Genomic DNA, 141,122 nt, shown 5'->3' with positions numbered 1-141,122 from the left:
GTCCAATCTTACAAGCAAACCCAAAACATTTCTTTTTCTGCTCTGGATTACAAACTGCAGTTAAAAGAATTCAGTGACACAGAAGAACTCAGCAAATTTTTCGTCATAAAACAGCGCATTATGTTTAAGTGACTTATTGCTTAAGCATAACACTTATGGTTTTCTCCACAAAACTATTACACAACAGACCAGTGGGCCAGTCTGGTAGTTGTGTGGATAGCACATCACACTGTCAGACAGGAGACCTGGGTTCCAGGCTAACCTTTAAGCTCTCAGATCGAACCGGCAAGGGTTGGTGGCGCCACGGAGGTGATGCTCCTAGCTCCTAGGGGCAGAGTGTATGCTGCATTGTTCACAAGTGCTCCTTAGAAGCTGGTATAGAGCAGCGTTGTGGTCTCAGGAGACTGTCAGCCCTCTTGGCTGCAGGGCTCTTGGCAGGATGTAGCTATGGTTTGAACATGGGGAAGAGAGAGGGGTTGTTTTTAATTAAGAAAAAGTTTGCAGCCCAAAGCAACGGGATGGGAGATAAATTCCATGACACACGCCTTAATTTGGACTACGCTATCTACCACTCTAGTGTGATGCCTGGGCACAACCCTCATCCTGGGCGCTGCAGAGCATGACGAAGTTCAGACTGCAGTGCTGCGAGTGGAGAAGGAGTTTGATCTATTTCAGCAAGTCTCTTGAGAGAATTAACGTCTTATTAGAATAGTCACCAACTTAAGAGACCTAGGGATGAACCAGATTTGCTAACTGCGTATTACCTTCCACAGGACAGCCTACTGAACAGAGGGACAGCAGGCAAGTGGTCTGGTAGCAGCTGAACTGCTACCAGCGAGTACAAATTGCAATGCGTTACAAGAAGAGTTTTCCTCTCGCTTGTGCGTTTTACTGCGCGCCTTTTGGCATGTGGTAACTAACTCCTTGTGTTTGCTGTCCAGCAATGAACAAGCTGAAAAGATGAAGACTTCCATGACATGAGTAAAGGGATACATTCAAATGAAAATCGCAGTGGAAGAAGTAGTTACCAACTTAAAGACAAGACGACACAGATGGTTAGGTGAGAAACTTAACTGGAATCGGACAGATCAACAGCTAAAGGCTACTCCTACATTACCTCTCGTATTCTGGGATACCAGATGTGCTCAGTGTGAAGCAGTTCTGTTGTTCCGTTTGTAACTGTTATATCTTACAAAAAGAAGAAGAGAAAAAACACAGTTATTTATTTCTCAGACACTTTCCCATCATGTAATACAAAATAAATCTCTCCTTAAGCTGTGTCTGACAGATGAGCTTTGATTTACACAGAGCAAAAGTTCTGCAATCCTACAAATCAAGTAATAACATGCTCACATTCCCCAAGAGCTAACCACTAATCTTACCCACCGTACCAAAGTGGAAAAAAATCATAACTTTCAGAAAGAAAGGTCAATTAGGGATTCTTTATCCCACTCCAATAAACGGATGAATGGAGAATTACTCAACTGCACACTAGGAACCAAATACTCCAACATTTGTTGTCACCAATTTAGGTCACTCACTGAATGATGAACTGACCCGTGGTAACAACCCCATTTGACACCTTTTGAAGGTTAAAAGGTTCAAGAGAAAGATGCAGCAAAGGCTCTTTTTGAAAAGCTGAAGTAGTGGAAAAAATTGCTTGATCATCGAAGCTTATCAGACAGTGTTTTCTTTCACCAAGGTGTGTATTAGGATACAGGCGCATTCTGGTGCACAGAAACATCCGGCACAGCTAGCGCTGCTAGAGCACACCGTAGTTTGCCTTTATCTCTTGGGCACTGAAACCCACGTGCTATTTCCCAGTAGCTAAATCCGACTTCCCCGGGGAGAAAATGTGAATGCTCGAAGCTAAGTTTTCTATAGAAAAAACCATCAGGAAAACTAATTAGATGGTTGCAAGCTAATCAAGAGAGATGTATAAACACATAAATAATATAAATGATTAGAGAATCAAAAGGACCCCCCGGGAAGAACTTGAGTTAGAAGCAAGCAGCCTGCTTCTCTATACTGCTGTCCTGCACTGCCCACAGCCTTATTACTGAATAACCACACCCCGTTAAAAAGAAAACTGCCAGAGCTGTTTCCACTTCAGTTTTATAACCTAAGTTAATGCAAAAGCCCCCTACCCAACCAGTTTTACTGCATGTTTTCACTCTAAATAAATTCAAAACGTTTCAGGATGACGACGTTAGCAAAGAAAAAGTGAAAATGAAGATCCAAATATCGTCAAAGCTTGCTGTGCAAAACCTGCCAGGTATGAGTTAAACAGGGAAAAATACTGGTCTTGAGGTGACGCTGAACATTGCTTAAACCTCCTACCACTCAACTTAAAAGGACTCGATTGGACTCGTGATTTCCAAACACCAGAAAGGAACATTTGCGGAATCCTTCTGCCTTTTTCTACATTGTTAACAAAAGAATTTTGTAATTTTACTGCTAGATTTCTTTTGTCAACTTCTTTTATATTTAAAAAAAAAACAAACAAACACCAAAACCCAAACCAAACCAGAAACAGAATTCCACAAAGGCATTTTCAGGAATCTTTTTCCAAGGCACAAAGTTTTAACATTGTAAAAGGAGAGAATTTTTCATATTCTCCGCTCGTTACTTCCAGTTTCCATATTAAACAGTTTGGCAGTTGCACTGTATGGGATCCGGGTCATTCGTCACTTAAACCTGAACAAGCATAAATGACAATTACCTGTATTATTACATTTCCACTTCTCCAGGGAGAGTATTGCTCTAGCAGGTGCCAGGAATGCAAAAGCACTCGCTTGAAACAAGGGTAACCTGGTGGAAAGGGAGAGAAGAGACGCTGACATTTCTCGGTGTTACGGTCCTGTGCCAGGATATCAATTGCAGTTAGGCGGTTACTCATCCTCAAAACCATCCTTTATTGGAGGGTATTAAAAATGTGAAATACGAGAATTTCTTAAAAAGAACAGCCACAGAAATACTAAGACTTCACAAACCAAAGATCTAACAGAAGACACTACCTGCGTGAAGTTATTAATACAACACCTCTAACAGATAATTACCGGATACAGGCACGCAGCTACCAGACACCAATTTAAGGTTTTGACGCAGCAGCACAAGGATACAGATGCACGTTCTGACACAAGCACCAGCCAGACTGCTGAACACGCAGCTTTTACCGTCCTGCCACATTAAAAAAAGCTCTTTGACAGAGCAGTATGCAGTCTGCATACTCAATACCTTCCCTCTGCATGACTCGAAGTACACTCATTTATACATTCATCTTTAAGTGTATGTGTAAATAACTATTAGGTTGATAGGAGCTGATTAGATGTTCCAGGTAGCTACCGACAATAAATACCAACACTGCAAGAATTTCAAGATGACATTCTTAGCATTGGTGTTTACACTTCCCAAAAGGTTTACGATCTAAAGAGCATCTACCAGCACAAACTACGTATTTATTGAATCAACCGTGGCTTGCATAACATCACAAATATCCAGATGTTACTTAACTACGGAGAAGATGCATTTTGAACTATTCTATAAATACCATCATTAATGGATTGTAATAAGATTCTCTTTAATAGCAAACCTCAACCTGTAACATGTGGAACACTTAATTGCTCATGCGGCTCTAGGTACCGCACCGTGTTTATGGTTGTTTTACAGCTGCAATGAAGTGCCTCGACACCAGTGCAAGCACCAGCAAAGGAAAAAGAACGAGCTGCAGCAAATTCAGATAAAGATCAGAAAAGGCACGAAGAAGGGGGGGAAAAAAAAAAAAAATATATATCCTATACATGCTTAACACAAAAAAGATCAAACCAGAAGCATGTTACTAACAGCAGTTGTAAAGTTGCCAGGCAGGAAGTCAGAAGAGTTGAACTACCATTGGAAAGGAGTTTGGGCCATGAGCAATCTCAAAACCTGACCCACCTACTGCAAACACTGAAAACTGCATTAGAAAGTCAAACTTTATAAAATACGTGAGCCGCCTGAGCATAGCCGACTGGCAGGCAATTCCCTTCTAAGTTTCTTCAAGCAAAAATCAAAGCTTTATCTTTGGTCAAGAAATGGGTTGGTAGCTACCAGTGAATGATTCACCTTATTTTTCAAGGTTCGTTAAGCAACTGAGCAAGCTGGTGCCCATGGCAAAATATGCAATACCTGTAACAAGCTGTTACTCCTCTATCCCACCTACACACTACTCTGTCCCCCTCCGCCAGTGTTTTTGTAAATATACATTGCAAAAACATCCTCCGGTGACGAAGTCAGTTGTACCGAGACTTAGGCCCGGATTGTGGGGTTTGTACCACGTAAAAAACCCTGCATAAATACCGCATAATGAGATCTTAGCACGGCTCGCTTAGCTATCCGCTCAACCTTTACATGAGACAGTTAACCTAGAATATTTACCAAAAGGGCCAGTAAATATTGCTTTTCTTTTTTTTTTTTTCCTAAGCAGAAAGAAAAAGTTGGGTTTTGTGTTTTTTGGGGGTTTTTTTTGTTGTTGTTTTTTTTTTTTTTTTTTTTTGGTTGGTTGGTTGGTTTTTTTTAAACTTAGTACTCAAAACCAGCCAACTATGATCAGTCTCCTTCTGAAGAGACGGCTGCGGTTTGGGACATGACTTACGAAACACCTTTCCGATTGCTAAGCCAGGCATTCGTTACCAGCTGGGTAAAATACCACCAGCTTATGATTGGGATATCATTTGAATTTCACGTCTAAATTGAGAAGTTGCTCAATTTTGGCCCAAGCCCCTGTGAAGACAGAGCTTTTTATGCAGCTAAATTCATCTGGAAATGTCTTCATTATCTTAACGTTTCACACAGATGTAAGAATGCTTAGACAATGCAGCGATGGGCACGGCAACTAGTCTAAAATGTCTAAGTATATTAAAGCCGTATTTGATTGTCTCAGTCATACTAATTACTCTGAATCCTTGCCAAATCTTTTGGCTTATTACATAACCTAATAAATAGCTTGAATTCCTAAAATTAGTATGGGTACCAAACTGACCACAACTCCGCCTCATAATTGAGCTAAATCCATCTCTAAGGATCTTTAAACCATGGAATTTGACCTTTTGAAACCGTAGTGGCTTTATTTGCTGAAATACTTTGCAGTTGATAGACTCGCCACTAAATACTTTAAAATCTCATTTAGAGAACATCGCTGCTATATCCCGTTCCCATCCTTATATAAAACCAGAATCCCATGTTAAATAGTTATAAAACATTCAACCGCAGAAATTTTCTCCTTAAATACAGGTTTGCTTATTTTAAGACTCCAACACAACTGCCTCTTCAGTATATAAACACGTGCAAGTGGAAGCCACTGTAAAGGGGAAAAAGCCACCAGGGAGGGCAGAGGTGGGACTATACAGAAGGAACAGAGCGTTTCAAACTGATGGGGGGACCACGCTGGTTTCTGCCGGAGCCCCAAATCACACTATAGTAAGCAATAAAGTCAAAGAGCCCAAGATTAGTTTGGGAAGAAAACAAAATATGATGACAAACTTTAGTTCTGTTAAGAGATACAAGACTCAGGAAGCATAAACGCTAAGCTTTTTCTGATAAATCTGAGGCAGAAGAAGAAAGCTGGTTTTCCTGTGCTTCTACCAAGCTCCCCTTTGAGTTCACCTCCATCTACAGCTCTGCACTTTTGCAAAATCCAGAGGGACCTCGACAGGCTGGAGAGGTGGGCCCATGCCAACCTCATGAAGTTCAACAAGACCAAGTGCAACATCCTCCATCTGGGTCAGGGCAATCCCAAGCACCGATATAGGCTGGGCAGTGACTGGCTTGAGAGCAGCCCTGAAGTAAAGGACTTGGGCATGTTGGTGGACAAGAGGCTCAACAAGAGCCGTCAGAGTGCACTAGCAGCCCAGAAAGCCAGTCGTATCCTGGGCTGCATCAGGAGAAGCGTGGACAGAAGGTCGAGGGAGATGATTCTCCTCCTCTACTCCACTCTCGTGAGACCCCACCTGGAGTACTGCATCCAATTCTGGAGCCCCTACTACAAGAGAGATATGGACGTGCTGGAACGTGTCCAGAGAAGGGCCATGAGGATGATCAGAGGGCTGGAGCACCTCTCCTATGAGGACAGACTGAGAGAGTTGGGGTTGTTCAGTCTGGAGAAGAGAAGGCTCCGAGGAGACCTTATTGTGGCCTACCAGGATCTTAAGGGGGCCTACAAGAAAGCTGCTGAGGGACTTTTTAGGATGTTGGGTAACGGTAGGACTAGAGGGAATGGATTAAAACTAGAGATGGGTCGATTCAGACTGGACGTTAGGAAGAAGTTCTTCACCATGAGGGTGGTGAGACACTGGAACAGGTTGCCCAGAGAGGTGGTGGAAGCCCCATCCCTGGAAGTTTTTAAGGCCAGGCTGGATGGGGTTCTGAGCAACCTGATCTAGTGGGAGGTGTCCCTGCCCGTGGCAGGGGGGTTGGAACTAGATGATCTTTAAGGTCCCTTCCAACCCTAACAATTCTATGATTCTATGAAAATTGGAAGAGTTTAAACTTCAGTAAATGCAGGGAGGAGACGCTCAAAGTTGAACAATAAAAGACATTATCTTCCAGTTCCCGCCTAGGTCAACAATCCCTGGACTCCCTACATAAAGCACAAATAGAAGATGGGGAAAAAAATACATCACTCCCATTAAAAGAGAGCGCACAGCTCTGCTCCTCTGCCTCCCTTCACTGAGGTACGTGAAAATTTATGATTACAGCTAAGGCAAGCTACCCTACGAGCTCAAAGAGCCACCGAGGCAGAAAAATATGATTATTAACTGCAGGTAGTCTTGACTAAAAGCAAATACATTGGGGAAAGAACATTTTCTCTTTCAACAATTTTCATTATGCTGTTTTGTCATCGGAATGAACTTTTCATACAAAACAGCAGAGTGATTTTGTAAGTTTAATAAGACGTAATAAAAAAAAATTAAGGGAAGGCTTTTTTCAAAGGACAAAAGACAAGAAAGCTATTTTAATAGCAACTAAAGATTACATTGGAAAACCTGAAATATTTGGGAAAAGCTGATCTACAACTGCAAGTGATCTACTATAGGCTTGCCTTCTGCACCCTATTGGGATAATCTTTCCACCCAAAGATTCTGTTTCTTAGATAAATCTTTAAAAATGTGGGGGTGGTTTGTCCATTTTCTGTTGGAATGCAAGATTTCAGCTCATATTATTAGCTCTTATTATTCTTAAATTGAACTAAATGACCCATGAATTATTCAAGTAACCATATGAGGGCATACTCTTACAACATGTGCTTTTCTTCTGGTTTTACTTATCACTCTTGGTTTATTCAAGGAGATGCAGAAATAACTCTGCAGGTTTTAGCTATTCCTGGTTCTCACAGACAGAGCCAACAAAAGTTTAAGTAAATACGTCAAACATCTCTCTGCAGTGTTTACTGTAGAACACACGTTTTTATGAAATATTTATCTTCATGTTAATAAAACTTACAGCATCCTGTCCTTACCAAAACCAGATTTTCACACATATTTGCTAACACCTGAATTGCTCTCTTGCATCCTCCTAAGGACAGCAGCCCAAAGACTACACTAACATACGTGCTTCTTCCCGACTCAAGGAAGGATCACTCCCTGCAACTGAGTTGCAGTTGCAACTAACAAATAAAAACAAATTATTCGTTTGTACTGGAAGATAAGAGAGACATTTCAGAGAATAAAAAATTACCCCTCATGGTTTTCCCCTACCTTTTTCATTTGACAAACACTGTGTGCTGGCTCCTGTAAAATTTGCTGTAGGACTAATCACAACCGCCTAAATCTTGGCAAGAATGCAGTATCATTCAATAAACTAATAAAAATACCAAAAGTAGATCCTCTTTATCAAGGTGCATGAATTTCTCCTTTCGCCTAGAAACACTTCTGCCTTCTCTGTCGTCATGGATTTCCTTCCTCCTTCTTCCCTCTCCCCACTCCTGCTGTATTTTCTTACCCTTGGAATGCCTTCTCTGATTTCAGACCCACCTTTTTTGGGAGCAGCGTTCCAGAAGCTTTCCCTAACTGCCCCGTATATGACCTACTGTCTTGTGTTTCGTGTTTATCCTTTGAAAATAGATTAACTACCTCTTGGATCTCGGCCTGCATCCTGGACATCCCAACAGATGTCTAGTCTTATCACCGTCTCAACAACTAGAAACAAGTCCCAGATCTCACCTGCACCCAAAAGTTGTTTGTAACAGTGTAGTGATGCCCACGCAGAAGAAAATGGTCCCAATCAACTGGCTGGTGGCCCACTGGTCAAATCCAACACACATGGCATCCGCTAGCAAAAAGGGTACTGCTATAGTTCCACTGAAACATGTTAAGTAATGCTGTGAAGAGAAAAACGGTCTGTTAATACTGCAGCCAATATTAATAAGCAAGTAAATTTATGACCATCTTGTCTTTTGCCCTGGGTATTTTTTGCTTTTGAAATATCCACCAAAGCTCTCACTTCCTGGTCCTAAGTATTTCTTCAAGTATTTTCCTGCCGTGTTGAGCCACCGCTAGCTTGTTGCTAATGATCGCTATTTCTGTAGGATAAACTAGGTTATTTACACAGCTACACGGCTGCTGTTCTTGGTGAGGAGGTAGCTAGGTAACTGCGCTGCAAACAGCTTCTAACTCAGAAAAGCAGACAAATAACGCCATTCACTTCCAACCACGTGAAAAACCATCAGCTTACAAATGAACTTAAGCGCGCACACAAACTAGGCTGCAAATAGGCTCACAAGTATCAGAAACTAGGTACTCATTAATTCTTTTTCAATTCAAATACATTAAGCAAACAAACAAGAGTCACCATATTCAACAACGCAAGTAAAAATACAGAATCGCCTGTCCTTGAGGAAAGGCAGAAATAAAAAGGATGCTTTGGAATGTATTTGTTTGGAGATCTCAACATACTTTACAGATATTAACACATTCTCAGCATTCCTGTGGGACAGATATTATTACCGTTTGAGAAAGAAAGGAGACGAAATGAGCTGTTCTGCTTCACGTAAGTGAGCGGCTGCGCTGGTAGCAGGGTCCAGCTCACCACAACAGTCCTACTCATCGCAGGACGCACAGGCTCTCACTCCAGAAAGTGCAGAATTTGCCCGCCCCACTTACTAGCGAGCCCACAGGTCCGGGATGATGCTATCAAGCTTGCAGAATTGAAATGGCTACAGCAGCAGCTTTAATAGTCAAGATTTCAGAACTAAAACATTATCTTTAATTCCAGAGGTGCCAAATGTCACTTTCTGAAGCTTACCACTTAATGTTTGCTCACGTATTAACAGCTGCTTAGAAGACTAAATATTGAAGTGAATCTCACAAAGGCCTAAGCCAGCAAACGATAATATAGGTCATTATCAACACAATAATCTTTCTGATCAACTTCAGAAGAAACTGTCTGAGCCCTTTCTTCAAACATGTGAGAGCGTGGGAAGAATAAAATTATCACGTACACAAATGCAATGAACTACACAGAAAATGCTAAAAACCCCTTAAAAGTTACAGAGAAAAATATTATAGCTGTTTTGAAACATACCTGTAACCCCAAAAATATGCAGAGATACCAAGGTGGAACATCTTCAATAGTGTAAATCATGTCAGTTCTCTGCGCGTCTAAACTGCCACTGCTGTCCAGCGTCTCTGCCAAAGAGCTCTGTTTTGACAGGGAGGGTTGAGAAAGGTGGGGAGGGTAAAAATTCGGACAGGACACAAAGGACAACAGTAGGTTACTGTTACATATGAATAAACTGAATTCCAACTATCAGGCAATTCCCAGATACTCCAAGGCTGGTGTTAACGCTCCAAGCGATGCTGACATGTTACATTTTTAAAGCCTTCTACCTCTGATAATGAGCTCATCCCCAGCTGTAGCTACTGAACTTCTACCAAACGCATTTCTGTAAGCCATTCCCTGCTTATCCCTTATACTAACGCAACAATTGTTCGTTTATGATCTAACTGACCTGGCTGCCAAAGTTGCCCAAAAAAAATGGGATTATCATGACCGAACTGTTTATTAAAAAAGAAAAAAGAAAAAAAAAAAGGAAGAATCGTAACTATGTAGAAGAGTCAACAATGGCTATTTTGAAAGCAGAATGGCTATCCTTGCATAAGAGACCAAAATCACAGGCAGGAAAGTTCCTTATTACAGTAATTGCTTCCCTGCTTAATTCTTACTCAATTTCAATCCTGGTTAACCTTTTTTAAGCCACAAGATTTATTATTTTTGCTTCCACCCCACATGCAAGCAGTCAAGAACAATACCAAACGTTAGAACTGAATACATCTACGGCCAATTTATATTAGTCAACCGGACTTCCTCCAAGCCTGCAGGAATTTAAGCGAGACCACATTCTGGCCTACCATGTGCCCTAATTTGCAGAGAGCTAGGAGACAACTGACCACACGTACAAACGCATCAAAATCCCTGCAGATCTTCCAGTAAAACAAGATTCATCTCGATGGTTTCTTCTTTGCAACTAAGTGGAATCATTCCATTCAAACGCTCTGGTTTTGAAATTCCTGAGAACAAAAACACAATGCTCCAAAGCCCAAATACCAACAACAAAAGCAGGAGGAAGTATCAGATTTTATCATTTCAGCTCAATTATCCAAAAAATACCTTATATAACTACTGTTCTGACCTAATCCACACTAGAACATAACAAACTCATGTGAAGTAGCCTTACACAAAGACTGGGAACTTCGCCAGACTCATGACTTTGCCTCAAACGGTCTTTACTTCTTAAAAAAAATCACAACACATCCACGGATTATGCTTAGATAATCTCTATTTGGTTTATCATCTGCAAGGTCAGGGAAGCCAAACTGACCCATGGTACTTCCCTCTTACCTTCGATTTCTGTCAGGAAAACAACTGCCACTGGGCTAATTCAAATTCAGGGAGCGTAAATAACCACACGGCTACGGAAAGGTCTAGGGTATTGCAATGGAAAAGCAAAATATAGAAATGCTAATTTCAGAAGGCTCTTTTACACGATGCTAAGCCCTGAGCAATTTGCTCAGCAGGATTAGTTTAAATACAGTATAGGTCCTAAACGGAGGAATAAGGGAAATTCTTCACTGCACAACTCATCTCGCCAATTTGCAGCATTAATGTCTATTTTCATTGCCTGAAAAATGAAAGACCACCCTCCTGACCTGATTCTCCAGAAAATAACAAATAAAAACATGAGGAACTTGAGTTTTAGAGCTTCACCTCATACTGGAGGAAGAGCACTGAGCAGCAGTAAACGTGCACATGTCTCTAACTGGAACTTAGGAAAAAACGCGTACATCCTCATGTTGATGCACTCACGTGTAGATCCAAGGCAGGACACAAAGCTGCTGACCCCCAAAGGCAGGAGGAGGATGACTCAAGAGCCAACGTAGTTATGGACACACATCAGGACATTTATCATTGCTAGAGGTTTCTAAGTTCCTAAGAACTTGCTCAGAACAAAGATTCACCCAGAGAAGCTGCTGTGATACTTTCTGTTCTTCTAAAACAGTTTTGTTAGCCTTTCCCCAGAGACTATACACACACACACATATATATATGTATATATTAAAAAAAAAAAGTGTGTATATGATTGCCTCACTTCCCCTCGATGTCACTGCAATGTACGCTCCACCTGAGAACTTTGCTCACCATTGATACTGCCTGTTTGTTCAACATTTCGACGAAGAGGTCATCATACACTTACAGAGAGGCAGAGGTCATGAAGGAAGAGTAAGAATGGTTACAACATCTGCTCGTGAGGTAGTTAAGTTAAGAAATTAACTGTTTGCTTCACGAATCACATCAACGTTAGCTTCCCGAGTCACCCAAACAGCAGCGCAGATTTAGAAGAACAAACTGGGGACAGCTTCCCACCTGACTGCAGGGTAAAAAGATAAACCACCTATCACCGGGCACTGAGCAACCCGCATTACTCCTCCCAACGATGGGCAGAAGTGGGATTTTCAAAGTTCATAATGTCCCCATGCAGGATACCAGGTTCTCTAAAAATCCAGTAAGGGATCTGTGCAGATTGGTGGCTCTGTTTTGGCCCCTGCCTTTTGAAAAATCCAACTTTTGGCCTCTTTCTAGCTTTTCTGACTTTGGCAGATCAATATCCAGTAGCTATCTAAGTGTTCCATGTAGTGCCAACCACTAATTTTTCTTCATAGTACTGATGAGGCTGCATAAGCATATTCCCTAACTATTCCACATCTATTATATCACGCTACATCATGCTATATACATTCCCCATCTTCTTTGGGCAGCAAAAATCACAAACAATGATCTGTTTCTACCAGGAAGACCATGTCACATGCAGCAAGTTTATTAGTTCTTTCAGAACTTTTCATTTGCCATTACATTTATGACTACATTTGCCTGCAACGAACAAAAAGCTCGGCAGGCACCAGGCCTAGGACAAGTCAACTCGTCCATCGCACATAGAAAGCTCTCTTTGGGCACAGATCAACAACCGCTAACCAACTGAAGCTCTCCTATTGCAAGTGAAGTTTATAGGTCTTCTAAAAAAGAATTTCAAACTTTAAAGCATAATTGTCATAGCAATGTCTGCCCTCCGCGGCAAAGCGGTTGGATAAAAAAAAAACAAATAAAAAAAAATCCAAGATACTCCTCATTCCTTCCAAAGGCCAGACTTACTCTGCTTTGGAAGATGAAGCTTTCACCTTCAAACTTTTAGCAGATAATGGATAAAGGGAACCGACTGAACAAAGAGGAGTTTGAGAAGCAGGGTGAGGTCTGGCTACCCTGCTGATAAGTCACTGGGTAGTCACTGGCCCTTTTGCATCTCGAGCGTGTGCCTGCTGGTTTAATATACTGACTATGTGCTGGTGCTTGCCAAGTATGCCATAGTACGCTGTAGGGAACTGCTGGGAATGAACTCCACCTTTTGGAATGAGATACTGATCAGAGACTAATTCTTTTTTATTTTTTTTATTTTTATTTTTAATTGGCCAAAGGTGGGACAACACAAAAATTTTAAAAAAAGCACAGAAAAAGTATAAGCAGCAGGGGGAAAAAATGAGACAGAGATAAAGGTGGTGGAAAAACATTGGTGCGTGTGTAGGTGGGTGTGAAACACAACAACAAACCCACCGCAAAATCCAAAGAAGCAAACACTACCAACAGTGCAAGATGAAGGCTGTTATCAAGTACTAGTGGGAAGGACCAAAAGAAAACCGACTGGGAATGTGGGAAAAGAAAACCAACTGGGAAACTGCAGGGAATAAGGCCTTTAGAGAAATACCTCAAATAAAGAGCCGACGACATGTTCAGATTAATTCTATTAAGCAATAAGCAACACAGTATTGTTTATTTTACATGGATGCAGCAATACAGCTATTTTTCATCTGGGCTAATCGTTTATTGTTTCAGCTAACAAACATTGCGAGACAACGTAAGCATTTGGCGTCCTCCAGGAATTAAGTACATTTCAGTCCTCTTTGTTAAAGGCTTTTTATTCAAGGTTTTTCGTTTGCCTTTTTTGGGTGAATGATCTCCCAAGACAAATGGAAAGCCAAGAACAAACATGCCTTATGCACACACTTATTCTAAGTGAAAAGCAGGCGGTTTGCCTAGATTACCAGAAATGCCATCTTAATACGCGAGGCTGTTAATTGCTACAGCCCCTCCTTTCACTGTTCATTCATTGTAAGCCACAGAAAAGCTTTAACTCAGACAGATTTGGTTGATTAAAAGCTCATGGTCTCTTTAAGATGAATTATCACCCATCACGTACAGTTTTGATGACATGGATGAAGTGGAAGGGAGAAAAATATTCATTTGGTAAAAACAGGCCATGAAGACATGCTTTAATGTCTAGAGATCGCTAATCTTAGTTGCACAATTTCATCCGAACACCTTTTGCTCAAGGCTTTTATCAGATTGTCTCTCTCCACACTAGTCTGAGCACGCTCCAAAAATCAGCCATCACAGACATATGCATGTCAACAGTTGCCAAAATTTGTCCATTAAAACATCAGCGTGATCAAGATGCTAGTAGAAATATATCTGAGACATAGAGGCAGGCTATCTGTAGGAGACAGAGTATACAAAAGCATTCGTAACATTCTTCTAAAATGTAACACTACGAGAACTCTGCCAGAATCACCTGCTCGAGGTATATTTTAAATCTCAAATTCAGAAGTGAATTTTCATGTCCAAGTCAGAAAACCTTAACTACACCCTTTGATACCATCCTTGCCCCAACAGAAGCTACAGTCTCAAAGAAGTGAGCATCATGATGCTCTTGCGTGGAACCAAGAGAGTTTTGTTCTTTTTTTCAATTAGGACATTTGAAAAATTTGGTAAAATTGAGGCTTTTTGGAGACAAGGCTTAGGCCCAAAGCCAATTAGATATAAATGCTTCAGAAAAAGATGCTGTTCAAATTTACTGTAATCCTCTTCCTTATTTTAAACAAAAGCTCAGATTCACACTGTCCCTGCTTGCAAGTTTATTATTATTGAACAGGCTTGGGGAATGACAGAATTGAGAAAAAAGCTGGAAAAATCACAACCACATTGGTCTCCTTTGTGGCCTCAACTGGGTCTTCCTGAATAGCTAAGATACGATCATCATTTTCCTAAGGAAAAATGTTCAAGCGTTTTTATGAATGACCTGAAATTCATTCATAAAGCTGTCACTCAACAACAGTAAGCAGCCCCCTACTGGGAAAAAGGGCTAGAAAAATTAACCTTATGAGGTTGGAGCTTGGAAGAAATTGGGAAAGATCCCACTTTTGAAGGTGCTCAACACCACCAGTTCACTTGACTAAATGCAGAAAAAGCGAAGCACTGAAGAACAGAACAGGATGGCCTTAGCAGGGAAACCATGCGAAAGGCCAATGGAAATGAAGAAATCAAAAAATTGCATATTACAAATTTTGGTGGCAGGTCAAAGTGCATTATCTGCTTCTAACATTTGCTGAGTCATTCCCTGAGTTCTGCAACTGAAATATGTGACCAGACGAGTCATGAGGACAGAACTCCCCCAAGCCTAATGTGAATCTGCAAGTCAGCATGTTTGATTAGAGAAAGAAAACCCCTCAGCCAAGTAAAACTAGTGTGGACAAATAATTGAACTGAAAAAGCAAGAATGAGTTCTCGCCTAGAAGGACACCGCTACGTACCTTTTCTGCTATGCCGTTTTCTGTAGTATAGATGGCCATCAACTCTGTGTCTTCTGTATCCTGATCCCCGCTGGATGTTGCTCCACCATTTATCACGACCTTAAAAATAAAACAAAAAAAAAAGAAACACGAGGTCTTAAAATAAACATTTTCTCTGCAATCATACCTCACGCCACTCAGTATTCTCCCTCGACATCTGCCTTTGACATTTTGTCAGAAAACATTACAAGCATGGCAAGCAATCATTTCTGTAACAGCACGGCTAGGAGTATATAGAAAGTTGAAAGCCATCACTCAAAGCCTGGACGGTGTCAACTGAGGGGGGAGTAAACCATCAGCAGGTTGACTGGAAGAGTTCTTAAGAGGCAGACGTGTACAACAGAATGATACAACTGAAAATCTGAGTGAGTTAAAGACGACAAACAAATGTTTCCTCGTTGTCGCCTGCTACTCTCACTCAAGTAACTCGGGACATACGGGGGGTTGGTGCGTTCTGCACTAGGACGGTTAATTGTTTGAATCATGAACAGCCTGGGAAATCACATGTCCTGCAAACAGCACCGCTTTGGAGTGCAGAAGTGAAAACAGCTACAGATAACATAATTGACCATGTTTATATATAAACAATAAGTGGCAAAAGAGGTTTTACTACTTATGGAAATAAAGGTTTTATAGAGCATGATTAGAACAAGGCATTATTCACTGATTCACACTGAGCTTGACTAAGCAGTACCTGAATGCGTTACTTACAGGCAGGGTGAAAAAGGTGGGATGTTTAGATTCATCCTCATATTTGCCTTCTGTCGAGCCTCCCGCCTCCACCGACTTCGAAGTGGTGTTCTTGCCAATCCCCATCGTTTCCAGAATGTCAGGGACTTGCATGCAGTACCCAAGCAGATGCTTCCGGGATGACAGGTCAAGTACTAAGGATAATTTCTTGTTTAAACAGCAGTACCTCCAGGAATCGTAAAAGTGCTCAGGAATCCAGCTGGGACATTAGAGTTGCTTTTTTAAGTATCGTTAGCATCAATGGCACCTAGAATTGAAGAGATAAATTAACTTTTCCTTTATTACCTAAGATATATGTAGAAACACACATGCCCTGCAGCCTTGGTTCCCTTTTACACTCATGACTCACCCACTCTTATCATTACTCTCTGATTTGATAATTAGCAGATTACCATGTAAAGATAAAGCTGAGAGTGTTTTAAATTCTTTTCATGATGGGAATACTGTGCCAATCCCCTCATTCTTCTCTTGTGGTCTTCAATTATTAGTAGTATACTGAAACCTTGGTTTTGTTTCTGTTTCACAGTCATTTCCATAGAACTTTCTGGGAATAAAGTACGCCTGTACTCCAGCACTCCAGCCAGGCAGCGATGTAGAACAGATTGCTACTGAACATCCATTGCAAACTATACTCGTGCTTCTTCAAAGACCATAAATCTGCAGACGTACTCACAAGTTCACCTGTGCATAACTAAATCCTTCCTTTTAAAACAACTTGTTTTTACATAAAAAGCATCCAGGAAGCTTAGACGAGATGGACAGTGGAGCACACCTGACTTTCAGTGAGTCTATTTCAGACAGACAGAAACAGCCCTTTCTGATGAACACCCTCACTCAAAATTATCCCAGTTGCTTGCGAGTCATTCAAAGCAATCTGCCCCATGAGGCCGAACCAACCGCTTCAGGATAAAAATGTGCATTTTAATTAGTATCACCACTACTTTGGCACAGGAACAGGAAAGATCGTACAGGTTACTGGTTCTCTTTTGTTTTCCCAGATGGGTCACTACAGTACAGTTTTCCCACATTTGTTCCTTAAATTAGACCTGCCAGTCCAGGGTCATCCACACTTTTGCCATTTCCAAGGCTAAGGAACATGAACTAACAGATTTGAACCTAAACTTCCCACAGGACAGCCTGGAAAATTCTTCAACAAACCAAGTTTTGCAACCTGTGGTTTCTGAGCTTCAAAAAAGAAAGCGCAGCTGCAGACAAAACAAGCTCAGCTGCAGATGAAAGTACATGATAGAACCTGAAAACTGGCCTTTTCAAAACCGTATCAAGCGAAATTTTGTACAAAACCAGGAACACAATCCAGCAGCAAAACCTACTACACGCTGGCGTTACTTCAAAAGCAAGTTAACGACACTTTCCACTTAATTGCTAGAGGTGGAAATGCAGCTAACGGACATCCAAAAAAACACAGTTATGTATATATTAGAAAGCAAAAAAAAAAAAAAAAAAAATAGAGTTTGGGTTTTTTCTTAAGCCTCCCTTCAAAAATGCTGTGCAGGAAAATGCCAGCAGCTTCAATGTCTACTGTAATTGCAATAATAATGAAACTTGACAAAGACCCTTCTGCTAGGGACAATTTAGGACTGTTTGAAAAATTACAGAGTACTAATATTTTAGAAGCTCTTAATAGCTGTTAATTGAGCATTTTCTAGAAAAATCTGGTTACTTGAGGTCAAAGAGATATTAATCTTTCAAAGCGATACAACTTTTCAAGAGAGAAAATATAGATTTATATACATAGCGTAAGAAATGCTACTTAGGCGCCGAGACAGCCTTGAAGCACTCCTAATTAAATCAAAATGTAATAGAAAGTAGCACCTTCCAATAAGAGGTTAATTAAGATTTGTTTCTTAAAGTAAATATTAAAATAGCATGATTAATTATTTCTCACTTGAACTTAAGACTGAAGGAGAAGAGTGGTTTGAGCACTCAAGCCTTTCTGGAAAAGGCATTCCCATTTTTACAATGACCACAGACCTTCCCTTCAAAAAGCGCAAATCTCCAGACATGAGCAGCGACGTTAAATTACTTTGTCTGCTTCCGAGTTTGTGCTCAGAAAACTGGCAACGCCTCCTCCAGTCTCTACAGGAACACTCATCTCTCTCAGCTGCCCCTGCAGGTCTGAGAGGTGACCCGAAAAGGTCAGAGAGGACCAAGAGACAGATAAGAGTTAAAGGTTGGGGGGGGTGGGCAGTGGGGGTGGCTGGGTTTGGTTGGGGGTTTTTTTTGGTTTTTTTTTTTGGTTTGGGTTTGTTTTTTTTTTTGGTTTGGTTTTTTTTGTTGTTTTTTTTTGTTTGTTTGTTTGTTTTTTGTTTTTTTTTTTTTTTAGGTATTTTGTGTGCTTTTACTATAGAGGCACGAGGGACTTTTTTTAAAGCACATAAGGAAAAAAAAGAAAAGAATTTGCCTTTTTTTCTGTCAGCGTAGACTTATTTTATTCTCCAAGAAAATCAGCGATGGAGACAGGCGTAGTTTAGTCTGGCAGCTTTATCATCTCAGATTGGAAAGGAAAAGGGAAAGGGCAGAATTGCACCTCCCTAGCAAAGGCAGCCATGCCAATAAAACACCAGCGTAAGAGTTACACCAGCAGGAAACCTGCCATTCAGGAGATCTGGTTTACGGTATTCTGGCACCATAAGCCTCTTAGTTAGCATTAACCAGCATCTCCACCGATGCAAAAGAAAAGACCACATAATCCTATTTTACTTCGCGCTGCAAGGCGGTAAGACTGCTATCTTCTCAAAGAAGATGTGACCGTTCCTTGGGAATTGTTCTTGAGATTTACATCAGGAGCGCACGCAAATAAGCTGCGCCTTCTATTAATTCTTGAGAGCCAAAACACAACAGCTAGAACGGTAGCGGTTGGATGAGGGTTCCCAAATGACGACGAACAAGTGGCTCCGCATTAACAGGCAAAAACAGTCTCAGCTACTGCTTCTCCTAGAAGGAGGGAGGTATGTGTGTACGTATACACATTTACATGCACATAGACACTACACGTACATACGTGTGTTTGGGGAGAGGGGCAGTCCAAGGAAAACAAGGAGAACACATCTCGAAACTCTTTTTGCTTCTACTCAGCAATTACACTCGCACTTTATGGCACAGATGATAATCAGAGATTTTCAAGAACGCTTTTATTCTGCAATCACAAGGGTCAAATTGAAACAGAAATCTTCAGGCAGCAGGAGATCAGGTTATCTGAAAGATATCAGTCTTTTTTGTCAGACCTCTTATCCTACCAACTGAGCATAGCTACACAGGATGACTCAGACTGTTATAGCCCTCTGTAACACATTTAACTGATCAGAAGCCGAAAAGCCATGTAAAAAGAGATAAAACTCATTCAACACCAGCTCGGTACACACAGTACACTGAATTATCTGCTGCCTTGGATCAAATGGAAAGGCTAGAAGTGAAACTTCCACCAGCATACTGATTAACTTTCATCTCTTTCCATACCAAATTATCTTCAGTGCTCATACATGATTAACCCAGGAAGACCAAAAGCTGACACAGGTTTACAATGCTTTAGATAAGATTAGTATCTAGACAAACAGCTTCTGCAGGGGATAGTCTAGGTGCAAGTTCACAGGAGGAAAACCCTCCTAGCTGGGGAAAGGCTACTCTGGATCTTCGACACGTTTGCCCTTTTCTCCAACACACAAATCATCTTCCAGATTTGACACCAGGACACACAGCTACGGGAGCGTCTGGTTTGACACAACGTGGTAGTTCTTACACTTGGTGTTTTCATGACCACTAACATCACATTTTCTATTTTACCAAGGGAGCTGCCATTTTGTTTAAAGAAGTTATAATGCATTTCAAAGTTCACTGAAAGAAAAAACCATCAGAGATGGAGATGTACAATGCAAGACTGTAATTAAACCTACTTTTCATTTCCTCCTTTCAGTTTCTGCCTGCAAGTCATTACTCTGGAACCTCTGCCACAAATAAAAATGGCCAGTGAAGTACACAACAAAGGTTTTCCTCCAGAGAAATCTGCCCATATACCAAGACAGGCCGCACAAAAAGCTTCTATTTCACAAGGTACCACATCGCATGCAAGAATAATTTGAAAACCCACCTCTTACCAGATTCAAAAGTTAACTTGGGCAGGACAGAAGATACAGATAAATGTAAAGAGCTTATTAATGTGGAATGGAAAAATGGATCATGAACCCCATTAAAGGTGGAGGCAACCGTAATATACGTCTTCTCCCTTGCACGCATTATTTTCTTTTAAAGCAGCATCATTTGATCTAGTTCTTGGCTGAACCACACTACAAACGTTCCCTACTTTTCCGTATTATTCTGAGAATACCCAGTTAACAATTACAAAAGACAAATAAAAAAAATATTCAGATTTGCTGTGATGGCGTTCATCGGTGCTATGTTTGAGGGCCTTTAACATTTGAATCCAGAGTTCAGCAAAGCAATGAGTCGGGAAAACAAAACCAATCCGACCTCCAGACTGCAACGTGCTTGGGGCAACAGGTTGTTGGTGTCTTTCTGTTTGTTTGGGTTTTGGTTTTTTTTTTTTTTTTTTTTCTTTCAACATCCATTAGAGGAGTCAACAATTTGTCAGGTGCTGACAGACCGGCAGCACCACAACTGGGAAGCAATGCTGTGCTCAGGATATGTTGTCAATATTAGGAAGGTCACTGCACCACACCTGCAAGGAGCAGACCTAGAGGTTAACCCTTTGGAAGAAGCTTAGTCTGGACCTCAGGTTCCCCCATGACTGTCACAATGACTTTCAACTATGAAAATCACTGTTTTTCCAAAGTGTAAGAATGACGCACAGCTTGTTCTCCCCAGAAGCTTTAAGAGGGAAGCAGCTCTATGTATTTCCTTATTTTCCAAATTCAAAACAAAAACTTCCTAAAACCATGGGGGTCTTTCCAAATTTCAACTAGATCACAAGTTTTTATCAACTGAGCCAGGCCCACCATACAGAGATGTTAGCCAAAATACTTTAGACTTTCCATATTGATTTGTGCAGCTGCTTTGAGGACAGGAGACAGCTGACCCAGCATAAAGCTGGGCAGATAAACATGTGCAATGGGCACAAAGTTTGAACACAACTTAAGTGGCCCGATTTAGTGCTTTGCATGATGGGGCCGCAGCATTTTATTACTGGTACCAGGTCTCCTAAGACCACAGCCATCGCTGGACAATCTCAAGTGTTTTACCCCTCAATAAAGTGGCAGAGCTGCCTGCAAAGACAAATGGAAACTGGCTACCTTATAGTTGTGGTCTGCTGTATTGTTTTCCCTCCAACACTAAGTTCTGCTGGAAGAGGTCTGGGACACAAGTAAACCAGCTGGTGAAAAGAGTTAAAAGAAGAATCCTAGCTCGTCTGAAAGGTTAAGTGTATTCCCTCCTATCTCTTAGCATAGCGGAAGTGTCTAACAGAACTAACTAGTTAATCAGTACCTGTGGTCCTCTCCTCTCCACCTTGACCGTGGAAGAATCAGGAACTGACCTACGTTTGGTGGCCCTTCACTGCTGTGCAAGGGAAGTATTTGTAAGGGAGGCACAACAGGCGTGGTTGTAAAACAATCTGGCGATGAAACAGCACATTCTTTAGAGTGTACTGATGGAAAAACTCCCAGGAGCACTAACGTAGGTATGCCACCTGGAAAGCACATGTCACACCGCCCCGAGGAAGGAGTGGTGTCAGATCCAGCCCAGGACCTTTCTGGCTTTTACAGATGGCTGAAGAGCCAAGAGAGCTCAGTCTGTTGCATACACTAAGGAGATTAGAATCAAATTAAGGTGACAGCTTAATTACCATCTTCCATTTATTATTTGTAATTAGCTGTCAGACTCATGTGAATAACAGCAACTTTCTCCTGCAAGCAGAGATGACGCTCAGCCAGAAGTTGTCCAACCTTCCATCAACCGAGGTTAGCTTCACCTAAATTTTAAATAAATTCAAAACACTTGAGGCAAATAACCTGAACTGCAGCAGTACATTACATCTGGAGTTCCACCACCTCCAGCAGTAGTTTCAAGCGTTTGGCATCTCCGAAACTCAAGCACACGATGTGTTTGAACACAAATCAAGACATCCTGTATGTCTGAGATTATGTTTTTTGGCAATAGACACACAACAGAGATGTGGAAAGGGACTTGGACTGCCTGCACATCAGGATGATTTATCCTTAAAATGTACCAAGCCTGAGCAGAAAACAAAATCAGTTTTAAAATCCACTTCACCCCCTCATACCCAATACTGTGAGCACAGCAGAGCTGTTTCTGGAAAGGGCATGCTGTAGACTGCAACTAAAGATAAATTCTCAGTTCCCGTAGCACCAGACAGCTATGAAGAATTTAAGCCAGCAACAAATGCACCACATTTAGTTTGTTTAGTTTAAGAAAGTGCATTTAGGCCAAGCTGCTAATACTAGCGTACAGCACTAGGGACACATTAAAGAAAACCGCACGTCGCGGGACAGAGCTGCTTACAGTTTGGTTGCCAGCTGACGTTCCCCAAGAGACAGGGAGAAGGGGGACAGGCAGACACACGGCTCAGATCGGCACGAGAGTATCCAGGGAGATGCAGATGGCTGCAGGAGGTGGCAGGATGGATGCCAACAGATCAGGCAACTTTTGAAAGAAACTCCTTCACGGAAACACTGTACCAAACTGATTAGGGAAACAGGAGTGCTTCTGCGCTTTCACAACCAACAATGCAGACAATTAAGGAATTTTGTGGAGGCTCCAATTAGACAAGTTTACTTACAGGGTACACAGCCATCCCTGTCCAGACGCACAATTTAACATAAAAGCAAGGCAATTCCCAGTTAATTATGGAACAGCAGCTTTCTGCAGATTGCTACTGGCTCTAGTTAAGCCCGTTGCACAAAATTTCTGTACTGATTTTGTGCCATTAAGGTATTAAAAATCAAAGATTCCCCTTCCTGTTACTAGACACACCTTGTCTTCTGTGCATCGGATGGGAGCCACGGGCACTGTGGTTTGTATTTCTACGTGTCCTCACTTTTACGAGTCCTGAGTTACACTATTTTTAATACTAGAAGAACCTTAGAACAAGATTCCCCCCCTCTCGCTCTCCAGCCTGCCTGCCACAACCCTTCACATGTGCTATTTAACAGCATAAATACAGTAAGCCTGAAAGTTTTCTGAGAAGTCATTAAAAATGAAACAATACATTACCAAGGGGGCTTAAAAATATTCACAACCAAATTACAAGCAATCAGGAGAGTGGCAACTTTGCTACCCAACGTTGTCAAAAACGTTGCTTGATGTTTTCCTACAAAGCAAAAATGTCTTCCCCATTTCAAAGGATTCATCAACAAGTATCTCATCAGCGAGGCTAATAAAGCCCAACAAGTACTTCACATGATGCAATCAAAGTACTGTCTGCAGACCCGCAACCACAAGTTCAATTGCTTCAGAGTGCTGGCCAGGAGTATTACACCTCCAGACTGGTACTTGGATACGGCGCCCGTGAGGTCCTCTACCCCACAAACCGTTCCAGATACGTAGGTGTGCCCAAAGGGCGTTTTTTCAACCTTCCAGGGGATTTTGACCATCTTAAAGATGTGAAAAAAGCTGCAGAGCACCCGAGCTTAATCTTCTGTTGCTACATGTAAAAACCATCTTCCCGCTTTCGTCTTAAGTAGAGCTTTTCCTCGGGCTATTTTTGAAACTGAGCCTCTTTGGTCTGAAAAATACTCGTGATTTGTCTTTACCAGGCAGCTCTTGCACCCAGAGTTCCTTCCCATGAAATGAAATTGCACCGAAATGCTACCATGTCCTTAAATGCCACAAAGACGATCCCCCCCCCTCCCCCCGCCATCAAGAGCGAACTACATCCACACTTAAAATAACAAAAGTATATACTTCAAATTCTTAATGCAACACTTCACAAAAAGACATAATTTCCCTTTACCTGCAGTAGAAGCAAAGTACTGCTGTTTTAAATATGCCCAACTTCCTAACATTTAGGTTTTAAAAAACAAGAGCTGACGGGCACTTTAAGAAGTTTTGGTCCCAAGTCAGTTTCTTGCTTCACTTCAAAGTAAGTCTTCAAAGTGCAAACAGATTCTTTCTTTGTAGGCACTAATGAATTTTTAAGTAGTTGGTATTTTGACTGCCATCCAGAATAGTGCCTCTCAACAACTGACCAACGTTATTGGGGCATGTCTACACAAAGATGCCCAGGAAAGTTATGCCGAGCTCAAACCCTCCGTTGATTTAAAGCACATTAGCTAAATCTCATTAACTTCCTGTGTGAATGAGCTTGTTGAGAAGAGGACTTAACTCCAACTGAATGAGACATTAACAAAGGATCTTGCAGCTTTCAAAAACTACACGTTTGGTTACTCAAGTTATTGAAAAAGAGCTTATTTAGGCTATGATTCTAAACAAAAATATCTGAAATAGGAGTATTTCCAGTAAGCATAGGTCAACCTGCAAGTGCATTTGGTCAAAAACATTATTGGTCAAGCAGTTCCTTGCTCATCTTTCACCCCATTACTCCCTCATTTTATTGTTCCAATAGCCAACTGTTTTGCCAAGTTTCTGTGCAGCCTGTGCACCACCCTCCGTAAGGGATCCCATCAACGTGTATGCAATGGTCTGCGTTAACAGAGTCCCAACAAAGATCAAGAAAGAAGTATACAGAAGCAGCCATAAGATTACATTTCAAAGAAGTGTAAGCAAAATCGAGGAGATAACAATTTTACAGCTTGACATCAAGTGACTGGTATCAAATGGCACCTGCAGCATTCTCTAGATCGCAATGATGCTCAGGGTAAATAAAACTGAAGTAGCAGATCACTGTTCCTTATATAAAACACATTACTACTTTATAGTCTCACTTCCAGCACAGTACACCTCCCTCACTGTTTGTGGTACACATTAACTTGATTTATAATAGTACACAGTCCCTACAAGACTCCCTGTGGAGCATTAATAATCAAAGAATTCAGATACTTCCACATTATTCTGGATGTTAATACACAGTTCATTAAGCTCCCTCATTCAGAAAGCAACCTGAGCACACACTGATTCCTTTCTCAACTTTCTTTGTACTTCTACTTGGCACTTTGATGAAAGCTACGTTTTTTCCAAGACCTTAATCACATTAAAACAACGGTGAAGTTAGAGACTCAACTAGGAAAAATTCCATTTATTAAGGAAATCAGGGTGGTGTGCCAACTTCAACTCTGAATACGAAGCTCCTTTCCAAAGGCTTAGGCATTCCTACGTCTATTTTTGAAACAGATACTCAACTCCTTGCTGAAATAGAACAATTTTAGTCCAGTAAGCAATATAAAACCAGCAACTGATTACACACTTGAAAAAGTTTATACTGAGTTATCTGTTAGGCTTGTCTTGAAATAAATATCTCACTTCCATTTAACTTAAAATAAAAGATTTGGAATTCAAGAAACTTTTAAAAAATAACTAAGATGCTGCACTGTTGAGGTCAGACATCCTTAATATCTCTTTTTTTTTACTACAGAAACCTCGTGTAAATTTCTCACATTTTAAAAATTAAACGGAAGCCAAAATTCACAGGTAAACAGGAAAGAGGGTAAATACTTTTGAGTCTCTCTGTACAGTGGTAACAATTTTTAAATGAAAATTAAGTCCTCAAATCTTTAAGATACTGAAACTTACTTACTAAAAACCTGAGCTTATCAGGTTTAACTTTTCTTACTTAATAACACCCACTGTAAAGCAGTTGAACTTTTGTAATCACCTGAAGATCTGAATTCAAAGAAGCTCTTACCTCCAGAAACCTGAACCAACTTCTAGGGACCGTCTCAGCCAGCTCCTCCACCACCTTTCTCCCAGCCTATGCTCAGTGCCACAGCCCGAGTTGCAAGCTGCAGCCTGAAAGGATGCAGACATACCGGAGGAGGATTTTTATAATCTGGTTGGGCTCACTACATTGTATAACTGTCCTGTGTCCAATCACAATCTCGGCGCGTTACACAACGGCTGAAATGCAGGAAGACACCACACGGTCATAAACTGTTACTACACGCCTCTGCCATAGTTACGAAAAGTAAGCGAACAGTCTGTCTGAGCAACAGCAGTGAGCACACATCAACCCCGACAAGGAGGTTCAAGGGTTTTGCATAACCTGCAATGCTACGGGGAGAAAACCCATCCAGGGCGCCCAAAATTCAAGTTGCATAAATATTTACATGCCTGACTCCAACAGTTGTAATCAGGATTGGGATTTTCTCCATCAAGTTCGCATTTCCATAAACCTCCGTTGTGCAACTTGCACGGAAATATTTTTATTAGCAATTAGCCAGTTTTCAAGAGGTCCCAGATCTCAAAGTTCTGTTCCACAAGACAAAGTTTAGCAATCCACAACCTCACCAAGGATGGGAAATACACGATATAATTTGTGCTGGGCTCCTTCACTTTCATAATGGAAAACACTGCTTAAGAGTGATCTTCAGGGCCACAGAGTAAAGCAAGATGAAAAAGGAGGCAGGAACAGAAGTGGGACTTGAATTAACGAAAAAACACACATTAATTAATATGCAGTCCCACATGAATCTGTTCTTCTCTCCTTGACCCAGCTCTCTTTCTGCAGGAGGACAACGCAGTCTTAAGGCTGCCCTTACACTTCTAAACATCACTTAATAATTTGTCACATCACAGCCCCTGCCTCAAGTTATCACTCGCTATCAAGTTTGTACCCCATCCCCTTACCCCACGAGGGAAGCAGTTACCTCTCCCAAATACAGCATGTGCTTGCAGTATGCATGAGACACCATCACTTCTACAATCGATACCATAAGTGATAATTAGAATAGGCCACCAGAAATTAACACCCACCCACCAGGTGCTGCCCGCATTTATACGCAGCATCTCCACTGCTTGTGCCCAACTGAGAGCCGGCCAAGAGCACAGTGCTCCAGGGCAGAAAATAAGCTCACTTTACCTGAAATGCACCTTTTGAACCCAAATTTGCGGAGGCAAAAGCCAGGCCGATGGCGCCATCTAGCTCCCTCCGCTTAAGGAGCAAAGCCAGCGTTAATGCAAGTTTAAAAGGTTTGTCACGCACTGCCGAAGCTTGCTTAATTGTCAGGACCCAAAAGCTGAGCATCATCAGCAGATCAGAAATCTGCATGTGCTTGTTCTAGCATCAAAGAACCGACTACTGAATAGGGCACATTTAATTGAAAGCTGAGACTTATTATGTGCAATACTCTTTATTCATCATTTGCTAAGAATGCATGGAAGAAAGCCAATTAACTCCACTGATTATTTTATGCTATGTATGCGTATATAAAACCACATTATGTTCCAGCATTTAATCTCCACTGCAAAGAGATGTTGAAAATTTTCCTCCTCTACTTGCTCCTTTTCCAATTATTAGATTCTTTCCTTTGCTCTTTACTTCTGAATTCCAAATGTTTTCACAAACAGACACATCTTCCAGTTTCAATAAGGAGAAAGCTTACGGCCCTTAATGCAAGCAACACCATATCTTAAGGCCATAAAATACGAACTGCTGTACCACAGGTCCACAGATTGCCTGCAAGGTTACTCATCGACAATACTTGCGAGGAATATGCTGGAAATTATTTTATTCAAAGCATTTGACGTGCTCACAGAGAACAACAGGACTAAGTGATCAATGGCAAAAAAATCCCTCAGGTTTTGGAGGAAATAAGCCATTTGCTTTTTTACTCCACCATCCAGAATTTTTTTTTTTTTTTTTAAATAGTTGCATTAAACAATGCCAGGGACTCAAATGCTGCTTGCCCTGAATATCAGAGTTCAAACTATTATTGAGTTCAAATGCAAGGAACATTACTTAAGTATCCAATTAAACGAGACTTGTCTATTTACCTCACAATTAAAACTAATTGCTCCAAAGTTCATCATTGGAGAGTGGAGAATTTCATCATTCGGAAGATTTATTTCCGATTACTTACCTAGTATTTACACTCAGTAATTCAGTTCAAATAAACCACCTACTAATCTGGATGCCTTCACTTAAAACCCAGCTTCCATGATCGACGGCCTGGACAGATCTAATCGCAGGTTGTTTGGTTAAAACTCTTTGCAGTGAATAGGTACTTAATCAGTGCCATACTTGAGATGAATGTTCATTCAAGATATAATTCTTGCAACTGTTGTTTCAAGACAGTGGGATATTTTACAGTGCTTCTTCAAACCTCATAACGCTGTGAAAGACAGACGGGAATAAACAGATGAGATGCTCTATGTGTCGCTGCACTTCATTGATGGAAGTGAAATCACAGCAGACAATTTATCTTGCTCTACTCCAGTGCAAGAAGCGCTGTCGTGATGATCCTACATAGCTAGTCATCATTTTTATAACCTGCTTAATATCTGAAATTTAAACCGATGGGAGCATTTCCCTTGAGACTGTTACTCCTAGGAGGAGTTCACTTCTGATTACTGTAAGAAAACCCAATTTTTTTGCCTCCTTCTTCAGAGATATACAGTGTTCAGTGTAAGTTAAGAGTGGTTGGGCACCAGAACAGCCTGCCCAGGGAGGGGGTTGAGTCACCATCCCTAGAGGTATTTAAGAAACATCTAGATTTGGCACTTCAGGGCATGCTCTAGTGGCAGAGATTGCAGGGGTTTGGGGTTTTTTTGTGTGCGTGTGGTTGGACTCGATGATCTCAAAGGTCCTTTCCAACCATGATGATTCTATGATTCTAAGCATGAAACAAATAATTCAGAGTGCCCTGCTCAAACTACAAATGTTTACTGTCAGACACACGTTGGTAAACCGACAATTTACAGGCAACTTTCTGACTTTGAATTATGTATTCTGAGGCAGTTTTGCAGCACTCAGAGTCAATAAAAAAAATTCTTCTTTGAAGTCACCTATTTCCACTGTACTGAAAACTGTGTCTTGTGTATAGGGATGGCATATAATGGTTATCTCATATGATCAGAACTCGTAATAATATCACCCAGTGACCACAAACACCTGGTGACTAAATCCCTCCTTTGAACCTTCATATATTGCCAGGTAGTAACAAGAAAAACACACAACATGAAAAGGCAAGTCTGATGCAGACACTGAAAAAACAGTTAAGAAGAGGTTCTCTGTTACACAACTTATCTACAACAAAAAAAAAAAAAAAGCGCCCGTTCCAGCATAGCAGATACCTCACAAATTCAGCTGCTGCAAGGCACCCTTCTCAGAACAACGCTGTCAGACAAAGGCACATCTTTGCAAGAACATCCTGTTTCATCAGGAGGGTGAGGTGTAGGATGCCTCATTTATGACAGCCAAATGAGTCTCCCGGCTACATTTCTGTAACAATCTCCTAATTTATGTATTCTTCCTACCAAAGTCATAACAAACATGTAATCTTTTACATCAGTGAAAAGATTCAACTTATACTCCCATCAACATCTTCCAGAATACACTTAACGTAATACAGCACACACCAGAGAACAGCACCACATACTAGCACAATAAATAGATCCACTCCCACCCACAACCTGGAACAGCAGAAAGACTAAGCCATTAAGTTTGATCTTGTAGACACATTTATAAATCCACTGAATTATAAATTCCCTGAAAAAGCACTTACCAGAAGATACGATTTAATACGAAAACATCTACTGCTCTCTTCCCTAATGCTGTATCAAACATACACAAAGAATTACTGAAATTGCTTTGAAAGCTTACCGTTCAATTCAATGAGCAATGCATGGTCCTGGGTACTGCTTACACATACGCCTTGTACACAACTCTAATCCGTTAAATGCACATCTAACAGAAGGGATAACCTAGAGGCAGTTCACGTTAAGTGAATTCCACTTTTCCAGTTAGAGAATACAAGGCATCGTGCCCAACTTCTGTTCTTCTTAAATCCTGAATTCAGTTACAGTTTATATTACAGTGTTTCTTGCAACTTTTCCTGTAACTGTGTATTTTTAAATACTTGTAAAAAACTCTAGGGTCTGAGATGTACGCCAAAGCAGACCATGGTTCTACGTAAAAAAGTAATTACAAGATGGAAGTGCCTTTAAAAATACTTACATCTGATTTCTGTGCAAGAAATAAGAAATCATTTTTAAGGAAAAACAACAACAAAAGACTAGTGAAGCCAAAGCCCTACACTCCACAGGCACAGATCAAAGCGCTTCAGAAATTAATGGAGAAGGAATGTGCTTTTTGTGACCTGCCATTGTATTCACCACATCCATAAACTAAGTCAGACGCCTACGTCTTTCCTGGACCTCCAGGTATGCTTGTAATTAAAGGCAAAAGCTCAAATCATTTTTCTTCTAAGACAAATGTAAAAACCATTTATTGGTCAACATGGCATCATGCAAGGCTGCTGACTGCAACCTTTAAAGCATCATTACCTTCAAGTATTCCCAGATGTCCAGGGAAACACTGTCAACTTCAACATACGCTTGGAAGAAGACAGTATGTGGCCCAAACTCAAGTATGCGATAACTCAGCCAAGGGAACAATAAGGCCGGGTATCTAATAACCCTACTCCTAATAAGCTACAAGCGGGAACTCTGCAGTTAGACTTCACATCTACAACCACAATCCCTTCACTCCTCAAACATCACAGCACAGGAGCACGCCCCAGGTGCGCTCACGGGTTCTAGCCATGAGCCAAACCCCAGGAGCAGCCCAAGAGCTCTGACCTATTCCACACCGCAGATCACAAAACGGAGTGGGTATGCAAATCTATGCGCTTAGTCTAGACTTGAAATATCTGTTGGTGTTAGCTGCTGAAGGTGTTACTTCGGCATTATTTTGCTGTTACCATTTAGTTAGCACACTCATACTGTAGCTTTCTCTCTCTATATATATATACATATCTTAATGTTTGTGACTGCAAATAGTTTCAGAAGTGCAGGCTAAACCTCTGCACAGAAAAAAAAAAAACCAGCCCACCAGACTGATCTTGCTACAGGCTGTGCAAAGAACATGGGAAGTTGCATTTTTTAGTTGAAGTTGCCATCATTTTCATTTTCTAAAAGAAAAACATGTTTATACAAAAAACCCCTATGTTTATTTATACTGTATTTGTTATTTTTATATATACGGATACACCATTTACTCAGATGCCCCAAAATCTACCTTCTCAACCTGGCTGCTCACAGTTTAGTGAACTCTAGCTGGAAGACTCAAAGAGGGGGAAAAAGTGCAGATAGCCGCACTTGCGTTCAGTGATCCTGGTATCTGGTGCACGGTTCAGTAAGCAAACGACAAACGCAGCTTCTCAGCACTGCCCGACTGCTCCAGCAGCCACAACTCCTCCTCCCACCAGTCCCAACCTCCTTCATCTGAAATGAAAAAAGCCCTTTTTAATCTTCAAAGCATGGCCACAAGTCAATCTCAAACTTAGCACACTTTTTAATTTTCTTTTTAATTATCCAGTTGGGAGAGTTATGCCCTCCTTGCTCAGTGACCTTTCATTCCTTCAAGATTATTTCAAGAAATCTTTCCTGGGAATAATCAGCAAATTTATACCACTTGCAGAGGAAATGTTTCAAGGCTTCCAGGCATTGAGGGGGAGAGACAGCATGATTCTTCATGCGCTTTTGTGCAGGCAGCCTTTGCTGCGTTAAACACTACCCTCAGTTCTGCAGGCCAAGTACCTTCTGGCTTCAGACTGCTGTGACACATCTGCTCAAATACCTTCCCAGAAGTAAGCTGTCACCGTGCTGGGTTTTAGAGCCCCCGAGCCCTTATGTGAAGCCACAACTTCCAAAACAGCAGGAGAATTTTGTTCTGCTGGAACTGGCAAAAGGCAGGGCACAAGCAGATCATCTACTGGTGCATAGAGCAATAACAGATGCTATTATTAACTATATCAGCAACAATAGGTGCTATTATAAATTAAATTAGCAATAATAGATGCTATTATTACTACCGGTAACTGTTGACCAACTGTATGTCCCACGAGTTTTGGTCACTAAGCATAGCTTGGTTTCACATCGCCATGGGGAAAAATTAAATCATTATTGCCACTAATGAATTTTAAGTTAAACCAGCACTACTTATTCTCTGCCCACACACTAAACAACTGTATGCAATCCTACATTTGATTCCCACACATTAAGCCAACCAATTACTAATTTATTAATTTCACAACAAGCCTGGAAGTGTTTATAGAGACAGGCTTGTGTTTAACCAGACTTGCTGGTTACTTCCCGTACTCATGTTTCAGGCAGGCTTAGGTGAGAGCACTTACACGCACAGCACTCACGATCCACTTCCTTATTAACGTGCATTTGTACATCTTGCTCGCGCCTCGAGAAGTTAATGTGACGCCACCGGTTCAGTCCTCTGACTCCGCAGGGACAATTAGTAGAGCCAGGAGGTAACCAGGACCTGTTGAAACCCATCTGACATCTAACCTGTACGTCATATAACACGTTACCCTGGAGAGATGTAAGACATAATTGAGTCCAACAGCTTTGAAGATTTTTCTCCATACGTAAGCGGTTAATTAAGAATGCATTAAATATATATTAATGCATTAAATATCCCTGCAAGCAACAAAACTGTTAAAGGTGGCTAAGTGAATTCTTCTCCAATTGAAGTGACAAAAATGGAATAGTCCACTTTATACCAAACTGACTGCTCAGGAAAAGCATAAAATTGGTAGTATTTTGACAGAGTTCACACTACTTATAATAATATTTATGCCAACTATAGTTTATTGAAGGAAAGCTTTTTCTTTTCAGCAAGACATGCCTTTTACAAAAAAGTCTTTTGGCAACATTTAGTGAATACTTGTGATTTTTGCCAGTAGAACAACCCTTTTCGGACAATATACTGTGGTTTCAATATCGAACCTTACTGGTTTCTTCATCTTCAGGGCTCTTTTGCAAATGTCTGTATAGCGCTACTTAAATAAATAAATAAAATCACAAATATTCTTACTTAACTGGCATCACTTAAGATGTGAGAATTCTTTGCTGCCACTATTTGGTGTAATATCGTTTAGGCATACATTTTGCCCTCAAACAAAATTTTCCGTTTGAATAATTAAGAGGAGAAAAGACCAATACAGATAGCGACTCCTTTGAAGGTACCCACATGCTGTGCTTTCTCCATAATAAATCTATTACCTGCCATTCAACAAAACATTACCTGTCACAACAGCCTCCAGAACAAAAACAGTAATTAGACTCGGATCTTAATACACTCGGCGCACTGCTCCGCGGTCTACAATTCAGCGGGATTACAAAGCAAGAACAGCGCACCTCAGCAAAATTAAAAATTGGGCTAATACTGATCATAAAATCTTTGCCAAAACCAAACAGCCAAGAAGGAGAGCTCAGATAATACTTTGGGGTTAGGCTCATTTATACTAAGGAACTCAACAGAAGGCTTAATTGACAGCTTTGCTTGATTTGATTGTGCCTTATTAGGCATCTTCATGAGAATCATTAAATGCGTTTGATCCCTTGCAAAGAAGAGGAAGACTCATTAGCAATGGATGTTTACAAGTACCCAGGGCTCAAGATTACAGTTCTTCCCCTTCTGCAGAAGGGGCTTTTTAGATCTATGTTTTTAGGAGAAGGATCACGTTATCGTCTCCGTAAGAGCTCAGGCTTCCATCCTTTGCTTTTTCTGGTATTTGCAAACAAGACAGACCGACAATGAAAACGTCAGACCATTTGAAAGCCTGACTTGTAAGAGCCAACCTCAGTACGCGACTAGCAAGCCAGGAAAATTCAAGCCATAGGAGCAGTCAACACTGAAGATTATTACTTATACCGAGCCAGATTTTCTATGTTCTGAAATGAATACAGCACAAATTGAGCTGTTCCCATTCAATTTTCAGTTTCTGGCTAGAGCAAATAAATAGATCTTACTACAACAGAAACATAATACTTGGGTATTAAAAAAAAAAAAAAAAGCCACTCCCTTGTCCATATGATTTTTTGTATGTTTTAAAAGCATGCAAGTTGAAATAAACTACAGGTAACCAACAAGTGTATAACAGTCTGAATAAACCAGAATAGAGCCCTGTAAAATTATAATGATAATAATTATTATACTCAGCATAATCACCCAAAATTCCACAAAAAATTAAACTACCCACAGAAATACATACTTCAATATCAGACAACGACTGATAACTGTTATTGTTGCCATGTATGACAGGACACAGAACAGTGTGAAATACCGCAATTATGTCTTGCGGAGTAAGGACCTGGAGCTCCAATTTCTTTCTTGTCAGTCTGAATCCCGATAATTCCTTAGGTTTGGCCTTTGTGCAATGAAATACGCATTGGAAAGCCACACTCTTTAAGGATTTATCAAAAACTCCAATCTGTTAAAATATGACCAAGCAAATGCTTGCATCAGGAATATCTAGTCAACTTTCAGAAACAATTCATTTTACATAAAAAAAATGGAAAAGGAAAAAAACCAGCTGCTGTAACTTGTGAAGCAGCTGGTGCTTTGGACTACATCGTCTGCAAAAACAAGGCTGTGTTTTCTTTGCTCAGGTATGGTAAGTGTCTGAATACAGGATTCTCCACACCCAACGCGCAAGTAATAAACAGAGAAAAATTGTAAAAATTATGAAAATTTTTTTTCTGTCATAGGGATTCAAAGACTCCATGGAAATGCAAACCTTATCACAGCACAGTCCATTAAGCGCTATAAGCTCTGGGACACTTTCACTTTTTTCAGCCCACAAAATAAGAAAGAGGTTGCTAACTTTGCAGTGCAGCATTTTATTTCCATTCCAAGCTTCTAAATAAAAAGTGAAAGTCGTGACATGGGAGTCACATGCCTATTTTTACGAGATACTCATATGACCTTGAATACTGATAAGAACATATACACACCCTTTTTTTTCTTTGAAAGTACAACAAAACAGCAACACTGAGCTACATGCTTAAACACATGACAATACAGGTAAGTGATAAAAGGAACAAGGCCAGAAAAAAAAAGGAAACCCTTCATATCACTACTTCTGTGCTAGAAAAGAAAGCGCTTAATGGCAGACTCCAGCGGTCAAAGATTTCCAGCATTTTCTTCCCATTGCTACCACCCGGTCAACGACGACATCCAAAGTACTGGGAGACTGGGATAAATTCATTAACGGCACATTAACCGCCTCATCATATAAACACAGCTAAGAGCACACTTAGTTGACCAAGTGTTTAAGGTACCTTCCTATTAAAGCTTCCAAACTGCAATTTATTCTCTTAACTTTTACAATCTTACAAACATACTAATAGCCAGCATACCACTAAAATAGGCCTTATTGCCCTAGGCTGCCATTTCGTGGCCATGCAAAATAAAAGTAAATCCAATTAAAATGCGTTGCTACATTTAGAGCCCAAACTACTCAAAGCATCCACACACGAGGCTAATGCTCAGGAATGTAAGTGCACAAAAGTCTGAAGTTGCTTTTTATGTACTTTCCGGCTACGCCAGCACTGCTGTCTACCATGCATTCTCAAAATGCTTCAGACTACTGTTCCGATGACACAAGCACTGCAATAGTTCGATTTAAAAATAAATTCAGACAACAAATTTGGGGGGCATGGATTCGAAATCTGTTCGGTGAGTCACTACATTTCAAAACAGTCAAAACCAAAATAATGGTGAGTCAATCTCTCTTTCACCATTTATACCAATTTGAGCCCATACTTCAAGCAATTTTAACCTAAAGCAAGCATAAAGGAAACGGGTGCTGAATTAAAACAGTCCCTTTTATCACCCAGGAGATAACAAGCGAATGCTGGTTAAATCCAAACACGCATAAACAAGTTGTTATTGCCTTCATACCACATAGAGCCTAAAAGTTCAAAAATACTTACAGGTACGGTGCTGCTACTTACAGCTCTTCAAACAAAATTACAACAGGACTAATCTGCTCCCATCTGCTCCTAAAAATACAACTATCAGACAGAGCTTGCTTTCTCCGGCATTTTGCTGACGCAGGTACAGATCAAAACATCATCCATTCAGGGGAGAAAGATTTACTGGACTCCATAATACACAAGCTAAAATCCAGCTCCACCACGATTCTAAGGTGCACGTGACACACTCTTACCAATACAAGTCAGTTTTATTACATGCTTAGTAACGTAGGTTTTGGGATAAGAATAAAATATCCTGGCTGCCTCAATGTGGCGAGAAGACATTCTGGAAATTGCCTTTTGCCAGAAAAGGACAAAGTTTATTCTCTCCTGAGGTGGTTGTGGGTTTTTTTGAGTTTTTTTTTTTTTTTAATAAAAAAAAAAAATAAAAGTAAGACCAGACACTTGGATGGTAACTGCATCCCCTCCCCCGGCCCTCCATAACCAGCACTTTCATCTCCTGGCCTGAGAACTGAGACACAAGGAGATTTAGATCATTGAACTTCTAATTATAAAACCATTAAAGGCTAGTTTTACAACTACCTCAAGCCCAGCTATTCCTCTGCACATAATAAAATGGAGTTGTTGAATCGGAACAAAGAGTTTTTCAATACGTTCCCGCTGCGCAGGATGGAGACAACCAAAACGTGTGGTTTGGGACTGCCTCGCAGGGACCTCGGCACTCAATTCATCCTTCCCGAAACCAACCCAGAATTTTCAAACTCCAATGGGTCCAACTCTACTCTGAGGCCACAGCAGAGCCAAGAAGAGAGTCACAGCTCTCTGCAGACCCAAGGCAAATGATGATTCACAATTTACTAGACCGATGACAACATCAGTACCAAGAAATAAGTTCATCAAACCTCTGAGAGCGCACTGGATTAGAAAACCATGGGAGACACACAGGCACGCTGTAGTGTAGTCCAGACGCGCTGGACTAGATGACCTTTAAAGGTCCCTTCCAAACCAACACATTCTATGATTCTATTTCTGATGCCATACACATTTTTATTGCTATGTTTGGCACCAGAAATGGCCAAGATTAATGTTGAGTGCAAGGAATAAAACCGGAGCAGGAAGCTTCTTAACTAGTAGACTAGTTCTCCCTCCTACTTCCTTTCCCCCCCAAGTGCCAGCGATGTGTCAACACTCTAATTCCCTTTCCCAAGGAGGTAGTTCTACTCCTTTCATGGCCAAATTACCATGGCAAGAAATCCACATTTTGATTCATCTCAAATAGAAAGGCGTTCAAATAGCAGACATTTCCTTCCCATAACCCGAAAATAGCCAAATATCATCAGATTTCTTTCCTGCCTTCAAATAAACATTGTCATAAGACAGCTCGTAACAACTAAAAATATTTAGCCATAAAGAAAATACGCTCCCCAGTACTGACAGAAGTATTATGTGCTGTACCACGAAGTTAGCACAATGTCTTAATGCACTTCACCCCTGGGAACGGCTAGAGAACATGGCAAATAGCTTTCATTTTAAATGATTTATTTTATTCCTGCCTGACACTACATCATGATGCATCTCTCTTTATTCATCCCGACTGTCAATATTTTTTTTCCTGCAGCTTTTAAGTAAAATAAAAACACTGTAACTGCTGTCATACCATTCCATGACCACTAAAGCTTCATAAATAAGAACACTTGATACAAATACATTTTTCCAGCAATACCTGAGCCATCTCCTTCAATGGAAGAAAAAACATTCTGCGCAGCCATCTGCATTTCCTCTTGTAAGGATAAATGCATAAAGAAACGTTCAAAAGTATAATAAATTTATTGAAGAAATGGCCCCATAGAATATTTTCGGGCTTGAGTTTTCTCACTGTTTTTCTTACGTGGTTAACACAAAGACACTGAGAGCAACAGCTACAGTAGAACAAGATCTTCCAAAAATCACCTTGGGTGAGACACTGGTTTGTAATCTGCTATGAACTGGAATAGCTGGAGGGTGCGCAGTTGACTTCCCCCTGTACACACAAGGATCAGAAGAGGTTAACTGCTGCGGTTCGGACTAGATCATTAGAGCAGCTTAACAGCCACTTCTGGAAGAATCCGTACTGAAGATGGGTAAAGTTTCACCCATTTAACTTTTCGACCGTCTCCAATCAACCCAAACAGCACAACAATGCCACTTCATAGCACAATAAGAAAGTCCATTATATTGAGGAAGTTGACAGATTTGGCTATGCCAGGAAGAAAAAAAAACAACAAAGAAACACACTGACAGAATCAAAGAAAGCAAACTCAACTTGACTTAATTTTAAAACCTTTGAAATAGTAACTGCATACAAATGTAGCATCTTCTACAGAGTCTTCTAAACAAATGTGGAGAAAATCCACAGACATAAAGTTTTCTGTTAGGAAAAAAAAATAATAAAAATCCTCAAACACTACTTATCATCTTAAGCTCTCCCTGAAGAAGAGTCTCCAACCAAATAATACCAAAGACAGGACTTTTATTTCTCCGCTGGAATTCAACTCCCTGTTAGCTTCAACTACAGAGACAGAAATTCCCATATTAGCAGTCTTTAAAAAAAAACCCCATACCCACACATCACCCAGTACGGCTTTAGGGATGTACACAGAGGTCTACCCGTGGCTTGGGGAGGGTAACGAGCACATAAAAATTCTCCAAACAGATCTCGCTTCAATATAAAAGCAAGGCTTTTGTGGACTAACCCAAAAAAGCTCCCTGACCTCCCTGACTGAGCAGCCATCCATACTGGGGTACCAGCACCACCAAGGGGTCACAAGGCTGGGACCGCGCAGCTGGTAATGGATGGGGGCTGCTTAAAATGGTGCTGCCACCAAAGGAAACATTCATCAACCTGCAGCCCAAATTATCCTACTATTTGAAAAGCTGCTTTTCCTTCAATTTGTTTCCGTACTGAAGATGCAGAACGAGCAAGAGGCCCGTACTCAGAGAACGTTATTTCCATCCATTTCCTTACATCTACTCAACATAAGAGCCAGGTGCCTTGAGAAAGCAGTTCCTCAAATCTAAGCCCAGCTAAGAGCAGGGTTTACAGACAGATGACAGACGGATGGATTTTAAACCACATGAATGTGGCCTGTTAAGGAACAGCAGAAGCACAACCCACCCTTGAGAACTGCAGTCCTTACCTCCTTCCCTTACCCCCATGGCTCTGACAAGACATTTTCAACTCCTATTCTCGTCTTTACTAAAGCCAAAGGCTTGTTTAAATCCATGATAAAAACCTCAGGGCTTGTTTAACCTCATTTCTAGCCCGAGATTGAATTTCATCCAGTGCATCTCCATGTTAATACTGCTCTAATTTCAAGCTATCTGGATCATGACTCGAAGCTAGGAGGAGGGTTCTAAGAGCTCATCAGCTAATCCAATTGTTCTACCTATCTCAAGGATTATTTTCCAGTTTACTAACCTGAGCTACTTGTTGCAATAATCCTTTATCTATAGCGAAATCACTAGGCAGATCAAGGTGTGCAGTGTTAAGTCCAGCTCTGGCAGTGTGCAGCACATCAGTAGCTAACGGCTCTACTATTTCTGCTTCTCTGCTAGGTTTTACAGCCCGCATCACACTCCAGCTGCCAGTAAAACCACTACCCAAATCAGCTTTTTATTTAAAGCTTATACTGGGTAATTTAAAGATTGCTTAAGTATGGCAACACTGCACTGCAGCGGGGATACAACAGACATATTAAGCTTCCTGTGAAAACAGAGCATTTGGTAATTTTATTTCAGCTGGTCAAGTTCAACAGCAACCGGGAGCGCAGAATTTACCTGGCACTGAACTCATACCAAGAGTGTCAGCTGCACGGGGCAAATGATAAGATGGAAAAAATTATCAGGCGAGGTCTTCACCTTGTCTTAAATACATCTGGGGATTTCCCTTTCCTGCCAGAATCTTCTGCCGGCTCTGCCTGCAGCTCCCTTCGGGGGTCAGCCCCTGCCTGCACCTACCTGGGGAGGTGAGTGGCCGTGCTGCCTGGGATCCAAACCTTAGTTAAGCATTTGGCTTCTCAGACTACAAAATGACAGTGACGGCTCCAAAATGAAAGCCCAGGAATGAAACCCTACAAGCCTCTGCCTCCATTCCCACCTTTTATAAAAAAAGGCAAAAGCCACTAACAACAGAGATGCACAATATAGGTAGTTAGTCGTTGCCAGTTAAGTAAGAAAGCCCAATCGAAGGCTTTCAGCAAGCTTTGTTCGGGCATTTTTCTGCACTACCCACATCACTTATTTCTACCCAAAACGTACCTTAAAACAAAAGAAAAACCATGCACGACACCGAACGGGGCTCACAGGTCAAAAGCCGAAAACAAAAATATTTACTGCTTCGATCTGCGCTGGGGGAAAAAAAAAAAAAAAAAAAAAAAGCTAACGAAATAAAGGAAACAAATCAATAAAAAGGAAAAAAAAAAAAACAAACCAAACCCTCAAAGCGTATCACGAGAACGGGATCAGACAAGAAAGCGAGGCCACCCCTTCAGGACCAGGGGAGAATTAACCTGCATTTCTCCATCCCATTTGCAAGCTTACGACTCTGCCACCCATTTTGTTTCAGACTAAGGGGGAAAAAAATAATTTAAAAAAATAGATTATCTCCACGAACAGAGGAAACACGCCCCAGCACCCCAGGGACGCCTCCCGGGGGTGCCTCCGCCTCGCAGGGCAGGTGATCCCGCCGCAGGTGCCCACCTCAGGCATCCCCCTCTCCCGCCCAGGCCGTGCCCCTTCCCCTCCGCCCAGCCCGGGCTGGAGGCGATGCCGAGCCAGAAAACGTCGGCACGGAAAACACGGAAGGCTTTAAAATATAAATATGAAATAAAAAGGAAAGGAAAGGAGGAGGAAGGTACGGACGGCGCAGAAGCCCCGCGGCCAAGGTGAACCGCGGCCGGGCAACATGGTGGAGGCTGCGGGGGAACCCCAACCCACCTCCCCGGCAGGAGGAAGGGGCGAGCCCCGGTTGTCTGGGGATGGAGGGCGTCTCTGAGGCGGCAGCGGGGGGCCGGGATGGAGGTGACAGCAGGCGGGAGGCGAGAGCAATGACCGAGGCGGGCTGAGGGAAGAGCGCAGCGGGGGAGGCGCCGGCGAGGCTTCTCCCTCAGGGCGGGCGGGCGGGCGGGCGAGCGAGCGAGCGAGCGGCGGCGCCTTGCCGGGGAGAAGGAGGACGGGCTCACCTGCCATAGCGGGCTGAGGGCGGCAATGGCGCTGGAGGCTGCGGCTCCGCTCCGCTCGGTCGGCAGCGGGGAGTGCGGCGGGGCCGGGGCCGCCCCGGCAGGCAGAGCACGGGGCGGGCCAGGCCCCGCTCCGCCCCCGACAAGATGGCGCCCGCTACCCGCCGTTCTCCCCTCAGGGCTCAGGCGCCATGGCGGCCCTGGGGCGGCGGGTGCCTCACCCGCCGGGCCCGCCTGGGGGACGAGGAGGGCTCCCGGCCCCGCGGCGGGGCGCGATCTCCCCGCAGCGCTTCGTCTGGGAGGGTCCTTCCACAGCCCCCAGGGAAATGGCGCTCGCCTGGTGTCACCACAGGCTGCCCTCAGCCCTGGCCCTTTCTAGGGTTTAGTTTGGGGTTTTTTTTGGAAAAAATCCAGCTTTTATAATAGGAGACTGAGTTTAGGGGGGAAAAGAAAAGGAAGGGTAAGGAAGTTGAGCCCCCCCAAAAGATGACACCTCCACCACACACGCTTTCGTCTTGCTAAAATCTCACTTCTCTGAGATGTTCACAGTTTTCTGGCTGGGGGCACGGGGCAAAGCTGATGTGATCCCCCACCAGCGCATGGAAGTGGGTGTTTTCAGACATACTGCAGACACCTGCCGCTTCAGTACCCTGTACCAAAGACAGACAACACTGCTTTCCCATCCCTCTCGGCAAAACCTGAAATTCCTAATGGGTTTTGATAACGTTAACTCACTTTAATTTGGCTTCTGCCCTTTCCAGTACGCGCAGTTCTTGGCCGTTCAGAGAGCCAGCCAGCTCACGGAACCTTTTGCTGCTCAATGCTTTTCTGGGAAGCCGGGACCGAGCCCCCGCCGCCGCCTGCGGTAATTTCTACCTTTTCTCCCTCAACGAAACCATGCCGCAAACACCAGCCTGCTCATTTACAGTAGGTGTCCTTGAGATAATATTGACTGATGCTGAGCTTTCTCCCCCACCAGCCCCCTTCGTTATTTGATTAAGGTGCCTCGTCGCTGTCAGTCAATAGGAAAGCCTGTGCTCCCTGGACCAGTGACACTAATTGTAATCCATTGCATCATTTTACCCAGACCTGCAATTCTTTGTTGATCTTTCAGGTCTTTGCCTTAATAGTTGCTGTTTGCGCAGAGTTTGGCTACCAGGAATGTTTACCAAGTATTTGTTGGCCAGCTGTCCAACCCCTTCCATCCTGCCCCTATAAAGAGGGTTTCATCAGATCCCATTAAAACCCAGGAGCTTATTTTAAGACCATAGACCCTATGAGGCCTCTGGAGCATTTGTGCTTCTTATCCTCGTGCATCATTTTTTCCACATTCACTGCAACACTCCTTGCTAAGCTTCTAAAAGGCTTTCAAATGAACCATATGGAGAACTATATAGGACACGGGTAAGTCACAACGCATCTCTGCTGCTGCTCTAGATTATGAATATCGATCCTTTCGCATTGTTCAATACCTGGCCTGATCCCAAACATATACATAGAGTTAGTGCAGCTTTTAAATGTTAATAGCCTTTGCTTGTTAGGGTAGAAGAGCAGGGAGCTGTGATGTAAGGGACATTTTAGTAATGCAAGATTGATTGAGACTGCAGCAGTTTCGCTGTTGACGGGAGTTTGTGCAGGAAGATGGATCGTATGTATTCAGCGATGCAGCTTCCCTGCGCGGACTTCCTGTGTTCAGAAATCATTGGCAGAGACACAGCTCTCTCTATTATTTTTTTTGAGTCTTATAATTTTCTAACCTGCCCTCCCACAGTGGAAGGTGTCAGAGTGAAATACAGGTAATTCTGCAAGTGGGAAGTTCAGACGTGTGCATCAGTCAGATTGAAATTTAACAGATAAAGGGACCTCCGGGTCATGATAATCCCAAGAACAAGCAGGGGAAAGATGGTAGAAGTGGATTGAGTGCTCCAAGAATTGAATTTGACATAACTAGACCCCCTGAAATCCTGGGCTCAAAGCCTGCAAAGCATGTTTCAGGCCTTTGTTCCTCTCAGATGAATTGCCTTCCAGGTGGCCTTCCATGCTTTAAAGTTTCAGAAAATACCCCCGTATTTCACTCATTCAGGGAGACGGAGCCTGGTTTATGCTGACACACTGTCTTGCTGTAGAAGTAAAAATAATTTTACTGGGATTATTGGCATATATAATTTCTGTTATTAAAATGTAGTGAAGAACCATGAGATACTTATAAAAACATTCAGTCACTTTCTGCCTGAATGATTCACAGAACCATAACAAAGTTGGAAGAATCAGAGGCACAGGATGTGCATGTGCTGTCCTTCATGACAATGCTATCAAGAGAAATTAGCAGCCGTTAATCATTTAGTGTGCAGATCTTTGAGATCCTAAAGGAGACGCTTTCCCTTTGTTCTTTTATTTTCTTTGCTAGATCTAATCTAGGAGATTATCTGAGCTCCTCAAAGGTCACCCAGGGATTTACCTGAACAGGTAAAGTGCTTCTGCATCTAGACAATTAGTCACAATAGAAGGTTTATGCCAGTCTTTCCAATTCAACCAGTGTAAAATACCTGTCCATCAAAAATATATAGCCTGAATTCCTCCTGTAATTGCCCTAACTGGCCTAAATTCCTATAACGCTGACTTTATGCAGCTAAAACTACAGTCCTGGAGTCCCGATTCCTCCCTCTGTTCTTTGTACTAATCAGTCATTATGCTTGCTTTCATAATGCAGGATAAATATTAGGGTATTAATGTAATCACAGGAGTAACAATTAAAGAGTGCATGAGCAAATAGTGCGTCGTGATATTTGCCAGCCTGAATCACTGCAACATCTCCATGACAGGGTGCAAGTGGGGACTTGATTTTGTGGTGAGGTTGTGCCCATGTGGAGCTGAAAGTCTCCGTAAGGAGATATTGTTGTGGGACAAGTCAAGCCTTTACCACCCTGGGCTGGGTGTCCTTCTCCGCAGCCAGAGAACGCGCTATTATTGCGATAGTCTGAGGTAACCTTTCATGAGTATGTTCCCCAAGCACGCCAGCTTTATTTTGTTTGTTTCTTCATGGCTCTGTGCAAATTAAATGATAAGGACAGGACTACAGAAGGTCAGGGTTTTCTTGAGATGCAGCATGTACATTACTGGCATAAATTTAAATGCTGAAGTGTTTTTGGCTGGTATCTTTTCTGTTTATTCAAACTTCCATTTTAAACCAAAGCATTGCCTCAATGGGGATGTGAATCATTGACCTGAGTACAGGATCTCCGAAAGACCAAATCAACACTTCGCATCTACTTGTATCCAGGGATGATTGTTTTGGGTCTGGGATCCAGAGCTCATTTCCAGTTCCCCATCCTGTTCTCTTTGTGTGTTTTTGATTTGGGTTTATTGTTTTTTTGTTTGTTTTTTTTTTAACAACATAAAACAAGGAAATAAAAAAATAGTTTGCCTCACATCAGATTAACAATATTTTATGTGAATCACACAGATAGAGTCAGGAGTTAAGAACAACCCAGCACACATGTATACGGGTAACAGGAATATCTTTTACCGGATTACAAACATAAAAATTATGTTTGAAATTGGTATTTCAACAGCTGTCTAGGAGGTGAAAAAAAACTTCCCAAGAAAAGGCAACAGATTTAGCAACTCACCAGCGGTGATATTTTTGCGTCTTTCTCTGGAATACGGAGTAGTGACTGTAAGGGGAAGAGAATACTGAACTGGGCAGACCCTGGGCTTCTATCTATAAGGTAAAGAAAGCAAGAGCAAATAACCCCTCTTAAAAAATGCTGTCTACCACCACCTAGTGGAAAACACCACTTCAGGTTCCCTGACCTACATAAATTTATAGTTTATCTTGGGAACAGCCATGACTTGATTGCTCTTGCCCCTCCCCGAAACGTTATAAGGAAATAGAGTTAGCAGAAAAAAATATTTCTTTCTAAGAACAATTTCCAAAACTGAACAATATACTTCCTGGTCTGTCATCTGAGCTAAATCCTCAGTTTTGTCATCCCCAAAATGGAGGTAGTAAGACCCAGGAAGAATTTTATGAAGTTTAATTAGTGCAAAGTGCTCTTAATAGCAAATAGGGCTTTTAGTCCAAGGATCTCAGGCTGCTTTGGTCCAAGTACTCAAATTACTGAGGCTTCAGTCCGTGATCCAAGAGGCAGATGTACTGCTGTGCTTGCTATATAGAAAGATAAATAGCGGGGGTTGCAAAGTTACAGTTGCCTGAATTCACATAATAAATCAATAGCTGAGCAGGAGAAAAAAAATCTGCATAGTTGCAGAATTGTTGGATCCCTGCTGTTCGTATCAAGATGGTTTTACTTCTGGTAGCTTTTGGAGAGAGGAGGCCTTCCTCCACCTTTGTGTATGCAAAATATTTTGTAAATGGAGACCAGATTCCAGCAGCCAGCACAGTACAAACAACCCAGAACGGGTTCCTGTGCTTCTCGCTATAGGGTTGCTCAGACCACACTGGCCACAGGGTATTCATCCAAATGTTACCAGTGAGTACTGGGAAGAAGGAACCTTTACAGTAACACTAGCTCAACTGGACAGCTCATGCTTTGGATGAGAAGCTGATTTTCTTGATGCTGTTACGTCTGGTACCTTCAGGGGCTGTACCAAATAGATGAGATTAACTCGCTGAGTCAGGAGTGAGGCCTGTATTTGGCAGAGGAAGGAGGAGATGGGCTTAGTCACCTGTCGGAGTTCATTCCCAGTTCTCTTTTCAAAAGCACAGCCCCTGAAATTAGTTCTCACATCTTGGGAAGAGCGGGAGCAGGAGGGGGCCAGGAAAACAGCATGCATTTATCCTCCCTGTTTTCTTTTTCTGCCAGGTTCTAGTTGCCAATACTGCTGAATCGCTGGAGTCACTTCTTCTGACTCTGAGATGTTGTGGCAGCAGAAAAGGCACTGCAAGAGCCTGTGGCTGACAGCTCCTGACATTTTTGCTTTACCGGTGCACATTCACACTGGTGTTTTGCTTGCAGCTACCCATCAGATGAAGCCTATGTCATTTGGAGAGATGGTCTCCGAGCAGGAGACAAGCTGGGTTTTGCCACCTTGCATCAAGCTCATGGGTGGCTGTCGTTCAAAGCTGTGGCAATAAATGGCAGCTTCTGTTGACAGACCTGTATTGGCAGGACCAGAGCAACTTATATCCACTTAAACTGCTTCCAAAAGGGCATGAACATGGTGCACAAAAAATTTGTAAGTCCCTTAGAGGAATTTTGTGGCACTGGATGAAATAGGTTTTCTTAAGCCACCTCCACTGAGAGTTCAAATGAAGGTCCTTTCCTTTGCAAAGAACTGGCAGCAGCACTCTCGTGGTTGCTTACTCATATCTCAGCAGATAAGTGATAGCAGAGAAAATCCCTGTTTTAACCTTTCGTCACTTGAATCCTTTTGCAAACAAGCCTGAAAAAACATCCACGGTGTGCTCAAAGAGGAAGGATGGTCTTGGATGTGGTCATTACTTTCATCCACTGTGTCCCCATGACTCATTTAATTCCTCACGTGAGCATAAAGCAACAAAAACACACAGTGATGTCAGGAATGGTAGAAAAATGATTGCTGCAGAATCAACGTCCTCTAGCAAGACAAAATAAATGAGCGTGGTGCTGAGGCACGAGTTAAAGATTGAAACAGGCAGCACCACAACAAGCCCTCTACAAAGCTGTTTCTGAAATGGAACTATCCGGCTCACGCTGGGCAGACGCTGGGAATCGTCATTCACACACAGCTAGAAAAAGAAGAACTCCCTGAGGCAAGAGGGAGAACCGGGCCTAAACCGAAGCTCAACGGGCAAATGGAGAGCTGGAAACTGTCTGTGGCAATACTTTTCAGTTCCTTCTTTCCCTGACAGCTGAACTAACGCTCATCACAGGAGTGCAAACCAGGCAATTATAGCAAGCGTGGATGCCACAGGGCTGGACGGGCTCACTATTTATAGCTCCCTGCCGACAGAGCTTTCCCACTGTGCCCCTGCACACAGGTTAAGGTACAGTCCATGCCTTGAAGGACTCACAGTCTAAATAAAAATAGAAAGAAGAAGGACTAGCAGCCCCTTTTGTGATGAGAGCCAAGCCTCAGAGATGAAAGGATAAAAAGGAAATCCACAGCAGAGCCTGGAACAACGAACTCCAACTTCTCCCCCACAAATTGCCCTTTATTTTGTTAACTCCTTCCCTGCCTGAAGTGCCACCTCTCCGCTACTCATAATTAGTGCCAAACAATCTGATACAGCGTCACTGAAGTGTAATCGCAAGCTCTGGCCCATCTTGCCACCGTTAAATTCTTTTCCCTACCTAGAGCAGAGGTGGGAGAAGGGATATGTGCCTGCCCTTAACTCCCTCATGAGACATGGGCCCGTGCCCCATTGGCAGGGTGGGAAGCACTGGACCAGGACAGCATCCTGGTGCGCTGACCCTGCTAAAGGGACTATAAACTCCCAGGAGAGGAGCAGGCTGCCAGCTTCCAGCGTTCAGTGTATCAGCTGACCACGGATGCGAGTCAAAGCTAGTGTCCTTTGTTTTACGTGGAGGATTATAACACGAGCTGTTTGTAAGTTGAACTTTAAAGTGTCTTCTTAGCAATTTGAAATGTGGTCACCCAACAAAGAGAAACCTTTACAAATACGTTTTTTGTATTTGAAGTTGGAGAACATCCACTGGCCTATTTTTAGCCGTACATTTGAACTGGGCATGTTACAATCCTGCCTCTGTTCTAATGCAGCAAACCGCAGAGAGGATTCACTTGACCTGCAGTATCAAATACAGAGAAAATAAGACATTTGTCTTATTTTCCACCCAAAATAGCAGTGAAGTAGTCATGCTGTGACATGAACTGTTAGTGTTGAGACACAAGAAAAATGAATATTACAGGAGCTGGTAGACTTCTAATAACGTATTGATAAAAACAACTGCTAGAAAATTATATGGTGATGCTAATTAGTATTTGTAGGTTTAAGGACCTGAGATCATTTTCTGTTACCCTAAATACACTACACATGCAAGAGTAAGAAATAATCCTTGCTGAGGTGAGTTCTCAGCTTTCTTCAAGGATTCTTTCTAAATCCACCTGACTTTTCCTTTGCTAAACGTTTCTTTTAGCTCCAAAACTGATGCCCTTGCATGAGCGAACCCTCCCCTGGCAGCTGGGTTTTGGACGATTGGTTTGACCACTTGGCGTTAAACATGATGCAACACGGTATGACAAATGCAAGGGAACATCAGGATGGAGCGCAATGGAAATGCTGCATCTTATCTGACAGGTCAGCGGGAGGGAGAGGAATTATTTGCCCTGGTAACAGAACATGGAAAAGTACAGAGGCAGGGGGCAGGATGCATTTGCAAGCATCTCATGTTCCCTAAACTTTTTACAGCCCCTCATTAGGCTTTGTAATATCCTAAAGTAGACAATTATTGCTACATTCACTTTCTGTCTTTCCCCTTCTTCAAGAAGCTGGGGAAAGAACCCAAAAGACCTGACTGCGGATGTATTAATTCCCACCATCACGTCAGGAAGACCATATGTACGACGCATTTCCCACTGACAAGGAAAGAAAGGTTAAAACCTTGCATGACAGGTTAACAGCATGATTTGCAGCAACAGCTAAAATAAATGGTTGCAGGCACGAAAGACTAGCAGGCAGCTAATCCTTTAAAGACTTAAGAGCAGCTACTACTTCAGTCCAAGTAAATATTTCAAAATAAAGTTAATTAGTGGTGACTAGTGGGGTTTTTTTTTCCCCTTTGTTTTAACAGCCCAGGCTGAAATGGTGATTCCTCCACAGAACCTATGCTTTCAGCGCCAAAACTGCTTCACAGAAGGAGAAAGAGCCCTCTCGAAGAAGATTCATTGCGCTTTTGTTCCTTACTGTAATTGGCGCAGGCCTGGAAAAGCTCTGTATGAATCTCACAGGTCTGTGTTACTGTCAGGGAGACAAGCTCCAAGAGCAGCTTCCGTGCTGCTCCAGAGATGGAGGACAGCATCATCGCTGACTATCCACAGAAGTACAGTGCAGAGGAAGGAAAAGTTTGCTTCCTGATTCTTGTCATGAGTAAGCTCTGTCCATGCAGGCCGTGAAAAAGACCTCCTATTAATTGCCTTACTTCCAATTAAAAGAAGCTTCTTTAACACCTTCCTAGACACAGATGAAAGCACGGAAGGAAAGGCCTCAAGGTAACAAGTATGTAACCAGCGCAAACCAAACTCTGCCTGAGCCTGGAGAAGCAAAACAGTCAATGAAATAATTTGGAAACAGTCATTTGTAATCCATGATTAAGCTTTTTTCCCCAGGATTTTTTTTTCCTTGACCCTTGGCTCCATCTCAGAACAAGGCCAATTCTTTTGGGAGGGAGGAATCTGTCATGACCCACTGAACTGTCCGAACTATTTTTTAGTTAAAGCTAGCATTCCTAAAAACCTCAAGCTGCTTGTGTATTAAGGAAGGAGAAGGGAAACCCTCTGAACATGCACATCCCTATTTCACATGGGGAGCGCGGAACACAGAATGCCAGGAGCCTTGCGGCATGAAAGTATAGCTGGGCTGAACGCAGAGTTCTAGGAAAAAGGCAAAGAACATTTCACCAGGTAGAGAAGGCAGAAAATGAGGACAGGATTGACAACTTCCCCAAGCTGAAGAGCTGGAAGAGGAGCAAATGTCTCCGCTAGCGGTTGGGAGGACAGAGAGATCCAAGGGCTGGGCAATTTGCACTTACCCTCAGAACTGATGAGCTGCAGCTCCAGACGACAGCAACGAGGAAAGTGCAAGTGGAAAGGCAGGGTCAGCCGAGGAGTCCTGGAGGTGCTTTGCAGGTAGAGATCTTGCTGGGAAGAGCAGGACAAACCCCCCAAGGGAAGGGCCAGGAGAAAGCTGGCTAAGGAAGAGGCAGAAGATGCCAGGGGTGGTTGTATGAATGAGCTGATGCTTGGGACTTTTAAGGACCTGGCATGAGGGGGAGGAGCGTGGGGAGAGCATGGAGAAACTCGTTTAGACCATGGCGTAAGCGGAGCGTAGCACAAATCTGATTAGAAGGGACAGAACTGTTGTGCTGAGTCATTTCTTCCTGCCCTGCAGGGTTTTTACGTTGTCTTTTTAGGCTAAACAAAATCCATATTGCTGTAAAAGTAGCAGTATAGCACCGAGGCTCTCAGTGGCAAATGTGGCTGAATTTGGCTAATTGCAGTTGACAGAAAGAAAGCAAACCCCGACAGCGGGGGCTGGTCTAAGTGTTCCTGCACAATGGGTACCAGAAAAGCACTAGAGATGCTGTTGCAGATTGTGCTGTTTGTTCAAACAAAGCATTTGGTTCATGGCTATATTTATAGCACGGGGGTCGTATCCAGCATGCTCCGAGTGAGTCATCACATTCTCTCTCTCTCATCCTCTGCAGATGTTTCACACAACTTCTACGAAAATATTTTCAGGACTAACATCAGTGACCTGCCCAGCCCAGCCTGCTCACAACCCCACTCTGCGGATGGTCAAACAGTACGCATCCAGCCAGGCCTCCAGGATGAGGTTATCAAAAGAGTAAGAGGAAACACAAATCACTGCCAAGAAAAGACAAACAAGGAATTTGAAACTCAGGTTTCCTCTTGCTACATCACCACAGGACCAACGATGGGCCTTGCTCTTCTCCCCATCCCGTGAACCTCCATCAGCACGAGCACACGGAGACTCTCAGAGAGAAGGAGCAACAGTGATGCCAAAACCCCATATATAGCACACATCAAGTTGCTGCCTGGAGTACTTACACCCCCTTTTCCAGGATTGGACTGCAGGGCCCGCAGCTGCTTCCCTGTGGAGGGAATAACGTCTCTTTACAAGGCTCTCTGTATGGACAGATGCAAAACCATGAGCCTGTAAGGAACACAATATCGCTGGCTCTGCAAGCCTTAAAAATGAAGAATTGAGAGACTGGGATAGGATGATAAACCCTTCAGGGTTCACTTGGACCCGAGGCTCACAGTCTCCAGGCTGCTGAAATTCCTTAGCACTTCATCACATCAAGCAAACTACGAAAGCACAATTTCTGTCTCTTCAAGGGTTTATTAGAACCGTTTGCACAACACTTTGGATAATTCTGGCTTTTCCTATTGCTCCTTTCCACTGCTGAGTTTATCTCCTTCCTTCCGATTTTTGCCATGGGATACAGGGAGCCCCTTTCAGGCAGGCATCCTTCTGTAGGATCTCCCAGCAGGGGCATTAGCCATCACCTTGGAGATGCAGCATTGGATATGATGCTTGCTATAAACCCTCACTGTCCCCAGCCTTATCCAGCGCCTGAGCTGGCAGAGACCGCTGCATTGCTTTTACCAGCATCTCTGGCTGTGAAGCCTCTCCTGGGAGCTCGCTGAGGTCCCTCAGCCAGCGTGTGGGCAGCAGGTTGACTCCTCGAATGTCACCGCTTGGTACAAGCCTGCTGTCTGACTTCCCTTGTCCAGGGAAACTGGCTGTGGGAAGTGTTAGAAAATTAGTTACACGTGGCATCTTTGAGCCAGGAGCCACTGGTGGCCATCTCTCTCTCAGCTGGTGGCATTTGCACCGCCAAGATTGGTAAGGAGCCTCCTGGGGAGGAGAGGAACAGGCCCCATTCTGCCTTGGGGAGCACAATATGCTATTAACAAGGAGCCACGGCAAATAAGGAGCCGAGAATGAGCCATTTTAGATCCAGCATCAGTTTCCAGGGTGTGTAGTTAATGTCTGCAGCTACCCAAGGCTGTCCCCACTGCTACCGTGTTTGCTCCCCCCAGTTTATTCACCTAGATGTTTCAGACAGCTTGTGTACGTAAGGGAAGTTTCATCTGATGTGATGATGCTTGGGAACTTTCGTAGAATCACAGAATCATAGAACTGTCTAGGTTGGAAAGGACCTTTCAGATCATCAAGTCCAACCATCAGCCTAACGCTGCCAAAAGCCATCACTAAACCATGTCCCTCAGCACCACGTCTACGTATCTTTTAAATCCCTCCGGGGATGCCTTAGCTTTGTTCACTCCAGACAGTCAGAAAAAAATAAAATCAAGATATTTACTTAAAATAAACCTTTGCTTTTAGGAATAATACACTGGGGGGAACTTCTCTGGGACTGCTGGTAGCTCAGGCCAGAGGACTCTAGAATCACATTTCCAAATGGCTTTCCAGCAACTTTATGGTATTAAGTACATAATCGTATAAATACACCATACAACGGCAACAGAAGAACATCATTCAGGATCCATGAATTCAAGCACTCATAAACTAGAGAAAAGCCTAAAATCTGGGTGCTTCTTCTTTCTCCAGAGATTCTGTGCATAATAATACCCCATCAAGCTATATAAATGCCGACTATTTTTTTCTCGGAGACAGCTGCCTTGCCGAGTGCCCAGAATGGATGATGCTCAATAAAGGAAACGGTTATTCAGTATTATCCTCATTCATCAGTGTTTGGCCAGTGCCTTATTAGTCATTCAAGCCCTGCTCTAGAACCAGAAACTTCTTCACAGGCGTTTTCCTGCTGCCCTCCCCGCCGTAGTGAGTCAGCCAGCTCTGCCCACAGCCACAACCCCCGTGATTTCACAGAAGGGGAACTGAGGGGCAGAGCCATTAACCGTGGGGTTTGGCAGCAGCGTCTGGCACCGGGGTCAAGGGAAGGATACAGCTGCGCAGCCGGGGAGCTCAGGGAAGGCAGCAGAGGAGCCGAGCCAGCCACGAAGATCACCCGTGCAGGTCCACGGCGTGGCAGGAATGGGAGGAAAATTAAAAAAAAACTACTGTGGCAACATATCAGCACAGAGGCACCGAAAGAGCAGCCCCATTTAGGAGGAAAGCTTCATCCTTATGTAATGTTTTGAGAAATAAAAGAGCTGACAGCACCGATTACGCTCAAACCTACACCAGAGCAGCACCACTGGACCAGGCTCAGAGAAACAAAATGTTTGCAGTAAAATTTTCCAATCTCTTGACATAAATGTAGACTCATGCAAGAGAAAATTGAGCCCTGGCTGTTAGCTACTCTACAGCTAGACAACTGATAGACCCTAGAGCACCTAGAGACTCCCACACTCTGGAGGAAAACCATGCTTAGAATGCAATATGTCAACTCAAAGAATGCAGTTGTCTGGATCTACATTTTTACAGTGGTCAGCATACCTCTTTTCTTTCCCAAAAGCGTCTCCCTTTTTTTCCAAATTAAATATAAAACAATCCCTGTAGAGAAGAAAATTTCCCGGTGGCCACCCCTTGCACGGACAGCCCTGGGAGCATTAGGGCAGGGATTGCTCTTATTATTATACGCTGTGCTGCCTGAGGACTTTGCTTCTGTCAAATAACAAATAAATTAATTGCCTTTCCTCCAGAAAGGCCAGTGGGTTTTTCTCCTGTCCTCTACATTTGCTTATCCCTCTGGTCAACCCCAGGCTTCCGCATCTTCTCCCTCCCCCTTTTCTTTTCGCATCCAAACCTCCCTTCCACTTTCTCTCCCCTTTCCCCAAACCCAAACAAACACACATTCTTATCCCCTAAGAGAGGCTGATTCATGGGTTTGCGTCAGCAGCCGCCCTCCTGGCCAGACCCGGCCTTAATGGACGCGTTTCAGCGGCTGCCAAGCCATACGTGACAACATCTGGGGAGCAGGGCTGCCACCGGGGCCAGCGGCGGCAAGACCGTGAGAGGGGCGAGGGCCGGCATGACGCAGCGGAGCAGGAGGGAACGTGCGCGGTGTGTGCCTTCAGAGATGGCAAGGGAGATCCTGAATTCAATCCCTCCTTCGCCAGAGTGCAGCGCCAGGGCACAGGCAGCCAATTAAGTCAAACGAGGGAAGAGATGTAGGTTAAAAAGAGATCTTGGCTCAGGCTTTGGGTTTAGTCTAGAACACTGGAAGAGGAAAAAAGGCAATTTGAAGAGCACTTTCAGAGCAAGGCGTTCATCCAGCACTGTGCTCATCTCAACACCTCCACGGGCCCGCTCCGCACTGACAGCGGTACCTGCCTCTCTTCCTTTCAAAACCTTTCAGTCCGCAGGAGGCACAGCTGCCAGTTCTGGAGTATCAGTATGAGCCTGCGAGTCGGATTCAAACAGCCGCTGCGCTGTTACGTCGCCCAACAAAAGGGAACCGGATATTTGGACCCTGGGCCAACGCCATCAGAAGCCTGGGGTCTTCGCACATTCGGTAAGGGCTGCACGTGAGGTTCAAAAACCAACCCCGAGCTTCTGGAGCGGCGCGTTCCCCTGCCGCACCCCGGGCGTTCTGGAGTGCTGCGCTGCAGAGGGTGACCCCCAGCTCTGCCCCAAGAGCCAGCCCCGGACCAGATGGAGCTGTGCCAAAGCTGCTGGCTCAGCAAAGCCTAATGCCGACTGCAGGAGCTCCATTAGCCATGGGAAGCAGCAGGCAACAGCAGATTCAGCTAAAGCCTTAATCTGGTTGCCCAGAACAGTTTTTAGTGTGCGCTGACATCTGTGAACATGCAAGAGGCAAGCTTACGATTTGTCCACAGAATATAGTGAAGTTTATTCCTATTAAACACGTCGACTTGCATCGCTTACTTGTCGCATACTTGTTTCTCCAGGACGCCGAGTTCGTTCCCACTTCAGCAGACAGACAGCTTTTACTTAAATAGAGCTACCGATCTGTTTTCCCCGAGTCACGCACCACCGAAGCTAGCAAAACAATACAAACGGGATTTATCCAGTACAAACTATACAGAGATTTCCTTTTTACTGGCCTAGGGAATTACGCACAGCATATTATCTAGGCAAGGACAAAACGTTTCCAAATATACAGACGTATGGAATGCAAGCGTCTCCAAGTGTCCACGCTAGTCAAACCCAAGAGTTTTGGTATTTAGACACTTGAGTCCTGGTCCGGCTTCCAATTCTTCTCCCTGTAGCCGCTCAGTTTGTTTAAAATAATAAGCAAAATCCAACAATAGTCCTTTTAAAGGATAAGTGGATTTTGCCAAAAGTAACCGCGGCGTGGGAAACAGTTTGCTTCGGAAGAATGTGTTTGCTGAGTAAATAAGCTTGGTCGGGCTGACAGAGGAGTTGTGCAGCAAATGCGCGACGCGTAAATTGTTTCATGCAAGTGCAGTTTCCCCCTCCCGCCCCCATCTGACTTCTGTTGCTCCAGGCACGCACGGGACAAGGAGACCGGAAGCATTTCTGATGGCCAGAAAGCAAAAGGAGAATTTAACTACGGTGTTTGTCTGCAAAGGTAAACCCAACGATAACCACAATCTTGCCGAAAACTAAAATAAACTCTAGAAAACGGTTAGAAAAAACAAATATCTTTGCTGCTGAAACCGGCTCATCTATTTTTGGGTAATTGCTAGAATTGCCTTGCCCAAGAAGAACTTCTCACAAGCAACCAGCATTATGTAACCAAAAGAGGAAAAATACAATAAACCACATGTTCTTCCCACCTAATGTTGCAATTCGTTTTGGTTTAATTCCATGTTCCAGCCCCCACCCCCTCCCGCCCCCAGCTGAAAAACCTGCAACACCCCAAAATGGGGAACTGCCATCTTGTGACTGATAACACTTCATCGACAGCCTTACAGCCCCCCTCCGGTATCCAGAGTAACTCACAGCTCTTACTGCCAACCTAATTATAATGCAATTAAATACATTGGTCAGTCATCGAAATCCGGGATGTCGTCGTAGGAATAGCCGCGGTAGCCTTTGGAAGCGTAGTACGCAATGCGCAGGTGGTAGAAGCCTGGGAGAAACACGAGGATCCCGATGATGAGCACGGGGATAGCGCGGTCCGTCCCCTGCAGAGGAGAGAGACGCAAGTGCGGTGAGGAGAGATCTGCGGGGGGAGTGTGTCTGTCCTTTTTCTTAACTCTCCTCTCAACTATTCATCCCTAAGGCCTGGCTAGCCGCCAGAAAAAATTACAAATACATCTTAAATCAGAAATAGCTCCGTTTTCTGCAGGCTGAGCTCTAAGTCCTCTCCCTGGCATCTCCTCCTTGCTCCAGGAAACCCTCCACTGAACCTCTCCTTTGGACGGGAGGGGTGGCTCCTGCTCACACTAATCGTGTCACAGACCTGCAGCCACAGGCCGGTGCTGCCGGCTGGGCCGAGCGCGAGCTCTCCTGTCTGTGCCTGGACTGCTCCCGATACAGCCAAAACGCTGCTGTTTCCACAGCGATAAGCAGCAGCTGCCAACCGTAAAGCGATTCCATACGGCACCAGATAAAAGGAGAAGCGTGCCGCGGAGGAGCAGCGAGTCAACTACAAACGGGTCCCCTATCAGCGGATCCCAAGTGCAGAGATGAGAAAAGCGGTGCCGTGTCCCATGTAGCAGTCTGGTATCTCCTACAGAAGGAACCAGAAGACCTTCACTGGAAGAGTAACTACCCAGCGCTACGTCTTTCCAGGCCGGCAAGCTGAAGCTGACCTCCGCAGGGACGCAGCGTTAAAATGAAACCGTACCCCGGGTAGGACAGAGGAGCCCAGCCCTCCCTGGCACGTCTCCAGTCCTGCTCCCACCCTGCTCCACGCGTGCTGACTAAAGACCTCCGCGGGCTCTGCCGCCAGAGGAGCCGGGCTGCCAGCAGACGCCAGCGAGGCAGCCGGGGGGGGATTCATTCCTTGCTTCCAGGCCTTTGCTCCGAATTTCTATACACTGAACGTGACGGCTCATGGCAGGCTTTGAGGAATGGGCTAGCAATGCCGAACTCGTAACCGAAGCGTAACCGAACCACTTACGCCTTTGCTAATGTATCCTGCCAAGAGGAGGGCTCCTATGATAATGAGGAAGGTCCCGATCATGAAGAGCACAATAGCCAGCGCAATTGCCTTGTAGGGGATTTTCGGTGGGCTCTTCTTGAACTGGATGGAAAAAAACCCCAAATATTAAACAGCTTAACTCAGCACGGTTCCCCTCCCACCGTGGCAGAGCTGCCGATCCCACAGCTCGTGGAGGTGACGTGGGACAAACTTGCAGCAGCTCTGGTCTGTAACGGCCCTTCCGCGAGAAATCTTGCCCTTGGAGACCCCGCTCAGCCGGCCTTTACGCCCGCTCTTGTTTCCAGTGAAGTTCTACCGGCTTTCCGGAGGAGAAGGGCTGACGCGGCGGCTGGCAGCCAGCCCTGCACCTTTCTGAGCCGAGGCTGCTCTGCTGGGGATGAACACAAAAGCCGCCCCCGCAGCCTTCCCCGAGGAGCTCAGAGTCAGAGCAGCAGCTCTGAAAGGGGTTTTCTTCCCCGCTTTTTACCTGCAGGTCGATATATCCATCATCGGTGCTGGAGAGCTTGGAATATTTGACTTTGCTACTGGGAATCCCAGCGGTCAGATTTGTACGTGACGGCATCATTACAAGGAAGCCCGGGCGTCAGCTACAACCTGGAGAACAAAGAGGAAAAAAAAAAAAACCGACCCCATCAGAGCAAGCTGGATGATGGAGTCCGAGCCACACGGATCAAGTTTCTTAAGAGAAACAGAAGTATCAGGCCTGTACTAACCAAAAGGCATCTTTGTGCTTTTTCATAAATGAAATCTTTTCAAACAAAGCTTTGCATTTAAGCCTAAAATACAAAAAGTGTGAATATAGCCGCAGCCGGGTTTGCCAATATTTGAAAGCAAAGCCCAACTAAGGTAAAATTTGTTTTTAAAATAAGAGAAATTCCACGATAACATAGAATATATTGTCCTACTCCCATTTCACAAGGAGATCGCGCTTCCAGCGGGGCGATGTCTGAGGTCCAGCTATTTCTAAACAGGGACACGAGCAAAGAAACTCAGAACCAGAACTCAATAAAGCGGCTTTTCAACCAGCCGGATATTTTGCAATAGATCCATTTTGCAAAAAAAAAAAAACCAAAAAAAAATAAAAACCCCACCCCCTGGAAAAGAGAACGAAACGGAGTTGTCATTCCCGAGACAGCTCGAGGCGTGACTCCGAGGGAGCACGACGAGGGGACGGAGTGGTGACGAGGGAAACAAAAAACCAGCGAGGAGCTAAAAATCATAGGTCACTTGTGTGTCGAGCTGCGAGGCAGGCAGCGTTCGGAGCTGAGCTTTATTTAGTTACGCCGGGGCCGTACCCTGTGATTTCACCACGCCGCGAAGCCAAGGCCGGCAGTTTTGCTGCCAGCAGTGACAGGCCCAGGGAGAAGGACAGAGCCAGCCTGCTTCTGCACCTCGGAGCCCAGCCTCTCGGGAGCTGGAGCCCGGATCCAGCCTGGAAACACATCCCTGCCTCAGTGCACAGGCACCGAACGGGGGCCAGGCAACTCCTCCCAGCAGGACCCAGGCGTTCGGTGGCTGCTCAACCCACGGCCTTGAGCCTGCGCTGCAGCCCCGGGCCACGACTCCCAGAGGCGAGGCAGAAGATGGGTTGTTCCCACGCCTTAACTTCAGTAGCTTTTTTATTTTCTGAGAAAGTGTGGAATAGAGAAAGCAGAAGCGCACGTCCCAGCTGCTCCAACAGGAAGGGACAAAGGTGCTTTTTCCATAACGCCATTTGGTACCTAAAGTAACAGCATCTCCTCAAAATAGTCTCCACTTGAACTAAAATCCTTTGCCTCCCTCTTGCTAATTGCTGGCACCTTCCCCTGCCATCAGGTTCGTTACTCCTGCAGGAAATTTGACTTTTATATAAAACCCAATACCCTCCCATATTAGCACCCCCCCACACCCCGCCGGTTTTGCCTTTAGCTTAAGCTTTTGGCTTTTTTGGTAGCAAAAACCTGAGCACAGACAAAACGCGTAATGGAAGTCTCACCCCAGAGCGGTACCGCTCACCCCCTCGCTCCTCGCACACCCCTGTTCTCCAGGTCACAGCACTCAAATACCCCCAAGCCCTCCTCCCCCCCGGCCCCGTGTGCCCGGGGTAGATGTGCAGGGGAGGGGAAAAAGCCAAAAGAAATCAGGGCATCCGAAATGTGTCAGATTTCCTGACTCTGCCCCGTTTTACTCCGGAGTTCCACAGGACTTGCTGCCTGTCCCATTATTTACCAGGCTATTCCTAGAGGCTGCCTAGGAATTATTTCCGATTTACACTCGCATAAATCACCCTGCCGTTCCCATGACCTTGCTTACTAACGAGAAGGGGGCTACTAATGACAAATGTAAAAAAAAATAAAATTATATTCGGATGCCATGTTTAAGGGCCAGGTTCAAGTCCCCCGAGCTGCACTCTCCTTGCGCCCTACGTTGGTTCAAGATCAGAAACGAGCTCTTTAACAGGCAAGTAAATGGCGAGTCACGCGTGTAATGCCAAGTTTTCTAATGTAACGCTCTGGGGTGGCGTTTCACGCAGTCGGAGCCCACGGTGCTGGGGGAAGGCGCCCAGCGCAGCCTCACCAGAGGAACTTGCCAGCGAACGCAAACGTGGCGCTTCCCGCCCAAATCCTTTTTCGCCCCCAACTAAGAGCAATACATTTTTCTTCCCTCTCTGCCCAGCAGCAGGAATAAGGAAGGAAGGGGAAGGTCATTCCTTGCCCTTTGGGGAGCTCAAACCTCACACCTAATGCGATGAACCCACCCCCTCCAGCCCCGAAATGGTTTCTCTGCTGCTGAGGAGGAAGTTCCCAACATGTCCAGGACCTCCCCCCCCCGGCAAAACCTGCAGGGCTGCACCCCCCCTGCCTCGCGCTGCTCCCCGGGGTGCGCAAAACCACCCAAAAGCCGTTACCTGCTATTCGTGACGCCGCTCAAACCCATCTCTGCCGCTGCTGCTTCTCTTCCGCGCTGCACAACAACCCAGGAAGTTTATTGCCGCTGACAGCGGTTCCCTTCCAGGTTACGGCAGCCGCTCTCCCTGGCTCAGCTCCGCGGGGTTATTTTCAGCCTCACGCTCCGGCTCAGCCGCTGGAAGCGCCCTGTCCTTGGCCAGCCGGCCTGGACCACGTCCCGGGCACCCAGGCCCACGTCACGCGAGACCCGCCGGAGCCAATCTGTCGTTTCAGGGCTGCATTCGTAGATGGTTTATGGCACGGCGCGTTCACACGCGTCACTCCTACACGTCCTTTAAAATAAAGCTGATTTTCTGAAGGAAGAGCTGGACGTAACGAAACTGTCAGACACAGCACGGGTGTGTGACAGACAAACTACAGCCAGATTATTTCTAGCACCTGGAACAACGTTGAGACATGAGATGGAACACAGCTGGGATCCGCGTCCCCCAGCTGCTCCGGGAGAACTGCAGGAATCCCCGTGGTTCCAGTTCCTTTAAATTAATAAAATAGGCACTAATTTAGAGCCTGAAAAGCCTAATCTCCTTAAGTTTCAAAGAATTCCCCCTCCCCCTTTCTTATTGTTTTTTTCTCCTTGCTAAGAAAGTCTAAACATATAAACTTCAAAAAGCTTACTGCCTCCAACACACACAGCATTTACCAAATCTCCCCGGCTTTTTTTTTTTTTTTTCTTTTAAAAAAAAAGAAGGGACCATCTTAATTTGAAGTATTTGAGTACGGCAACGGGAAAGTAACCATTCAGCTGCTTTGAGGATTTCTCCAGGACGCAGACGGCGCACAAGTCAAAACACGAGCGTGTAAGATAATTCTGTTAAAGGATGTTTCTTACAACATGAGGCTACTCACTTTGGGCTTCACAGCTGTAAAAATAAGCAATTAAACCACTTGGCTTATTTTTACGATGTGTTTAATGAGAACAGCACAACTAAGGTTCAGAAATCCCCTACAGCAGGAGGCTGCCCCAAAAAGAATTTGCTCCCAGCGCTAGCCCAGCTTTACGCCCGGAACGAAACCCAGAATCCTTCCCTGCTTCAGCGTCAGGAATCTTCCTTTCTTTGCCGCGAAGCCCAACATTTGCTCGCTGTATCTGTGGGCGCCACAACGGCCACCCGATGTGAGAAGCGGATTCCCCGCATTCGGAGGAAAAAGAGCCTCCTGGTTACCAAAGGTACCCGCTACTACTGTCCTGGGCAGTAACGCGGCAACTGCCGGATACCTCTAGGGCAGCTAAAGGTCTCGCTTTCGAGACGTTTTACTTCAGGGTGCCGATTTAATCGGCAAGCGAAGACAGTTCAAGAGAACTGAAAACCAAGCAGGGCGCTCCGCTCCCTCCATCGCAGCGGCGGAAAACCAGTCTAACCCATCCCTGCTGCTAAGGGAGCGTTCCTGGCCACGGAGGACCGAGGGCAGGGCCACTACGAAATCCCGTCCCCCAGCTCTGAGCAGGGACAAGGTCCCATGGCAAGTCCCTGTCGTTCCGACACAGCAGAACGTGTTTCTCAGTCCGTACTGCCACCTCGTGAAACTCTTCTGCTACATCAGCGGGGCTTTCAAAGTGTCGAGTTTTCAGGCAGTTTCCGCTCGCCGCTCTTGCGTTGCCGGCCAGCGGGAAGGACGCAGCCTCCTAAAAGCCCAAGATAGCCACAGCACGCGGGAGCCTGGGTGCTACCCACCCCCCAGCAAGGCCACTGAGCTGCCTCAGGGTTTCTTCACTCGTGACCACGTGGAGTCACTCAGATTCCAGACTGAGGGTCAGGATTTATGGCTCTCTGGGAGCAATAAAGTGCAAAAAAACCCCCCAAAACCAAAACACCCCCCACCCAGTAGCTGCCTGAAAACTTCTTAAATCCTGTTTTTCATGATCAAACCTTCAGGGTGAAACACGCCATAAACCTTTTTATCTTCATCAACAAGATGATCAGAAACACCCTCCATTAAGAGAGGAATTGCTGGTGGCACAGGTGAGTCGCTCGTCAGAGGCGCGTACGGTGCGGGACAGGCACCCAACGGATGCAACACGCGCACAGCCCTTGGGGAGCAGCTCAGCGTCACTGCGCCAGGAGCAGGAGCCAAACCGAGCAGGGTTCCCACGAGAGCTCCAGGAGCCCGCCCCGCTGGAGGCAGCCCTGCCATCAGCCACAGCGAACGCGTTTTAAGGAAAGAAAACTCATTTCACAAACCACCTCCGCTTAAAGCACAGAGCATCATGGAGCCATCAGTTCTTCACGCTGTAACCACACCCCTCCATTTCAGCCCAGCTCCACAATGAAAGCAGAAGCTGGTAACTCCAGTGCAAAAAAAAAAAAACAAACAAGAAACAAACCCCAAGCAGAAGTTTGCCTGTTGGCAGTTCCTTTGAAAAAGGAGCTAAGGGTACAGGAGCAGAGTGTGACAAAGCACTGATACTCTCCATCCACATTTAAACAGGATAAACCCCATGAAATTATATTCTTTATTTCCATTTTCCAAGTTTCAGTTAAAGTATCAGCTTCAAAAATAAACGAAGTTAAGGTCAAATAAACTCGTGGCATAACTGAACAGCAACCCTAGTCAGCTACAGGTCCACAGGTGAAACTCAAGGCAACGTCGTCTTTCTGCAAGTTAAATACCGTGCCCCTTCTGTAACACAAGGCGAGAGGAGCAAGACATTTCACCTCAAGACAGCATCTACGTAAGAGATTATTGGAAGTACAGGAACAGCCTAGAAAAAAACAAAGTTTCCTATTTCCAATGACACCAGTACAGCAAAAGAGCAAGTTGAAAAATATTTACAAAGATATCTACACGACATGCCTAACAGCGCTCAGGCGATGCTCCGACGCACTGAAATTGCTACCACCAGCACTTCCTTCTCCAAGGCAGCAGCCCGGATCTCCCCCTCAGTCCTACTCCAATTAAGAGCCATCTTGTTGGTCTTCAATCTTTGGGGCCAGGTAGTATTTTAAGTGTCCCATATCAGCAATCTTGTACTCCACAACTGGGAAAAAGAAAAAAAAAAAGTATTCAGAAGGTTCTTCAGAAACGCCATTTGATCAAGAGTTCCTAATGCAATTCTAAGGCGGCAACATTCCACAAGGGCGTTTTCAAGGAGAGCTGCTTCTACTCACCAAGCGGGACATCCGCAGACATGCTGAGGGTTACTGTGGGTGACAGAGGAGTGGCTTTGGTAAAAAAGTTGAGGTACCTCAGGGCAAAGGTCAGTTGGACCGGCTCATTCATCTCGATTGTAACCTAGGAAACCATCAGCCTCGTTAGACCTCAGTAAATGCAACGAGTTCCCTCCAGCCTCTCAAATGATTCAGAGACCTGATGCAAAGGCAGTTACTGTGCCGGTCCCCACTCTGCTCTGCAGAGCACTGCTCGCAGGCCCCGGGGTAAGGACCTGAAGTTGGCAACGATTTGTTGACTCTAATCTATAAACCAGAGAAATCCACAGTCCAGTCACCCAGCTTTAACCCCCGTTAAGTCAGAGAACTGGACATATCAGTAGAGACCTCAACACCGAGGACACCACAGCACCCATGAAAGCTTAACTTACAGCTTCCTCCTCTTTATCCACGTTACTGGTCTGCGACAGTTTGATGTTTCCATTTCCCAGCTCCCCGTTAGCCGAAAACTTCACACCGTCTTTCGCACAGGAGATGACAACGGCATCGCCGATGTGGCTGAGATCTCTGCAGATGCGGGCGAACTCAGCAGAAGGCATTTTCACTACACAACTATATTCTTGTTCCTGCAAAGGAAGCGTCATAATGAAACTTCGACCAAGAAGCTTGGTGCAGTCACTACACTTGAGTTTTTCTTTCCAAAGGAAGTTATTTTACAAGCTCAAACTCTTAAATCTGATGTGAACATGGGAAAACACCCATTCCTACGGGAGAAAGCGTAGTCAGCCATTTGAGCCACTACTTACTGGAATTCCAAGCTGCTCCACATCGAGATCCATCAGCTTCATCTCGTAATCAGAAACCTTTTCCTGATCTAAAGAAACAAAGCACAGTTTGACCAAGCGTTGCTGAGAAGTTATCATCCTGAATTTAAGTTTTGCCCCTTCCCCTACCCCAAGTAAAAACACCTCAATTATGACAATAAGATCCATCTCGTTTAATTAGAGATAGAAATCTGAAAGTGACCCAGCCTTTTGTAGGCTGTAAGAGGACAGCAACCCAGCCGTGGGCAGCATCAGTGTGTGGCCTGAAAAAAGTCTCTTACAAAGACAGTATCGGACAAGCTGACTAAGCTGTTTCAATAGGGTAAGTATCAGGTGTCCCCAGCCATTTCTGGAGTATTTATTGTTATTTCCTTCCCCCTCACATCTGCACGGTTTATGAAGACTACCTAGAAGTATCACGGGAGCAAATTAGTTCCTTCCAGTCCCTAAAAGGGGCCTAGAAGAAAGCTGAGGATGGACTTTTTACAAGGGCACGTAGTAACAGGATGAGAAGTAATGGCTTCAAACTGGAAGAGGTGAGATTTAAATATCTGGAAGAAATTCTTGGCTGTGAGGGTGGTGAGCCCCTGGCCCATGTTGCCCAGAGAAGCTGTGGCTGCCCCATCCCTGGAGGGGTTCAAGGCCAGGTTGGCCGGGGCTTGGAGCAACCTGGGCTGGTGGGAGGTGTCCCTGCCCAGGGCAGGGGGTGGCACTGGGGGGGCTTTAAGGTCCCTTCCAACATTCTGTGGTTCTACAACATCGAACACTCACTTGGTGCTTCAAACACTAGAGCCAGCGTATCCGCATTGTCCTCTGCTCGGAGGGTTATGATATCTTCGTTTCCAGCACATTTCAGTATTTTGGACATGCTGCGGGGGGGAAGGCAGGTTACCGGGGGGATGAGGAGCAGACGGCACAGGGCCGCGCGCCCACCGCCCGCTACGGGCCGCAAACGGCGTGTGGGGAGCGGCCGCCAGGGCCCTCAGCGGGAGCCGGGCGGGAAGAGCAGCGCCGGGGCCCGTCCTCCCGCCGTATTCCCCCCACGGCACCCCCCCCGAATCCCGCCCCCCAACTCCCGCCATGGCGGCGACTCTCCCCCGCCTTCCCGCCAGCCTTTCCCGCCACGGCGCGCCGGCAGTGACGTCACGGCCCCGCGCGCGCGCCGCGAAAAACGGCGCGGAAAGCTGTGAGAATTGGGGGAAGGGCCCAGCGGGGCTGCGAGCGGCCCCCGCCCGCCCCCGGAGCGGCTGCCCGGCGTGGGGGGGGGGTGGGGGTGGGTGAGGGCACAGGGAACCCCTCGCTCTCCACCGCCCCCTCACCCACCTCACCCCGGCGGGCCCCGCGCCCCGCAGCGCCTCTGGCCCAGGCCCGGGCCCGCCCCCCCAGCCCAGCGAGGCCCCGGCGGGCTCACCTGGAGAGGTTGACGCCCATGGCGATGTTGCGGTCGCAGCGGTAGGTGTCGAAGCCCTCGGAGCGCAGCGTGAGCTGCACCAGGGAGACGTGCGAGGAGTCCATGCTCTGCAGGCTGATACCGCCCGAGCCCAGGTCCCAGCAGGCCTCGGTGATGAGATCCTTGAGGGCCTCCAGCACCCGCTTCAGGACGGAGCCCTGCACTAGCCGCGCCTCGAACATCCTCGCAGCGGCGGCACCGACCGGCAGCTCAGAACGAACGCGGGAACGCAACTGATCGCCAAGAGCCACGGGCCGCCAAGCGCCCCTTTTATACCCTCCTCTGCCCCGCCCACCGCCGCACCGAGCCAATCGCCGGCGTCCCTCCCTCAGCCGAACCCTATCCACCTTCACATGTCAGATCCGTCCCCTCGCTCTCCAGCCAATCCTGGCACCGCTCCTCCCCTTAATCCCGCCCCCTCGTCAGGCGGGAGCCAATCACCACGCGGGTTACACACACGGCCCGTAGCGCGGGCCCCCGTCGCGCCTGGCCGTGCGGCGATGGCGGCCCCGGCTGAGGCGGGGCGGCCGCTGTAACCCCCGCAGCCCGTCCTCCGCCCGCACCGCAGCGCCGGTGCCGCACGCCGGGCCTGTCCGTAAGGACTTCTCCTGACAGGAACTCGGCGCCTGAGTGAAAACCAGAATCTCCTCTTTACGACAAAGCCGTCGCGATTGCCCCAAGCCCGTGAACTATCGCCACACGAGGCGGCCGCTCCGCCCCGGCGGCAACGACGCACTGCCGCCCACCCATCATGGCGCCGGCGGGCGCACATCCGGGTACACCTGGGCGGGGCCAGCGTTGGGCGAAGCCCCGCCCCCCGCGCCCATCCCGCGCCGCCGATTGGGCGGCGGCGCGTCCGCCCTCACCCGCCCCCTGGCGGTGGCGGGGGGTCGCGGCGGCGGCGGCGGCGGCGGCGGGCGCGGAGCGGCGGCGGGCGCGGTGCCGGCATGAGCGAGCTGCGGCAGCGGCTCGGCCGGGAGCCCGGTGGGGCGCCGGAGCCCGAGGAGAAGGTACGCGCCGGGGGAGCGGCGGGGGGAGGCCGGGCAGCGGCGGGGCGGCGCGGCGCGGGGAGCGGCGGGGGGGCGCGGGGCCTGCGCGGCCTGCGGAGCGCGGGGGACCCTCCGCCTCCTCCCGCCGGGGCCGCGGCTGTGCCCCCCGGCCCGCCCCGCACCCCGCGCCTCTGCCGGTGCTCGGCGGCCTGGCGCTTGGTTTATTTACTCCCGACACCTCCAAAACCGGCCCCGAACGAGCGAAGCCCGGCCGGGGGGGGGCTGTGTCCGGCGCTGGGCAACCGGGCCCGCATCCCCCTTCCAGGAACGTGGGATCGGGGCATAAACTGGACTTATGGGATATCAGGTGGGGGTTACGAACCCCTTAGGGAAGACTTCGGTGTCTCCTAAGTAACCCCCCCCGCGGTGGGGTGCCTGGTCGCCGTCGGTGGTTTCAGGAGGTTTAACGGTGGCATTTCTCCGAAGAAAACCCATGAAAATGAAACCCCGACTCCGTTTTCCTGTAATGTCTCTCCTGTTCCAGTGGGATGCTCCCAGGTCGGCATTCGCTCCGTGAGTTGTGTCGTCACCCGTGTCATCTCTACCCCTGCGCCTCCTCCCCAGAGAGGAAAAAGACGAACAAGCAGTCAAGAAAAAACTTTTGTTGATAATATTTCCAGGGTCAGAGAGAGCGAAAACTGGAGGGAAAATCGGTTCTTCGCTGCGTTTGTACCTTGGGAACAACCCCTCGCTTGTCCATTTGCCCGTAGTAGCATCATATTGACGTTCCCTCTGCTAACGCCTGAAGTACACGATTTAGAGAAGCGTGAAATCATCAGGCGCAATGTCTTTTGCAGTTTAAATGTCACATTTAATGCCGCTTTGCATGCCACTGTAGCGCCTGCTAGGAGCTGTACAGTCAGGTTTGAGGGAGGTTTATTGTTCGGATGAGATTCGAGGGGGAGCTGGGACAGACCACGCTGACAGCGTCGAGCATGGGCTGCCTCGACGTAGACCTGACGCTTCTGCCTTTTTTGTAGCTTACGTGAAGTCGAGAGACATCCAGATTTCCCGACCTCCGTGAAGAGAGCAGTAAGATGGCTCCTGTTTTCTTGTTGTTGCGCGTAGGGCAAAGCCGTTATCCTCTAGACAAGTACGTTTGTTCTCAGTTGGAATTTATTTTGCAGCAGAAAATCTTCAGGGACTTTTATATTCCAGAACTTTGGTGAGAGTTGGAAGATGTCCCTCAGCAGCCTGGGAGGGCTGGTACTGCTTAACCGGTACGCAGACTCCCTCGGCCAAGCTGCGATCTCCCTTTAGCTACTTGTGATGCCTTCCTAAAGAAGGTCAGAGGGCCGCTATTTTGAGTGCAATCTTGTTATCTCCAGGCAAGTATGCTTTTTACATATAATGAGCCTTCTGAAGGGCTCCTCTAATAGCACCTTCGAGTCAATGACTTGAAGCGCCCTTACGAGAGAGGGGGAACATTTATGTCGTGCTGCTCATCCTAAAGCAGCTGAAATGAATTGGAAGAGAAAAAAAAGAAAACGAAAAAATGTTTCCAGGCAGTGAAGAAGAGCTCCTCTGAGGTGCTGGACAACAGAAAGCAGTTACGGGAGGCAGAGAATTTCCCAAAACTGTTAAAATCGAGCCTGGCAGGAGGTCACCTGGGAACTGTAATCCTGCCATTAGTAAAACCCTACAGCGTCATGCTTTCTGTGGCAGCACACCTCGCTGGCAGATTTTTCTTGCCTCCCCTGAGATCAAGCCGTTGTGCTTTTAGCGCTCGGGAAATGCCTGGCAGAGCCTGGCAATAACATCAGGATAAAGCCAACGCAGCAAAACTGCTCGCGCGTGTCCTGTTTATCGGTGGTCTCCACCTGGCCGGTGCGTTCCTGCAGGTATTGCTGTCGAGAGGGGAGTTCCCCATTTCTGCTTTGTCATTCGGTTCGCCTTGCCAAGAAAAATAATTTAGCGATGTATGTTGTGTTCTACAGAAACCCTTCTGTCTTCTCAGAAGAGCTCTTGGTGCGTTAAAGGAAACGAGTTAAAACGAGATGTAAACATCGAGGCGGGTTTTAAGATAAGGCACGGAAAGTTGTGTTTCGTACTTGATCCCACTTTGCAGTTTTGATAATGGAAAGCGAGAGGCTGGTTTCACTTTCTGGTCCTCTAACCCTTGCACAGTGTCGCGGCTTTGATGTGTTCCTCCCCGCTGGCACAGGGCAGTGCTTACAGCCGAAACTGCTGCTTCGGTTGAGACCGTCCGGCCAGAACATTTTAAAATCGATTTCTGTTAAAACTGTTGTGCAACACGCAGTCTTCGTCTCAAAGGGAACAAGGCACCATCTGTGTACTCTGCTCGGTGAACTCCCTCTGATCTCCCCAGTGGAAAAACAGGGAAACTCGCGCTGATATTTGTGCTTGGTACCCATTTTCTTAGCCCGAAGGACGTGGATGCTGTTAACTGTTGCTGTTAGTGTGGAGATATCTGAGATTAGAGGATTGATACAAGTTTTAGTTTCTTGCTGCCTTACAGATCCCGTTCTTTATAGGCTCGTTCCTTTGCTTTATAGACTCATTATCTAAAACCAGAGGTCAATGCCTTCTCTCCTGTGTTCTGTGCATCCCATTAAATCACATTTTCTCTTCCAGCTGCCAACGAGAACAAGGGAAGTGAGAAAGAAAATTGTTTCAGGATGAGTGCAGCGCTCCTGAACATTTCTGCTGGTTTAGTGGGATTTTAAGATCATTTCTCAGCAGTGGTTTGTACTTGGTGTGAGGACGGAGGGTTCTTTCCTTTTCCAGCCTTTTGCTAGGACATTGTCTGAGATCGGGGGGGGGTCTCAGACATCCTGTGGCCTAGTCCCAGGGAAGGAGAGGAGGGCAGGTCTCTCTGGGCAGGCTTATCTGGGCTGCACGTCACACCCCTACATCACTTGTGGCTTTGTGTGCCGACCCCTTTGTCACTGGCAGCCAGTGTCTTGCTGGAAAATACCGTCCCTTTTAGGAGAGGTGGCAGCTGCAAGAGCAAATGCAAGTGGTCCCTGCAGCCGCCGTGCTGGCAGGCGTTTCTGTGCGATGGCCCGTGCGGGTGGGTTTTTGCACTGTGCAGCGCTGGGCACCTCATTGCACCCACCGCAGCCGGGCACCCTCATTTCTGACGGGAAGAGGGGTGACGGCGACGGCAGGAGCATTGCGTCGCTGATACGAGGCCTTGAAGAGCAGGCATGAAGTGAGCAAGGGTGAAATGTTTCTGTACTTGTGAAGGGTTCGATGATGAGGATTCTTGTTCTTTCCGGCCCGGTTTTGCTGTGGACTGATGGTGTGACTTTTAATCTGGCTACGTCTGTATCGTGTGGTACGAAAAGTGAAAGGCTCTGGCTTCCGAGCCTTGTGATTTCTTGTGCTCCCAGGCATTTTGCGAGACTTCCCTAGTGATCTAAAGCGCCTCGAAGATGCTGAGCTAAGTGAATGCCGGGCGTTTGAACGCTGGCGCTGACAAGTAACTGTCCCTTAGGGCTGCTTGGGAGGGCGAGGGGTGGAGGTGAACGGCTGCCTGGTGCGCGCGGGAAAGGATGCAGCAGCTCCGATTTTGGCGTTGGGCGTGGGAGAGGTGCAGGACGCAGAGAAATGACGGTGCAGGCGCTCAGAAGGTTTAGGCAGTTTCAAATCCTGTTCCTCCCCAGGTCACAGGAGAGCCCCCAGTATTGGGAGTTTGCGGTAACAAGATGAGGTTCTTGTAGGACCAAGCCCAATAAACCATTGGAGTGATGCCTCTCTTCGTCTTCGTTGGGAGAGGCAGAAGTACAAGTCCGCTTCCAGACCCCCCCCAAAGCCTTATTGTTTTTAATAACTCTTAATATTATTTGAGGCTTGATACCAAGCATCAGTTTGCTTGGCTTCTGCTGAAGCATGAGCCACTGTTATTCTTGATAGAGGCTAGCAGTCTCAGCTCTCATGTGAGAATACATTTCGGCCTTCCCTGCCGTTCGACGCTCAGCTTTCCGTGTGCCTGCCAACGGGAGTGCTTTGGTACCCGTTACTGTTAATTGTGGCAAGGAGAAATTGGACCGACTGCGTTTCTAATGGAGCTCGTTATAACCGGCTGTCGAATTTAATACCTTCGCCAGCTGCTGGCCTGCCCTGGAGCTGCCAAAAGAGCTACAGGCTGCTCATCGCGTCCTTCGGATGGAGTTAGACTTGACCGCTGCTCCTTTTTGCAAAGGAGTTCCTTTGAACTGCCTGTTTCCTCGCTCATTCGTGGCGACGCCGGAGAAGTTTGATCCCAGGAAGACTTTGTCCTGTTAAGGGTCAGATGCCTGCGCCTCGGGCTGCGAGGTCCTCTCCGTCCCGCTCCGCAGGGAGCTGTATGTGGCACTCGCGCGTGACGGAGCGAGCACGGAGACTCGCGGTGCTCAGGTGAAACCCCCCAAGTGCACAGGGCTTTTCTGTTACTCATCCCTTTGGATATTTTCATAGCTGGCTTCTGTTCCCTCTCCGTAGCTGATGACTAGATGATTTATTTCTGCCTGGTCTGGAGGGGGCTGCACAAGAGAGTGTCTCTCTTGGCAGTGTCTGGCAGTCGCCGGTACCTCCAGGCAGATGGCTGACCTGTTTTCTGCAGCATTCCCGCTGGGTCTTAGTGGATCTGGGAGCTTCTTACCGAATTGCTGCTCCGGCGGTCTGTCCTCGCTCCCGACTGCGTCTTGTTAATTGTGTGCAGTAAGGTCAGGATAGCGCAGGGTGATGGAGGGAGGTGGTGGCACATCCGCGGCTCCCGAGGGATGTTCCTGCTGTCATTGACCCCCCCGTGGCAGGTTGAGGCCAGCGCTCTTGCCCAGCGCTCCGATGAGCTGTTCCGTACGTGAGGGGTGTCTCTGCTCGCGCTTCCGAAGCCGTGTGCTTGCAATGATGTGCTGGGGGGGGGGTAATTCTTGTGAATGGAGGGATGTTTGGGGCTGAGAAGAGGGAAGCTGTGGGGAGACGTTTGCGTTTCTCTTCCCAGCGGGGAGAAAAGCCAAGGACCAATTGTGCTGTCCATCAACTGCATACCACACATGAGCTGGCAAGAAAACCATTTCATCCTCCTGCTTTTAATGAGCAGTGATGTGCAGCAGGGGTAGACTACCCTTGGAGATAAAACCCTTAGGAAACCAGCTTATGTGAAGAAGCAAATCCATACGCCCTTTCTGAAAGGAAAGAATACTGCCGCTTTTCTTTTTATTGGCCAGGACACGTCTGCTGGAATTTGGGACAGAAAATTATTACTGTGCCAGTCAACAGCTCTATTGTTTTCCCCTAAAACGTGGTCCGTGTCAGCAGGTGTCCCTCCTGGTGACCTGCTGCACTTGAGTTTTCTCTGATTTATGTTTTCCAGGATTACAGAGGACCGTGAAGATTCATAGATTTCTCTTTTAGAACAAGTCGTGCGATAGGTTTATGTAGGTTTATGGTGATAGCTGTACCTTCAGAAAACCACTGATTTGGGTTCATCGGGATTGTGTCTAAACATACTGGTCCAACTCCTACATGGCTCCTTTCCTTGATGAGCTCAAATAAAGCCAACGGGATTGACCGGTAGAGAAATGTGAACACAAGGTTGTGGTACCACCTTATAGTCAGCAAATTAAATACACTGGTAAGATTTTTTTCTAATTAGGTTTTGGAAAAATATGTATAACTCCAGAGGAATTTGAGGGTCAGAAGCCATCGGCCTTGGCATGATGCAAGCTCTCATTTCAGAGGACAAAAATAGACTTTTCCTGCACTAACCTTCCGATGCAAATAGTGTACCCCTGGCTGCAGAGCTGTTTGTTCTCCCTCTTGTTTCTCACGGCTCTTCCAAATAACAACAGATCGAAATGTCGAAACGCGGCCTCTTTCAGCCACCCCTTCCAAGAGGTGCGCAGGAGCTCTGCTTCCTTCTTTCTGTACGTGTTTCCCTGTCTCTGCAGGGACAACAAAGCCAGACGCTTCGGTAAATGCCACGGCAGCAGAGCGATGGCAGTTAGATCCAGGAGAGCCCAGCCCTGAAGCTTATCTCCGAAACATCTCCATCACGTGTGTCAGAGGGGGAGGCAGGTTCCTTTCTCGACCGTAGGAAATTCTGGGGAAATGCCAGAACCAGCAACCTATTTTTGTGCTCTTCTGTATACAATAGCTTCTCGAAAGGACTCGGAGCCTGATGCATTTACCCTCTTGATTTCCTGGAATAAACAGACCCCGGAGCGGGTGCTGTGCTGGGGGTCAGGCAGAGGATTAGCTTGTGCCGAGTGAGTCACAGGGATGTGCGACTCCGCATGAATCGTATTTGCTGACACTGGGATCAGGCTCTCGTATCATCAGACCGTCGTGCGGGTAAACGCGAACTGTGCATACCTCCCACCGCTGCCCGCGGGCGAGCTGAGCTTGCTTCTGGTCAAAACAAAGCGGGCGGCTTCGGGAGCGTGAGATGGCAAAGGGAGTTTTCTCAGTTACTTCAGCCACTCCGCAAACATTTATGCTTTTTGTGGTCTTATCTGCTAATGGTTTCCATTTTTAGGCATGCCCTAATTTCCGTGCGTGCTTTCAACTGGGATGTGTTCTTTTGGGGTGGGGAAGGGAGCCCCATATAAACAAAAATGAAAACTGATCTTTGGTTTTTTGAGCAACAAATCAAGCGGGCACCACTAGATGCCGGCTTGGTTGGGGGACAATCAATATCTTGACTGGGGGACACGAGAAACTTGAATTTAATTGCCCTGCAGATAACTTCACAGCCCAAGAGGACACGAGCTACTTTGTGCCCGCTTGCCAAAAGCCAGTGCTTTTTTGGGACCTTGGTACAAATGAAACCTGGGCGTCTCCAGCCGTCTCTCTCTTGTTTCACCCTTCTGAGCTTGTAAACCTTTAAAAGAGAATATTCCATCATTCGGGAGCGAGGGGGTGATTTTGTACCGCGGGGGACCTGCCGGGGCTGGGTGGCCGCGCTGCGTGCGGTGGCTCAGCCCTCGGGGACGGGCGGGTGCCGTGTGGGTAACGCAGAGAAGGGGAGAGGGGAAGGGAGCAGACAGGTTTTCCCGGATGTAGGAAGCAAACCCACTTTTGAAAAACATTAAGATTTTCATAACCGAGGCCACTGGGTTTGCATCCATTAGACTAATTATATTGGCCTTGGTCCTGCAGATGTGCTCAGAGGTGAGAGTAGTAGAGGCTTTAGTACAGTTGGTCGCTGTTGTTCTAGCTGTCGATTTTATTGCCTGAAAAAGCAACTATATTTTTCTCATTAGCAGTGTATTAGCATTTTCCGTCACAGCTTTTTGTTAAAATCTGGCAGGAAGTCTAAATAAAACAGCACCTTGCCTCAAGAAAGGTGCACAAATAACGCGATTTCGTGAACTAATTTAATCTACCAGCCTTCAATCCTTAACCGTATCTCCGTATTGGGCAGAAAATTTTTGGCAGGGAGACAGCTGACTTGTTTCTATGACAACTGAGATCGTGTCATGGATACTTGGGCAAAAAACCTGATCGCTCCCAGCGTCCGCTGCGAGAAAGCCATTTAAAACGTGAGCACAAATATCTTACCGCGTGTTTGCCGGAGTTAAGTTGTTTAAAGAGAGCTGAGCCAACGCATTTCTCCGTGTTATCTTTCTTTAGGGTGATAAAATACTTGTTCACGAATGTTGCTTAGATCCACTGATTCCACGGGTCTGACAAGCGAGTGGGCACCTGGGCTTTTTTCCTCCGTCATCCGTCAGGAGGAACGGACCTCGCAGGGATCTGGGGGTTTTTACTCTTTCTTCTCATCATGACTTGTGTAGAAATGAAGGAGTTAGGATAAAATGCATGTTGCTATCTTGATTTTATTCCTGCATTACTTTATTCCCTTGATCCTTTAAGAAGCCTCCAATACTGAGATGGCAAATTGAAGAAGGAGCACTGGGCTCGCCTACGGTGCTGGACAGGCAGATTTGCACAAAAGGAAGTCCTTCAATTTAATAACTCCATGTTGGTAAACAAAAGACAGTAAAAGCTACTGCATCTGATTGTGTTTTAATAGACTTAATGCTTACCCTGGAAAAGAAATGGGAAAATAAAGCCAGATTCCAGCCGTAATCGGGGGGAAAGTTTGTTTTGTTCTCGCTAATGGGTTTTAATTGTTTCCCGGCTCTGCATCACGCAGGCGGATTTCTGACGCCCTGGCACCCTTTGCACCGGGTGCTCTGGCCTCCTGCCCCGGAGGAGAGGGGCAGAGGGAACACCGACAACTGAAATAGCAGGAAAAATCGGCGAGGGAGAGGTGTGGTAAGAGAATACGGAATAAATGCAGCTGGAGTCGGCTGTGTCCCAGCACGGAACACCGGTGGAAGGTGGTGGGATTGCTGAAAGGTTTCATTTGTCTGGGCAGCGTCTGGTTCAGTGAGACCCTGGTGCAAGATTGAAGCTTTCAGGTACCAGGGTTGTGGGGTGTTAGTTTCTCCCTCAAAGTCATGGTAGGTTCAGGCGTGATCAGATGGATGTGAGGATCAGCCCGTGTCTAAATAGCTTTGATTTTAGGAAGAACCTAAACAACAGCCAAAAAAGGGCTGAGAAAAGGTCCGTTGAAGGCTCAAGGAGGGAGTATGGTCCGGTAGCTGGGAAAGGAGAGAAGTGGTGATTTGTGGGTTAACTCGCTGCAAGTCTGGGTCTCTCCAGGCTTTTGCTACCAGGGCGGAAATAGGAGAGAACAGCTCAGGAGAGGCATCAGAAAGATGGTATTTCTTGGCGGAGCAGCAGAATTGGTGACAGAATGCCATCGATTAGAGCCAGCTTCCCTGAAACACTGTTGGTGCTGGCCTTGCGGGACGCTGTTTGCAGGCTGTGGCTTAACACAGCCCAAACCCGCCCTGTGCAGTCACAAGCTCTTTGCAGAAGAACCGACTGTAATGAGCTTAAATTTTCACCGGCAATAGCCCTCGGCGAGCGTCGCTCACTGTCGTCTGTGCCGGTTTGCGCTCTCTGCTTGCTGCTGCGAGCTGCTTTGTGGGAAGCGTTGCTATCTGATGATTATCCCTCGGGGACGGGGATCCGGCTGGCTGGGTTGGAGGAGCAGCGAGGGGGCAGTGGTAACGTGCGGGAGGGGGTGACCGAGGCAATGCCACAGCTGGATTAAGTAGCCCAGACCAGGGTGCATCACGCTCAGGCTTAAACAAGTTATTTGGCACCCCGCTCAGCTGCTTAAACTGGTGATTTGTAGGCTGATGGCTGCAATTTGCATAAAAGGTATAAAAATAGTGTCAATTACTGAGTCTTCTCCATAGCCTATATCTGGCACAATGTCCTATATAATCTCAGCAGCCTGTTTCAAGGATCTAAGTAGGGAGAAGAGCTGATTCCCGACGCTGCTCAGTTGTTTTCAAGATGAAGATGTCAAAATGTATGCTAGCCCTCACTTGGACTGCTGATTTCTTCCATCAGGGAAAAAGTTTTGCCTCCAATTCCCATCAGGCTTAAATTGAGCAAGCAAGACACGTGGCGGGAGTGAGTCCTACACTTGATGTTGCACCGTAGCCACGTCCCTTTATCTCGACAAACCTCTTGATTGCTGCCTTTGTGCTTTCTGGAAAGAGCGTGGCAATGTTTCTTGGAGCTGTGGGTATTGCGCGTCTGTTGCACAACCTCTCCTATTCCCACTGCTGAGGATGAAGCGGGGAACAGCGGGATGCGGGTGCCCTTGGACTGATCCTGTGAGCCTTAGCCCCTGCTCTGGGAGACCAAACCACTTTGCAGCACCAGGTTTGGGTTGGCGTTGTGCTGAAAGCGGCGGAGCCGGTCGCTGGGGATGTGGTTCACACGAATTGGGCTGCACCGTTGTGTCAGTGCAAGAAATCAGGGGCTGGGCGGCGGCAGAGACGGGGATTGCCCGTTCCAGCAGCTGTCAGATTCGCTCAGTTGCAACATCAAATTCCTCTGTCTCTTGAGCTGTGCAGTTGCTTTCATCCTTCGTGTTCTTGGCCAGGAGGGGAAGGGAGGGAGGCATCAATGCTCTTTCCCTTTCTTTTGGTCTCTGAGCACTTTGCGAAACTTGGGCTACAGGCAAGGAATAATTTGCCTGCTTTGCACTTCGCCCTGCAACGTCAGTGCTTTGGGGAATAAAACGCAGGGATGCTGGCTTGGATCGGCTTCCTCGTTCCAATGCTTGCTCCTTGTATCGCACGGCTGGCGAGCCTGGGGCTTGCATGAGATGATGGATGCTTCGATTGCATTAGAAATTCTGCCTAAGGTGTTTGGTTTTAGCCTATACGGGTGGTGGTGGTTGCCGTGAGTATCTAAGCGCTTCCTTGGCCATTAGATTTGAATTGGTCACGTTAATTTTTTCTTTTTTAGAAACGCGCAACAAGAGAAGCAAAGCCCCCGTATCCTAAACGTAATCTAGAAGGCCAGAAGGAGAAACGGAGTTTGGGCAGGCTGGAGCTGAAGCTTTTCTCTGCTATGTAGATTGCACACAGGGGACAAATTCAGAGAATCCTGTTCTTGGAGAAAGCATAAAGAAAGCATTGGGATGGGAAACAGAGTGTAGCTAAACACAGTCGTTTCCCAAAACCTGCTCAGGAACAGGGCCCCTGACCCGTGCTGTAGGATGCCAAACCCAGGGTCTTCAGTGACTTTTATCACTTCCAGTCTTTTCGCCTGCTGCCCTTTGCAGCTGCCTTACAGATTTGTGTTCTCAGCTAAATGGCGCGAAATCTCTCTGAAGTCTGAGCGACAAGTGGATTTTACGGGTCAGTTAAAAACCAGCTGAAGAAAAGGCAAGTTGCGTTTCTCCGCCGGCTCTCCACACCCACGTGAGTGCTGCCAGAGGCCTTCAGTTGTGCTTTCCTCGTCCTTCCCAGGTGATGGGAATGGAAAGAAGTGGGTGTGGAGCAAGGCGAGGAGGAGGCGACGCGGGGTGCGATGGCTGGTGCTTTGCTCGTCCGCGGAAGTCTTCCCTGATGACGCCGCCGTATTTTTAGCTGCCTCCACCCGACAGTGTCTAGCTGTCCTCGTCTGTTGTACGAACCTGGCCTGCAGCCTTGGGGAGTAATTATCTTTTCCTGCTTTAAATAAGGGAGCTACTCAAGTCTTCCTGCTCCAGTGAACTACAAATACCCCTCGATTTGGTCATACTGAACCGGCCCTGGTGGGTGCTTGTTTTGGTGGGGTTCCCCCCTCTCCAAACGCGGGGCAGCGCTGCCTGGGAGCCCGACGGGACGAAGTCGCTTTGTTTGCAGAGCTCCCAGTGTTTGTCAGCTTGGCTCCCTCCTTGCTTTTCCTGCAAACGCGCTCTCCTTTCCGGGAGGTTTAAAATAGCCCGTGGTCTGAGGCCAAATACATGGGCTCTGCTTTGCCTCATGCACGAGCGCTCCCCAGGGAATGGCGTTTTCCTTCCTTGCTTCAGGGACTGAGGAGCAGGATGAAGCTCTGCCGCTGGAATGAGGGGCAAAACATGGACGTTTGGATTCGTTCTGTATTCAGGGGGTGTACCGGAGGAAGCACTGCTGCTGGGGAGAGGGCATGGGGCTGCCTGGGAGACAGGCGGTCACGCGTAATCCTTTTTCCACCACTGGCCTGTCGCAGAGCCTTCAGTAACCTCCTGCCTCGCCTGTATTTATTTACCCCCTAAATACAGGACTTTGCTCTAAGTGCTGGAGCAGTACAAGGGGTGGGGAAAGCACGTGCGTTTCTTTCCAGTACATCAGGTTTCTTCTGTGGCCAGGGAGGATGGTTGGGCCTGAGCGATAAGCCATGCTCTTCCTCTTCAGCTATCTGAGGACGGGCTCCGTGTTATTTTTGGTGCCTGCATGTAAAGTCAGCCCTTGAAAAGTCTGTCTGGAAGCCTTGAGCCTGTCTACTTGGAGGCCTTTCTTTCTGTCTAATTTGGGCAGCGTTGCATACTTGGAGATCTGCCTGGGGATTGGGAGACCTTGTAAAAATTCCTGCTAACAAGCCCGTGTCCCTTACGCGCTTGCTGCACTTGGAGATACTCATTAATCAACTGCGAGGCGTCATTACCTGTTCGGAGGGGGCGGATCCTTTTCTGTGGCTGCTGCAGAGACTGATGGAGGGTAAAACCTGTCACATATGTCACCTAAAACTCTTGGTGGTGTTTCCTGTGGGTATAACCCCATGTAATGCCCAGAATATTTTCTTCTCTTTCTCTCGTGCAGAAGCAGGGTGGTGGTTGGTGTTACCTTCCCGTGGGCTGCTCTGGGTTTCTTCGGAGTGTCTAGTGTCTTCACTGTGTCTAGTGAAGCTCTTTGTCTCTCTTTAACTTGTAGGAGTCAGAGTCTGAGAACAAGCTGGATGGAGAGACAGCATCAGACAGCGAAAGCAAATCCGAATTTGGAGGATCGCCCCCGGTGCCGACATCGGATGACACTCCAGAAGTCCTGAACAGAGCTCTCTCCAACCTGTCCTCAAGGTAGCACTCACTGAGCATCGTTCCCGTCTGCTGCCAGGGTCCCCATGTCCTCACCGCGGCTTTCCTAGCCCCGGCAGCATGGCGGTGGTGGCTGGAAGCCGAATGAGCAGCTCTCGGAAGCGCCGCGCTCTCGCTCCCTGGCGCGCAAGCAGGAAGGTGCCCCCGAGGCCACAGGAAACAGAAGATGGGGGTGACGGTAGCGGGGAGAACAGAGCGTGGCACTCGGGGCTGCTGTGCGTGGGAGAGCACCGGTGGCGGGGGGGGCTGCGGGAGGGCTGCCTCGCCGCGGGCTCGGTCTTGGCAGGTGGGAAGAGGCCCGGGTGGGGCAGAAGACGTTGCGTTTCACTTTGACTCACCAAAGTCTTCATCTGCCCTGGTTTTTAACGACTTGGTGTTGACCGACTTCTGCAGGAATGCCTGAGGAAAGCATGCTGATAAGGAGAAGATTTAAGAACAAACTGGGAATGTTTTCTACACGCTGCTTTGGGGAAAAAGCATCTTGTTCCTATCATGGGAGAAAGCGTCTCTCCTGGATGCGTTGTGAGGATGGGAGAGGCTCAAGGCGGGATCTGTTGGAGAGTAGCGAGGGTACAAGATGCCAGGGCCCGTGTCTCCTTTTCAGAAGGAGTGCAGAGAGGGGTAATGGTCCCCATTTTATTTGAACTTATCCTGCAGCTTGTCCAAGGTGTGGGAAACGTGTAGTAGAACAGGAGCAGGTGCTCTCCTGTCCTGCTTCAGTGCCCTTTGGAGGTGCTCTACACCTGGCTATTGTCTTCTGCATTTAGTAAAGTTCATAGCAGGGAAGACTGAGCGGAGCTGTAGCCTTGCAGCTGCTGCAACCAGGCCTTCGTCAGTGGATCAGGGTCTCTCTGCAGCCCCAAAAGGAACCTTAGGGTTTCCAGGGCTCAGTTTCCTTCCTGTGATGTGCAGAGAGCAGAAGTGCAGTCCTGCGTCCTTGCTTGGTTTTCACTTTCTCTAACGTCTTTCCTTCTCTGTGGCCTAGATGGAAGAATTGGTGGGTGAGAGGCATCCTCACGCTGGCAATGATCACCTTCTTCTTCATCATCATCTACTTGGGACCCATGGTCTTAATGACGATAGTAAGTGCTCCAGAGAGATGCCTTGACGTTCACAGCGATAAGGGGGAAGGTGGCCGGGATGATTGCTGGGGTGGGCAGCTCGGAGCCTCGTATTTCGGAGGCCTTTATTCACCTTGCTGGATTTCTCTCTGCGCGGAGGAAACCTGGAAGGAATCTGTGCCCGCCTGCCCTGGCGCTAGCATTGGGCTGCAATTCAAACTGATACAAGAGGTTGTTAGAAACCTCCTGCGGAGGAAAGGGGAGGGAAAAACAACGTGGTGAGCTTCCCATGTTGGATGAGGAGACTCCTGCCAGACTGACAGCAACTGCTAAACTATCTTTTGCTCTGAACACGCATGTTTTTTTATCTCCTTGAGGAAAGGGACGTTTAACCAATGTGTATTACAGCTTCTGGGTGTCTTTTTGTGCAGGTGATGTGTGTCCAGATCAAATGTTTCCATGAGATTATCACAATTGGCTATAACGTGTACCACTCGTATGACCTGCCCTGGTTCAGGACGCTCAGCTGGTGAGTAAGGGGGCTGCTCCCCATCCCCGCTCCCCGTCCCCGGCTTATGTGCAGCGGTAACGCTTCATCTTGCTGTGGACTGTCAGCAAGAGAATCATCTGGCTACCTCCAAGCCAGAGACCCTGGGATCGCCGTGTGTTGACCAGGGTCATGCGTTAGCAGCTCTTGTAAAGGAAAAGCCCCCCCAGATCTTGATAGATCAATATCTTGAAAGAGCCTGTATTGATAATGTTTGTCCTGTTGTTAACGAAGCGCACAGAGATTTGAGTGCCATGATCTGTGCAAGGGACACCATTGGCGGGCGTCACCACTTAGAGATGGGCATGGCTGCCTGGGTGGGATGGGATTTTTTTGGGTGGTTGTGAAGCAGGGCTGGACACTGGGACCTAAGGGCTGGGGAGCGGGCAGGAGCAGGGCTTTCAGAAGGTACAGAGCAGGTGCTTTTAGCATGCACAAGCTCGCAGAGGCCTGCTGAGGAGTGCCACCTAAAGGCAGAAAGTCTTTGTGCATGAGAAGGCCAAAACCAAACCCCAACGGTTGATCCGTCACAAAGGGGAGCACTGAGTGATGCAGCCACCTCTGTAAATGAAGGTGACGTTTCTAAACTGGGGGAAATAAAGTCCTGGCCGTCACTTGAAGTTAGCCCGTTTGCAGTGTACTAGAGCAATGTGAAGACCTTAGGGATCAGTCACGTTCTGCGTTTGTCCAGAAGCCTTTTAAGGGTCCTGCTAACGAGCATCTGCATCCTTCCCAGGTACTTCCTGCTCTGCGTAAACTACTTTTTCTATGGTGAGACTGTGACAGATTATTTCTTCACCCTGGTTCAGAGAGAGGAGCCCCTGCGAATTCTCAGCAAATACCACCGCTTCATTTCTTTCGCCCTATACTTGACAGGTAGAGACCACATTTTCTGTTGGTTAATCTTCTCTGGGCTGGAGGGGAGAAATCTTGAGCTACTCTTGTCCTGAGTATTGTATCCAATGCAGTCTCCGTAGCGAATTATCTCCGCTGCTCAGTGATGCTGTAACTTGGCTGCATGGTTAGAGTAGCGGTGGCAAATCTCCTACACGAGGCTCTGTAGAAGAAAACTCCGCAACCGGTATGGGACAGCCAGGCTTGATTGTTCATCTGTCCAAGGGTTACTTGTAGGCAACGATATTTTGTGACTTCCAAAGTAGCGCGTTTTCCCACTCTGCATTACTGCTTTACTCAGACTCCTGAGGAGCTGTGCAAAGTCATGGCGAAACAGTATTTCTTATTGTTGAAGGTACATTCCCACCATTTACTTTTCTTCTGTCTCTCATAGGTTTCTGCATGTTCGTCTTGAGTCTGGTGAAGAAACACTATCGCCTCCAGTTCTACATGGTAAGGTTAAATGCTGGGCCTGGCAGCTCCTGCTGGAGGCAGAAGAATGAGTAGTGTGGGCTGCTCGAAGTTGGCGTGTAGAGGAATACGTGTCAGTAGATGCTTCTGTGCTGGCTGTGCATTGTAACACTGCCTGGAAGAAAAGTTCCCGTGAGCAGACTGTATTTTTCGGAATCTGGCTCTGACCAGACTTCCCTGCAAACATGTATTCTCTTCTCTCTGCGCTTGTGGATGCTGTTAAGAAACTTGCTGCAAGCTGAGAGGACTGCACGAGGCTACTTGACTCTTGTGCTGAGGGTAGATGGCCACCAGGGTTAATTGGCTATGTCCCCCTTTTCCCAAACGTCAGGAAGGCGTTGCTCCTGTTTGACCATCGGCACAGCTAGTTTCGCTTTCCAGTATATTCAGCACGCAGGGATATGGCCTGGGTATCTAGCAGTCTTCTCCTCTTTTTGTGTAGTCAGTGTGATAGGGATAGGGGTGGGCTAAAGAGCGTTTGGTCCAGCAGAAGGCTTCCCAATGAAGGTCACCTCTGGGCTCGAGCTGAAGAACGTGCCCATCAATTTTACAGGTGACTGTTCCTGTGACTCTTGGTGTTTGTCGTGGTGAAGGTGCATGCTAGAAATGCACGTTTGCATGAGCCATTCTGTGTCTGAGAGGTATCGAACAGCATCTGATGTCTGCCAGCGCTGCGTACGGGCAGTGTCTTTAGGCAGGCTGGACTGCGTGCTGTCTTCTCTTCCAGTTTGGATGGACCCACGTGACGTTGCTAATTGTTGTTACCCAGTCGCACCTCATCATTCACAACCTGTTTGAAGGAATGATATGGTGAGTTGCCGTGTGTTCTGAGTCGCTTTGATTTCTGCAGCCTGAAACGAATGACCGTGTTTTGAGTTAAAACTGTTCTTTTAAAAAACAAATGGCCAAGGAGAAGGTGCTTCCTGGGAGGGCCCAACCTCTTCAGAATAGAAAAGCAAAAGATTGAGTGATACCTCAGCGACTTAGAACTTGCTCTGTTCTACTTGAGCAGTACAAGGAGTTGTTGTAAAGAAGCATCTGGAAATCGTGGTGGGGTGCAGGGACCTTTCAGGCAGCGTCAGGCCTGTCTAGATGCTTTCTCTTTCTACCCGCCTCTAGCAAATGGATGGGAAAGTGCTGCTCGGCACTTGATTTGGGGCAATGCTGTTAGCAAAATGGAAAAAGCCGCACTGCGAAAGGAAGGAGATTACAACCTGCCGCCTTAATCCAGCTGCTGTGCAGAGGGGAAGCCCCTTTGGTGACCTTCCCAAGAGCAGGAACTAATTGTGGCCGCTTCAGGGTCGCGTGTTCCTCTGCGTGCCACAACCAGCCCCGAGTGCTTTGGGAGCCACCTGCTTACAGCTACAACGCACCCTCTCCTGGGGGAAAGGAGGTGACCGTCTAACAGCACGTCACGTGTGGCAAAAGAAAATGTGCTTAAACCAGGCCGTTGTGGGGACCCGACCTGCTTTTTAGCCCAGAGCACTGGAGCGACCCCCCAGGTTTCCCTAGGAGCTTCAAGTGGTGGCTCCTGGCATTGCGTTGGAGGGGGAGGCGTTGATGTGATGGCACTGCTAAGCATCTTGTGAAGCAGCTGCTCATTTATTTAAGTCTTGGAGTTGTCGGACCTTGGCGCTTTCCAACGGTTTGATTCTTCTCCCATCTAGGTTCATCGTCCCGATCTCCTGTGTGATCTGCAACGACATCATGGCGTACATGTTTGGGTTCTTCTTCGGCCGCACGCCGCTCATCAAGGTTTGTAACACTGTGGTGGACGAAACACACATTTTGCTTCCTTTGGGTCTAGTCCTGTGTTCCCCCATCGCCAGTTTTGTGGCTCGTTGTGGGCCTGAAGCAAGCCTCCAGTGTGAAGTTGGTGTGCATCCCAGTCCTTGAGGCTGTAAAGTTAAATGAACCGTTTCAGACCGAGGCGTTAGTGTCAGCTTCTGACCAAACTCTTATTTGGTGGTTGTTGGCACTAATTTGTATTTGCCTCAGCGATTCCCGAGTGAGGAAGGGCTGCTTAGGTGGGCGGCGGTGTGCGGAGAGGGACAGGTTGTAATTACCCCCTTCTCTCTGGCAGCTCTCCCCAAAGAAGACCTGGGAGGGTTTTATTGGAGGATTCTTTGCCACCGTTTTGTTTGGATTGCTGGTAAGTAGCGATCGTGGTGCTTACTTCATTGCTCTTTTCCCTTCGTAGGGTGACAGGGTTTTGTCTAAAAAAGCAGTCAAGTTTGCAGCTCTCCCAGCTCTTGGCAGAGGCTTCCCATTCTCCTTACTGACCCGGGTCCGAACTGGTCCAAGGCTGTGTTGTGCTGGGTGCAGGTTCTGCAGAAGGAGCAGAGTCCTGGAGGAACTCTGTAGACCCTGTGACAGGTTCATTACAATAATTATCCTTGAAGTTTTCCCTCTGCTGCTGTTGGATGAATGCTGTGCGTCGTTTCAAGGGCTGGGTGGGGAATTCGGCGCTCTTGGAATATTCTTCTCTGGTTTTATGGTGATCTCTGTGTCTGCTTGTTTCCATCCTCTCAGCCCAAAGGTGCAGCCTGTGCGTACGGGGCTCTGATCGCTGCTTGCTGAACAGATGCACTTACTAAATGAGAACGCTTACTCTGCCTTTAGCCAATTACTGCTTCTCAGGAGAATAATCTTCTTAATGAAGCTGGGAGTGTGGCTCCCGCCTTGCCTTGTCTCCTTGAGTGGCCTTTTCCCTTGAGATCGGCTCTGCCACGTTGCTGGGGAAAATATGAATCCTGTTTTCTCTTGCTGCCTCTCTTTTTCTCTCTCCTTGAAGCTGTCCTACGTGATGTCTGGGTACCGGTGCTTCACCTGTCCGGTGGAGTTCAACAACGACACCAACAGCTTCACAGTGGACTGTGAGCCGTCCGAGCTGTTCCAGCTCCAGGAGTACAACATCCCCGTGGTGCTGCAGTCCGTGGTGGGCTGGGTAGGCCTCTCTCCGTTTACTGGATCTTATTTATTGGGACAGGAACACTAAGAAAAGAGAAGAGGGCTGTGTTTTGATGGTCTTCGAAGGAACGTGACAAGGGATGATGGTGCATCTGGAAAAAGGGGAATTTAGTGGTGCTCCGTGTTGGTTGAAGGCTCAAAGGAATTGTCCCAGGTCCAGTGGGACATGAACCCACTTGAAAACCAACTGGTCTGAAGCCTGGAGAGCACAGAAAGAGGGGAGGCGGTGGATGGTGCTAGTCTCGTTGAAAATCCTTCTCTGACCCGTTTTTCTTTCTGCAGAAGACAGTCCGGATGTACCCCTTCCAAATCCACAGCATCGCGCTGTCGACTTTCGCCTCCCTCATCGGGCCGTTCGGAGGCTTCTTTGCTAGTGGATTTAAGAGGGCCTTCAAAATCAAGGTGAGGATGGTGAAGGTAATTTACGTTTTAGAAAGGAAAGACCAAATGGTCGCTACCGCTCTGAAACAGTCCTGTGCTCTAGGGGGTGGCAGGCTGGGAGCTTTGGGAAGGGAGGGCAGGTTTGTTCGGTCGCAGACCAAATGCTGGAGCAGGATCTACTTTTTCTGAGTGAATGGGGAGAGACCATAAAATTTCCGCTGCGAAATTCTAAACCCCACTTTGGTGCAGAACTTGAGGTTGAGGAAGAAAGACCCAGGCAGGAAATTTTGCAATCTGAGGCTTCCCTTGATGTCTTGCAGGCTGGTTTTACGTGTAAACAGTCTGTGTTTGGTTAAGATGCCTTGAAAGGCAAGACGGGGATGCAAGAGATAAACATTAGCCTTCCTTGGCCTTTGAGTGACAGATCCGAGGTCAGCCTCGATGCCCCGCCGGTGCTGGTGGTCTTCATAAAGGAGAAACTTTTTAAAACCAGGGAGCGGTTAAACAAAATGTTGTCTTCGTCTGACTTTTGCCTTCGGGGAAGAATTAGAGCGAGGGTATGAGTGTCGTGCAGCGCTACATAAGCAAGTCCAGGTAAGGGGCATTTGAGGCTGCTCAATACGATTCTTTCTGCTTTGCGCAGGACTTTGCCAACACAATCCCAGGGCACGGAGGTATCATGGACCGCTTTGACTGTCAGTACCTGATGGCTACCTTTGTTAACGTGTACATCGCAAGCTTTATCAGGTATTTATTGCTTTGCGGTGAAGTTTGGGGGCCCTGTCAAACTCAAGTGACGCACAGGCTTGTAATAACACAGACAGTTGTTATGTCCGTTAGATTAACATCTGAAAACGCAAGACAGAGAGGAAATAGAGGCTCGATGAAGGGCAGCATCTTTTAGCAGGGTCATGCAGGGCTGGAAACACAACCCCCATTTACCGTGGTCTGTTATTCCAGTCCCTCTGAAACGCCTCCGTGTCCCTCCTGCTTCCCTGTGAGTCTTGAGGAGGATTTCTAGAGTTGAACGAGCAGAAAAATCCGATTTTGTAGCATTAACAAGTATTCTGTAGCCAAGCACAGAAGAAAGCCTGTAGGTGCACAGAAGATGTACTGAAGGAGCCGAGGAACTGCCTTTGTGTGGCTGCTTTGATTTTTGAGGGGGAGCACCTGCTGGTACGGGAAGATGCACAACCCTCTTGGAACGGATTGGGCTTGGGGTGGCTTTTTGTTTGCCGTTCAGCATCCTGTGCCTTTTGAATCCATTTCCACATCTCAAATGGAGTGAAGCTCCCTGGGTAGAAGTGGTGACGGAACGGGCAATACGGATGTTACTTTAAGGCTTATTATTTCGATGAAATTGCCCTTGGGTTGCCAGATACAAAGCCTTAGCAGTGCGACTCGTTGATAATGCTGCTTTTGTGTTTCAGAGGTCCTAACCCGAGCAAACTGATCCAGCAGTTCCTAACCTTGCGGCCAGATCAGCAGCTCCACATCTTCAACACGCTAAAAGCACACCTTGTCGACAAGGGTATGTTAGGGCGCTTGGAGGACGCGTAGACAGCCGGGCGATTGGAACGGGACTGAAAACAGACAAGCCTCTCTGAGGAAATTCCTGGCTTGCCTGATTTAAGACAATAACAAGGCCTCATTTCACTGTTACTTTTGTTCCTTTCTCAGTAAATGTTTGCATTTGTGGGGTTTTTTTAATAATGTATTTATAGCTTTGGTTCAAATGAGCAAATCTCGGGTTTGTAGCTGAAAAGGAGTGAAGGCTTGGAAGGGCTGTTGGGCGAAGCAGGAGGGTACGACGTCCTCGTGGTCTGTTCTTAACCTTCGGTGCGTGTGGGCAAAGCTGAACTTTTCCCGTGAGCGTGTTTACGCGGGGGGCACACAAAGCGCTGACCCTGCGACGGCCTCGGTGCGCGGGAGCCCGCAGGGAAGGTGAAGCCGTGCAGCTCCCCCGGGCCGTGGTGCGGGGCTGCCTTCACGATGGCAACTCTGGGGACCATCACCTTCTCCGGTGGTAACCGTGAGCGCGGTGTGAATTTTCCCAGAAAGCCACGTTTGTACCTGTGTGCGGTCTCCTTGCGGACTGCGCGGCGAGCACGAGGCTCAAGCCATCGGAGGAGGATCTTGTGCGAATCCAGACACATTTTCCTCTGCCCAGGCACGTGCACCTATTTTCACTTGCTGTTTTTTGCAGTGCCTCTCACATTCCTCCCTTACGGCTGATATTTTGGCAAATAAGATTTTGATAATCAATTGAACCAGAAATAGACAGGGGACAACGAGTCAAGAAACCAGCAGGCGCTTGTGGGAATGTGTGAGGTTCAAATTGCTTCAAAACTGAATCAAGTAAATAGGTTTTAGAGAACATTGGAAATTTCGTTGAGTAATTCCTGCCAATTAAGAACAACCCTTTAAATAACTTAGTTCTTTTTTTTCCCCCCTCTCAAATAACCTTTAAGGAACTTTGAACCACACCTTTTCATTTCTCAATGGTTGGAAACCCCGCGCTGGGATATTTTAACTAATTTGGAGAGCAGTTTCCAACTTGGGGTTTTTTGGTTTTGGTTTTTTTCTGAAGTTTGCTGGCTGGGGCTCCAGCACCCCGCTGGTGCTGCCGGCTGGGTATGTTGTTTTTCTTTCAGGGATCACGTCTCTCACCTGTTTGTTACTTGAGTTCTAGATGTCGTGCTGCTGAGTTTATCATGGTCTATGTCGCATTTCAGTCTGGGTTCGTTACCTGCAGGTTTCTGTCCTGCTTCGCTTACTAAAATCTTGTCATAAATAGTTTGTACTTAATAGTTGCAAGTTTTATCTAAGTACTTTCCTTTATTTTGTCATACTTTTTTATTATTTAAAAATGAGAGCCCTAAAGATTGTAAAGCTTTTCCTTTTTTTGTGATCAGACAGTGAAAATACCCCTGGTTTATACCTTACGCAACGTTCCCAGACACAAGGTGACTCTGATTTTACTTCTTTCCATAGTTTGTGCATGGGAGAGAGAAACTTTACCTTATTTTAACCTGGGGAAAGAGTGACAGGGAAAGATAATACGGAAGTACTTTGCTGTTTTCAAACAGTTGCTGAAACAAACCTCCTATGCAGACGCCCCCCCCCCCCCCCCCCCCCATATGGAGGCATGTACACGCTGCAAGCTAGCTAAGCATCGACGGGAAATAAACCACCTGAAAATACTTCGTAGCTCGTACTCCATATTCTGATTCTGCCATTGCTTTCGTTCACGCTGAGTGAGCGAGAGCACGCGTGTGTAAATGCATTAATAGATCCCAACCTCTGGCTGGCGTTTCCGTAGGACTCTTCCCTGTGTCATAAGCTCGGCTTCGTCTCCCTAAACAGGAACCACGGGGCCGAAGTTTGTGCCCGTTGTACTGCAAATACAGGTATTTGATCGAAAGCACGGGTTGCGGAGAAGAAGGGTCCATTTCCACAAAGTATTTTCAGCGTGGTGCTGGCAAAGTTGCCGGCTTCTGGCAGGAGTCAGGATTGCTGTGACGGAGCCAGGTGAGGATTGCATCTGGTTAACGCCAATGGTGTACGCAGAGGCTGTCCTGGGCCGGTTGTGGAGACTGTTCTCTTCCAGCTTCAACTAGGGATTTATTTTCATCGATGTAGAGGATGTTGGTCCAAGCCCCCCCTGATTTGAAAATTGGAGGGGAGAATTAAAGCGCTTCCATCTTGCTTTGCCCAGGGAGAACATCTGGGCTGCGTTTCGTGACGTTTGGCTGAGTTTAGCCAGGCGAAGTGAGGGCACCTGCAAGGAGCACCCGGGCTGGGAGTAGGTGTGGAAGTGAGAGGTGTTTGTGTAGTCCTGGAGAAGGAGTTTGCCCTGTGGGGTCGGACGAGCTGGTGCTTTTCTGGATTCTCCCTGGCCATTGCCAACGTCTGCCAAAACCCCTTGTAGTGCACTGGTGGGTCAGAAGTCAGTCGTCAGAAGAAGCTATAGTGTTGGTAAATATTGCAGAAGTGTACTGCTCTTTATGTTAAGAAGTTTTTCATATGGGTCTTTAGTCTCCTGCTCGTCTTGCTTTAAACCTTTAGTTGTAATTAGTGGGGCAAAAATCCAACGCAAAGCTTTTCTGCATGCTTTTGATTTGAAGTAGCATTTGGGCCTTTCTGAGGGGTGTAGTGCTGGATGCGGACACTGGAGGGCAAAGCAGTTGCGTTTAGTGGCTCCCCAGGGCTGGGGGAGAAGCAGCAGCAGCCGCAATGCCCGAGGGTGGCTTTCCTGCTGAGCCCGCAGCGTTATTCTTCCTTCCTTCCCAGCAGAGCAGTTAAAGCCTGGACTTCTGAGCCTGTTTTGATCCTGAAGGGTAAAGCTACGTAGAAAGGGTTTGGCATCCTGTGCCGAAGCTCGGTGAACTGAACGGGAAGAGCGCATCTGTTTGAGAAACGGAGGAGGAAGGGCAGGAGATGGGGGGTCGTTGAGGTGATTTGCAAGCTGTACAGCTGATCTTGCTGAGACATAACTGAGGAGCACCGGAGCGTGTCCTCCGTCGGGCTGAGAGCTGTGGCTGGCAAACCCACTCCTATACCGCTGGTGTGAGTATACGTGACAGTGCTGCTCAGCTCTTAGCGACAGCATGCTGTCTCGGGGAGCGTCTGGTGGGTTTTCCCCATCAGCCCAGCCTGCGAGTGGCTTTCCTTTGCCATAGGTGTTTCAAGTTAGGCTTAGAAAGTAAGAGGAAATGAAAAGCTGATGTTACTGGCTTTGGCAGTCCCTAAAGGAGTGAACTGTGATGCCAAGGGACGTGTAGCAAGACACGCTGCGTCTCGTTTGATTGCATTAAGCCTTGCAGGACCTTGGTCATGCTGCAGCTCTCGCAAGATTTTAGGTTTGGAGGGAGGCTGACGTGCTGCTGGAGGGGCCAAACCGACACCAGGGATGTCTAGGTAGGGCGACGCGGGAATGCTCACCTGAAGTTTCTCCGGCTGCAGGGCTCAAGCTCGGAATTGCACAGTAGATTTTGTTCACAGCGGGCTCCGCGACCAGAGAAGTTCCTCCTGCTTGTGCCCAGCAAGAGGGAATTAACCGTGAGAGCAGACCAGCAAGGGGGGAGGTGCTGTATCAGCCAGCGCGTGTGCTTGCATCGGAAGCAAGAGAAAAGCAGGATTTGGCCAATGTGAAGCTTTGAAGCTGAGGAGGGTATGACTGCTGCCTGGCAGGGGACAGGCTGGTTTGGAAACACCTCTTACAAGAGTGGACAGAGAGGGACGTGAGTGTATTTAATGAGCAAAGGGATGGCACGTGGCTCGAAAGCCGCTTTTGGATGGCGTGAGAAGCCGTCTGTCCTGGTGAGGTCACTCTAAACGCTCATGCTGTTTGTTTGCTGGTGGGTGATTTAGCGATATGGGTCAGACACTGGTTAGATCCACAGCTGGAGAAGGCACGGCTGGGCTGGGGCTGTGTAGAGGAGCACTTGGCATGCTCTGAGAGGAATTCGCTTCTCCAGGGCTGGTCGTAGCCCAGACTAGTTTGCAGATTGGATGAATGGCCAGACCGTGGCCTGCAGTGCTGAGCGAAACACCAAAACCTATTTTCTGCATACGGTGTCATGGCCTGTGCCGAGCAGTGTGTATTATTTAGGTATTCTTCGGGGTGATGGGCTCAGAAACCTGGTGACGCTGATCTGAAGGGGCAGCCGTTGCCTGGGGCTGATGGAACCCTGTGCAGCTCATGAAGCTGGAAATCCTGTAGCATCAGCTAACGCTTGGCACCAGGTTGCAAAATGCTGGTATCTCACATCCCAAGGTATGTCTGCTGTTCGTGATGTGTGCGGTAAGCTCCCCCGCGCGTGGCTGCGGCGGCATCCTGGCATCTCTTCCTTCCCCTGCCGCCCCCCAGCAGCTCCCTGTGACCGGCGGAAGGCGGAGGTGTGTGGAAAGCGTCCGTACGGCCCAGCCAGACCCTCTTGGGGACAGGCGTTTGTCACAAAAAGCATCGCGTGAAAGCTCCCGTGGTTCCTGTCCTCTTAACCAGCCCCGGAGTTGCATTTTGTACTACTGTAATCTTTGTCTGCTCCTGTTCTCCAGACCTGACATGTTTCTGCCATCTGCTTCTTTCTCTGTGCATTGTTCTTTTGATTAATGTTTTAGATACACATGTAGAGTTGCCTTTCTTTGACCGAATGTCCAAATGTGATATATTGTATATTTTAAAGTATTTACCCTATTTATATACTATATGTTACTGTTAAATAAATATAAGTTCCATTATCTATGGTGGAGTTTTATTCAGCGCCGTCGGCAAGTGGGGGAGACGCCGAAAACCTCCTTTCCGTGCTCTGTAAAGCAGATTGGTCTGTTTGAAATTCGGATTCCCCCATTCCGTGCCCCGTAGCTCTCCTTCCTCGGGGATCTTGCTGAGAGCAGACCCGGTTGCAGCCAAGATGCGGGCGGAGGCTATGGATGGGCTGAGCGCGCGGGCAGGACCGGATCCTCCCTGTCCTGCACGGCCGGACACGAACGGCCGCGTTTCCAGGGCGCTTTGTAGTGGAAGTTGTGGTCAGATCACACAGGCCCGCCTTGACCAAAGATGAGGGAAGTGTTGGCACTGCTGCCCCCTGCGCATCAGCTCATTTTACCCTAAAGATTTAATCGGGAATGTGAAAAATTGTTGGAATTCCACTTAGCCTAAATTATTGCTTCGTTTCAGCCGTTTCGCCTGACTTGCGTGGGGTTAGGAGAGCAGATTCCTTCTGTTTACCCAGCAAAACGTACTATTTTTAGCTCTCGTGTTATTTTGACTGTTTTTGACTTATCAGCTAAGCCAAACCAACCCCTCAGCAGCCCTCTTCTTGCTTCCTGTCACACTGTGTGGGCATTTTCAGACAAATTCATCCTCCAACAACAACAAAATAGGATGCCCTCTCTTTCTCTGTAGCAACCTTGCAAAATCACTCTCAAGCCCCAAATCTCACATGTGGCAACGCTTTGCCCTTGGAGGAGTCGGCCAGTTCGGCAGCCCCAGCAGCACCGGGCGATATCCATCAGCCCTATGAAGCAATTGGGTGCTGTTACCGAGAGGTCCTGAAAGATGCCTCGGTGTTAAATGCTTTGGAAAACGGACTAGGCAATCTCCAGGCAAGCGGCCGAGCCGGCCGGCAGCGGGGCAGGCTGCGTGCCCGTGCCTTGCGGTGAGTCAGGCGCATCATCTGACAGCCTCTGCGGCCGGCGCAGCTGCAGCCCTGCTCGCATTGCAGCGCTCCTGCTGAAGATCTCCCCTTTTTTCCCCTCCCCATCCTGTGCCAACGTAATTAAATCAAACATCAAAACCGGCAAATTCCCTGGTGCTGGCTGTGCTCCGGGCCCAAAAAGACACGGCGCCTCAAAGCAAGGCTGCCTCTGTGCGAGCAAGTCTCGTGCAACCCTCTGTCCAGACACATTTTTCCATGAGCTCCTGATAGAAGAGGGATGTAAAACCAAAACAAACAACTTTCAGGGCTGAGATTTGCCCTTTTTAAGTTCCCCTGGGCCGTTCGGTTCAGGAACAGGCTGCTCAGCTTGATTGCTAAAAAAAAACCAACCCTGATCTTGTAGTGTCCTTTCCCAGACCTGGAGGGAGCCACCAGGCGCCCGACAGGAGCAAGCAGGAGGCAGCCGAAAGAGCTCTGGGTGCTCGTGAAGGGCTGTTTCGGGGCGGGGGGGGCAGAGAGGGCTGAGCTGCTGCAGTGTAGCCACCCAGCGTTGGGCTGAATTGCACGATTTTGGGGTCAAACGCTTGCTGTTTCCTTTCTCGAGGAGAAGAAAGTGCCGCGTGACATCCTGTTCGCACAGGCAGGTGGGGAAAGGCGGCTGTTCACAAGGCTTTCATAAAAAAAAAGAAACAAACAGGTTGAAATGAAAAAAAAGGTTCAAAATGCGTGACCTGGAGCTCCTCTAGCTTTCTGTAGATATGATTAAAAAGAGGGAAAAATGATGCTTAATTCAGGATTCATTCAGGGCCCTCTGCTCGGGGTACAGCAGAAACGGAGTTAATTCAGGCAGTTTGGGTCCAAAGCAGGATATTGGGGTTAATCCGGTTCAGGCCTGGGTATGTGCCGGGCTGCTCCGTTGCGATAGCACCGCTTTCCACCCCGGCACGTTCCCTGGGCTTTCAGCAGTGGAATATGTGAGCCGGGGATCTCTGAGCTGGTCAGACAAATTCATCCTCCACCACCAACAGAATCGGATGCCCTCTCTTTCTCTGTAGCAACCTCGGAGAACTACTCTCAAGCCCCAAATCTCGCGCGTGGCAACACTTTGCCCTCGGAGGAGTCGGCCAGTTCGGCAGAGCCAGCAGCACCAGGCAATATCCATCAGCCCTATGAAGCAATTGGGTGCCGTTACCGAGAGGTCCTCAAAGATGCAATCGCTGCTCAAAGCAACAAATTTTTTTTTCAGCTGTGATTAACCCAAATTAGCCCGCCAGGGTCCACCCTGGCTGTGCTGCCACCCAGCAGTCAGCGCAGGCTCCGGCTCCTTTCCTGAGAGGCACATCCCCAATTTAGTCTGCAGGACTTAAAAAAAACCAAAAAAATATCCTTTGCAAGCGGCTCGGTGCATCCCGGGCTCGACGGCTGGGCTGCAGATCAGAAAGGGAACCGGTGGCCGCGTCCTCTTTCGGCCCCCCGCGCTCCCCACGTCGCTGTTTCTGCTTCTGCTCAGGGCAACTTCCCTCTCCGCAGTGCCTGGGCTTTCCCAGTACGGGGGGTAATGGGGCTGGGAGCCCCCCAGGAGCCCCTTGGGACAGGCTGCCGTGTCCTGCAGCCCCCCCTTGCTGCTTTTTACTCCGTTTGGGTGTTTGTGAATGCAACGATCCTCCCTGGCGTTTACCCTGCGTCTCAAGAGCTCCGTCTCAGGCTAATGGAACTGCAGCCTGCTTTACAGACACACGGCCATTTCTTTTGAGGAAAACGAGCATTAAATGACACAAACCAGGATACACTCGCTGTCGTGAGCAGGGAAAGGGGCTTTGCTTGATTCTGTGGTCCTGGTGGGGTCTGGCAGCCCCTGGCCCTCACTGCTCTGATACCCACAGCCTTTCCTCCAAGAGCAGCCCCATTTCATCCCTATTTCGCTCGTACCGCTGTTACAAAGTGGGTGGAAAAAGCTTAAATCAGCTGTGGGGACTATATATCTATATCTATATCTATATCTATATCTATATCTATAAAAGAAAATGCAAAAGACACCCCTGTCATCCAGGCCGTGCACACGGGGCTGCATTAGGACATTCAGAGACACCATTCTGCGGCGTTTGGCTGTGGCCACCTGAGCCGCAGCCGGCTCTGCTGCTGAGCAAAGCATTTCCCAAAACCCTGGGCTGGGCCATGTCCTTCAGCGAGCAATTTTCTAGCGCACCAACGGCACCGAGAAGGACACCCACTTCCTCAAATGCAACGAGCAGCGCGCGGCGAGCAGCCCTGGGCAGCCACGTTTCGGTGCGGGCTGGGGCCAGGCTGCTGCATCTCCGCATCAGCCAAAGGGGGTAGCAAAAAGGGGGCCAAAAAACCAAGGCAGCATCACCTTGGCATCGTCAGGGAAGCAAGACGAGAGCTTTGCAGGAAAGTACTTTTATGGGGTTGTTCACAGCCGCTCTCAGAGGAGGGAGGAGGAAGTACGCTGGCAAATCAGCCCTTGCCGAGACGTCGCTCTTCGTGGGGTGGAATTGCACCCGGGGCGCAGGATCCCCACAGGACTGTCAGAGCTTCATTTTGGCCTGTCTCCTAAGCAAGCCCCCCCTCGGAAAAAAAAAAAAAAAGCCCCTCCTGATCCAAAATGTCCCTCAAGCTGCCACGGAACTGGGATTTCAACCTGAAAATGGATGCTGCAAAAATAGGTACTGTGACTGTTTCTTTATGCCCTTCTGTTTCTGCTTCAGCCTTTCAGGTGCAAGCCGGGGTCTGCCGGGGTGCCTGTGGCCAAGCCCAGCAGTGATTTCGGCTACGGCCCAGACCCAAACCTGCTTCTGGCCTTGTTGGGGGGACCTGGCCCCCAGCTACCACTTTCGAGCAGATGGTTTGCAAATGATTTGCAAAAAGTGATTTGTAAAGTTGTCTGCGAGGGATGCTGTGGGAGCGCGGGCAGCGCTGTGGCTCTGGGGCCAGAGCAGCGGTTCTCGGTAGGGTGGGGAACAGAGGGACCTGTCAGCGTGGGGCTGCTGCCCACCTAAAATCCAGCTTTGGGGGGGATTTAAACCACGTGGGGTCAGGAGCGGCTGAGGGAGCTGGGGGTGTTCAGCCTGGAGAAGAGGAGGCTGAGGGGAGACCTTCTCGCTCTCCACAGCTCCCTGAAAGGAGGGGGTAGCCAGGGGGGGTCGGGCTCTTCTCCCAAGGAACAGGCGATGGGACAAGAGGAAACGGCCTTGAGTTGTGCCAGGAGAGGTTTAGGATGGATATTGGGAAAAATTCCTTCACGGAAAGGGTTGTCAAGCATTGGAACAGGCTGCCCAGGGCAGTGGTGGAGTCGCCATCCCTGGAGGGATTTAAAAGCCGGGGAGACGTGGTGCTTAGAGATATGGCTTAGTGATGGTTTTTGTCAGAGTTGGGTTGACGGTTGGACTTGACGATCTGAAATGTCCCTTCCAACCCGGGCAATTCTATGTTCTATGATTCTGCCGGCACAAGCCTTGCAGGAGGTGAAGTGCAGGCCAAGAGGTGGACGGAGTGGTGAAGGCTGGAGGAAGCAATCTCGCTCTTGCTCAGGTTTCTTCGCCCACCTGAACATCATTGGTTTCCTTTCACCAGTGGTAAAGAGGCCTCTGACGCCTGTGCTGCGTTCCGTGCCACAGCACGGCTTCACTGTGCCATTTCCTGACTTATCTGCTGCCTCTGCTCAGGCTTTGCACGGCCCTCCTCTGCCATGGAATCCATCTCCAGCATCAAAACCACTTGAGAACGGCACTGGGAAGGAGTGAGGGATCCCTGCAGGGGGGTCTGTGGCCAAAATGTCACGGCGGAGCCAATGCCTGCCTTTGGGTGAAGCGACCAGGGAGGGGATTTGGGGGTGAGGATGCTGCGGTTGAGGAAGAGGTGCAGGAGCCCAGCCTTGTGCACGCACTGAGGCAAAGGCCCTCTGTGGTCCTGGCACTGGTCAAGGCACACGTTGGCAACTCGATTTGTCCTTCCAGCAGAGAGATTTGCCCAAGCCAGCCTCTGCGGTGCTGAGCTCTTCCTCATCGCACTTTGCGTCAGCTTGCAACGTCCTCCTGGCCGGATTTTCTTGCAAAGGCAATTTGGACTTCTATCTGAAGCCACTTTCATTGGGGTGGCCAAACCACTCGCTTCACACAAGTGTGTGTGTGCGCGTGCGCGGAGACCTGAGCGTTGGGGCACAGCTCGGTGATTCGACTCTTCTCGTGCCTCGGGGTCTCTGGCTGCGGGGATCAGCCGCTGCTGATCTGCAGGGCTGCAGCAGGGATGTGACTTGCTTGTGGAAAATAATTGCAAATTAGTCACTACCGCCCTCACTGGCTCCTCCCGGCTCCGGGACACTTCCCCCTCCTCGTCCCCAGCCGTGGCAGTGGCACAAGCAGCTTTTGTAAGCCCCAGGACAACGCAACAGCTCCTGTGTGCTTCCTGATGCTGAGAGAAATGCAAAGCTATTTATTTCAATGAAGGAGAAAATTGCATTGTCAATTTTCATCGCAAATCCTATTGTGGCACTTTTGCTTTTACTGTTTTTTATTGCAAGTACCTGACATCCCTCCTGAAGGGCAGGAGCAAAGGGGATGGCAGGGAGGGCTCTTGCCCAAGACAAGGATTTGGGGCAGGAGCCAGCGTCGACGTGGACATCACGGTGACACCCAGTGCAGTATCTCCTGCAAGTCACACTTTGGCAGGATTCCTCTTTTCGGGAAGCAGGCAGCAGGATGCGGGCACCCTGCTATGGCCAGTCCCCAGGGCTGGAAGAAGACCCAGGATGTTTTGGAGGAAACATTCAACTTCAGAGGTGGTTACTACAGGAAATACTTCGAGGGGCACCACGTTTGCTCTTAGTGGCTCTTTCCTGCCTTGTGAGCGTGGCAAGGAGGAGTGGTGTCAGGAGGGTGGGTGTCAGGAGGATGGGGCCAGGCTCTTCTCAGTGGTGCCCAGGGACAGGACAAGGGGTAACAGGCACAAACTTGACCATGGGAAGTTCCGTCTCAAGACGAGGAGGAACTTCTTTGCTGTGAGGGTGGCAGAGCCCTGGCACAGGCTGCCCAGAGAGGTGGGGGAGTCTCCGTCTCTGGAGACATCCCAAACCCGCCTGGAGGCGTCCCTGTGCCACCTGCTCTGGGTGACCCTGCTCTGGCAGGGGGCTGGACCAGATGATCTCCAGAGGTCCCTTCCAGCCCTATGATGCTATGGTTCTATGAGTGAGGCCAAGAGTGGTGGCAATGTGTTGGTGAAGAAGACGATGTTTGCAGGTGCCAGGCCACCCTGGTGAGAGCCAGGAAAAAACCTTCACCCCAGCCCAGCATAAAATTTCCAGCTGGTCATCGCACATGAGCTGGGCATCGCACCGGCCACAAAAGGTAGCAACTTGGAAAAGTGGTAAGGGAGGGAGCCGCAGCCTTGGTAGTTCTGGTTTTGTGAATGCAGAAAACTTTCCACTGGGCAAAAATAGCCTCGCTATGTGCAAAGCCAAGCTCCCCACAGCAGCTCCCTCCCCACGCCTCTGCACGAGCCCTGCGGTGGGGAGAGCGGTTGGGGAGTGCTCACATCGTGGGCAAGAAGTATCTGTTATTTTGGCCTTAAATGAGCCCAGAGCGCAGGGAGAACTGTCTCGTGCAGAAGGAAAATCCATTTGCGTGTTGGTGTGCGTTGCGTACGAACACGGCTGAGCCATGGCTAAGCACAGCCCTCTGGCTGCACCTCGAGCCTGGCGTTTCCGAAGGGCTGATGCTAAAGAAAGGGGACTCCAGTGGAACCCCTCGGAATGCACGTTCCTTATGCATCTGGGAGAGGCTGCAAAGAGGGAGAGAAGAAACCGTATTTACAGCAAAGACTGGCCATTTAAGCTCAAGGCTGAGAGCAGGAGGAACGCCTGGGTAGCAGTGCCTGCCAGGTCCCTTCCTTTCCATGGTGCAAAGCCCTGATGCAGCCATGATGGGCGTAGGAGGAGATTAATATCTCCAATCAAAAGTAGTAAAACATGGCGTTTTTCATAAAAGACACAATTTCTCCACCCAAATCTGGTGCCACTGGAGTATCAGTGTGGCTGGGCTGAGCTGAGCTCGCTGGGGAAGGCTGAACAGGGAGCCGATGGATGAAGACGAACCCTTGATTTCCACCCATTTGGGCGTGCGCGTGGAGCCTGCGAGCTGCAGCGCAGCGGCTTCACTTCAGATTAAACCTTTGCGGTCGTCGGTGCTTGGCAGGGAGACCTCGCTCTGCAAATGTTAGCGCTAATTAAAGAGAGAGAATATCAGCACCTCTGTTTCATTGAGGAGGAGATGAGGTCCCATGGTGGGCCAGGAGAACCCACAGCAAAATTCAGGGAGGCATTCGATGGCTGGCTCGTGGGAGTGCTGCGTTCTGCAGGACGGGGCTAGTTTGGAGCCAGCCCACTGGGGGTTTGCCCTTTGGCAAGGGGCCGTGGTTTCCGCAGAGCAGAGTGTTCGTGGGAGGCGGGCAGCGCCCTGCACCCAGTGCCTCCGCGCTCCTGGCGGCTGCTCCACCCCTGGGGATCATTCCCCAAAAACCCTCACCCCGAGGAGTCGGTGGCAGCCGCAAGACGTGAAGGAACATGACTTATTGAGAGGAGCGATGCTGCTCGCGAGCAGTTTGCTGAGAATCATATTAATATTTACGAGGTTTGAGTAACGCGGATGTTTTGGCAAAGAGCAAAGAAGCTGCCCGGGGCTCGAGGTACAATTTGGAAACCCCATTTTGTTTTTTGCATCAGGGTAATCCCCAGTACCAGCATTTTTCAGGGGAGCTGGCTGGCAAATCCCTTTCAAAGGTCCTTGATTACAACCACATCCTAAGCAGGGGGCATCCCACGTCAGCGCACATTGAGATATAAGCAGCATCCTCACCGCAGTCTGAAGGCTGATTTTTGGACGCACAATCCTTTTTGATTTGTTTGGGAAGTGCTTTGCAGTGCTGCGAAAGGATGGAGAGGTGAGCTCAGAGCGCCCTACCCAAGCCTGGCTCAGAAGGATGAAGGCAAAACGCAACGGGGTTTCTTGCTCCAGGGGATTTCGGGAGGGGAAGCTGGGCACACTCTTGAACCGAAGCACCCCCGACCTCTGAAGCGACTGGTAACCGCTTGGCTCTGAGTGCAAAATGTTTTGTAGGCTCACGCTCCCCGTGGGTGTCTGTGAAATGGGAGCACCCGCTCAGGCGTGAGATGCCTCCAGCCCCAAACGTCACCAGGCAGTGGTGGGTGATTTTTCATTTTCTCCTTTTTTAAGCTTGTCCTTTGCACTCAGGTCCACGCCAGGATTCATCGGCACTCATATCTAACTGCAGCTCTCTGCTCTGCTGACCAGCTCAGGGGAAAAGCGGGCATCTGAGGGCAGAGATATGGAGCTGCCGCAGCTTCCCCCATCCCACGACATTGCCCAACACCTCCCTCACAGCCCTGGCTCAGCCTGAACGCCCTGTGCCAGCAAACGCTGCTGGGATCAGGGGCCCCAATGCTGCACCGCCCTCACGCCCAGGACCCAGCCAGGTGCTCCATTTTAGCAGGGGAGACGCAAGACCTCAGGAAACCACCATGTGCAGACACCAGCGAAGCTGAATTCCCCTGGAGTCATGTTGTTATTTTTGCCCTGCGACCATAAATGCTAACTCTACCCTGCTGGGTTGGCACTGGGGTCCTGCTGTGCCCGGTCCGGAGGCAAAAGTTCCTTCTGGAAACAATCCCTCCCAAGGCACTTACTATCACGGAAGCATTTAGAGATGCCACAGGGCCATGCTGCTGGTCCCTGGCGCAGGACTTGTCTACGCAATGCAAAGAGGAGACAGGGGACACTGCTCTGCTCAGCTTGTAAATCCACACTGGCGCTTTCCCCCCGCTTGGAGACTTTCCAATTCTGCTGGGTGAGAACTGCCCCGTTGGAAACATCAGGCAAGCCTGTCCCAGAGCAAAACTGCCATTTCCAAACAGTTTTTTTTCAAGCCAGGCTGGGTCATTCTGCTATCGCTGCTGCAGGCTGTTTGGGGTGGGTATAAAAAAAACACACGCTCCCATTAAAAAAAGAAGCTAATGATTTTCTTCTCACTTGCAAGACAATTACTCCCACGCAGGAAAAAGGAAGCACACACTGACAGATACTGCAGCCACTTCCTTTAATAAAAAACTCTAGCCAGTTTGCTCAGCACAGGCAGAGGGGCAGAGAGCCGCTCTCGCTCTTGTAGCTTAAATCGGCCCTGGGGACGCGGGTCTGCTGGCGGCTCGTCCCCGTGCGTCCCTGACAGCCCGTCCCTCTCTTTCCTTGGCAGCCCGCTCCAAGAGCGTGATGAGCGGCGAGCCGATGGGTGCCCGGCCAGCCTCCCCCAACCCGCTAGAGCGGCCCCTGAAGATCGGCTGGCTGAAAAAGCAGCGCTCCATTGTCAAGAACTGGCAGCAGCGGTACTTCGTGCTCAAGGGCCAGCAGCTTTACTACTACAAGGATGAGGATGATGTCAAACCACAGGTAGGATGAGGCCACTGGGCTTTGCTGGTCCTCAGTCTCCCCCTTCTTGCAACTTTGTTCGTAGGGAAATGATTTGGGATGGGTCTGGAGTAGGGTATTAAAGAGGTTTTCTGCCTCTGGGCAGTAGCAGAGATGAGATATCCTCATCAGGATCATCTACGCACTTAAAGTGCCTGCAAGCCCTGCTGGAGGCTTGGCCCCTCTGCGCACAAGCAACAGGGGGCTGGGAAAAACCAAACGGTTACCAACTAGAAAGTTGCTATCGTTCTCCAAGACAGCAGAAAAAGCCTGGGGAGAAAAAGAGCTCAGGACACCACCATTTTGGTGATTGCAGGTGCAGCAACGGGTGCACAAGATGATGGAAGCTTTGAGAGATGTTTCAGCCATGCACTTGGCAGGAAAGGTATTTTACAGGACGCTTTTAGGAAAAAACCAGCAGGACTTTCAGCACAGCCGGGGCGTGAGGATCTGCCCAAGACAGAACTCGCAGCAGGGCTGTGGGCTGGACAGACGGCGGTGAAGGGCAGCTGCTTCCTTAGGAGCTCTTGCCGCAGGAGGGGGCAGCTGGGGGGATAAAGAAAGGGAATCTCTCTCTCTCTCCCCAGCCTCGGGCTCTGTATCCCACCCTGGCCCAGCCCCAGGCTTTGCAGAAGCCCCAGTGGTGCGGGTGCAGTTTGTGCTGCTGCCCTGGGTCCACCCTGAGTGGCCGGAGGAAACCTGCCCCGCCGCCTTTTCCTCTAAGGGAAAAGGCTTGAAATCTGCCGAACGCTCTGCTGCCTGTCAGTTTTGCTGCTTTTTGAGATCCCCAGGAGAGCGCAACGTGCACCCAACCCCTTGCACAAAACAGGGGTGTGATCACCCACTCCACTTGGGCACGATTCAAACGGCTGCACCAGTGCCCGAGGTCCGCAGCCCTCTGGCAGCACCATCCCATCTTCAGCCTCTCCGCGTTGTAACACGCGCTCTCTCACCCATACGAACCATTTCGCAGGGTACGCATAGTAGTACACCCACCAGGAAGAAATCAGGTTGTCTTCCCAATTTATATGGATAACATTTTAGGTTTTCAACCATTTTCTCCCCACCGTAATGTACTTTTTGAATATCCACGACCTTTTCCTTGTTTTGAGAAATTTCAGGGAAAGGTCCTCCCCTTTGCCGGAAAAGCCAGTCTCTGCATAAATTGTTACTGGTAGCAAAACTAATCTCAAGATAGAAAAGGTTCATAAGGGGAAGGCAATCAGTAAATCCTTGGGGTGAAAGCACAGGGCTGAGTCCAGTGGGATCTAGGTCCCATTTCTGGTTTTCCCCCGTTTCAGGGGGGACTGGGGAGAGCAGTCTCCCTGGTTCTGTTTCTGTAGAAACAGAAAGTTCTGCAAAAAGCTTATTGCTATTTATGGCACTTCTGGCAGCTCTCGCAGTGGCCCTGATGCACCATCCCGGGTCATTTCAAACCCCTCTGATCCCGTCAACGATTCTGATTGACACAGCTGGAATTCAGGCTGTCGGAGCACCGATGGTCCCCACTGCTTGCAGGAGCCCAATGGCTTTCAGGAGGCTGAAATCGCTGAGAAGCGTCATTTCTGTGGCACAGTCTCATTTCCTGCGCCGGGAGGCTGCCGGTGCTGACTCACATGCCTGCGCGGCCCCCGCGCCTCGGCTGCTCCCCACCCATCCTCTCCAGCGGGGACCGAGCTGCCCATGTTCACCACGACCGTTGGGGAAAGGACAATGCGAAAGAAATGGCTGTTTTCCACTGTGCTTTTTTCACTTTCCCTTCTTTTTTCTTCTTTTTCTCTACTCCTCTCCTCCAAACTTTGGGTTTTTTTGGTTTGAAGTGGTGCTGTGTTAAAGCAACAGCTTTCCTGCTCTGGTGCAACAGAAAGAGGACGCTCCAGTGTTTTGCCAAGTCCTCTCTCCTTTGTACTTTCTTCTCCCACTCCCAACAGGGGTTAAAAAAAAAACACGAGAAGGAAGGAAAAAGAAGAAAGAGCAAAATAACCAGTTTTCTCATTCTGAGAATCACTTAATCAGAAAAACTGGCATTGAACAAGTGTGCCTTATTGTTTGAAAAATCGTTTTTAGCATACATTTATATATAGGTCACCAGCTCCCACGGTCTGTTTGAAAGAAGGACTTTGATCCTGATAGTGTCAGCCTCGGAGGGACGGGACATGGGTATCTGCAGCTCCTGCTCTGCTTCGTCCTAGGGCTGCCTGTGTCTCCAGGGAAGCACCATCAAGGAGGTGGCCAGCAACCCAGAGGAAGGAGGAAAATTTATCTTCGAAATCATCCCAGGTGAGGATGCTTCCCTCCTCTTCGTTGCACACGTTTGGGCTGGACCGTTCACCCCAAATCACTTGGGCATGTCATTTTGGCAGCCCTTTTGCTCCCACTTCTTTTCAAGGCCCCCACAGCGCTGCGTTGCAGATGAAAACGAATGTCTTGCTTTCAGTATTCACATGTTGGGGCTGGAGGAAGGCCCCGTGCCAGCGCCCATGTCCCATGCTGAGAAGCCTTGCCAAGCTGCAACGTTAAGCAGTTTCTGTTCCTTTCTTGCAGACCTTCAGCACGGGTGAAATAGAAGAGCGCCGCTTCGTTTCACAGCCAAATAGACATTAATGCAGAAATTTGGAGCCAAAAGCATTTAGCCAAGAAAACAAGAAGAATGTGTCTTTTCTCCTCCAATCCTGTCTATAAATGATGAATAAATGTTTTTTTTGCAGGGGTCTCTGGAGACCAGAACCGGACAGGGCAGGACACCTGCGTGCTCATGGCCAATTCCCAGTCTGAGATGGAGGAATGGGTTAAATCCATCCGACGAGTGCTGGGGTCGGCGTCAGGAGGTAAAGGGGGGCAGGGAGCTCTTGGAGAGGCGGTTTCCTACTGCCTCATGCTCTGCAGTACTTTTGTGCGAGGATTTCAAAGCTGGACTCGTAAATCTATGAAACTGGAAAAGGGAGCTGTATTGTGACTGTAACTTGTAATGTCTTAGAAATCCACTCCTAGACTGGCCCCGTGGTGCTGGGTCTGCTGCAAACACGGGCAGTGATAAGGAAATGGCAGCCAAGCATGAATGAAGATTTCTGAGCTGGTTTCAGGCTCTTTTGCAAACTTCCTCACTGACTTATTGACCCCAAAAATGTTGTTCTTGAAAACAACTCACATTCAGGGATAAAGCGTTGAAAAATCTCGTCTTTCACCTGCTGATGTCCTTGATTTGCTTTTCTTCTAGCTTTTCTTGTTCAGCCCAGCCCCCTTCTCCCCCATTTTCTCTGTCTTGGCCACGCAGTCATCCTCCCCACGCGTAGGCAAGGCTTGTGGCGACAGGATCCCTGCCTCCAGCCCCCTCGGGCATGCATTTATGCCATTGCAAAATTGTGGTCGGGGAAGTATAAAACGTGAATCAATCAGAGAGAAGCACACTGTAAATTTGCCACCACAGGTGAAGCCCACAAAGGAAGCAGCAAAGGTCACTCCAGCACCTTTTCCTATAAGGATGAACTCCTATAAGCAAGATCCACCAATGAAACAGGGCCGGGAGTCTCTTTAGCCCTCTTCCAAAAGAGCACTAGCCTGGATGGTCATCCTGAGCCTCTCCTCCCGCACTCTGCGCTTTGCCCTCGCTATTTCTATTTTTTAGAGGGTCCATGCCCTTCAGCTGTATAAGACAAGCACGACAGAGCTCTGGTCTCCCATAGCTCCTGTGTTAATGTAAATCCCAGCAAGCAGGCAGTGCCAATTGGGGCTCTGTCATCGTGACCCTGCCACAGGCACAGATAAGCTTCACCTAAATGACGACGCAGCTGGTTTTTGCCCGCAGCCCTGGTGTTTTCTGCCTCCACACTGAAACGTGCTGTGCCCTGGGGGAGGCAGCGTTACTCATCTGAAATTAGGATTGCAGGAGCCAGAAATTTTCAGGGCATTGCTCCACCTGGGTCTAATATTTAATAACAACTCTGCATCTGATCCTTGCTTAAACTTCAGAGGCTGCCAGTTTCTTCCAGCTACATAAAGTGACCTTATATGACAGAAAATGTAAATTTATAGTGGTGCAGAGAGCCCTAAGGATAGCAGAGAAGTCAGGTACCACGGAGCTGCATTTATGTCAATACACAGGTTAACAGACCCCAAAACTTCGCGCTTTAGGTTTTTGGCCTCAATGCAAGTTAAGGCAACATATGCTTTTAAAGTAACCCCCTGCACAGTGGAGGTTTTGGCAAGAGCCCACCTTTGGCAGCCCTGCGTCACCCAGCTAGTTGTGAGCTTATTGCACACCAAAAAGCAGAGCAGCTGCAAAGCGGGAAGCAACAGCAAAAGCATCTCCAAAATCTCCGAGGGGTTTTGCAGGGTTGGCTGCCACCCGACAAGGACAGCCGCCTGCCGGGTGGGCTGGCACGGACATCGCTTTGGCCCTGGGGAGGTATCCCCAAATGAACAAATCTGCCAGCTTGCAGTTAAATAAGAAATTCATTATCAGCTACCAAAGCAGAGGGTCAGGAAAGGAAAGAAAAAAAAAAGAAGTTATTTGCTTTTACTGTGCACAATGACAGGTTTATATTCATTATTTAAAAGCGTGAGTGAGTCATAAATGAAAAACCTCCATGCTCAGGCAGGTGCTGACAAGCCCTGTGGTTCCAGATGAGAGTGTTTACTTGCATTTTCCTGATCTGGAAGATGCCCAGGAATTATTTCAGCCTTCAGAGCGTGAGGTGAACACATCACAGGCACTACCGGTGCAAAAATATGGTAAAGGACCATAGGACCCTTTGCCATTAATATCCCAGATCCAGTTCGAGTTGGAATTTGTCTGCTCTTACCATGCCTCAGGCTCCCAGGAGGAAGAGCTGGGACGCAGGCTGCTGCCTTCCCGCCTTTGAGCTCATCTTTTGTTGCGAGTTCAGGAGGAAAAAGCCATTGCTCCGAAGGAAAGGTACCACTCGGTGCAAAATACTGCTGCTCTTTGCCCAGGGGAGTTTCTGGAGGGTGAGGAGAGGGGAGGGGGAAGAAAAGCACCTAAATCAGTAAGAGTTCCAACCCCAAACCTCTGCAAGGCTGCTTTTCTTATTTCTTGGTGGTCTCCCGTGCTTTCTATATCCTTCAGGTTTGTGTGATGAGCTTGCCTTTCCCTGTACCCTCGCATCGGCCTTTTTGCTGTTCCTGTCTCCCTTTGTACCAGCACCCTGCTCCAAGGCAGGCGAGCAGCATGGCCAAAACCAAGACCTTGGTTTGAATCATTTTGAGAACTGTTAATTATTTGGAGGAGGAAAAAGGTTTCGTTTTGCTATTATTTCTTTGGAAGAAGTTCTGCTTTCCCACAGTTTGCGGACTTCTTGTGGCACTTATGCTATCAAACAAGCAGGTACTGCTGTCACATTTGCACCTGAAGCACTTTGGCAGATAATGCGCCTTTAGCAAAGCTTTTGGGCTCTTCTAACCTCTCTGTCCTTTCCCTAGCGGTGTTTGGCCAGCGCTTGGCAGAGACCATGGCCTATGAGCAGAAATTTGGGCAGCACCAGGTCCCCATCCTGGTGCAGAAGTGCGCTGAGTTCATCCGGGAGCACGGTGTGAGTGAGGAGGGCATCTTCCGCCTCCCTGGCCAAGACAACCTGGTGAAACAGCTCAGGGATGCGTTCGATGCCGGGGAAAGGCCATCATTTGACCGGTAATGCTGGATTCCCCCTCTCCTACTCAACTAGGTCTCATCCACCCCAAAATCTGGGAAAAAAGCAGCTTGCCTAACCTCCCCAGAGACCCCAGCAGTGCCTGCAGGAAACTTGGACCCTCCAGAAGGGCTTGGCAAGGAGAGAGGATTCCGCAGAAACCCCCAAGGGAGGCAAAAGCATAATCAGAGGGTGCTGAGATGAGATACATGGAAATAAAGCAAAGCATTTAGGAAAATCCTGTCCCCATGCAGCAATTATCATTTGCAGGAGCAGCCAAGGAAGGAGGTAAAGGGAAGAGCCTACATAGCCCATCAGCCAAGGCTAGAGGTTTAGAGAAAGGAGGGCAGGTAGAGGATCACAAATAAGCTCAGAGAACGCCCTAATGCAGTAGAAATTATTTCTTTCCCTGCCAGCCCATAGCCATGATATTTTCCTCCTGTTCCTTTTCCCTGCAACACCATATAGAGATGAGAGAGAGATTTTGGCTGCTGCAAGGCTTCGTCCTCCTGACCCCCTTCCTCTGCAGGGCTAAGAGGAAACGGCAAACTCCCTAAAGCCAAGAGAGCTGCCTGTAGGTCCCAGAGAGGCTTTGGAGAGAGAGACTTGCTACTGCTACCTCCCCAGGCCCTATGCAAAATGAGAGAAAAAAAGGTAAATCCCTGGTGCATCTCTCTATAAAGCCCTCCCTTGATAGCGCACAGACCCGCTGCCCCGGTAGGTGCCTCATCATCTCTATGAAGAGGTTTCCCACCTCTCCCCACCCCCAAGTCAGATGTAACCCCTTGCTTTTGGCCCCGGTTGCATAAAGCATTGCCCAGCGTCCCCTGCTTACTTGTGCAGGCTGCTCTGGGGCTTTACCCCATGGTTTGCACCGGGGAAAGCAACGACCTCTGTGCTGGGATGAAGGGAAAGTGGGTCCTGCCTTTCCATGGCACTGGAAATGAGTCTTTTTGGTTCAATTCCTGCCCTGCCCTGTCCTCCATAACAGCCAAGGAGCGCACAGGCGGCTCCGTGTGTATGAAGGGCCTTGAGGCTGGCTGTGGGGATGCCCCATCCAAGGAAGCCACCCCGTATGGCACCACCTGAGCTCTGAGAGCCGCCGGCAAGATCTGGGGTGCTTGTGGGAGGGGAGGACCCAAAACCAGGAGCTTCCCTGGACTTCTGTGCAAAACAGTTTGCCTAAGCGGAGTGCTGGGGTCTCATCTCTGTATTCACAGGCCTGTCCCTAACTGCAAAACTCTTCCTATTTTAGTTAGCTTTGTGCAGCTCTGTTAGGAAAAACCACAGCGCTTTTACCTAAATAATCCCTGTGCTGTGCAAGGCAGAGCCTCGGCGCCTCTGGAAGCATTGCCAATCCGGCTGTTGGTTTTGCAGCTGAATATTTCTTGCTTTCTGGGTGCCAGAGTCCTGCTGAGAGCTTTCCTGTTGTAACCTGCACAGGGGTCATAGGAAGGTGAAGCCTTTGTTTTTATTTTATTTTTTTTCAGAACTGTGTTTTGCAGTGGGGCATGGCGAGGGAGTTTGGCCCTTTTCCCAGCGCCCTGCGGTGTTAACCCTGTTTGGTATGAGCATTGCTGCGGTGATCTCAGGGTGACTGCAACGCCCCTTGCACTTCAGTTTTCTCCGAGAGGAGGAGGGCCAGTGATCTGAATGCTGCAAGACGCTGGCTCGACCTTCAGTGCCACCTTCGCAGCCTGTCTGGGTTTGCCCAGGCACGCTTGCGTGCACAAGGCCGGCAGGACTAAGTGGGGAGCGTTAGAAAGCTGCCGTTGCAGCCCAGGCATCCAGGATGCCTAACGGTGTGTATTGATAGGCCCTACAAAAATACAGCTGTGAACAAAACCCTCTATGGTTATGCGCGTTTGTTAAAAATAGTAGTATTTTACAAACCCCGACCAATCCTAAAAATAAATGACCTGGGGGATTTTTGCTAGAAGTTTATAACAGTTTAGCGACTTCAAGGTAGGTCAAATTAGAGGCTTACGATCTTGACAGTGTCCTTTTGACATAATGTAAACTATATGGTATGCAAAGCTGCAAACATCTGTCCCGGCAGAACATCTTCAGTAATTGCTGCTAATCTTAAAAACCCCAGGCAAGCTTCGCCAGCTCCACACAGAGTGGGGAGTGCCTGCCAAATACGTGAACACCAGACAATATTTGCATGCAAACCCTCAGGAGTCCAACGCAGGCTGGGAAGGCTCAGCCCAGGAATGAACGCTGGGGACCTGCCAGCCCAACGGTGGGGAAAATCTCCACCAAGCATTCATTTTTCTGCCAGCCAGGGCCGTTCCCTGGCTTGGGGTGCCCTATGGATTCCCCCCAGCTTGTTTTGGCCTCCCTATTTATTTGTCTCTGTCTCCTGCATCTACACACAGAGCTAAAATAGAATCTCATGGCCCCGGCGCGGGGAAGGGTTTGCTCACCAGCCGGGTGCGAGTTTCACGGGGGTGTCTCTTTGCGCGTTGCAGGGACACGGATGTGCACACTGTGGCCTCTCTGTTCAAACTCTACCTGCGGGAGCTCCCCGAGCCGGTTGTACCCTGGATGCAGTACGAGGATTTTCTGCTGTGCGGTCAGGCGCTGGGTGCGGATGAGAAAAAGGTAGAGATGCATTCGTTTCTCTCCTTCTGGCCTTCAGCTGTGTTTCAGTGCCGGGGCTTTGTGAGCTGGAGATGCTGGGTGCATATGGAGCGGGTAATTACAAGGTGTGTAATTACTGAGCTTCGAAATCTTGGGGGTGGGGGGAAATGAAAAAGAGAAAATCTCCCAAAGCCAATGGGGTTTCCCAAGTTGACAACATGGGTTTATCCATTTTGAAGCTTAAATTTCTGGAGCAGAGGTAAGAGCTGCTCTGCACCTCTTTTCATTGAGCCCTTGCGGCACACAGCGAGTGTGAAAACCAAGAGAGGAAGGAAACACGACCTCCTGCAGCCTCCCTCAGCCCGAGCTGAGAGCGGCGCCGGCGGAGGGCTCTGGGTGAGAGCAAGGAAGGAAGTGGGGATTTGGGAGAGGGAGAAGTGAGAAACAGACTGGAACTGTCTTTTCCTAACGATATATTTTGGTGAAACAGAAGCCCCCCCCCCCCAGCAAAAAAACTCACTCACGGATGCTGTTCCTATACACAAAAAAATAAGGCAGATACCCTCGGTAGCATGAGCTCTGTGACCTGCAGTGTCCAGCCCCGTATTTCAAGGGCAAATACCGCTCGTGGGTTGTTTCACTTCAGGATCTTTGGGGTTAAAAATGACCTAAATGTTGATATACAAGAAATGGAAAGAGTTCAGGCACGACCAGCTCTTTCCAAAGAGCTCATCACACACGTGCGGGGCTGGAGGGGACCCTGCTCTTTCCTTTGCTGCTGTGGCAGCAGCGACGCTGGGCAACGGGCTGCCTCCTCTTGCTGAGAACTGTACAAAACCTTCTCCTTGTCCATGGCTGATCTGCCAGAGAAATGTAATTTCCAAGATGAGCAAATGCCAGGAGGTGAGACCATTCAGGGATGGATGGAGTGACTAAGAGCCACTCTTGAGTCTGTATATATCCGTGAATCTTTATAGAGATATTTCTTAACTTGCATTTAGGGCCATCAGGAACTCCTGAAGCAACTATCCCTCCTTCCCAGAGACAATTACAACCTCCTCAGCTATATCTGCAGGTCAGTCCTCTGCATAAGCTATAAACGGCTCAGGTTCGGTGTTGGTGAGTAGAAATACGATCCCAAAGGCTAAGGCTGACTCCTCTCATGGGAGACCTCTTAAGCCGTGTTTTGGTTCCCCTCAAGGCACCAGATCCCGACTTTTGTAAAGGGAGAATTTCAGCCAGAGGGATAAACACCTTGACAATGTCTGAGCATAAATACCTACCATAAATACCTACCCTAAAACTCACTTATGAATCCCTGAGAATTAAAATCAAGTGTAGCTTTTCTAGACAAAGCCTTGTGCAACAAGACTGTTGGGTTTCACCCCCTCTGGGTGATTTTTCTCCTGTTATTAATTATTAGATGGGGTTTTCCCCTTCCTTTTTGTTTTTGTTTTTTTTTTTCTGGGGGGTGAGCAGCTCATCATGTGGTGGTTTTTCTACTGACACCGACAAGACCCAGCTCCAGTTCATAGTTATAAGGCAACTATATGTTCCTGTCCTTGGGACTTAGAGGAAGAGCTGGATGGATTAATCAGGATTTTATACCAGTGGGTGTGTAAGGCTTTTTGCAGTCTTTCTTCACTGACTTGAAATATTTGCCCTTGGATTCTGGCAGGTTTCTACACGAAATACAGCTGAACTCTAGCATCAACAAGATGAGTGTGGATAACCTGGCAACAGTCATCGGAGTGAACCTTATCAGACCCAAGATAGAGGATCCTGCAATTATTATGAGAGGTAAAAGGGACTCCTGGAATAATTGGCATAGGAGCACCTGATATGCTGAAATACTCAGTTGCATCCACAATCTTGAAATTAAAAATTTTCTACAGTAGACCCATGGATATAAGCCAGACACATGCCTGGGCACAGTAAGTACAGCAGGATAGAATAAAACCACGTGTTAGTTAGGCTATAAATGTGTTTATGGTGACAAAAACCCCTTAGGAGTTCCTCTGTGTGTTCCCTCCATAGATTTCAAACAGTTCAGGAGTTCAGTGAAGTCATCTTTCTTTTGCTTAGAGCAGGAAGGTGTAAAATTCTTCTTAGCAAAACAAAGGAAACTCAAAGACATTACTGTTTAACTGAGCCAAACTGTAATCCCGTGGGCAAGGACAGACGCAGCAGAACTAGCAGAAGTGTTTCAAGGCCAAAGATTGCTCTGCTCTGCAGACATCACATGCAAATGGTCCAGATGATAGTCATTTGGCTGTTCGTATAACTGACACCTGGTGTTCACTTGTCGAGGCAAAGCAGCACAATTTGTGGCTTGGTGCAGCTGAGCAGACCCCCATCTTGGTGGCTCCATAGTCCGCTCCTGCTATTCTGGGGTGTTATAAAAATCCCTCCGCTTATTTGCTTTTATCATCGTGCTCCTTGTCTTCACCTGCATTTCTATGTGCATCTCCATTTTGGATGCCAGAAAGACCAACCAGAAAATGCAAGTGTGGGTGGAAGAAAGCCCGTCACATTGGGCTTGCCGCTGACAGATCTCTCATTTCTTCCAGGCACACCACAGATCCAAAAAGTGATGACTGTGATGATAAGTGACCACGCAGACCTCTTTCCCCCATCCAAGGATGTGCCGCCCTCCCTCCCTGCCCTCAAAAATGACAAGAAAGCCCCCATCCCGCGCAGCTCCGTGGGCTGGGATGCTGCAGAGGACCCTGCGGTGCCCAGGGCGGAGAGCTTGATCCAAAAGCAAATGGTAAGGCTAGATCCTCAGAGAAATAATAAAACATAAATTTAATAGATGCATGATTAATTATTATGGGATCTAACAGGTCAGCGAGACACTAAGAGCAGTTGCTATTAATAGGGTAAAGAGCTGTAACTGTCATCCCTGGAATATCTACATCAGGAAAATGATGTAGATAAACTTTCCACTTTCCTGTGGAAAATCTACTGTTCTAGGAAAAATGAAAACTCCTACAATTTTTTAGTTAAAGACAGTTCTCGCTGGTGAAATGAAAACATTGAGGGCTTTCCTCAGAAAGAAAGAATCTCTGCAAAAAGTTCTTCTTAAGGGAAAACTTGTGGCCATTCCTGTTAGCATGTTAAAATGTGTCTTTTGTAAACACTGCAGTGACTGCGGTCACCGCAACCTGTCCCTGCTCACAAAGCAGGATGAGGCTGTCCTAATGCCGTGGGTCTGTTTTACAGGGAGATGACCTGAATTCCAGCAGTGCCCCCGGACCAGCTGTGAGCTCAAGTGCAGCCAGAGAAGATAATGGGTGCAAAGATACACTGGGAATGTGGAAAATGCAGTCAAGGAAAAGAACTCAGACCTTACCTAACAGGAAATCTTTCCTGACAGCGGCTTCTCCGGGGGAGAAAGGTGGCAACAACAAAAATGATGTATTTGCCAGTGACTTTTGGAGAAGCTCCCCTGGCAGCAGCATGCGCTCCGTGGTCCCTGAAGGACATAAGAGAACGTTGTCTCATGATCTTTTTAAGCTGCTTGACCTTCACCGGGCTTCGACCTACGATAACGTTCCTACCTCCCAGGCGGAAAGTGGGGAAGGCGCCGGCCCCAGCCCCAGCCCTTCGAGCAGCAGCTCCGATAAGGAATTTCTACCCTGCCAGAGTCCCAGCCATGAGCCAAAGGAAACAGCCAGCCCCACCAGCAGCCCTGCCGAGGTCTCCAAGCCTGATCAGGAGAGCAGGGAGTTCCTGCAAAACATGATCTTGAAGCTGGAAAAAGAAATGGAGGTACAGAAAAATGACTACGAGGAACAAATTAAAAGGTAATACGCTGCAGAGTGCAGCTTTCTGGAGAGTATGAAGTCTTCAGATCATGTTATTACAACGCTAGTATTGCACAGATTTATTTACTATATGCATTACTATATACTATATTTATATACTATACTATACAGTGTATAATAGTAATGACTAATGATAAAATACGGTATTATAGTAGGCTATCTAAAAGTCAATGCTAACGTGCTGTACTCTCCTGACATAGTTGCTAATGTTATATTACTACAATATTAACACCCCATAGTCCTTATTACATCGTTGTATGGCACTATAACATTTCTGCAATAATTACACTATCATAATTTTTGTTATTATGACAATATTGTACCATTATACTGCCCAGAATTCAGTAGTAGCATTAACTAATGTTACTAACATTAACTAACTATTAACTAGCATTATTAGTTGGAACCATCAGCGTTACTATAGTTTCACATATTGTTATCATATTGTCATATATCACGTGTATTGATTTATTGCATCGTGTTACGCGGCCACTGAGGGGCAGGGGATCAGGACAGAACCTCTGGCTTATTTTATTGCTTAACAACACAGAGGGCAGAATCCTGAAGAGCCAAATGATGACTTCCCGGCACTCTTCCGATGCGATCCTTTCACGCTCTGTTTCTCTTTGCAGTCTTGAGAAGGAAAATTACGAAGTCTGGGCCAAAGTGGTGAGGCTGAATCAGGACATCGAGAAGGAGAAGAAGAAATCTGAGGAACTGGAGCTGAAGCTGATGAACATGGAGCACTTACGGGAGGACATGGAGAAGAAAAACAAGATGCTTGAGGAGGAGATAAAAAACTTAGCTAAATCCATGAGCAAAACTGATGCCAAAGCCAACTAGGAGAAGACACCCAGCTGTGCACAGACATAAAATGCAGCTGCATGAATCCACAGGAATTGCCAAGCAGGTTCAGGGCCAGGGACTTTTATCGTCCGGTGTTCTGCTACTGCTCGCGGGCTGGTTTGGAGGAAGGAGCCCAGAAGGTAGAGGCTGGTTTATGCTCTGAAACCGGAAATTTCAAAAATATTCTTTAGCTTTTTTTTGTTTTGTTTTTTTTTTTTTTTTTAACTCCTCTTTCAGCTGCTTAAATTACCTGTAGAACAGGCCAATACTTGCTGCTCAATCAGAATATCTTGCACTCAGGTTAAGGACACAAAATAAACCAGCAAGCACCCCTCCTGCCAGCCATCTTGCTGGAGATACCCACAGTGCTTCTGAGTGGAAGAAAACGTCCTTAAATCCTGGATCTGGGGAGACAGAAAATCCCCGAGGCCCGGGGTGGCACAGCCCGTCAGGCAGCGTGCCCGGACGGTGGGCTGCAGATGCTGCCGGCACCGTGGTTGAGATGTTCACAACAACATGTACAGTTGGTTACTGCTCTCATAGAGCAAGAGAAGCCCAGACAGCCCGTGGGGTCCACTGAGAAGAGGTCTCACACAGCATCACTCGCTGTGCTGCGCCAGACCCATCGATATCAAGGCTCCAGGTATAAAATCACAATATCATAAAAACCTCTCTAGTTAAGTGGCTGTTCAGTTATTTTAAATCACTGTTCCTTACAGTTGTGTGTATATAAATCCAGCACAGCTGCCGCTGAGGCTTGGGAGAGCGCTTTCACACACCCACACAGGCAGCTCTTTGTGCAGATGGAGGCCACCAGCAACTTTGCCCCGTACAGAAAATGGGGCTTCTGCATTTTCCCTGATGGACAGTTTTGAAAGTATAACCGATCTGGACTTGTTTACCGCCTGTTTTTGTTTTCCACCATTTCGTCAGCGTAGAACAGCATTTCCTCAGCCACCTTAGTGGAAACCTGAGTTTGCACCTCAATGATGACGCTGGGTCTCTCCCGGCCACTTGCTGCCATCAGCAGCAAGACTAACCGGACCCGAAGGCCTCATGGTGCCAGTGTGGCTATCTGTAAACTGGTCTGCTTGTTTCCCCACTGCCTGCCAGCAAGTCGCCTTTCCAGCAGTACCGCGACGCTGCTGAAGCTTTTGCTGTAGGAAAGAAAATAACCTGACTCCGCAAGAAAACCTTTCACTCCTCATTTATGTTAAGAAGGGGGCACACCACCACACAGCCTCAGCCCAGCCTAGAGCCTTCATGGGAACAGAAGAGGGAAAAACACAGAGATCTGCAGGAGTTTTTGAGTAAGATGTCTAGGACCAAACGTGCGCCTCTTGTGCCAAGCATGGTGACGTTAATGCAACAACACTGGATTACTGCCGCGGAGGACTTGGCTTTGGTGATACGAAAGTTCAGCTCAAGACAGGCTGCAGCCCTGCTTGACAGAGCCTGCAAAGAAAAATGAACTGGTGAGAGACGGGGACACAGAGGATACTATGTGAAAAAAGGGGAGATGGCAGTGGGAAAATGTTATTAGAGAATAAAAAATATTGGGTATATAGCACTTGCTGCTACCAGCCTTGCTGGGGAGGACTCGTCTAGCCCTAAAACCGAGCCCAGGCTCCTTAGTCTCAAATGTAGATTCAGTTTGGTGTATTGAATCCACCTTTGCTCAGCTGTGGGTATAAAGTACAAGGGAGAGGTTTGTGAAAGTTGAGCTGCGTTTAAGAATCAGGCCCATAAATAGCTCATTGGCCTATAGATTCTCACTGCAGGCGGTTTTCCTTTCCATAGGATCCCCAGAGACTACACAGCTCCTCACTCTCCTGCCCAGAAACGTCCACACCAGGGAATTAAATTTTTTGGGAGGCCTTCATGGGATTACTGCATCTGGCTACTGCAAAATCCCAGCGCCTCCCAGAGGACCCACAGCCAAGGCCCTCTGATCTTGCAATGATCAAATCTGATCAAAATGTTTCAAATCTGAAACTTGGTAATTTAAAATCTCAGTGAGGCTCACGTAACTCCCTTGCGTTGGACCAGCGGGGCTCGACCTGCTGGTGCACAGCTCCACAGCCCACAGCCTTGCAGAGGGACGGGCGTCACAGAGAAGAGCCCCAAGGAGGACAGCATGGCCTCCACCAGGCTTAGTCACCTTCAAAGCTGAGCTATTCAGTCCTCACCCTGCCCATCGCCTGCGTGTCCCACACACTAGGCATCCTGAGACGACACATTTCTTGCCTCCCAAAGTCTCTTTCAAGCACCACTAACATCATTGGTGCTGCAAGTCCAAGTTCCCACCACGCACCTAATGGACCCACATCTTCCCAACACTCAAATCAAGAGTTTCCAAAGTGGCGCTGAGATGCATTTTGCCTGCCGTCATTTCAGAGCAACTGTTCCCATTGATGATTCTTTTCTGTGACTTCAGATGACCTTGACAGAGCTGCTTCAGTGTTTATTTAATTTTTTACCTTTGCAAGGAACTCATTACTAATCTGGGCTTGAGGCGCAGGAGTCAATTAGGGAGAAATTTCTCCATCGGGTCTAGGAGAAACCTCGTGAACATCTGGGCTGGAAATGCCACACGCTCCTTTCTGCAAAGATCAAAAGTGTGAAGAGGCAAATAATTCCTTCACAGCCCGCAGTAGACTGCAATGACGTGAAAAGTCTTGGCTGAGGCTCAGAAGTCTCCGCGATTAGGACAAGTGCACGTTATTTTAGTATAAACTGCGCATTCCTCCACTTCCGCTGCAGATAGGCAAAACAACCTCTATCAAACCATGACTGTTTCTGAAGATCAGACTAATTTCTTTGAAGATATTCTGCCCATTAAAATTTGGAGTGTTTACAGTGGCTATATTTAAAGATAAGACTTTCCAATAGAGGTCAGGTGGGCTGGAAGTTCTTAAGTGCATGGGGGGAGTGAACAGCCCCAGGGAGCGACACGGGCATCTTATGAGCTGATATTGCTGTTGGGTGCTGTAAGATAAGGAGGCTTTTCCTTTTTTTTTAAACGTGAGCTTTTTCCAGAGGCAGAAAAGCATGGATCTGCCCAGACGTGTGGAAAATTTGCATCCTTTTCAGCCCCGAGGGTAAATCCTCTCGGCTCAGCCACGCAAAGCACAGAAACAGACCTAAACACTGGCAATGCCCAAATCCTGCTCTGGATTTAATGCCGCTTTCAGATCTTCTGTTAGAGACACCAGAACATGAGAGCCCCAAAAACTGGCCGATGCATGACCTAAGTTTCCTTCCTCCTTCTCTTTTTGCAGCGAAGCTGTGAAGCTTTTTGGGGAAGGAGTAGCAGAGAAAGTCTCTCCTGTTCCTGGAGCAGGGATCGCCATTCCTCTGTGCTGCAAAGGGCATTATAAACTCACGGAGGGTTGTTTGGTGTCTGCTTTTCAGCTCAGTAGGCTTTAATCATGGATTCTGGATATCCTGGAAAGTGTGAAACTACTACTATCGTACAAAAATGCAACAGACTGTCTGTCATAGAGAATAAAGAATATAAACCCTGTAGAAAGATCCTTTGCGACCCTGTCCTTTGGCTTGGAAACTGCCAAAAAGACAGTTTTTCACCCCTCTAACCCTCACCCTGCACAGCCAGAGGACAGGAGAGCATCCCCTTCAAGGTGATGGGAGAGTGTGCAGGATAACCCACAAAACACACGGAGGATTTTCCTCTCCTTTTAAATGTGATATGGCTTTCCAAATTGGAGCAATTAAACCCACAGATCTGAATGCATCTAAAACGGTTAAACCATGCATTATGGGGTGAAAATATCACATATTTTAGGACATAATTTCAGTCCTGCCCTCACCGTCTAGCATTCTTTGTGTTAGAGCAAAAAATCTGGTTTGCTCTTCTGAGGTATTTACTCAGAATTTATTAATTTAGGAATTCACTTCATTGTATCCAGGCGTTCGGTAGGCGTGAGAGGCAAGAAAGTAAAATTATCTTTCCCACATTATTCTCTTTGGATCCTGAGCCAGTCACACTTATGCTGACTTATCCCCTCATATTTTATCAAAGTTGCGTTTTTGGCATGATAGTAACTTTCCTTTTTTAGCTTGGCTACTACATAAAACAGCAAGTCGCTGTGGGAGGCGAGGGGGACGTGCGGGAAAAGTGTCCAGCCATTATTTAGGATGGCTTATGCAAAAGAAAGAAAAGCCAGGAGAACATGTTGTTCTCCCCAGGAATGACAGAGTAACGCAATCCGTCCTTCCTTTACGTGAGAGCTGAAAGATACCCCCAAACAGGCTGCTTTTAAGAAGAAAAGACTGCCAAATTGCGACTTCGTGTATGAATAACTGCTCACCAAGGTGGGGAGAAAAAAAAGTCCTCAGACTTTCAGCCAAAGGCTCCCTGGAAGCAGTCCCACTGTCCCGCTTCCTCTGTGTTTTCCTGCCACCTTGCTGCAGCACAGGGACGCTTCGAGGCCGGACCGTCAAACTGGCCTAGAGGAAAAATAACCTGGAAAAAAAGGAGCATCCTGATAAAGCCGGGGCCAATGCGGGGGCAGGAGGAAGCAGCCAGGGCAGCTGGGACAGGAGGTGCCTGAGTAAGCACTCCTTTGGAGAAATGCTCGTCTATTCTAGCACAGAAAAACCTGCAAGTTTAGGAATTCTGAGTTATTCAAGCAGGAAACTGCCCATGGCGCTTGCACCGCGCATACTGCAGAGAGGCTGCAGCTGGGACAGCTTCTTCCTTGGACAATTCACCTTGCCAACAGCTCCCCGCGCGCATAGTCTCCACCAAGAATAGTTTCCACCCTTCTAGCTGTTTTCCTTTACAAGAGTTTTCTCAGTAGATAATTCCCAAAACCAGAAGTGCTCAGCAGTTAATTGGGAACTTGGTTTCTTAAGAAAAAAGGCTTATAAGTTAAGCAAAATACAGAAACCAGGTGAGTGCTACGAATTTGGGTGCAGTTTTCCTAACCGTAAGGCTGCGGGGCAGAGCAGAGGGACCTTAGTGGTGCTGCCACTGCAAGACTCCAGGGTGTGCTCAACCTTTAGCAAACATCAGAGAATTTACCCAGCTGAAAAATCCAACAAGCAGAGCGCACAGTGAGAAGGAAACATCCTGTTTACCCCTTGAGTCCACCGTGTAAGGAAGCTTCAAAAAAAGCCATTCACTTCTCATGCATAACCCTGTCCAAAAGGTCCCGCTGTACCCTCCCGCCCCGCCAGCCCTGCGTGGCAGGGGAACAACACTCCCGGGGCCGTCAGCAGCCACTGGTGTGGCTTGTGAAAATTTGCTTTATCACGCGTAAAAAACACGATGTGATGTTTCGGCCCTCTTAACACAATGTACCGATAACAGGAACTGGGAACAGGGGAACGTTCCTTCAATCTCATCAGCTGGCCAAAATGCTGTTTGCTGCATCCAGGGAGCTATTTCCAAACGAGTGCATTTTAAAACCAGCCAGCGAGGCAGGGGCCAGGCTTTGACCTCTTCTTGAAGAAATGAGGGTAAGCATCAGCTTGGCATCTGCTTTCTGAGCATGTGAGAGGTAAATTTTTCCTTTCCCCGGCAGCGTTGCCTTGTTTCCTTCCTCGTCTCCTCGATAAGGACCAGCACAGGCTGCCACCCAGCTGGAGGGGCTGCCCTCATCCTCTGCACGCTCCGGATGAGGTCCGCACTCGATCCCTGGGGCCAATGCAGGTTTTGAGGCTTTTCCTTGACACCTTTACCCTGTGCGTCCCTTCCTGGGGCTCAGAGGATGGATTTTCTAATGCTGCCAAGTGTTCCCTTCGCATGCATCCACCTTTCTGATGCTGCTAAAAATCTGGTGCTGACGTTAAGTGCTGTACTCTATGGAAATGCCAATCCAGAAGGAGCCAGGAAGCCAGCCAAGCACCCCAAGGACAGTTGTCCCCAACACAACAGCTACAGGCAGCGCCCAGGAGTCAAAGGTGAAATGTCCACTGGAAACTGGAGTGTTGTCACACCCCGGGGAAAGGGTGTTTCCACCGGGGGAGTGGGAACACCCTGCTCCCTTGCTACCTTCCTCCTATCCAGTGTAAAGGCAGCTGTGTAAAGAATTCCGAAATGGGGATAAATCACATTTACAGTTTGCAGAAGACCTGGGATACAGGTTTAGAAACTCATTAGCTCCATGAGAGTGGATCTTTCCCCTAGCTGGCAGTGGAAGGGCATTGGCTTAGGGTCAAGGATAGCACAAGAAGTTATGGAAAAGCAACAGCAGATTAAATTGCTGTCATCCACTCTGACCCGCCTCTGCTCAGTCAAATATAAAGCCTCACTGATAATGGCAAGCAGGATGGCTTTTAAAAATAAAATTGTAGCAGAATCTTTCTTCCATTTTGTAAGGCTGTTAAGAAATCACATGCACAAAAACCTGCCGGGGCAAAGCACCCTGGCATCCCATCACAACATGGAGATGAAGCTTTAATGTGGTTTGCATCTATAGTGGCTCTTTAGGCCACTGGTGTAGGGCTCAGACAGTTGGAGCGCTTTTTGCTTGACCTGCCCTATGTCTTAGCTCCCCATCCTCTTCTGGCTTCAACGCCAGCATGGAGCCCATTGCCCATGAGGGTGACCCTGCACCAGCGCAAGCCTTGCAGCGCCCTGGCCAGTCGAGGCAAAGGAATTTGCAGCAGAGTGCTCTGCGCTGACCATTTAAGCCACACTAATTAGGTCTTCTGTCCCTGTGAAAGTCAAGCCATTGAGGTCACAGATTTTTGCTCTCCGAAACTCAACACAACAGTAATGAAGCCTTTGAAAATGTTTGCAGAGCACATCTGAAGCAGAGCCAGACAAAGACTTGCGAGTCCTGAATCCCAATATTCTCTATAAATGTTGGTGATAACAATTAGATCGCCCGGCTTGCCAGATAACCCTTCCTTTTATTAACTTTAGGCTAGAGGTTTTAGGCCAGAAGCGTTGACAACGTTGGTGCCAGTGGTGAAGACACTGGTTTCTTCCCTGAGAAGAATGATGCAAGAATGAGAGAATGATGCAAAAGCGGGATGGTTATTGATAGAAGAACGGCTGAGAGCGGATACAGGGGTGCAATTCATTTGTTCACAGAGGCACTATTGTTTCCCAGTGGCTACCCAGTCCCTGGAAGGCTGCTGCGCTCCTGTGTGTGCGCCGACCGCAGTGTGCAGCAGGGTCTGGCTTAGCCAACCGCTCTATCTTGTAAGTTACTCCTTTCTCTTGCAGTAAGTGCAGGGGTTAATGCAACTCTGGGGAGCTCACTGAGGCCCTTGTCTAAATTGTTTGCCTGTCCTGGAGCTCATTAGTGTTGCATGCAGGCCCTGAACAGTGTCATGGAGGAACGTGTGTGGCAGCCCCCGTCAGGAAGGACGCATGCCCCACGAAGCATGGCCTCCTCCCTCTGCCATTAGCTCGCTGCTCAGGGCATGCTGCTTATCTCTAATGCACTAATTAGGGTGGACAGAGGAAGCACAAGACGTGCAATCAATATTATTGGGCCAAATTTGCAGCTGGTGTAAGCTGTCGATTGGCAGAGGAGTGCAAAAGAATGAGTAGCTATGCGAGCTAGAGAAATTCCAAGGGAAAAGGAGGGAGTTCAGCAAGGAAAGCGACTGTGGTTGAGTTTACCCCTGCTTTCCCTGCAAGAATGACTTCAAAATTGGCAGAAAGCTGTAGGTGAAATTTTGGATAGCAGGTTGTATTTGCATGATGTCACACTATTTTGTATCTATCTCAGCAGCAACCAACTACTGTTAGCCGAAATCAAATCGCTTAAACTGGTTCAACCCTTGGATCAGCCCATTAGTCTCCTAACTGTGTGGGTCTCAGTTTCTCGTGGATCCCCACTCTCATTTTAACCCAGGGGGGAATTCATAATGCATATCTGATGAAGAGCAAACCACAGAAGGCACTAGGTGGCAAACAGTTATGCCAGCTACCAGTACTTGTAGAAATGGTAAAAGGCCTGATTTTTCCTACCATAAGATATCTGGTCTGCTTACAGTTCAGCTGGCTTATGTTTCAGGCTGGAGGCTTCTCTGTATCCGTATCTGGAGCTGGGCATCTAAAATCTGGTAATGATAAAGGCAAATAGAGCACGTTCAGCATTGTAGGATAAGGTGTTTTGCTTTCCCACTCTCCCAAAGCTTTGCATTTCAACTTTGCCTGATTAGGCAGCGGTGACAGCTCAGGAAATGGATGCCACCGAATCTCACGACAACTGATCTAAAATGCTCTAATCTCTGGAGAGATAAGGAGTTGCTACAGCAAAGCCAACATAAACCGGAGAGCTATGGAAGGCTGGACTGTTGTTTAGCCGTTGTTGCTAGTTAGCTACTGTACTTGATTTCAGAGGCCACCCTGTATTTAAACCTTCTCACTTAACTCGACACATATCTTTTCAACACCATCTGAAGCTCACATCCTGGATAGCCTCAGCCGCACGGAGCTGAAGGACATTGTTTGGGGACCTCTAGCACTGCAGTGAGCATCTCCTCATCCTAAAGTCACTGCAGATAACAACAGGCAGCAGCTTCCGTGAGATACAGTTATGCTAACGTTGAATTAATGGTACCGCAGCTGCCCCTCTAAAAGAAAATACAGCGTATTGTCTTTGTTGGCCGTATCTTGGGCCGTCACAGAAAATGTAGTATTTGGAGCTAGGGAAAAACCCACCCTCTTTTCAGGAAGTATTGCTCTATGTCACGGAAATCCATTCCTCTCGTATCATTTCCTTTATTGCAGCCATGCTGATTGCTTTTATCCCTCGTGTTTCCTTTGTTTACATACAAAATGCAATCAAAGGTCTCGCTAAGCCCTTGAAATGCTGAGCAGGGGCTTGATCAATTTGCGCTGTGAACTGAATCGCATTGGGCACGAATCCAACAGCGTAAAACAAGTGAGCAAACTTCCTATTGCCAATGTCAGCTCGTTTGCCCTGAGCTGGATATATTGCAGTATACGTGTTAGCAGTACCCTTCTGTAGTGCCTGGCGTTGTCTGCTCTAAAAAGTAACCCAGTTTGCTGGAATAGTGCAGCCATATCCTAACGAGTTTTGCCAGCAATGCTGTGTGGTGAGACGGGGTCGGAAGCAGACATTTTCACGGCTAATTGCTAGCTGAAATTCTGCTCTTATTGACATCTGAAGAAACTTGAGAGGCAGTGGAGTAAATTGGCATTTACTAGCATGCACCTGAAAGCAAACGCGCTCAGTTGCTGCAGGAGACGTTACCAAGGGAGAGCTGGACCCCCTTCCACTGTTCATCCTCCTGACATGGGTAGCAAAAGGTGGACTTTTCCTTCCCCTTTTATCTGGGGAAAGAAGCAGTAATCCTAACGGCTGCTCCTTCTACTGCTTTCAACAGCCTTGCGTTTCCCCAGCGAGCTGCTCCTCCGGCAGAGGGGCAGACACGCTACGTGCCTCCAGTCCCGCTCCCCAGGGAACGGCGTGCAGAGACGTGGCCTGACAACAAGCGTATCTTGCCTGCGCGAAAGCGGATGGAGAGTGACAGAGGGGTGAAGGAGAGCAGGGCAGGGACGCAGGGGGGAAGGAGAGTGACACAAGATGCCTAGCAGCCGGATTTGTTCCCAAAATGTGCCCAGGGTCCTGAGGTCATTTGGAAGCCCGTGCCTGTGGTGGGCTGTGCAAACGCGATGGTAACTCTGACAAACCTGCCCGCCCTTTTGAAATTACCGGCTTTATGGTTCATAGAAAGAGAGTTTGGTTTTGATTTTTTAATGGATGCCTCTATTTCAGTGGGCTTGTAGCCCAAAACTTAGCTCTTTCTTCTTACTGAGAAAATGCCTTTAAAGAAGTTCATTTGCACAGCAGCAGGTTTGACAGGCTGTTTTCATTAGAAAATGTCCAGGGGTGCTGGGCCATAAACTCAGGTCCCTTTTGGGTTACAGCTGTGCCAACCACATGCGTGACCAGATCTGGCCAGCTAACGGGCTTAATAACAGGTTGTCACAAACCTGCCTCATTTTGTCCGGAGGACGTTCAGGACAGATGCGTTTGTGGTGGCTTTCATCTATTCTCATGTAGGCATCTAAATGCTAGAAATTCAAGTGCATATGTGTCGTCCCTTTCCTTGCAGGTAAGAGAAAGGGGAATCGCCCCGCGCTGCCTCTCCTTATCTGGTGTCAGTGCCAGAGACAGCCTGGGTGAATTCTCTGCCATGTCAAGGCTTGGCCTCAAATGTGTCCCTTTTCGCACCCAGGGAAATCGCACCATTACGCTGTGTGGGTCAATACAGGAGAAAAAACCACATTATTTCTCCCTTAGACTTCAAAGCGGGAATTTAGAGTAAGACATGGGTCATGTTTTGTGGCTGGTTTCTGCTTCCTGCAACACAGGCACCTCCCTCACCACTCTTCACTCCCGATGTTGCCTGGGCTAGAAATACACAGCTCTGGCCAAAGTGCCTAGTCCCAGCACTAATATTCAACAATAATACACTCCATATAATAAACCTCTTCTTCCAAGAGGTGCTGATAAGAATTTCCATTTTTAGTCAAGGGCAAACGAACCATTCAGCCTTTATTCGTTGCTGTTGCAATTGAAGAAGGAGCAGAAGCTAATTTTTAAACTTTTCCTGTAAATAGCGCATTAATGAAGACAGATGGGTCAGCAGTATAAACAAAAACTCTATCTCAAGCTAGTTTTGTTCTGGCTTTGTTTCCCAATATAGTAAGCAAACCACCACCACCCCAGTTCCCATCCTATTAACAGTGTTTGCACTCCAAATGTTGAACTGGGTTATAAGGAAGTTTAAATTAACACTGGGCTGTAGTTTTTCAAATGCTTGAAGCAGATGTTCAAGTGCCAGGAAATCTTCGTCTCTTCCCTCCCCCCCCCCCAAAAAAAAAAAATCATAGATTTTGCTGGGATTTGGCTCAGTGTGTTTCACAGAAAATACTTAACTGAACCTGTCCCGTTGTGCTGTAGGTAAGTCAGCACCAAACTGCCCGTGGCTGTTAAAAACCGCAGGATCCTTTGATATTTCCAGACTGCAGGATGTTCAGGTTTGCCGTGCTCTCTGAGCAGTGTAAGAAGGCCAGTGCAGCAGCTGGAGCTTGGGAGAAGAAGATGGCCAGAGGCTTTGCCTGCTGCTTTGGATGATGGTTGCTTTGGGAGATGATTTTTCCTAAGTGACCTCAGTTTTGGGCAGGCTGATCCCCATGCCTTTAGCTCTGGAGTTGCTGCTCACCCGGCAAAGCCCACTGCCTTTGGAAAGAGCTGTGTGTCCACAATATTCAGGAACATTTGTTTTTCCCAAAGACTGACATTTGGGCAGCTCCAAATGGGAGCAGCACGAGCCGGCACCAGGCACTGCTCAGAAGAAGGGGTGCCCTGCTGCCCTGGCAGAACAGCGGGGGCTCTGCCCCTTCTCCCCAGGCTCCAGCCAGTCTGCCCAGAGCAAGGGGGCTGGCAGGGCTGGGGCAGCGGGGGCAGAAAAAGCCATGTTGAGCTGTCAAGCTTCAATGCTCAAAAAGCTGGGATTCTGTACCTTCAATCAGCTACGCAGGACACTGCAGAGTGAGCCTGGACCCCAGGGATCACACCCAAGAAAGGGGTAATGCAAGAAAGCTTTGGGGAGAAATCTGTTTAAGGGATTTTAGTTCACGTGCAGAGAGCTAAGAGATAGGGATCATTTAAGGGAACCTCAAAATTCCAAGGGCTTTGTAAAATCTGGCATTGGTGCAGAGTGTTTGCACAGGAGACACAGCTGTCGTGATTTCTTCAAAGGCCAAGAAATGAGTAAGATGTCTTGAGTTCGAGCTCCTCTGGAGGTATTGTGTGTGTTGATTTAAGAGCAACAATCCAAGACCAAAGCTCTGCCCTCAGCTCCCTCGCTGATACGTTATCCAGGCTCTTTCTATCGTTTCTTCCTGCTCCCAGCCCTTTGCCTGTCCCGTCTATTTAGACTGCAAGCCCTGCCTGTCATTTCATACAGCATCCAGAAAAAAGGGGCATGACATCTGCTTACACTTTCTTATACATATTCAGTTAGAAACAGAGGAAAGCAAAAATCCAACTGACATTGATGATTTTGGTGAGACAGCGCTGCTGCCTCCTTTAGTTGCATGCAATAATTCAGAAACGGATGGATGGAGGAACGGGTGGGTGGGTGGGTGGATGGATACTTCCATACTGAAGCTGTACTTTTCCAAGCATTTCTAAAATTGGTTTGCGCTTTAAAGATTTAAGTCAAGCATCTGCTAAGCGTGTTGATATAAAATAGATCAGAAATGAAAGGAAAATCAATGCACACTATTATTTAATGTGGAAAATTAATTATTTGAGAAACAGAAGCACTTGCAGTACTAATGTGGATGGATGGAAGGAAGGAGGAAGGAAGGAAGGAGTAAAGAAACAAAGAAAATGGAAACATGCAGCGGAATATGTTTTCAGGGATTTGTCGCTGACATTACCAGCACTTACAGCCTGGTAGCGCTGGCTCTCGTCATACACTCACCATTTTATTTGTGAGTGTCGTATCTATAGGGACAGGTGCACTTAAAGCCACGCACTTCTGAGTTTGCAGAAACAACCTTAATTTGCTACTTAGGGAAAGCTCTTTATAAAATAACTGCCCCCCATTTTATTTTTTTTTGGTGCTATTTTGCCTGATCTCTGCCACCTAACTGCATGAACACCCAGCAAATGTCTTTGCATAATTATATTCAAAGGTCAGGTAAAAGTAAGGTAAGGTTTTGCCCGTAAAGCTGGCATGCAATCCTAGCAGACACACACTAAGAAATGAAATGCCATTCTCAATAGTTCTAACCCCAGGTTATGAACTGCATAGATGCAGCTGAAGGACTCAAGAGATGCTCAGTTTTCTCCCAGAATAGCACAATAGGATACATCTCATGCTTTACAGTTTTTCAACCACAAACTCTGGCTGAAATCCTCTTCAATCAGCAGTACAGTAAATTAGCACAGTTACTAATATCAAAAGACTGGCTGGCCCCTAATTCTAAAAAGCTATCACTGAAATTTTCACTGATCTTGTAAAAATACACACGTGCAGGTTTACTTACTGATAAAATTACACGCCTACTCGTGTTTGCATTGTACTGTAACACACTGTGTGCTATCTGCTCTATTACAACAAATCTCTGGCAATAAGAGAGTGTGAAGGCAGCCACTACGTGGTCACTTGAAAATTTATGGCGATTATGGGTGATTACAGTGGGCTTCTTAATATTTTTGAGGCACAGGATGCCCTGCGTGCTCTTCAGAAATGTCGGTACTGTTCAGTAAAGGCCAGCGGTGCAAAAAGCACGCTGGGCAGATCACTGCCACGGGAACAGTCGCAGAAAAGAGATGATAAAAGCAAATGTCGGATTATCTCCCTAATGCTGGATTATCACTCCTAACAAGGTGAATGGTTTGTCCTGGCAAATGGCTTCATAAGAATTGTGGATAGTTTTGAAAGGATCCGTGCAGTCACACTTCAACCGTTGGCTGCTGCAGTTCATGTCAGCAAAGCAAAATATCACACCTCTTACGAATTCTTTTAGCATGCCATTAACCACAGTCTGAGATTGCAGCGTAGCTCTGTGCGCGGTGTCGGGCACTCGCAGGGTGAGATCTGTAGCAGGCATAAAGCAATATAGCCCATGGCGCAGCCCCCTATCTGGGAACACGCAGCACGCGTGGAGGCTGCATAACTCTACAATAAACTACACAGCTGACCACTTAAAGCAATGATACCCCTGCAAGAGTAGTTACACATTGGACAAGACCATACGTGCTCCAGAATGCTATTTAAATCACCGCAGCGAGTGAACAGTTCTGTAAGCAAGGGAGAGAAGTGTGGTATACAGTATTTACGACTATCTAGGGGAGAAAAAATATCAGCTACCCCAGCCTCTGTGCAGCGCAACTCAACAGAGAGATTCTATGTAAAATAGGATTGGTACAAGGTTTTATCCGAGTGGGATTACACACAAGCACAAAAATAAAACATTCTGTATTCTACATTATATTACAAAGGCAGGCAGTCAATAAATAGGTCAATAAATTATGGGAAGCACAGAAGAGTATGTGTGAAAACAGGTGAAACTCGTTTTAGTTGGTGCATGATAAAGTCTTTTGTGTTCTTTCCCATGAAGTGTTAGAGTGATTCTTTCAAAAACTCTTATCACTTCCAGGGAAGATAACTTTCCCTTAAAAGTGTAAAACAGATGCAGGGACAGTACAGTGGGCTCTGGTACAGGCTAAAAGAGTCAACGTCACTTACACTTTCCCAAGAATCTAACAAATTTGCAGCTTAGTATAAATAAAGTGACGGGTCTATTGTTTCTCAGCTCCGACACCTTCTTATCATGACGATTTGTTGCAGAAGAGTGGCGGAAACATGGCATGTGACTCCATCATATATAGTTTTAAGTGGGGGGGAGGGCAATATCTTTATGAATCGACAGCTTCAGCACATACATAAAGGAAAGATCCTCTCTATCTAGCTGGCACGAAGGGGTTTCCTTTTCTGTCTAGCTCTATGCAGACTAAATGCAATACTACACTTGGCCATTTGAGCTGGATTACGTAGCTGTATTGTATGTAACTTACTGGTCTGGGTAGGGGGACTAGTTTCTTAGCAGGTATAAAGTGGTACAATTTCAAGGATTCAGGAAATTTACTGCACTTATTTTTGCCACCTTAAGCTCTGGCCCTTGAGAGACAACATACGGCCACTGCAACAAGCCAGCACTGCTTTACACGGGGTGCTTTTGCAATGAACACGCACAGGGGGAATTTCTTGCCATCGCACGTCAGAGCGCTGCACAAGCCTGGCATTGCTCCTGGGCCCATCGCTTTACTAAGAAAGATGGGAAAGAGAATGGTTCCCTTCCGCTCCAGGCGCCAAACCATCCCTGGCAGTTACCTTTAACTGAAACAGGGAACGATGAAAGAAAGGACTAAGATAAAAAGAAAAAAGTCTAACACCTTGTTGTGTCTTAGTGATTTAGGAGCCTGAGAATTATCAGGACTTAAGATCTACAGAGATAAGTTTAAAAAAATTAATCTGAGCATGTAAAGGACCTTTATAAAGATTTTACACAGAACTAAGCAATCTAGGTGTGCATTGCCCATAGTTCATTTATCTTTAGTAGGTCTGGAAATCCCTATAGATGCCAATCAACATTTATAACGTACAAAAATATGCCTTTATTTCTGTGAATTTGAATGTGACCCCTTGGCATGAAGAGCCCTCCCAAATAATCCAGTGATCTGCTCTATGCCCTGATAGGAAGAGAGACTCGGTCATAATTTGGACAGCGAAGAACGGCAAGAAGCAAGCAATGGAACAAAATATACATTCCCTACAGTCATATGACTTGCCCATTCCCCATAACAGGAAACATACAATTATCTGTACATGCCTCATTAAATAACCTTATTAAATAGGAAATCTGAAATGTACAAATTTACAGATTGAATCATTAAATACTTCCCCTGTGCACTCCCCTGTGCATGCATTCCCTGCTACTATCTGCAGCCACACTCTGATACCACCATGCCTTCGTATTTGAACTTGTAGGTGACCACCCCTGCATCTAAGTAGAGAATAGAGATGGGATCGAGTTTGGTGGGCACACAGCAAGCCTTGGAGGCTTTCTGGGGATTCTTCAGGTGAACCAAAGTCTGGACAATGGCATGTTTCGTTGGTGTGACATGCTCTGTTAAAGGGTAGGCGCACACTCCGTGGCACTCGTAAGCTTCGTATCCCGCTGGGGCGATGATCCAGGAATCCCAGCCAATCTCCTTGAAATCTATGTAGAGAGGAGTCTTTTTGCAGTAGTTGCCTTTTGCGTTCCTCCGGATTCGGGCAGTAGAGTCATAAATTATGTTGGAACGCATCTGGAGCAGCGCCTCCTCACCAGGCTGGCCATGGAAATTGCCAACCTCCAGGTTCTCCAAGTCCAGAAGCTGTTCATGGTCTATCATTTCGTTCAGCTCTTGCTTCTCCTCTTTTTTGTCATTGCTTTGGTCATCAGAGAACACAATCAACAGGGGCACGTGCTTAGCCTCAGAGTTGATGTCGATATCGAGTTTCCCCTCTCCGTTCTGCTCCTCTGCTTCCCTGCTCTCTATATGAACTTCCAGCCGGTGTGTGGTCAGCCCAGCCCTTCGCCAACGCCTGATGGCTTCAGTGACCTCAAAGCTCTCCCACTCACTGCTCGTGCCATAGATGTGCCTGGATGCCAGTGCCACTGTCTTTCTCTCTTCTCCTACTCCCATATGGTCATTTTCCAGCACTTCAAAAATGGTGACCTTCCGGTCAAGCCCATCGTAGAGCATTTGGTCCTGCTCCACCAAGGTGTACAGCCTCAGCTCTGCCATGGTGATTTCTTCATGGTGAGGGATGGATACATTGAATAGAAGAGGGTATTTCCGAATTCCTGTAACACCAATAGGGTGGGAAGCCAAGTCTGGAAATGACAAAGATCAAATATTTTAGAAGGGTCAATACATCCAGCAACACATGCACCAAAGTTCATCTGACATGTTTTGCATTGCTTGGTTTCAGTTGAACAGTTCTGGTAGAGTGTTTTTTTCATCATTTCCCCAAACTGTACTTTTAAAAAATGCTGACTTTATTTTAGATGTCTAAGGAGAGCGAGATCCCAGACACGATAAAGACCATAAACCTGGTTTCATAGATTCTGCTTCTATCCCCATGCCTTCCAGGGACTTCCTTGTCACCTGGAAGGATGACATATTAAAAATGTGTTGCCTAATACTGAAACGAAATCAGCTCTAGGTTGCTGCACAGCAACTATTTAAGCAATGACGGAAGACATTCATCAGTGCAGGAGAGGAAGGGAAAGAAGGATATGGCACCAGAGTGAACATGGGACAGACGACTTAGAAGCTGCATATGCAAGACCACCAGGCTGTATCTGCGTCTGCTGAGCATTTCTGTGCTAGCAAGGATCCGCTTCTGCCGAAACATCCCTCAGAAACTGAAAGGGCCACGCGCTAAGGGAGGAAAAGTGGCTTCAGAAGATGTAAAGGTTCCTGGTTAGGAAGAGCAGGCAGTGAACATCTAGCGTGAACCATCAGTCAACAGAAATCCTGCCACAGACTCAACGGGCTTCCAGTGACCAGTCAAACAGCTGTACTGAGCCAGGCACTTTTGGCAGCTTTAGTTAATAAGACATATAAGTACATAATATCTGCTTGTCCGTCAGGCTGGCTGTCCTATCTGCGATGTTTGTTTATACACAGGCAATACGCATTTCTTCACACAATGCAGGAATCTTAGCTAATGATTGTGTATTTGTTGCTGAATTACTGTGCCGTCTACTTGGGACTCAGAAGACAGATTAGGACATAGGGACTATGGGTAACATTTCTGCAAAGGCAAACTACTTGCGACCTACTACTATCTTCATCTCTGACTTCTCCAATTTTGATGTGTTTGTAGAAAAATGACGCTGATAAACTTGCAAGTATTGGCCATGCTCCATCAGCGCAAGTTAACTTAAGCACATGACTTGTCCTACTTAATTTCAGTTTTGAGGCACCTGCCCTTTTCTTTTGTTTTTCCATTTTGCACTTTCATCTGTTCATAAATAATAAAAAAAGAAGGGTGATTCTGCTTGCATTTCCCTACCTGTCAATTGATAAAGGTGGGAGCTTTTTGCTCTGCACAATGCCAGGGTAGGAGCAGGCTGTGAGCTGAAAGACAATGCTACTCAAGCTTAGCTATAATCGCCATGCTGGAAGTCATCTCTGGGATTTCCTAGGCCTTGATATGCTAAAGCAAGTCTGCAGTGATTACATGTAATGACGGGACGGAGAAACGCCACCTGACCGTAAGGGAGATGAGCACAAGTAATTCACCAGGAGGCAGGGGAAGGCCACACCGTAGGTAAGAAGCCGGGTGAGCACTAGCAGGCCATGAGAAGTATTCGTTTCCAAGTCAGGATATGACTTCACGCTTTAGCTAGAAAGCCCACAGGTTACCAGTACATCCCTAGCTGCGTCAGGAGGGGAGATCTAGAGTCCATAGGAAGAGAAGAATTTCTTTTACGACCTTTATTCAAGTTTTAAGAACTGATTACAGCCCCATTTATAATGCAGATGTTACAGCCCATGGGTTAAAACAGAGAGCTAATTCCAGCCATGCAGCACATTATATTTCTATAATGCTCTTATAACAAATTTAATAAAGGATTTAATGGATAATAATGAAACTACCATTACTGCCAAGTTTCAGTAGGCAGGTGAACAAAAGTTACGTGGTATAATTCTTGGAAGAGGGAGGATGTTGTTCTTGCGTATGATCTTGATAATGTCCCGATTTAGGGCTGGAGATCGATACTGCCAAAATTTTGCCGTAGGGTTCGTGGTGTCACTTCTCAGTGAGTGAGGACCATCATACGGGACACGGTTTAGTGGTGGTTTTGGCAGTGTTAGGTTGATGGTTGGACTCGATGATCTTAGAGGTCCCTTCCAACCTAGAAAATTCTACGAATTCTACCATCTGTTTCCGCTGTCCTGCTCATTGCAAGTAACTAATTTCTCTATCAAAAGAGCTCTTTAGCATGAAATGGATGGTTTTTAGTTATACAGACTTCCAAGACACATAACAAACATTAATTGCATGGTCTCTCTAACTGCACGTGTTTATGAAGCTGTCTTAACATCAGCAGTCTCACTTTGCGTCTTGCTGGTTTGGACTGGAAGAGGTGAGAGAAATACTGAAGTGACAGAACGCTAAGCCAAGTTTACCCCAACTGGTGCAGAACTTCGGCAGTGATGAAAGAGGCATCGAATGCCCTGGCTACAGAGAGCCACAGAACTGCCAACTGCTACATGTATTCTGACAAAAGACCAGTCTGTACCATTTGCAATGCTGCAAACCTGAAAGAATTTCGGTTTTGCCAGTGGAATGGCTTCAGATTTATGTCACTAAGCCACACTGTATTTTATTCGTTAGCACATTGTACTTGGCAACTTTCATCCCATTTATTTTTTCAGAATGGTGCAAGATGAGGAAAGAACAACACGCATTCCTGCATATGTCTTCACTTATGCTGATGAGCACTGACAGGCATGGCTGTTCAGATGAGTGACTGTTCACCAGGGGGTGCAACTAGTTTGCCATCAATCCTTCAATAAATTTCTCCACACTAGAGAAAAGAATATACACAGAAGATTTAAACCCCAATGTGGCGTCTCTTCACACTCTGGTAAAGAGTGCCCAGGCCTGGCAGGAGGACAGAGCAAAACAGAGCTTTCGGATTCTCTCCTTGCATCTCACTGTGTGGCAAAACTGAAATGACTCGCACGTAGCCTCTTATAGTTCATCCCTTTGAAATTGCGAATGTCAGAAAAAAGCAATAATAACTTCTATACTTCATTAATTAGACTAACGAAGGATGAGGGAAGCCCCATGGCAGTTTGAATAGTTGCATGTACCCCTGAGTAGTTAAAACGAATCAAAGCACTTGTATTTGCCAAGTGAAGGAATCGGTATTTGGAAATGATTAGTTGAAAAACATTTTTAACATAAAACCTGTATTGGCACAAATAGGTATTGAGAAACTATTGAATGTTAGCACTGAAACGTCTTCTCCTTGTTGATCTGAGAGGAAATGCTGAAGCGGAAACATATAGGGAAACTATCTACGGTCACAATTAGCTTCTTCAGGTTTTTTTTTTTTTTCTAAAATAGGAAATATTCTAGTCCTCCAAAGTAGAACCAACAGGTTATCCAAAATTCTGCTTTGCTGTGTATTTTCTGGACTTATGCTCAGATGCCAAAGGAAGAAAGTGTTACTAATCCCATGAGGATCAATAGCGAGAGGATATCAACAGAAAGCCGTATTTGGTTAAGCTCATAATAGGAAAATATTGTACCTTTGAACAGTGTGCAAAAAAAATTCTTGCATTAATTTCAAATATTACTTGAGGTATCCATTTGAAAAATCGATCAGGTAACCACAAACGATGTGTGTCATTATGGGATAATGCAAATGATGCACCCAAGTTATACTTGGTGCTGTCCAAACATTAAAGAGACATTTTCTTCCCCCCAAAACCTTACAGTCTCAAAAGCAAAGGACAAGGGATCTCCCCGCAAGAAGTGGGATGTGGGTAACCCTGGTACAAGCAGCGTTAGCCGCCTATTTCCAGCGCCATCCTCACTGAAAGGCCTTTTTTCCCCCTAGTGCGGTTCATGCTCCATGCCAGGTAAATACGTTTCACGCTGACTATAAAGACACCCATCTCTATTTACTTCTCCTACAGATGCGCATATCTTACCTTCATTTTTGAAGCTCCTAATAATATTTGCAGATGGCATAGACGTCCTATCAGTGGCAAACCTGTTGTACAGCTCTAGCATGTACTCTGGTGGATCCACCTTGGCCGCTTCATGCAGGGGAATGTCAGAGAGGTTCAACGTCTTCAAAAACTCATTTTTCATATTCTGAAGCAGCGTGTTGAAATCAACACCATCCTGCTCGGAGAGAATCTCATCGAAAAGAGGCACATCTTCCTCCAAGGAAGAGTGCTCCAAGCTCAGGATGGGACTGCAAGTGGCAAGGTGAACTAAGAGACAGAGGACAGCCCACAGCTGGACGACTACAGAATCCATGACTTCGCTCTAGCCTCCAACCGCACTCAACAAGCTCTAGCTCTCGTGTGGGCTAAGTGGCGGTTTTATCCCCTGGGTTGTACGCGGCTTGTGTCACAGAGAGATGACAAGTTTGGAAGCTCTTGTCTTGAAACTTGTGATCCGTCCTGTCTGTCTCCCCCTTCCCCCTCCCCAAAACCAGGTCTCGGTAATTGGATATGGCTTGCTCTCTTCTATGGTCGCCTTGCCTCTCTTATCTCATGTAGTGTAAGCTGTTCACCAGATTTGTTGCTATCTCGCCCCTTTCCCTTAATGAGCATTTTGTAAACATTCTGCGCTAGGACACTTGGAGATAGGACAAGTTTCTCCTCAGAGAGGAGCTGCCCTTTCTTTCTGCCTCCTGGTAGCCGACTTCCTTTGCCGTGCGTGAACAACTTTCATCCACACAGATTTCAAGCTAACATGTAAATGCTACAGAGCCTCTATCCAAACCCATCAATTTCACACCAAGGGCAAAGAATAGCCCCTTTAAGGTAACAACTCTGCCTTTTTCAAAACTGTTTTAGAGCTAAGTCTTTACATTACTCGTACAAAGGAACTTCTTTGGGAAAAGGTCCATTCTTCTGTGCTCATCGAGCCCAAAGCACAGGAGAGGAGCTCTAGGTACTACCACACTGCTGGAGCCACAAGGCCCTGAATGCAGTGGAGCAAATGATGAGTGAGGAGAATTTCTCCCATTGCAACTATAAAGCTGCACTTTGTAAGGGCTCTGCTGGAAAGAGCGCTTTGAAGAGAGATCAAATGTGAGCCCGAGAGCGGGGCTTGTAAAGCTGGGCCTCAATTTTTATTTATGCCGGCATCATACACCACACAGTTTGTGATAAAGGACTTCTCTTTTTTTTTTTTTTTTTTTTGTCCTCCCAGTGCTTATTTTCACTATAAACCACTTTCCTGATCTAAACACTAACACTAGCTGAATGCTAGCACTCCGAGCTGCATACCATCCAAACGCTCAGAAACAGAGAGCGCACTGGAATATTTGCAAATGGTTCAGAAAATCTTTCCATCCTTCTTTATGTTATATATGCGATTTGTCAGGTTACAGTTATTCTTGCTCCAGTCACAGCCCTGCCAAGAGGCTGTCTAAAAATTACTGAAAACCCACAAAGGCCAACAGACTACTCTGACTTCACCTTTGCATCACTTCAAATAGCTCAGAGGCACAGCGTGGGGAATATGGAAATGAGATTGGCAAAAAGATGTGCTAAAATTAGTTAGTGGCCCTTTTTTGCTTTAGGGTTCAAATTTCAACAAAATGTGAGCACTGCGCATGCAAAAATTGGTCTAGTTCTCATTGTCCACTCAAATCTCCTTGTTTGTCACAGACTTTTTCAAAGTGCCCTTGTTTTGGCCACAGGGCCAGAGCTCGGCTCCTCTGCCCGAGTGGCTCAGAGCTCGATAAAGGGGCATTTCTTCTCACGACTGATGCATTTTCTCCTTGCAAGCACAAAGAACTTTACCCAAAGACTAAGAACTTTACCCAAAGACTAAACCACCCCTGACCTGCTGAGTTTTCTGGACCCTGCTTTTTTATTAGGGGTAAGCACATCCACTGGTTTGTTAGCTCATCTCCGCAACTTCCTTCCTTCTTCAATAGCCCAAATCTCTCTCTGTCACAAACGGCCACAACTCCAGCTGCCTTAATTAGAACAATACTCAAGCCATGCCTGTTTTAAATTCATCCTCAACTTTTTTTCATAAATACCAGTATCTTTGTGAAAATGATGCGCAGTATTGATGCCATGGAGCCAGACTTCAGCATGGCCTTTTAACCTCGTTTTATTCAACTTTTCTTCTTCTAAACGTGGGAAACTTGACAATGAAAGCTAAATGCATTATCAAGGTCCCTGCTATTGCTACACTACATTAGAAGTAGATATTTGAGCTTAGGAAGATTCATTTAGATCTCATTGTGGACATCTGTGCAAGTTTATCTGTAAATCATCCACAGCCTTGTCAATGGCTCATCTCTGAATATTGCGGCTTTCCAGAGCTAAACACAGAAACTTAGGGAAATTTTGGAGCCGAGTTCCGGTCACTTCTGCTAATTAACTGTCAAAGAAAAGCACAATCTTCTTTTTGTTGGTGATTCATCACCTGACTATGCTGAACTAAGCCATAGGAAGTGAGATTAATATTAAAAACCATGAGAACAGACTTAGCCTTAACTCTTTCATGCAGCACACCGGCTACTGTAAAGGAAAACCCTCAGGATGGCTTGGGGCGGCCAGCTGTGCAGGTAGTAGATTTGTCATGAGAGTGAGAGTACCTGCAAAAGTGGTTTCCTTATTTTTTGGGTGTGTGCTTAAATATTAATTTCAGAAATGCTCTGATTTGTTAAAATGCAGATATTTTTAGATGAAAAACACATTGAAGAGCTACCTCTTGCTGGAAGGCAGCAGGTGCTGAACCTTCTCAGCACTTCACAGCACGTGGCCCTGTCCTCAGCCCTTGCGCATACCCGGTTTTCCTTCTCAGACAACATGAATAATGGCTTGACTGCACAGGCAACAGCACACAGATATGCCTCGCAGAGCTTGTAAGCACCAGGATCGACGGTATTACGCGGCTCCTTTCTGAGGGTCTGGGGTTTTCTCTGAGATTTAGAGCTGAAGGTTTTGAATTTAACAGGATTTTTTTAGCATTTGTATGGCTCCGAGGTTTTTACTTGAATCTCCTCTCTCGATATGAACGCACTGGCTATTTTGAGAACTGCACCGGGCTTTAATCAGACATTGAGTGAAATTCTTCTGTTACCCTGATAATCCGGACAAACAATTCTAGAGCCAGAGAACTTTTTCTAGGTTCCCTCCGCTTTTCTATGAATTCAAGCTTAGTCTGCTGTGAAGCTCTGGTTCCCTGGGTGACAAAACCAAACAGCGTTACTTTAAGCGCTCCAGCAGTGACACGAGCAGCGCTGGCGCTGCCTTGAGCAGAGGCTGGGCTAGTGACCTCTCTAAGCCCTGCTAAGTCCAGACATATTTCCTATGGCTACGAATCTCTAACTTCACACCCTGCAGATATAAATACATAAAGTAAAAAGTAGTGTGCACGCAGTGATCTGACATAAATTTCCTAACCCCCAAATATGTCATCTTGATTCAGTGGCTCATTAGGAACACAATCACTGCTCAGATATTCCAACTGTCCTTGCATTTCCGCTCTCGTTTTGATAACTCCTTGAACAATAGCGCATTGAAGGGCAACACAGCCTGCTGTGTTACATGAAAAAATGTATGTGCTGAGTTTCCTAGCTTATTCAATTTAGACTCTGATGGGAATTTGCCAGATGAGGAATACCCATAGAGTACATCTGATATAAAAGCAGCTTCCTGTTTCCGTAGGCTGCGGGCTGAGGAATTTATATGCATTTTTCATTTTTTTTTCTGAATTAAAATGTTTAACAGAAAGTCTTTATTTCATGTTACTGAAATGAAGAGGTTTGGCCTTTTTTTTCACATGCAAGGCAATTTACATGCACAATAAGGAGCCAAGAAAGAAAACTGCCCTCAAAAAAAAATCTATGCTAAATAGATCAACTGAGGTAGTTGGAGAAGAAACATTAATAAGCGTCACTGTTTAATTATTATTAAATCTGTAGCATAAACAATGACCCCATTCCACTAATGGTGCATCAGGCAGGCAGAGTTACAGAAAGGTCTCTCGGCCCTCACTCCTAGGAAGTTTGTATTCATTTCCCCAGTGAATTTGCAGTTACACATGGGAAAACGTCGCTAATGAAAACCTAAACCTCTGCACTGAACCTGGCAGTGTCAGGGAACAACATTCAGCGTGTACACAGCGCTGTTTAATTAATGTTTCACCATTCCTGTCAGAGCTGGCTTCTGACGGAGGTGGCGCCATGTGTTGGCCACTCTCCATTCTTACGCTGTGGTAAGAACTGGAGGGGAAAGTCAGCCCAGAGAGCAAAGAGAGGCCTTTCCTACTCACAGTGCGAAGCAGCTCGGGCATGAACGTGAGTGGTGTTGAGCCAGCGGTAGCCAAGGCTGTGCAGCAGCTCCTGAGAACAGCTCACTTGTCGAAAGGGTCAGTCCTGAAGATTGTGGGGCTCCAAAATAGACTCTAATCTCAGGCACCCCACAGCTTCCTCCAAGCCGATGCCTCCACGGCTTCTTCTGTCAAGAGGCAGCAGAAGAGTAAGGGTTTCAGTAGGAATGTGTGAAGCAAACTCTGTGCTGAAAGGCTAGAAAGTGAAGTGAGGCTTTACGAAGTGTCAAGGTTGACGGTATACAAGATCGAAAGGGTGTGATGCTCCTCTGGGGAAGAGGAAGTGGGGAAAAAGAATGTGAAGTGTTTTTTAAGCATCCTCACCCTCCCTTAGTCTGATTTTTGAAACGGAGGAACATCTGCTCTCACAAACACACTAAGAGCAGATTGGGATGTGGAACCTTTCCCAGGAGAAAGTGATTAATGTTTGCTTACGTGTCCTGGGCTTTCTGAACATCAATAGTTCCTCCGTGAATAAAAGGAAAGTTTGCCAGTTAGTTATAATGTCACATGCAATTCCTCCACGTGCAAACTCAGGTGGATTTTGGTTCAGTAGTCTATACCTTAACAAATTTAATTAAGATTTTAAAATTAGATTGTTATTACATATTAGGGTTTTTTTTAAAAAACATGAAAAAAAAAAGTTTCCCTCTTTCTGATTTTCTTTCCTTTTTCTCTGATGGTTTTTAATTGATTCTGTTGAAAGAGTCTCTCAGAAACCACCACCAAGCAAAACCAAAGAGGTTCAGGTTTCAGTAGAGGAAAACAGAATTGTCCTTGGTTTAAATAGAGAAGCATTACTGAAAAGCAAATGTTCCTTAAGAGTTCCTCTTTTTTTTTTTCTTTTTAAATACTTGAAGAGAAATATTTGATGAAAAAATATTAAATTAAATAATCTACTGGAGGGGGAGAAGATATTAAAATTTTGCCTGCCCTGCTTATATATGAATATAAAGGTAAAACTGTGGCTGGAATGGGGAGGTAAGAGCATTTCATTTCAGATTTCACAAGGGAAGGACTCTCATCTACTACGAGCTTTTGGGGACGTTTCTTACAGATCTTCAAACTGCAATTCCAAACCCCCATATTTAGGGCAGGTGAGAGAGGGAACCTAACAAGCATAAAATGCTGCCAGTATCCTATGATTTCAAAGAGCTTTACAATTTTCATTTCAGTTTTATGCTTATTTGTCAGCGGCACATTTAGACGCTTGCATCTGCAATAGATAAGAAACAAATCCTGTCCCCCAAGGACGTAGACTGTATGTAAAGAGACACACAGGGTAGCAAAGGGAAGCAGCCCTGTTTCATAGACAAAAATTTGTCAAACGACTTGCCCAAGGTAGCAGAGGACAGATAGCAGAGCCAGTAATCATGCCTCAATTTCCAGAACTCAAAGTGCAATGTCCTGCTTCACCACAAGAAAATATCCTATCCCATCCTGCTCCTGCAAAGTATTTGCATTATAGCACAAGGGAACCTTTGTTTCTGTGCTAAAACCTTAGAGAAAAAAATAATGTCAAGCCTGGAAGTCTTTTCTGTATGAGAGCTGTCACTCTCAGCCACACAACTGCTTTTGCTCGTAAGTAATATAGCATTAATAAAGAAGGGTGTGTTTTAATGGAAGAACAGGAGTGCCTTTGGTGAGGTTAACCAGCGCTCAAAAACATGGAGATCAGTCTGAAAAAAACCCACATATTTTTCCACTGCACAGCGTCAGGAGTTATAAGACACATCTATCACAGCACATAGATCAAATCCCAACATTCAGACTGAATCAACAAGATTGTTGAGAGGTTTTTCAAATTCACACTGGGCAAACCTGAAATCCTTTTCAAAAGCCGAGTAAATGCAGGGATTTCAATTCAAGGCTGCTCTCTAATCAGGACACTACAGCTGTATATGTCATTTCAGGGAAGCAGGAGAGTGATGCAAGCTAACGCACACTAGCAACCACCACAGCGCGTGATTTGAAGTTTTCCAAAATACAGGGATGCAATTATTATGAAAACGTCCCACAATGGTCTCTGTCAGGAGATAGCTGTGGCATGAGGTAACTGTTGGGTGTGATATGGGAGATAAAGAAGAGTGTGACACTGACAGTGTGATGAGCTTGCAATGGAATAACTAAAATTAGTTTCCATTCCTGCATCTGCCTACGTCCTTATTCCTGTACGCCTCAGTTCATGGCTGCTCTGGATTTCCTTTCCATAAATGGGCTGTTCCCAGCAGCTGTCTATTCTGATTTCAGATGTCACTGGAAAATGAAAAGATAGTGTTTAATGAAAGAGCAGGGAGAGAGAAGTGTAGCAATGCATGACAACCTGTGTGACTGAGAAAAAGAAAAGAAAACAGGGAGAAGGAGGAGAGTCACCGTGCAGCCACAAGGGCAGGGAACTACTTCAGCTGTAAAATACAACCTCCTTCTGCCCCAGAGGCAACACTGAAATGTGCATCAATAGCTTTACATGGGAAGCCAGCGGCACCTCTTCTTCATCAGCTATTTCCAGGCAAGTGAAAAGGACGGGGGACATACTAACGAGCAGGGCACAAAATCTACGTGCACTACTACAGGCAATTCCTTTCCCTCTCTCCTTTTTTCTTGCTGAGGTGGCAAAAGCTGTAGGAAGGGAGTCCATCAGTGTGCATTTGCACTAGCGCAACCTGGTCTCAGCTGTGGGTCGTTGGCCGTGCGGCAGTGCAGATAAATAATGATAAGTGGAGATTTTCAAGCCAGCGCAAAGCCCGAGCAACTGAAACAGAAAGAAAAGAGCTGGAAATAGCTGGCCATTGCCTTCTTGTCAGTGTCCTGTCAGTCACGTGCAGCAAATTCACTGCAAGCTCACGGTCTCACTGTTACCGGGAGTCCCAGCTCCCCGCGTGCTCATTCCCCACGCAGTTATTTGGAAGAGCTCTCACTTTCTAGTGTGATTGGGTTGGCTTCGTATTTAATCGGGAAATTTCTAGCATGCACTCAAGTACACGGCTCAGTCCTTCAGTCAGAGAATCATACGCAGAAAGTTCTTAGATCCTTACACGAGAGAGGCAAAGCAGGCCCTTGCTTTTGCAGCTGCTTCTGTACATTCCAGCATT

The 141,122-nt window shown here is 47.0% G+C and overlaps 5 protein-coding genes across 12 annotated transcripts in view; 1 reads left to right on the top strand and 4 right to left on the bottom strand.

The window, feature by feature from the left end:
* Positions 1–41,149, bottom strand: part of SLC23A2 (solute carrier family 23 member 2) — a 54,342-nt gene extending 13,193 nt beyond the window's left edge. Inside the window, exons 1-8 of one of the 4 annotated variants that reach the window (XM_074563532.1) lie at positions 41,018–41,085; positions 40,095–40,178; positions 15,921–16,206; positions 15,171–15,269; positions 9,559–9,675; positions 8,199–8,356; positions 2,723–2,811; positions 1,118–1,188 (exon numbers count right to left, since the gene is read on the bottom strand). In XM_074563532.1, the coding sequence (XP_074419633.1) occupies positions 1,118–1,188; positions 2,723–2,811; positions 8,199–8,356; positions 9,559–9,675; positions 15,171–15,269; positions 15,921–16,052 (666 nt within the window). In that variant the 5' untranslated portion in view covers positions 16,053–16,206; positions 40,095–40,178; positions 41,018–41,085. Of the gene's footprint in view, positions 1–1,117; positions 1,189–2,722; positions 2,812–8,198; positions 8,357–9,558; positions 9,676–15,170; positions 15,270–15,920; positions 16,207–25,749; positions 25,922–40,094; positions 40,184–41,017 lie in introns of those variants that run through there. The other 3 variants (XM_074563528.1, XM_074563531.1, XM_074563529.1) reach the window with 3 other exon arrangements.
* Positions 41,150–54,467: 13,318 nt separating this feature from the next.
* On the bottom strand, positions 54,468–60,135 carry TMEM230 (transmembrane protein 230). Of its 2 annotated transcripts, none has more exons than XM_074563526.1 (4): positions 59,630–60,135; positions 57,209–57,336; positions 56,701–56,823; positions 54,468–55,759 (listed from the first exon to the last, which is right to left on the bottom strand). In XM_074563526.1, exons 2-4 carry the CDS (start codon positions 57,305–57,307, stop codon positions 55,619–55,621), a joined length of 363 nt encoding a protein of 120 aa, XP_074419627.1. In that variant the 5' UTR covers positions 57,308–57,336; positions 59,630–60,135; the 3' UTR covers positions 54,468–55,618. The 2 variants fall into 2 exon arrangements, with proteins under 2 accessions (XP_074419627.1, XP_074419628.1); XM_074563527.1 differs by lacking the exon at positions 59,630–60,135 and adding an exon at positions 57,456–57,982.
* Positions 60,136–62,104: 1,969 nt separating this feature from the next.
* PCNA (proliferating cell nuclear antigen) lies at positions 62,105–65,834 on the bottom strand. The gene is made up of 6 exons (XM_074563525.1): positions 65,033–65,834; positions 64,393–64,490; positions 63,604–63,671; positions 63,229–63,423; positions 62,798–62,921; positions 62,105–62,667 (listed from the first exon to the last, which is right to left on the bottom strand). The coding sequence occupies exons 1-6, from the start codon at positions 65,251–65,253 to the stop codon at positions 62,585–62,587; spliced, it is 789 nt and encodes a 262-aa protein (XP_074419626.1). The 5' UTR covers positions 65,254–65,834; the 3' UTR covers positions 62,105–62,584.
* An 87-nt stretch (positions 65,835–65,921) lies between these two features.
* LOC141733313 (phosphatidate cytidylyltransferase 2) lies at positions 65,922–116,962 on the top strand. Of its 4 annotated transcripts, XM_074563522.1 has the most exons (24): positions 70,809–75,819; positions 76,411–78,128; positions 78,342–78,484; positions 79,488–79,584; positions 79,995–80,092; positions 80,847–80,986; positions 81,399–81,457; positions 82,203–82,285; positions 83,143–83,230; positions 83,559–83,627; positions 84,270–84,422; positions 84,728–84,847; positions 85,470–85,573; positions 86,257–86,357; positions 100,267–100,460; positions 102,671–102,758; positions 103,187–103,306; positions 105,918–106,125; positions 108,598–108,730; positions 109,711–109,784; positions 110,388–110,509; positions 111,280–111,479; positions 111,935–112,518; positions 113,172–116,961. In XM_074563522.1, exons 4-24 carry the CDS (start codon positions 79,528–79,530, stop codon positions 113,380–113,382), a joined length of 3,006 nt encoding a protein of 1,001 aa, XP_074419623.1. In that variant the 5' UTR covers positions 70,809–75,819; positions 76,411–78,128; positions 78,342–78,484; positions 79,488–79,527; the 3' UTR covers positions 113,383–116,961. The 4 variants fall into 4 exon arrangements, with proteins under 4 accessions (XP_074419621.1, XP_074419624.1, XP_074419623.1 ...); XM_074563520.1 differs by lacking the exons at positions 70,809–75,819; positions 76,411–78,128 and adding an exon at positions 65,922–66,081 and having other exon boundaries at positions 113,172–116,909; XM_074563523.1 differs by lacking the exons at positions 70,809–75,819; positions 76,411–78,128; positions 108,598–108,730; ... (3 more) ...; positions 111,935–112,518; positions 113,172–116,961 and adding exons at positions 65,924–66,081; positions 107,614–107,839.
* An 11,432-nt stretch (positions 116,963–128,394) lies between these two features.
* On the bottom strand, positions 128,395–133,983 carry BMP10 (bone morphogenetic protein 10). The gene is made up of 2 exons (XM_074563652.1): positions 133,650–133,983; positions 128,395–129,805 (listed from the first exon to the last, which is right to left on the bottom strand). Exons 1-2 carry the CDS (start codon positions 133,981–133,983, stop codon positions 128,862–128,864), a joined length of 1,278 nt encoding a protein of 425 aa, XP_074419753.1. The 3' UTR covers positions 128,395–128,861.
* Positions 133,984–141,122: the final 7,139 nt, after the last annotated feature.

The sequence above is a fragment of the Larus michahellis genome, chromosome 20 (assembly GCF_964199755.1).
Source record: "Larus michahellis chromosome 20, bLarMic1.1, whole genome shotgun sequence".
Classification (NCBI taxonomy): Eukaryota; Metazoa; Chordata; class Aves; order Charadriiformes; family Laridae; genus Larus; species Larus michahellis.
The sequence above is the reverse complement of the archived record's forward strand: the minus strand, read 5'-3'. Positions and strand labels throughout refer to the sequence as shown.

Excerpts from the sequence above, each read along its gene's own strand:
- PCNA (XM_074563525.1), bottom strand. The coding sequence starts at position 65,253 with ATGTTCGAGGCGCGGCTAGTGCAGGGCTCCGTCCTGAAGCGGGTGCTG. Across the intron at positions 64,491-65,032 it reads ATGGGCGTCAACCTCTCCAG|CATGTCCAAAATACTGAAAT; the intron begins GTGAGCCCGCCG and ends TCCCCCCCGCAG. Across the intron at positions 62,922-63,228 it reads TGGATAAAGAGGAGGAAGCT|GTTACAATCGAGATGAATGA; the intron begins GTAAGTTAAGCT and ends ATGGTTTCCTAG.
- TMEM230 (XM_074563526.1), bottom strand. The coding sequence starts at position 57,307 with ATGATGCCGTCACGTACAAATCTGACCGCTGGGATTCCCAGTAGCAAA. Across the intron at positions 56,824-57,208 it reads ATGGATATATCGACCTGCAG|TTCAAGAAGAGCCCACCGAA; the intron begins GTAAAAAGCGGG and ends TTTTCCATCCAG. Across the intron at positions 55,760-56,700 it reads CAGGATACATTAGCAAAGGC|GGGACGGACCGCGCTATCCC; the intron begins GTAAGTGGTTCG and ends TCTCCTCTGCAG.
- BMP10 (XM_074563652.1), bottom strand. The coding sequence starts at position 133,983 with ATGGATTCTGTAGTCGTCCAGCTGTGGGCTGTCCTCTGTCTCTTAGTT. Across the intron at positions 129,806-133,649 it reads TAGGAGCTTCAAAAATGAAG|ACTTGGCTTCCCACCCTATT; the intron begins GTAAGATATGCG and ends TGTCATTTCCAG.
- LOC141733313 (XM_074563520.1), top strand. The coding sequence starts at position 66,019 with ATGAGCGAGCTGCGGCAGCGGCTCGGCCGGGAGCCCGGTGGGGCGCCG. Across the intron at positions 83,231-83,558 it reads GCCGCACGCCGCTCATCAAG|CTCTCCCCAAAGAAGACCTG; the intron begins GTTTGTAACACT and ends TCTCTCTGGCAG. Across the intron at positions 83,628-84,269 it reads CCGTTTTGTTTGGATTGCTG|CTGTCCTACGTGATGTCTGG; the intron begins GTAAGTAGCGAT and ends CTCTCCTTGAAG.